Below are 144179 nucleotides of genomic sequence, written 5' to 3' on the forward strand. Positions count from 1 at the left end.
GCTTTTCTATGCGCGGCCGGCTCCAGAAAGGGGTTGTAGTCTTATCGCTGTGTTCACAATAAAAACAGATTTGAACAAAAAAATACCTTCAATCCCCCCATTTTCTTGTATTTATTTCCCATTTTCTCACCACCCCCATTGTCCTTCCCACATTTACTACTAAATGCTACACTTTCATGTACAGAGATCGCTTCCATTGGTTTGTCAAAGAAAGTTGGTAGTCAATGGAGTGCTGTAGATTTCTTTTACGAGCCATACATGGACAAAGGTTGAAGGCAGGTGACATACACCTTGGAAGAGAAGGCACATCTGAGATCTCTCTTAACATATGTACACCTTGACATACATTCCTTTCATATGCAATAGCTCAAACCAAACTTGATATTGAACATACTCTTTTCTAACTACATGCAACTAAACACCAACAAAACATAAGCACACAATCAGTTTGAATTGACGGCCTTCCTGGACTCCCATAAAAAGGGCTACCGCAATAACGAAATCAATATTATGCAACATCCATGGTGAATGGTCCCATACAAACACAAATAAAACAACATAATGTAACTTAACATAACATAATACTGCACAAATATGAGGTCCGTATGAAGAGATTCAATGGCGGCCACTCAAGCAAGCCGACGATCTATCATCCAAAGTTGACAACACGGTTCCTGGCACAATAAGAGAGGCTCATAAGCGTATCACAAATTAAAGTCATGATGAGACAATATGATTTATACATAGTTTATCACAGATCTAACTATTGTTAATAGGTAGTCAAAACTCAAATACACTTTCAGTTAGTTAGAATTTTCGGAAGTGGTGCTTCTAAGGTTCTTTTGCGTGTGCTGTCTTACGCGGTCGTTATCTGAGAGTACAATCGGCTGTCTCTAGGTTGAGAATAATGATGTGTCTGCCAACCACACTCGCTTCATACTTGGGGCCTGCTTGTATGGCTTCTTTTGTTCAGAAGAGTCAATAGGAAATAAACAATATTAGATTATGGAAAACAGTGAGCCAAAATATGATATTGGTGGTCTCTGGAACCAACAGTATTTTGCCAATGCCATAGTCTGACTTGGTCATCACACCCTAACTATTATTAAACTAATGTGTCAATATCTACTTATTTACATTAATCAGATATGACAAATGTGCCATGCTTTTCAATTACAGTAGGTCCTACTTCACACTACTTCTATAGTGAAATATTAAGGGACCTATTTTAGAGAGTAGCAGTAAACACCATATGTCCTATGGTCTTTGTTTGGGAAGCCAAAACTCCTCACTCCTGGGTCAGGATAGCCACCGCACAGGTCCCTTGGGGTTATGATTGGCAATCGAACACTTCCATCGGCCAACCAACCCCCATCACAACGATCCAGTCGGGCAAACATCCAGGCAGCGTACAACTGTCCAACCTTGGCAATCTCCGCCCCTTGAGCTCTGCAGCGATGCTCCGCTTCCTTAAAGCTCGCTGGCCCAATGAGAAAGTAAACATATCCTGTAAAAAAATTAAACAAGAGCAGATAGTTTTAGTTTATCAAACAATACTCTTTCTACCTTTGTTTGTGTTTGAGGTTCACTGTAGTGGTACTCTGAATTGCTAGCTGCATGCAATGTTTCCCATTGTTCTGGAAGAATTTTGGATTTAATCAGCAATGTCAGAAATATGAATCATGTAGGGCTTTTGTTAAATTGGGTTATTAGTTGATGGAGGTGGAAGCCCACTGAGGTAAAAACCACAATTCTTGTCAGGATCAACCATAAAAGTCACTGGATTAACCTGTGCTTAACCCGCTGGTAGTTTGATACAAAAGCAGTCAGGCTAAACTTAGAGGCAATGAGTAAAGTAATTATGCAGCACACAAACAGTAATAAAGTGAAAGTACAACACAAAAAAACTCCCAAACCAATTTAGATAAACAGAGTAGATTTTAATAAATGAAATGATACCAGAATGACAAAAATCCAATCAGTAGAACCTGAGATATGTAATTTTAAACGTTTAAGTGAAAATGATGTCTATAAGTACAAAGTGCCACTTGTGGACATCGGCTCGCACTAGTCACAAGTTCATGCCAACTGTGATGGAGCATGGGTTGGATACATTGATCAGGTTAGTCCAGCTGAAGAGTTACTGACTCAGTCTGGTGGAAAGAGTTCCGTTCGTGTAGGAGAAGGCCGCGAGGAGGAGCTGGTTTTACTGTAGCATAAGGAGGCGGTCAAGCATTCTGGACGGATCTTGCCGTTCCTTGGCATTGGTGGTCATCGTAGGCTGTCGTTGCTGTAGCAAAGTGCAGGTCTCGCATTACCAATCAGCACTGGTGGTCACTGTTGGCGCGAAGAGCAGGTTTCACTGGAACTCCACGTTGGCAGTTGTCGCGGCCAGCAGAGTGTTGGTGCAAGTGGTCACAAGTAGCCAAACCTTAGGATTTTCACTTTTTTCTTTGGAGGAGCTTCCACTGATGCCAGCAATGGGTCCACAACCTTGGGGGTACAACTTGGGAATCGGGACTCCAGCAGCGGCCAGAAGCAGGGTTCAGGCAGGTCCAGTTGCAGCAGGTCAGCTGGGCAGTTGTAGGGAGGCCTATGAAGCTTGTTGTGTTCATGTAACTTACACAGGTGGTCACCCAATTCACCCTTGGAGTCACCGTGGGTAGCCTGGAATGAAGGCAAGCAGGACCAATGTACTCCTTCAAACAGCAGGGCAGTCTTCTGGCAGCAGAACAGTCCTTCTTCTGTAAGTTCCACAGGTCAAGGCTCTGGAGGTCCTATATTTATTCCTGGTGCCAGCCTTTGTGTGGGTGAACTCCCTAACCTAACCCCACCCACGGTTATGGAAAGTTCTTCCCATTGCCATGTCAACGCTTCAAGCTTTCTCGGGGTGACAAAAGGCAGGGCAAGCCTGGTGTCAGGTTCCTTTGTGCTCACCGGAGGCAAAGCCCTTTGAAGTGTATAGAGTCCCTCCCCAGTCATCCTGGCACGATAACCCATCCGGTCCACACCTCAGCTCCCTTTCTATTACTGCCTGGAAGCAATGCACAACCCCCAATAGCAGCGCCATTTAGAGTCATGTGATCCAGGACACTGGCAGAAGGCACAGATGGCTGTGACAAGAAGATGGCCAATTTTTAAAAGGGAGATTTTCAGAATTATTACTTAAAACCAGTCTTTACCATCAAAGAGGATTTTAAAGTACAATTCATTTGAGTGTAGACAGTATATTCATATCTGCTCCCAATCAAAAGTTAACACTTACTATGTGTATTAAGTGACCCAGTGTTAGTCAATGCCTTAAAACATTGAAAAATTACTTTAGGAGTTTTTCACTGTCAGGACATGTAAAACATGAGTACACACGTCCTACTTTTTAAATACAATGCACCCAGCCTTATGACCCTTTGGGGCTTACCTTATGGGTGACTTATAAGTTTTAAAAAGGAAGGTTTGAGTCTGGCAAAGGTTCATTTTGTCAAGTTCAAACGGCAGTTTTAAACTGCATTATGGGCTGCAGTGGCAGGCCTGAGATATGTTTTAAAGTGCTACTTTAGTGGGTAGCGGAATGAGCGCTGCAGGCCCACTAGTGGCATTTAATTTACAGCCTATGGGTGCATCATGTACAATCCACTAGTGATTATAAATAAATTAAATGTGCTAATTAGCACTATAACAGAGTTCTAAAGCCAACAAAAACGAAATTCAGCAAAACAGGAGGGGTGAAGGCAAAACGTTTGGGGTATACTATGCCAAGGATGTCTGGTCTAACAAGGACTCATTGAAGTTGAACCTTAACCTCTGTATAAAAGTTGCTAACATACGTGGAGTTGATGACTTCATTTTGGAATTCTCAATGTGGTTAAATTAGACAATGTATGAACCTTCAGCTCAAGCTGTATGGTCCACCTCTACCCTGATTCTAATGCGAATCTTGTTCCAGATAGATGACCCTAAGATAGGTCTAAATCCTTTATACCAGAACTATGTTTTCTCCTTTTATTGGGAACATTGGGGCATATTATCAAGCCTGTGCGCTAAAATTATCGCCGCTTTATCGGCCGAAAACGGCCGATAAAGCGGCGATAATGGGCTTGATAATATGCTCTATGGAATTCCAATCGAAGCACATGTTAGATGTGAAGACATCTAACATGGGCTTCGATTGGAATTCCACAGAGCATATTATCAAGCCCATTATCGCCGCTTTATCGGCCGTTTTCGGCCGATAAAGCGGCGATAATTTTAGCGCACAGGCTTGATAATATGCCCCATTAAACTATAGTCCACTCTGCTTTTACAACATTTCAAAAGTTACATCTGAAAGCATTAGTTAAAAAACAATTGGGCCCATATAAACAAGTAGAATTGTGTTTACACCAAATGAACCACACATTGGTGGGAAACATCCTTTACCACGCAGTCAGAGCCACAACCTGCCTTTATAATGCAGTCACTACCTGTGACGTTACCACGCGTTCCTTTACCCCGCACGTCATTACAACGACTTGCTTTAGAGGCGCATTGTTGGACTGGTGTTGAATTTTAAGTCCAACACCTTCCCTACTGTTTCGTAGACTGGAGTTGGAATTGTAAATTATACTATTTCAAAGTACAGCGCCCCCCACCCCCTAAGGCAAGTGGTTGTAACAACTTGCATAGTAAAGTAACCTGCGGTAACATCACAGTCGTGGTACTGACTGCGTTTTAAAGGCATGGGTGGTAAATGAATGCGGGTTCCGTCAAATATCCCACAATGGTAGTCACTGACCTATGAAAGGATTCTATAAAGTAGTTGCCATGGTGAACCACTGCGCTGATTTTCAATGAGCCCCTTTTGAGAGATGTATGATTTCGATGGTGTATTTTAAAACAGTGAGGAGAATACAAATAAAAGAAGACTTAATTTAAAAGCCTCTGGAACGCAGACTGAACTCATTCGAAGTGCACAAATCAAACAAGTTGTGATGCACAAACCCATAACACTATCTCCGAGGAAGGTGATTAAGGGCCAGATGTACGACCATTGAATTTAGAGCCTTGCAATTTGCGACAAATTGCGAGTCGCAAATTGCAAGGCACTAAATCCAATGTACATACAACAGTGTCAGAGACACTGTTAGCGATTCCCAATGGGGTCGCAAAATGCAAGGCTCATCAATATTCATGAGCCACTCGCAATTTGCGACCCAGTTGGGAATGGCCAGCCTCACAGGGATAGTGGTACATATCAAGGTTATAAATGAAGTGTGTAAATATATGAAATAATGGACTACAATTTGTAATATATAGATCAAAAATCCTCCAATATGGCGGTAACATCGGAGTCCATTGTTTGTTTCTAAGCCCTAACTAATCATATGATAGCGAGCACGGATGTTGAGTAAAAAAGATAAAATGTCGGCTCATTTGGCGTACAAGCTGAACACCTGAAGAAGGCGGAGGCTGAAACGCATTGTGTTTTGCAGTTTGCTGTTATTAAAAGCGGACTAACAAAAAAGTGACGTTAGTGAGTGCCTAACTTCGGTATCGAAATACTGAAACAGAGCAGCGATTTTAAAGACGCGGCTGCACCGCCGCGATAAAGGCACCTCGACCGGGAGTGCATCGACTCGGTGCGAGAGAGCAAACATATATATATATATATATATATGGAAGAAAAGGTTGCCACCTAGGTGAGAATGCACTTACAGGTAGGAATTAATGCCAGCGCAAGGGCACGAGCTGCGAACAGAGTCCCTTTCCTGCCAGACGCGTTTCGGGCCAACGCCCTCTTCAGTGGCAGCACATGTGACATGACGGCAGCTGCAGGCACCAGTAAATACCCTCAGTGATTATGCACAGGTGTGAAACCTGAAGCAATGCTTTCTGGGACTGGTGGTTCGATAAAACCCAAGTGGGTCGCCGCCGCCATTCGCATGCAAAAAAAGTTTTAAAGGGATTGCCAATGTCCCGCAAGCACCCCGCAAGTAAAGGCACCTCCTGTAGCACAAAAAGCTGCCCAAATGAGGCAGCCGTGGACCCGCAGTTTGTCCGCGGATGTGCAAACCCGCGACCGTGGCCGGCCGCTAACAAATGGAAGAAAAGGTTGCCACCTAGGTGGGAATGCACTTACAGGTAGGAATTAATGCCAGCGCAAGGGCACGAGCTGCGAACAGAGTCCCTTTCCTGCCAGACGCGTTTCGGGCCAACGCCCTCTTCAGTGGCAGCACATGTGACATGACGGCAGCTGCAGGCACCAGTAAATACCCTCAGTGATTATGCACAGGTGTGAAACCTGAAGCAATGCTTTCTGGGACTGGTGGTTCGATAAAACCCAAGTGGGTCGCCGCCGCCATTCGCATGCAAAAAAAGTTTTAAAGGGATTGCCAATGTCCCCGCAAGCACCCCGCAAGTAAAGGCACCTCCTGTACCACAAAAAGCTGCCCAAATGAGGCAGCCGTGGACCCGCAGTTTGTCTGCGGATGTGCAAACCCGCGACCGTGGCCGGCCGCTAACAAATGGAAGAAAAGGTTGCCACCTAGGTGGGAATGCACTTACAGGTAGGAATTAATGCCAGCGCAAGGGCACGAGCTGCGAACAGAGTCCCTTTCCTGCCAGACGCGTTTCGGGCCAACGCCCTCTTCAGTGGCAGCACATGTGACATGACGGCAGCTGCAGGCACCAGTAAATACCCTCAGTGATTATGCACAGGTGTGAAACCTGAAGCAATGCTTTCTGGGACTGGTGGTTCGATAAAACCCAAGTGGGTCGCCGCCGCCATTCGCATGCAAAAAAAGTTTTAAAGGGATTGCCAATGTCCCCGCAAGCACCCCGCAAGTAAAGGCACCTCCTGTACCACAAAAAGCTGCCCAAATGAGGCAGCCGTGGACCCGCAGTTTGTCCGCGGATGTGCAAACCCGCGACCGTGGCCGGCCGCTAACAAATGGAAGAAAAGGTTGCCACCTAGGTGGGAATGCACTTACAGGTAGGAATTAATGCCAGCGCAAGGGCACGAGCTGCGAACAGAGTCCCTTTCCTGCCAGACGCGTTTCGGGCCAACGCCCTCTTCAGTGGCAGCACATGTGACATGACGGCAGCTGCAGGCACCAGTAAATACCCTCAGTGATTATGCACAGGTGTGAAACCTGAAGCAATGCTTTCTGGGACTGGTGGTTCGATAAAACCCAAGTGGGTCGCCGCCGCCATTCGCATGCAAAAAAAGTTTTAAAGGGATTGCCAATGTCCCCGCAAGCACCCCGCAAGTAAAGGCACCTCCTGTACCACAAAAAGCTGCCCAAATGAGGCAGCCGTGGACCCGCAGTTTGTCCGCGGATGTGCAAACCCGCGACCGTGGCCGGCCGCTAACAAATGGAAGAAAAGGTTGCCACCTAGGTGGGAATGCACTTACAGGTAGGAATTAATGCCAGCGCAAGGGCACGAGCTGCGAACAGAGTCCCTTTCCTGCCAGACGCGTTTCGGGCCAACTCCCTCTTCAGTGGCAGCACATGTGACATGACGGCAGCTGCAGGCACCAGTAAATACCCTCAGTGATTATGCACAGGTGTGAAACCTAAAGCAATGCTTTCTGGGACAGGTGGTTCGATAAAACCCAAGTGGGTCGCCGCCGCCATTCGCATGCAAAAAAAGTTTTAAAGGGATTGCCAATGTCCCCGCAAGCACCCCGCAAGTAAAGGCACCTCCTGTACCACAAAAAGCTGCCCAAATGAGGCAGCCGTGGACCCGCAGTTTGTCCGCGGATGTGCAAACACCTGTGCATAATCACTGAGGGTATTTACTGGTGCCTGCAGCTGCCGTCATGTCACATGTGCTGCCACTGAAGAGGGCGTTGGCCCGAAACGCGTCTGGCAGGAAAGGGACTCTGTTCGCAGCTCGTGCCCTTGCGCTGGCATTAATTCCTACCTGTAAGTGCTTTCCCACCTAGGTAGCAACCTTTTCTTCCATTTGTTAGCGGCCAGCCACGGTCGCGGGTTTGCACATCCGCGGACAAACTGCGGGTCCACGGCTGCCTCATTTGGGCAGCTTTTTGTGGTACAGGAGGTGCCTTTACTTGCGGGGTGCTTGCGGGGACATTGGCAATCCCTTTAAAACTTTTTCTGCATGCGAATGGCGGCGGCGACCCACTTGGGTTTTATCGAACCACCAGTCCCAGAAAGCATTGCTTCAGGTTTTACACCTGTGCATAATCACTGAGGGTATTTACTGGTGCCTGCAGCTGCCGTCATGTCACATGTGCTGCCACTGAAGAGGGCGTTGGCCCGAAACGCGTCTGGCAGGAAAGGGACTCTGTTCGCAGCTCGTGCCCTTGCGCTGGCATTAATTCCTACCTGTAAGTGCTTTCCCACCTAGGTGGCAACCTTTTCTTCCATTTGTTAGCGGCCGGCCACGGTCGCGGGTTTGCACATCCGCGGACAAACTGCGGTTCCACGGCTGCCTCATTTGGGCAGCTTTTTGTGGTACAGGAGGTGCCTTTACTTGCGGGGTGCTTGCGGGGACATTGGCAATCCCTTTAAAACTTTTTCTGCATGCGAATGGCGGCGGCGACCCACTTGGGTTTTATCGAACCACCAGTCCCAGAAAGCATTGCTTCAGGTTTTACACCTGTGCATAATCACTGAGGGTATTTACTGGTGCCTGCAGCTGCCGTCATGTCACATGTGCTGCCACTGAAGAGGGCGTTGGCCCGAAACGCGTCTGGCAGGAAAGGGACTCTGTTCGCAGCTCGTGCCCTTGCGCTGGCATTAATTCCTACCTGTAAGTGCTTTCCCACCTAGGTGGCAACCTTTTCTTCCATTTGTTAGCGGCCGGCCACGGTCGCGGGTTTGCACATCCGCGGACAAACTGCGGGTCCACGGCTGCCTCATTTGGGCAGCTTTTTGTGGTACAGGAGGTGCCTTTACTTGCGGGGTGCTTGCGGGGACATTGGCAATCCCTTTAAAACTTTTTCTGCATGCGAATGGCGGCGGCGACCCACTTGGGTTTTATCGAACCACCAGTCCCAGAAAGCTTTGCTTCAGGTTTTACACCTGTGCATAATCACTGAGGGTATTTACTGGTGCCTGCAGCTGCCGTCATGTCACATGTGCTGCCACTGAAGAGGGCGTTGGCCCGAAACGCGTCTGGCAGGAAAGGGACTCTGTTTGCAGCTCGTGCCCTTGCGCTGGCATTAATTCCTACCTGTAAGTGCTTTCCCACCTAGGTGGCAACCTTTTCTTCCATTTGTTAGCGGCCGGCCACGGTCGCGGGTTTGCACATCCGCGGACAAACTGCGGGTCCACGGCTGCCTCATTTGGGCAGCTTTTTGTGGTACAGGAGGTGCCTTTACTTGCGGGGTGCTTGCGGGGACATTGGCAATCCCTTTAAAACTTTTTCTGCATGCGAATGGCGGCGGCGACCCACTTGGGTTTTATCGAACCACCAGTCCCAGAAAGCATTGCTTCAGGTTTTACACCTGTGCATAATCACTGAGGGTATTTACTGGTGCCTGCAGCTGCCGTCATGTCACATGTGCTGCCACTGAAGAGGGCGTTGGCCCGAAACGCGTCTGGCAGGAAAGGGACTCTGTTCGCAGCTCGTGCCCTTGCGCTGGCATTAATTCCTACCTGTAAGTGCTTTCCCACCTAGGTGGCATCCTTTTCTTCCATATATATATATATATATATATATATATCCATCAAAGTGCCCGAAAGCTCGAGAGCGCACACGACCACAAATGCAATCACTTTCCACATGAAAAACCAACTGCAGCATTCCAGTGTCTTTTATTCTTTTAAGCCCAACGCGTTTCGAGGCTTCCAGCCTCTTATTCATGGGCAGCTTTAGAGAATCTTACAGAGTGCTCTGATTACGCTTTTAATTGCATGCTTCTGATTTGCATATTTCCCCCAGTGGGCTTTGCTTAGTGCGTGTTCTTCTGTTGCATGCTGGTAATATTAGTCCAAATCAGAGTTCTCCATTCCCAAATTAAAAGCATGTCTTCACCTTAGTAGGCCTAGGATGCCGAGCAGGTTTGTATTTTCCATTTGCAGTGCTGCTGTTGGCAGTAATAAAGAAGCCTGGAAATGTCATTGCTGGTCTTCGTGTGTTTAATGGAACCGCAAGGCTCACGTCAGCTGTGAGTGCATACTTCAAGCTTTCGGGCCTTTGTTTGTAATGAATATACACGGCTGCCCTGCCGTGGAAGTGTGCACCATTTCGAAAGGAAAAAAGAAAAGCTGTGCGGAAATGGAATCCTACCAACACCGCAATCAGCACAGCTGATGACGAAAATATGGACCTGGCTGACATGAAAGGGGCCTACTAAAGGTATTTTAATGTACAAGAAAGCTGTTTAAAAAAGAAATGTGGCATGGGACCTACTAAGGGAAAACGAACTTCCATGAGGGACTGTAAATCCCAGCATGCATCTCGAAAATTAGCGCAAGAAAGCGTGGCCCACTGGGGGCTAATCTACATAACTGAAGCATGCAGGCTTGGAAAATCTTTGCCGCATTTCATCAGCTGCCCAGGAAGAAGAAGCTGGTGCTTCGAAACGCGTTGGCAGTAATAGAGAAGCCTGGAAATGTCATTGCTGGTCTTCGTGTGTTTAATGGAACCGCAAGGCTCACATCAGCTGTGAGGGCATACTTCAAGCTTTCGGGCCTTTGTTTGCAATATATATATATATATATATATATATATATATATATATATATTACCTACTGGCGTCTCGCCAGTAGGTATATATAGTTAGGATTAATTCCCTATGGGATTTCTGAAAATTCTATGCCTAATAACTTTGGCGTTTGAGGACGGAATCGGCTGAAATTTTCAGGAAAATGGCACATTTTGTTTCTGAGCAGCCCCTGAAAATTTGGTGGAGTTTCGTCAAGGGGGGGCTGAGAAAAAAGGGGGGTCCCAAAACGCGTTTTTTCCATTCATTTTTCCATAGGGCGGTTGGACTCACTTTTAGCTCGAACGGCTGAATGGATTTGCACGAAACTTGGCAAAATTGTAGGGACTGTTAGCCCGATGTGCCTTTGCTAGGTCTCAATATATGTGCTCCAGTAGTTTTTGAGAAATTAACGTTCAAACCAAGATATATATCTGTAACAGCGCTCTGGGCAGCGATCCGGTCCGCTTACTTTTCGCGAAACGGAACTTTGCGCGCAGAAAGCTGATTGGCTCTCCGGTGTCTGTCAACATTCTAAACAGTCCGGAGCGGCCGCCATCTTATCTCTCGGTAGGATCGAGAGAGAAGAGGTGAAAAACGAAGGGGGAATTTATTGAAAGGGTGCAAGGTATACCCCTCTTGACCCCCTAGGATTGTTGTTGGGGTTATTAAAGGGTCCCGTGGGGAAAATAAAAAAGAATGATTTTTCACGGTAGAAGCGTTTCCCGGGCCGCGAACTGGGCCGCAAACTGGTAGCGAAACGGGAATTCGCCATTTTGTGCTTCGTTTTAATTGTTTAGAGACAAAAATTATCGCCGCACATCGGCCACAATGCATGAATATCGTTGAAAAGTCAGCGATATTCATGCATTATCGAGCAAATGCTCTTAGCCATGTTATCCACCTTCCATTGGATAACAGAAAGCTGATTGGCTCTCCGGTGTCTGTCAACATTCTAAATAGTCCGGAGCGGCCGCCATCTTATCTGTCGGTAGGATCGAGAGAGAAGAAGAGGTGAAAAACGAAGGGGGAATTTATTGAAAGGGGGCAAGGTATACCCCTCTTGACCCCCTAGGAATGTTGTTGGGGTTATTAAAGGGTCCCGTGGGGAAAATAAAAAAAAAATTATTTTTCACGGTAGAAGCGCTTCACGGGCCGCGAACTGGGCCGCAAACTGGTAGCGAAACGGGAATTCGCCATTTTGTGCTTCGTTTTAATTGTTTAGAGTCAAAAATTATCGCCGCACATCGGCCACAATGCATGAATATCGCTGAAAAGTCAGCGATATTCATGCATTATCCAGCAAATGCTCTTAGCCATGTTATCCACCTTCCATTGGATAACATGGCTAAAAACCGCTCTGTGCGTGGTTTTTTTTTTTTTTTTTTTTTTTTTGCTGCGTGACGTTTGTTAACGTTCGATTCGATGGAAATCAGGAAGTGTTGAACACCATTTTGTCACTGCGAGTAAATATTTTGTTATAAATGAATCCTTATTGATAAACATTGTCTGCGCCATCTTGCGTTTTTGTCCAATGCCACAATTTTGTCGTGCACGGCAGCTATTTTAGATGCCTTGACCAGACCCACTCTCTGCACGCCGTCGATTCTCAGCATGGCTCCCCACCCTCGCACGCATCTCCCCCACGCAATGGTCACCCCCGCTCTCTCTCTCATGCATGGGCCATATACTTCCCCCATCTGCGCTGCTCTTCTCTGAGAATCACACCCTGTGCCCGTTCGACACTTCCCTTTCACCCTATTCACTACCGCACCCTCTGACACTTCTCTTCCTCTGTGTCCGATTGTCCAGGCCGGACCTAGGCTATCACCTAGCCCTGCGGATGTAGTGTATGGCTCCAGCTGTAGAGTATCCAGACATGCCAACCCTCCCGATTCAGGTGTGAGACTACTGATTTCAGTGCTAGTCTTTCGCTTCTCGATTCCTGCAAGGAAAAACCCAGGGGCATATTTCGAACAACTAGCGGTAATTTTTGTCTCTAACTTGTTTAGAGACAATAATTGTCGCCGCACTTCGGCGAATTTTATCGCACATAAACCTTGCTATTAGCAAGGTTTATCGCAAATGCGATAAAAAACGGCCGCAATGCATGAATATCGCTGAGAAGTCAGCGATATTCATGCATTAGTCAGCAAATGCTCTTAGCCATGTTATCCACTTCCCATTGAACAAGCGCATGGTCTTTTAAAGATTTGTGAAGTACTCGGGGCGGGGGGGGCACTGGCACAATTTGCAGGCCAGGCAGTGTTCAACACGTGCATCACCCTTTCTCTGCCTGCTATTGCGCTCCATGTTTCGGAAAGGTAAGAAAATGAACGTGCATTTGAGTTTGAAATGTCCGATCTTGTAGCAGTACACTTGCAAAGCCCACACATGACAATAACCCGATTCAAGGCCCCATTCACCCGATTTTTAAAAAAAATATAGTACTCCAAGACAGTTACATTTTAAAACTTTATTAATATTTAAATATAACGAACGCAACAAAAACTGTAAATATATTTAACCATTTTTTTAAATTAACCAGAACTATAACGATAACAACAACAACAACAATAATATAACTTTTATGTCTAAATTACGCAAACATTTAGCTAATCTGCTAAAGGGGGGAGTCGCCATTTCTTTACAATAATCAATAATGAAAAATCCACATCAATAGGGTTGCCCGTTTTGTCGATGCAGCACTATAGTGCAATATACACAGCACCTGGGGTGTCAAGAGTGAACAGGTCTTTCTTTGTTCCTTAAGATGTTATCTCCGAGAATGCTGATGCATTGGTGTCTGTACACTTCTTTGTCAATTCTGTCAAGATGATAACTGCTTTATAAACAGACGATATCTTTGTTTCGTCATTAGTGTTAAGTGTGTCTGAAACTACAGTGCCCTTCTGGTTTTTTTTCTTCAGGCTCTACAGAGTTTTGTGTGTTGTTCTTTTGAGCGACAATTATTCCAGAGGTTTCAGGTTCACTTGTTTTGTTCTGCAGTGAGTTAACAGCTTTAGAGAGTTCATGTTTATTTGCTATGTCCTGCTGTTCGTGAACTGCTTCAGAGACGTCAGCCTCATTTTTTATGTTTCAGTAGATCCTGGACCTGCCCGGCCGCGCCCAAAATGGCGCCGGTGTAAATGGGACTCGTAACTGCTTGTTCTGTACTGGTTGCCCAACCTTGATATCACGAGATACATATGCAGTTTTGAAGCACATGGCGGAGGCTTGTCTGCTGTAGTGGGGCGCCCCTTTATCGTTTCAGTCGCCATTCCGCCCGCTTTTGCTACACTGTGCCTCATCCGCCATTCAGCTGTTTACCGCCCGCTCTTACGGCTACAGCGTCTCGCTCACCATGTAGTTGAGTTGCTCCCACTCTTGCGGTGCAGCGGTAGGCGGCTTCCACAGGACTCTTAAAATGGCGGCCGGCTCTTCGGATTTGGGCCTGGTCCAGTAAAATGGCCCTGGGACACCTTGGAACTCGGACGCTTGTCTGCCAGGGCTTGGGTTCCATTCTCGAAAGCGTCCCCTCAGCCTTGAAGATTGTACAAAAGTCTTGGGGGCCCTCGACTCCCGCAGGCTTCCGGTGGGGAGCGGCTGCCATGATTGCTTGCGGAATGGCCACGACGGAGCTACGAGATGGTGGTGCTCTCATGGTGACGCCAGCTTCAGTCTGAAACATCCAGAAACAAGGTGGGGCTTTTATCGTTTGGGGAAAAAAAATGTTTTAATCCAATGAAAAGTGTTATTTTTAGGTCACATGACCTAGTCTTACATAATTAGGAAAAGAAAAGTAAAATGAACCAATGAAAAGTTTTATTAACAAGTCACATGACCTGTTATGCTTACGTTACGCGCTGCGCGGCGTGCTCTGGATCGTTTCCGGGAAGCTGCGCCTTGCGCACCGGAGCACTTCCGGGTGCGCTAACGCGTCGCGTCATATGACGCATTACGCGACAATGCAGGTGCAGAATATAGTCAAAATGTCTCCACCAACCAGCGGTCGGAATTCCACCGCTTTCAGCAGTCCAAAAAGTTCGGTCAAATCTTAAGAGCGGGAGCAACTCAACTACATGGTGAGCGAGACGTTGTAGTCGCAAGAGCGAGCGGTAAACAGCTGAATGGCGGAAGAGGCACAGAGTACCAAAAGCGGGCGGAATGGCAACTAAAACGGTAAAGGGGCGCCCTGCGACAGCGTGTCTTCAGGTGAAACGGATTGTGGGACAAGGTCCAGAATGAAAGATTCTTCAAAAGGGAAAAAATTCCGCCGGACCCCGGGAGCCGGCCACCTATGCCGGGGGCGATCTCAGGCCTCACCAGGGCAACACGACTTGGGGAGGGGGCAGGAGCCAAGCGCCCCCTCTCAGTCCGCGCCATCTCACCGCCCCTCGGGAGCCTCCGTCAAGCGGTTTAGGGAGGCACCGTATCACATTGTTTTCCAATGCATCCAGGTCCACAAATGGACCCCACTACTTTGAATAGTGAAGCTGCAGCAGGTGCAAATAAGGTTTAAACAGTGTTACAAGAACTGCTTAGAACTCTGAAGTATGGCACTCAATAACCAGGACTTATGCCATTTATGTAAGGCAGTGACATGGAAGCAACTCAGGGACAAAAAGCATGAACGAACATTCACGTATGAAAATCTTATTTGGAGAAGGGGTAGAATCCAAACGCCCCCTGCCAGTTCGCGCCACTACACTGTATGTGGAAAATCTGAAGACATCATTCTACAAACTCTCAACGCTTGTTATCAGTGCATGACTTTCATGCTCGATCGATTGAGCTAGCCGGATCGGGCAATAAAAAGTATAAAATAGTTATGTAAATAGTTATTTAATAAAATGTTTTATTCTGTTTCTTTGGTGGTGTGTTGTGTATATTTATAATATTTGCATAGGGTTTGCCGTTATTTTTGGCGGTGTGGGTGGCGGAGTCGAGCTGTTTTGCAGCCCTGATGGTGTGGAGCTCAATTCATTTCACTATTTTCGTATTTCTCATGAAGGGTTATTCCTAATGTTTGTATTTTACCGAGGTTAAAAAGAGATCGAATTAGTGGTCTACTGATTTTGCTCGATTACTTTTATTTTTTTACACGATTTTTCACTATCTGCAAAGACTAAACAGAGTATTGCGACTTTGTGCTTGTTTGTAAATAGAGAATGATCCAAAGAGAACCAATTGTAAAACAGTAAATGCTTGGATAATAATCAATCAAATGGAGAGACAAGCAGGTACGACGGATTACAACAGGGGTAAAGGTCTGCGTTAACTACCGTTCACTATCTGCAAAGAGAGAGTACTACTAAGAGAAAAGAGGGGAGTGGGGGGGGGGGGGGCAGCGTTCAAAGCACATCAGCGTGCATAAACACGAAAACGTTTTTACCTATCACGTACTTGACATTTGACAGCTTTTGATGTTTGCTATTAAAAAACCATTGAAATTCACAGAAAAAACCATAGGTTATACTCCATATATAGTTAGGAATTTGCATTTACAAAACCTTGAATATTCAATGAAAAAACCATTGGTTTTAGGCCATATATAGTTAGGGATTTGCATTTAGAAAACCTTATTTTACTCGCATAAAACCATTGAAATTCCATATATAGTTATAAGCGCTAACTGTATATCGCGCACCCGCAATCCACTGCTGATGATGTCACATATTACATCATTCATGACATGGTTAGTGACATCACTGATGACATCACTGATGACATCTCAAATGACATCACTGATGACATCACTGATTACAACATCCAGTGACTGTATGTTTCTGTAAAGTTAAAATATGTTTTACATATTGATGAATGTGTGGATATATAAGTGTCTGGATGAAGGATTTACTAGGTGCATGACTGACTGATTGAGTGAGTGATTAAATGTGTCTCACTGAGTGCATGGGTTAGTGACTAAACTGTTTTAATTTGTGCATCATTATATCTGTTGTTCTACAAACTGCTGCATATGTTGATCAGTAGCTATATGAGTAACTGTATGGGTTGATTGGTTGTCCAAGTATTTGTATGGGAAACTGAGTGTGTGTGTATGGGTGGCTGGAAGGTGTGTGACTCTGTACATAGATGTGTGAGTAGTTGATTCACTATATGTATAGATTCAAAACTGCATGTGGAAACAGCTGTATGGGCGGTTGACTGTGCATGAGTGTATTAGTGAGTGAATGGATATCTCAGTGCTACATGTCAAATTAAGTACATATGTAAAACACAGTACATGTGAGAGTTGACATCTATAAATAACTGTGCAGAACAGCTAATGAATGTGTGAGTGGCTGTATGGATCATTGTGAACATGTATCAGAGATTGTATAAGAGAGTAAAGTAAATATGTGTTAGTATATGTTTGAATAAGTAAGGTGTGTATAACTGTATAGTTGAGAAAATGGAGGTGTGATTGATTTTTGGCATAACTGACTAGGTGTGTGAGTAACTCCATGGATGAGTGACTGTCTGTTTACACTGATTGTATCTAAGGTTATATTAGAGTCTGAAGAGGTTCATGGTATTATCACATGAATGATATCATCAGTGATGTGATCAGTCATGTCAAATGAGATGTTATCAGTGATGTCATCAGTGATGTCATTTGAGATGTCATCAGTGATGTCATCAGTGATGTCACTAACCATGTCATGAATGATGTAATATGTGACATCATCAGCAGTGGATTGCGGGTGCGCGATATATAGTTAGCGCTTATAACTATATATGGAATTTCAATGGTTTTATGCGAGTAAAATAAGGTTTTCTAAATGCAAATCCCTAACTATATATGGCCTAAAACCAATGGTTTTTTCATTGAATATATATATATATATATATATATATATATATATATATATATATATATATGTTTATACAAGATGCCTGTGACATGAGAGACACACTGCAGGGCTCTCCCCTCCGGGTTGCAGTGTCTCAGCACGCTTCACCACGTTGCAAGGAATAGTATGCCCGACGCGTTTCTGGGGGACTCCCCCCGTCTTCAGGGGCTGCTTCCAGTCGACTCTCAGTGTTCGTCACCGTTTTATGGACACTTTCTATCAGGCAAATCCGTGGACAGGCATGTGTCCTGTTTGGCTGGAATTATGGGATTTGTAGTCCATGGTGATGCAAACTCATCGATCGTCTTGGGTACATGATGCTTGATTTGATACCTTAAGTAGGCTGCTTGTTGTGCTTTGGCGTGCTGCAATTAAATGACGAGTCCTGCGCTCTTTACACAACCAAAGGTTTGGATGCGATGAGCTTCATCCTGCCGCTCACCGTTTTAGAACAGCAGGTGATGGTGCTCTCCCCGCGGCCAGGCAGCCGCGTAGAAATGTTTATACAAGATGCCTGTGACATGAGAGGCACACTGCAGGGCTCTCCCCTCCGGGTTGCAGTGTCTCAGCACGCTTCACCACGTTGCAAGGAATAGTATGCCCGACGCGTTTCTGGGGGACTCCCCCCGTCTTCAGGGGCTGCTTCCAGTCGACTCTCAGTGTTCGTCACCGTTTTATGGACACTTTCTATCAGGCAAATCCGTGGACAGGCATGTGTCCTGTTTGGCTGGAATTATGGGATTTGTAGTCCATGGTGATGCAAACTCATCGATCGTCTTGGGTACATGATGCTTGATTTGATACCTTAAGTAGGCTGCTTGTTGTGCTTTGGCGTGCTGCAATTAAATGACGAGTCCTGCGCTCTTTACACAACCAAAGGTTTGGATGCGATGAGCTTCATCCTGCCGCTCACCGTTTTAGAACAGCAGGTGATGGTGCTCTCCCCGCGGCCAGGCAGCCGCGTAGAAATGTTTATACAAGATGCCTGTGACATGAGAGGCACACTGCAGGGCTCTCCCCTCCGGGTTGCAGTGTCACAGCACGCTTCACCACGTTGCAAGGAATAGTATGCCCGACGCGTTTCTGGGGGACTCCCCCCGTCTTCAGGGGCTGCTTCCAGTCGACTCTCAGTGTTCGTCACCGTTTTATGGACACTTTCTATCAGGCAAATCCGTGGACAGGCATGTGTCCTGTTTGGCTGGAATTATGGGATTTGTAGTCCATGGTGATGCAAACTCATCGATCGTCTTGGGTACATGATGCTTGATTTGATACCTTAAGTAGGCTGCTTGTTGTGCTTTGGCGTGCTGCAATTAAATGACGAGTCCTGCGCTCTTTACACAACCAAAGGTTTGGATGCGATGAGCTTCATCCTGCCGCTCACCGTTTTAGAACAGCAGGTGATGGTGCTCTCCCCGCGGCCAGGCAGCCGCGTAGAAATGTTTATACAAGATGCCTGTGACATGAGAGGCACACTGCAGGGCTCTCCCCTCCGGGTTGCAGTGTCTCAGCACGCTTCACCACGTTGCAAGGAATAGTATGCCCGACGCGTTTCTGGGGGACTCCCCCCGTCTTCAGGGGCTGCTTCCAGTCGACTCTCAGTGTTCGTCACCGTTTTATGGACACTTTCTATCAGGCAAATCCGTGGACAGGCATGTGTCCTGTTTGGCTGGAATTATGGGATTTGTAGTCCATGGTGATGCAAACTCATCGATCGTCTTGGGTACATGATGCTTGATTTGATACCTTAAGTAGGCTGCTTGTTGTGCTTTGGATATATATATATATATATATATATATATATATATCCAACAAATGGCTCCCTTTCCCTCCGTAAGGCGCTACTTCGTTCTGGTCGCGTTACTCCTGCGGTCGAGCCAGACCGCTGTAAATTCAACAAGATTTCCCCACCAAGGGGGAGGGTGGAGTCGCAGAAAGAAACAGACTGCAATCGTTCGTCTGGTGCAAATTTTCTCAATTTAATTCATAAATCCATCGGGGGTCAAAAACAATATAGCAACCAACGCGTTTCGACAGCGTCCGCTGTCTTGTTCACGGTCAGTGTACTGTGTGCAGCTCAACAGTTTTAAAGAACCAACAAACAACATTGTCAGATACGCCCCTTTGTTACATGGTGCATTGCCTGTATACTTGGAATTCTGGGACTCGTAGTTTGACAGTATTTTGGTGTGTGATGCTTGCTCAGGGTAATTAATTATAAGGTTATTGTGGTTTTAAACCCATACGCTAAGCATTGTGGGACAGGCAGATTATATGGGGTGATCTATTCATTAATAGCCCCCCAATTGCCAATGTTGGTTCTTTAACCGGGTTTGTCTCAGGGAGTACCGCCCTCCAGTGGGCATAATATTAGCAATTCAGCATATTAATGCAGTTATCTTACAACATATAGCCCTCCAGTGGGCATTTCTACATGTCATCATATATTGCAGCCAATTGTGTACTCTCCTGAGTGAGCTCGAAACAAAGGTGAAAAAAGGGGTGAGGGAATGAAAATTAAAACGGGACAAAATCATTAAAATATTGTACATGACAGGTGGGAATTTTCAGAAGTCAGTTTAGTTCATTTACAAATGTATGTAAAGCTCCTCCGATTGATTTAGCCCTAATGGGGGTCATAGTTCTGAAACCAAGGATGTGTTTTGATTCCTTGCGTCGTAACTGCTTTTCATTGTGTCCACCTCTGGCTGATGGGTTCATGGTCTCAATGCCCCAGAAACGCAATTGCTTCCAGTTTCTGTTATGATCCGATTCCATGTGTTTTGCAACTGCGTTGCTCCTATCTTTATGCACAGTTGCACGGACATGCTCAAGGATGTGTTTTTTTAGTTTGCAGATTGTGCTTCCAATATACCTCAATTTACACGGGCATTCGATCATATATACCGTGTATCTGCTGTTGCAAGTTATGCATTCATTGATTTTCCAAACTTTTTTGTCCGGCATGGTTATTTCCTGGGTGGGTTTGGCAATTTCGCAGGCTTTGCAATGGTAGCACTGCACGAATCCCTTGGTTTGTAACCAATTCTTCCTTTTCATTGTTGACTGGAAATGGCTGTGAACCAATTGGTCCTGGAGGTTTTTGGCCCTTCTGTAAGTTACTGTCGGGTGTTTACCCATCCTTTTTCCTATGATGGATCCAGCTGTAGAATCTTCCAATTTTTTTTCAAAATTTGGTTCAGTTGTTTTGTTTCCCTACTGTAAGTTGTGATCAACCTGATTGGCTCATCCTCCATTTGGGTGGGGATTTCCTTTGGTTTTAGGCTGTCCGATCTTGTGGTCTTATTTGCTCTTTCCCAACAATGCCCTATTGTATGTTGGTTGTATTGTCTATTTCGGAAACGAGTTGCGGAGTTTTTGCTCTGTTTTTGTCATTCCCCTTCTTCGCTGCAAATTCTTCTAAGTCGAAGGAATTCCCCATAGGGGATGCTTGATATTAGGGATTGCTGGTGGAAACTAGTGGCTTCAAGTGTAGCGTTTGTGGCTGTGTTTTTTCGGTGCAGGGTGGTTTCCATTTTGTTATTTTTGATATACACTTCGGTGTCCAAGAAAACTGCTCTGTTTGGACTGATGTTGTGAGTGAATGTTATACCAGGTGTACTGGAGTTCAGTATTTCGAAGTACTCAAGAAATTTATCCTCCCCACCGTTCCACACCAAGAACAAGTCATCGATAAATCTCTTCCAGATTATGATGTGCTGAGTAAATGTTTGTAATTTTACGTTGTAAGATAACTGCATTAATATGCTGAGTTGCTAATATTATGCCCACTGGAGGGCGGTACTCCCTGAGACAAACCCGGTTAAAGAACCAACATAGATCACCCCATATAATCTGCCTGTCCCACAATGCTTAGCGTATGGGTTTAAAACCACAATACCCTTATAATTAATTACCCTGAGCAAGCATCACACACCAAAATACTGTCAAACTACGAGTCCCAGAATTCCAAGTATACAGGCAATGCACCATGTGACAAAGGGGCGTATCTGACAATGTTGGTTCTTTAAAACTGTTGAGCTGCACACAGTACACTGACCGTGAACAAGACAGCGGACACTGTCGAAACGCTTTGGTTGCTATATTGTTTTTGACCCCCGATGGATTTATGAATTAAATTGAGAAAATTTGCACCAGACGAACGATTGCAGTCTGTTTCTTTCTGCGACTCCACCCTCCCCCTTGGTGGGGAAATCTTGTTGAATATATATATATATATATATATCAGTGGCGGTTTTACCATGGGGGCGTTTGGCGCCGCCCCCCCTGTTTTCTCGCTGTGCGAGAAGAAGGCAGAAACAAATGGTAGTTATTTATTTATAACTACCATTTGTTTCTGCCTGCCCTTCTTGCACGGTGAGAAATCAGTCAGCAAACTTCCTCGAGCTCGAGCCTCAGGGCAGGGGGGAGTGGCTTGGGGGAGTGGCTTGCCCACTGTTGTGAATACGGACTGTTTGGACAGCCTGAGAGGCTGTCCAAACAGACAGTATTAGCAACAGTGGGCAAGCCGCTCCCCCAAGCCTCCTCCCACTCTCCGTTCTGCAGCATGCAGACCAGGAGACATGACGTATTTAGGGCAGCCGGCCGAACCAATCAGCGCCGGCTGCCATGGAGGGGAGGGAGGCTGCCTGCAGCCTTCAGTGACGACTGGTGACGAGGGAGGCATTCAAAAAAATCCAGGATGGCGCGCGGGAGTCTGCAGTCTCGGCCCTCGGGACAGGACTCGAGTCGAGGGCCAGAGCGGGAAGCCAAGCCAAGGTAAGTATTTTTACATTTATTTTTATTATTATGAGGCAGTCAGTCCGATTTTACGCCCCGCCTATTTCAAATGTCGCCAGCCGCGACTGATATATATATATATATATATATATATATATATATATATATATATCAAAAAGGGTGGGATATGAAGTATTATTACTCATTCTTTATCGTAAAAGCTTTTTGTTTCAGCTCGTCAATTCATATTTGCATCTTAATTTTCTAAATCCAGCACTTCAAATCAAAGGACCTAATTAAAGAGGCTAGTCAATACACACATAACACACCATTTTGCTTTTAGGATTCCTAATGTGACTTCCTAGTGAGTCACTTTAATTATGGATAAATAATAGGTATACTGTTTACTATTGCCACTTTTTGCCAATATTTCATCAAGAAGCCTGATACTGTGAATATAGAATATATTCAATGCCAAGCTTTGGCAGACACATTTTAAAATACAGCTGGCAAGCATGCAGAATAAAAAGGTACACCTTTTAACACAAAAGATGTGTTTGTGCTGCTTTATGTTCTGCTGAGTTTAATGTGTATGTTGTATACAAACTATTTTAAAATGGTAGGTAGAGAGCACATTATAAACAAAATGAAATTGTCTTTCATGCAAGACAAAATATTTAATTAGCTGAATAATGTTGTGATTACAATCTTCTGAATATTCTGACTATATAAAGAAATGGCTGTATGTTCTATATTTGGGCTCTATTTCAAATTACTCTATGTCTGTATTAAAGTACCATAACTGCTAGATAATAGTGCTAAAGGTTTCGTGTTATATTCACATTTTATGTCATTTTATATTATTGAATTGCCCTTTCAGCATAATTTATGTAAACCATCCATGCCATTTGGTTATACACTGCCACATAATTCATGGGTTTCAATCTACAGGTCACATTTTAAGTATACACATGCTAAATCTAGCATCTTATGAGTACATTTGGTGGTATATGTGCAACACCCTGTGTAATTTATCACACTCTCATTTACATAGTCATTGATGTCAGTTGCTGTAATTTTCTGTCAATTTACCTCTCAGTGCAGAGGTGAAGCAGAATGCGTCAAATTTGTCCCTCTGCTTATCCTTTGTGCCGTAGCTACGGATTCCAGGTAGAATGTTTCCCCCGCAGGGCTCTCGGGGAATGATTATTGGGTAATGAACTGTCCCATCTAAGAGCCAGCCTGCATTGCACCACTCCAGTCCTTCTGTCCAAGCTGCAAAGTATGACAGCAAATAGACAACTTTTTAGGGTCTTGGGCTATAAGAGAGACATTAATCACCATCATTCAACGGCAATTCTAACTTCAGAAACAACATGCGGCATTGAATGGTGTATTGGAAAGTTTAAGACACTACTTATGGTGGCGAGATCGATATCTTGATTACTGGCATCCGTGTGATCTCTGATTGTTACCAAACCAGGAGAGAACAAGCCCTAAGATTTCGGTGTAGCTAATCAATGTGCAAAGCAAGCCACGGGGATAGTTTACTTTTCTGACAAAATACATACTCAGTTCACCATCTGGCAATACTGCTAGACAGGACTGCAAGAGTATCAAAGACAGCCACATGAGGACATGGTGCCATTGTGGTATACCTGGTTCAAATAATCCATGAACCATCTTGAAAAAGACACTACCTTTTTCTTTAAGATCTGGATAATACAAAAAGTCAGGCAAGTTGAAATAAACCCCAGGGTGGACTGGAAACTGACAACACCTTTTACTCAGTAAGACTTGACCTTAATCAATTTACTTCCAAGATACAAAATTATATCTAGATATTCTTTGTGTTCCAGGACTTAGAGGGCTCGGCAAATTTGGTAAGTAGGCAAATTTAAATAGACATTAATGCAGCAATTTCTCATGGAGGCTAGCAAGACTAGTATATTTAATGAAGTGTTAAAGATTCCCTTTAGTTTGAGTCTCAGCCATAGTGTCTCTACAGAGTCTAACTTGAGGAAACTCAGAAAATGTAATCAACAGTACTGAGCAAACTGGAAAAATAACTTGGTCTCAAGGGCAGGTGGATCCAGTAAGTTATCCCTTGAAAAGACTGTCATGGCAGCAAGGAGACTAAGGCCTGTTAGTCATAAAGAGTTGTAGGAAATAAATGGGGAAAAATGAAAAGGGAAAGTCCTTTATTTCATCTGATGCACTTTTGAAGAATGGTAGATGGCTGCTTCTGGGCATTGATAGGATGAGTTAAATAGAGATATTATTATTAAATTCTCTTGTACGGATCAGAAAACCACAGAGAGTTGAATACGTCATAGCATAACACAGTACTTTGAGGCCAGTGTCTAAGACTCTTGCAAAGCGCAATCTTTTCAGTTTGTCTTTTCTATATATTCCAGAGAGTCAATGCCTTTCACCAGCCCACATCTTCAAAAGGTATATTTTAGTTTTACACTTAAGAACTATATCGTACAGGTCTATGGATACCTCTACCTTAGACCAGTAATGTAAGGAATTCAGGGAGGAGGGTAAAGAACAAACCATCGCCAATCATGATGTAGCTTAGACACCATTTTATATCCAGTTATAACAAGAGGCCTTGGGTGGTAAGAAAACCAGGTATAAGGTAGGCTAAATATTCCTGTGCTAGGATACGGGAACAGCACTTTACCAGATTTTCAATGAATGGAGTTATTTGTGTAAAAGTCGGCCTACCATTACAAAACTTTAAGCCTGGTCAAAAAGAAATACCCAAAAATGTGTTCAATAGTTTGTATTGCTTTCTCCCCATGCCGCATGTCCACTACCCTATTAGCTCACTTTATTTTAATTCATCTCATCTAGAATATATCCTTCCTAAAATGTGTTTGCTAGTATATTCTGTTTATGAAAAAGTAATTAGTAGAAAGCAATCGGGAAACTTAATACCTGAATAATTATTGTAAAATTACCTTGGTAGAGTTGGGAGTATGTTGCCAGCCTGGCATCCTGTTCCTCGCAAGCCAAACGGGCCTCATAATAGTTTAGGTGATAGCGTCCCTGGCTTGGCTGATATGGGAAAACAACACCTTGTTTTATAGGAAACAAAACACATAGAAACATATTAGATGCGGTGAAATCTCTTCAGGGTCTGCATAATATTGCATCTTAGAATTCATTAAGGAGGGATAGTTTCTCAAACATTAGACACATATTTTAATACATTCTTGAAGTTCTGGCAAGGTCTTCTTGTTTTTTTTTTGTTTTTACTGTTTTCATGTTTGTTTGCTGCTCAATGGAGGGAAAACCATTGTTTCTACACAGTGAAGTAACTTTCCTAATACCTTTGAGAGAGTAATTTTCTCAAGATGTGAGTTATGTACTGTTAGGGCTGAGTAGGTCCTTTGATCTCTGACATGAGTTTAGATCCATCAATTACGTCTATCCTTCTAACCTGTGAGTGAAGGAGGCTCTAAAAGAGTGAGTGAGTGCATGTGTGAGAATATGAGTGAGTGGGGGAGTGATTTAATGTGAGCAGATGAGGGAGTTGTGAGTGAGTCAGTGAGTGAGTGAGATGAGTTCATAGGTGAGTGAGTGAATGTGAGCAGATGAACGAGTGAGTAAGCAGATAAGTGAGTGAATATGTAATCAATGGAGTAATGAGCAGATAAGTGACTGAGTGAGTGAATGTGTGCTTCAGTGAGCAGGAAAGTGACTGAGTTACTGTGAAAACACATGCATGAGTGAGTGAGTAATGGAGTGAACAGATGAATGAGTGAATGAGACCACACCAATTTAAATCTGTATATGTTGCCATAAATGGCATCTTCTTGAAATGTAATCCCACCTCTTTTAGGTACTTGCAAATGTTTCAGCACTGAACTAAACTTCAAATCCAACTGCAATTTAAAACTCAAACTGGTATATAGCAATTGGACCAAAACATGTCAACATTCCAGTCATTCAAGTAGATTTGTTTTCATGAACTGTTAAGCTTGGTTTGATCTAGATACAGATTATTTTTGCTATTATTACCGGATGGCATGCTCCAGAATACACCTTCAGACGAGCATTGTACTGATCAAACTTAAGAGCCTGATTTAGAGTTTGACGGAAGGGTTACTCTGTCACAAATGTAATGGATAGCCCGTCCACTGTATTACAAGTGCATTATATCCCAAGGCACTTGTACTATGGCAGGTGGTATATCTGAGTAACCTGTCCACCGAATTCTAAATTGGGCCTCATGTATTGCAATTTGCAGCAATATTGCAGTATGGAATTTCCACTCCACGGGTGAAGGAATTGATGGATAAAAAGTAAATGAATGTATGAATGAAGCTGATTTATTTGTAGTACTCCAACATTTTAGGTCACATTTCAGATTATGTTCAGTATTTAATGATATTTGAATTTTAATTTATTGCAGTGTATGTCTTCCAGTGGAATGAGGGGAAAGCGTGATATTTAGAATAACCCAAACACATGGACCGTGGGAACAATTCTGATGTTTTTCACGGACATAGGCCCAGGTGTACTAAATACTGATTGCAAAAAACTGGTTGGAATGTGTGACCAATATTTGTGTGATCAGTACAGCACTTTACAAACAGACAAAAATCTATCTTTAAGATAGTGAAGGGCTTTACCAAGTACCAACCCTAAAATATTAGTGCAGGAAATTCCACCCTCTGAAAACCTCTGTAACACAATTGCGGACTATTTGGAGCAAAAAGTACAGGGCCTCACTAAGGATTTTGTGACTCCGGACAAAGAATTGAAGGGTGAAGTCAGTAGTAGGGTTAGCATGCCCTCGAACCTCATGGCGACTTTCCGGCCAATCAACTTGGAGGAAACCCGCCAGGCAATATTGGCGACCATATCAGGGTCACCATTTGATCCATGCCCCCCGATGCTTCTACATGCGCTTGTAGACACTGTCACTCCTGCAATTAATAATATCCTAAATACATCACTGGCCATAGCAATCATTCCCTTAGAATGGAAATTGGCGGCGGTCAAACCTCTGCAGAAAAAACAACTACCCGACCCTACTACACTGTCCAATCTTCGACCAATTTCACTGCTCCCTGTACTATGTAAAGTAACTGAGTCCTTCGTGAATAGACAAGTCACTAAGTTCCTGGAAGACAATTATGCTTGGCACTCAAACCAATCAGGTTTTAGAGCTCAACACTCTACAGAGTCAGCTCTATTGTTCACTACCGATGCCATCCGAATGGCTCTGGACCAGGGTAAGAAGGCTGTCTTGATATTATTAGATCTGTCGGCAGCCTTCGACACGGTCTCACATAACATCTTGATTGACCGGCTAGCAACATCTGGCATAACTGGAAAGGTACTAGATTGGATTAAGAACTTCCTAAGTGTCAGGCGGCAAGTGGTCACCTTGGGCGAATTCTGTTCAAAGGAAAAAATACTCACGACCGGAGTACCCCAGGGATCCAGTTTAAGCCCAACACTTTTTAATTTCTACACCACCCATCTGATCAAGCTGATATCGTCCTTTAGAATAGATGTGGTTGCTTACGCGGACGATACACAACTCATCCTAGTCCTTGACAAAGATTCAAAGGATTGGGAAGAAAATCTTAAACGGTGCCTGACGGCGACATTTGATTGGATGGGGAAGAACCATTTAAAATGTAATACGGGCAAAACCGAAATTATGTTAATGGGACCGCAAAATGACTTTGTCCCCAAGCTATGGTGGCCGGAGAAGGCAGAGGTACCGCCGCATACAACCAATACGGCACGTAATCTAGGTATCAAGTTTGATGCCGCTCTGTCGTTCAAACAACAGGCATTAGCAGTAGCAGGCACCTGCTTTAATGTCATCAAGGGACTAAGAAAATTTTTTTACCTACTTCCTTTGTCAGCCAGGAAAATGGTAGCAGTCGCTCTCGCAACCTCGAGACTTGACTATTGCAACAGCCTATATGTGGGAACCAATAAGGTGGTCACGTACAGGTTGCAGATGGTGCAACACGCAGCGGCCAGGCTGGTGCTGACATGGCCAAAGAAATCCACTGCATCTGCCGCATTAAACACCTTGCAGTGGCTACCAGTAATTAAACGGGTCTTTTTTATAACCTGCTAATTACCTTTAGAGCCTTTCACTCTCGGGGACCCAAATACATACAAAGGAGGTTCTCACGGTACCACCCTTTGCGTACCTTGAGAATCTCCAATGCTAATCTGTTGTCTGTCCCTGCCTTTAGACTCAGTTCGAGAGGTGGCAAATCCTTGCCTGTATTAGGGTCAAAGGCATGGAATAAGCTCCCCCCTCATCTGCGTGCAATGGAACGAGAATCAGAGTTCCGAAAGGCACTGAAAACCTGGATTTTTAATCTCCCTGATACCTGCGCCAGAGCACTAGTGTGAACGTCTATGGCTGGACCTCCGAAAGCAGTCTGACCAGTGTCTTAGATCTTCCTGGTCAGTATAGGCGCCTAGATGCTCCTTGGAGTGACAGCTGCGCGGTATAAGTACTAGCTTACATTACATTACATTACATTACTTATTTGTTAATAGGTCAGCGTGTTAAATTCTGATTAGCAGTGGGTCGGAATCCAACCTACATCATGAATATTATTGAGATAGCTCACAAATTGTGACTTACTCTGATTGGTGACCATCACATGGATGATGTCCTTCTACCATCAGCAGACCACAATGTCTGCGATCAATTCTTTTTTTTAATTGTATGCAGGACATTTTCCACATTTGTGTTTAAAAATGTTTACTGTTTTTTTACAGTTTGTTTGAGAGTTGTTCTCCCCTGGACCACTACCTACTCTCGATCAAACTTTTCTTTACATTTGCAAAAGGAAAAGGGTCCCAATGGGACCTCATCCATTTTGAAAATGTCTTACTACCATAACTCAGGTGTCTGTAAATTTTGGGTCGCTGATTTTGATACTTCACATACTGAGTTGGTATTTGAAAGGGGCGCTTACAACACGCCCCCTCTAAATTCAGAATTGGTCTAGCATCACAAAACCATTTTAAGAGTTGCTAAAAGTTACTGACTCCTAAAATTGGTTACGTATATAGCAAAAAGTGGTTTAGTAGTTGCAAATAAAAATTCTGACTATTTGCCGCCATGAAGAAATGTAGTACATCTGTCCCCATAGTTCTTTTTTTCTAAGAGACTGCCAATTAATAAATTAACAATAGAACAGTACTAAATCTAAATGTTAGTCAAGACTTAGCTCATCTGCATGGAGATTTAATTGAATGACTGATTTTGGCTGCATGAAGTTCATGACACACCTTTCTAAAAGTTTGCTTTGCATTCTGTCATTAATTTATTATTGCATTTCTCTCAGTGAAATGATAAGGAACATTATATTACGAAGCTAAACTTAGAAACAGAGAACTATTGACTACAAACTTTCCTTTGATTAATTTGGTGGTAACCTAATATCTAAACTATAGGTTGCCCCTACTTGGTAGTAGCCTGGGAGCTGTATTGTTGCTCAGCACTTAGTACAGTGCACTTCTACTCGGCGTTCTTCCTACCAGTCAGCCAGGATCAGTACAGAATTAATGTGAAATTTTGTAAAAGATCATTTCCTACTGTATGTCATTATTTTGTGATCAAAGAATCAAGCTTCAAAAATATTGCAGTTGCAATATTGACTACCACTTTATCATTTAAATTAAGAATAAATTGACTATACTTAGCTCCACATCTAGCTGCCTTGACCATATAGTGGTACAATGGTAATCGATATAACGCCCTTTGCACCTATAGATTACAACAATAGTAGCAAGTTTGATTTTGTATGCACTCTGTTGCAAAATTTGAACATAAGTAAGATATTTAAATACACGAAAAGCAAGTTAAAATAAGTGAAACTATCAATATCAAAAACAGAATTATATATTTTGTGCAGAAAGCATAACCTGGTAAAGTGAGTGTTTTGGCAGACTGTGAAATATAACTAGGTTTGCCGTATCACTGCATATCCACTGAAAACACAAGTTTCTAGTTCTCTACCTTCATTTAACGAATCACTACATTATGGAAATTGCTTCCATGAAATATCTCACAGTCAAAGGTACAAACGTCCCTTGGTGATAGGGTATACGCGATCAGTAACAATCTCCATATTGTCTCTGAAGAACTGTCTAAGTTGGGGTAGACCCCCAGAGTTGAAGTGAAGTCTGTATCGAGTGGAAAATGATGCAACTGGAGAAGTAAAGCCCTAAGAGAGACTGTTGTCATGATAGTTCACCATCAGAATGAGCTGTGGGATATGGAAGACGCAAAGTGAAGTAATAACATTTGCGTACCGGGTCTTTCGGTGGAGAGGAAGAGGTCAGATTTAACTACTTATGAAAGGCCTTATTCACTGGTGATTCTCTGATGGAGTGGAGAAGGGATACCTGGTGTAGACATCACACACCTCGACCAGTGTCCAGTTTCCATTAGGCTTCTGTCCTAGACTGCTCATAATTAGTATTCTGTGGTTCCACAACAAGATTACTCTATTTTCCAAGATGCGGAAAGGTGGCAACATTCAGCATTGCTGGAAAAACTTTACTTCTATCCAGATTTACTACCAGAGAATTAAATGGCTCACAAAGGTTACGATAATATAAAAGAAGAATTGAGGGCAATGGTTGTGCCGTACACCATATCGGAAAGGACACATCTTTGATGAAAAATTGGACCTTCAATAATCCAACTCAAACAAAGAAATATTTACATTCCCAACTCTTGGTTGGCCTGAATAAGTGGACTGAGCCCTTCAAGTGATTCTTGATTCAAAAATGGTACACTATTTATAATCCTTTATCTCACTTGATTTCTACTGGTGGTGGGTCCATTGACCATCTGATAGCCTTGGCTCACACGCATTATTTTGTTCTCAGCTCCCAGTTTGCAAACTGCTGCAGGTGCCCACTTCCCATAGCGTCACTCTCTCGGGCTACCCCTAGAGTAAGTGCAGTGGGAAATTATGGACATTTATAATTTTCCTGAAGGGTTTTGCTAGGCTTAGTTGACACCGACACATCATTTTACAGTTGGATAGACATAAGTCCTATAAAGTTTTGTCCTGTTAAGATGACGGTCATGGTAAGTAAGTTTTGGCTAGAGGAAAACTATTAATTGGGGTGATACATATTTTGAACATCAACGGCCTGAGCCCTGATCATCTTGATTTTTTTCATTTTCCGAGCAGAATCATTGGTGGGCCTGAATTATGCAGTTCTGGAGGTGCAGAACTTTGTAGTCGTAGGTGGTAGTAAGCAATTACTTCTGATCAGTTATATAAACATACATATGATAACTGTAAGTATAAAATGCCTGCAGAGTTTTACAAATCTGGGAGGACTTTGGCTTGGATCACAAGCGAAGAGGGGGCCATCATACATTTAGGAATTGACTGTGTGAATGGGAAAGTGGTTGGTGACATAGAGTAGGCCAAGAGGGAATTTGTGACTATTATTAATCACTGCTGTAATGTTCCTTTCTGGAGAACTTCTCTCTCTCAATCCCTTACTGACAGAATATGAATTGTCTGTTTTCATCCCTCGCGAGGGCCTCAATCCTGAAAGAGATATCATGGTTCCTGGGACTGTGGTAGTGCTGCCTACTTAAGATGCCTACTTAAGAGGAGTAGAGGTGCTTAATTTGCTAATTGTCCACATAATTTAATGTGAAAAAGCTAAAGTACCATAGTTCACAAAGGGATGGAAAATGAATAGAGCTCATCTGTATTGAAGAATGTAATTGATGCAGTAACAAGAGGATGTGAAATGAATGGTATTGCTTGAAACTTATTGAATAGGACCCATGCTGTACAACAAAGAGCAAAGATCTTGCTACACAATAAGCATTAAGAACATCTGGCTTTACCCTCTAGCCGTAGCGTCAAGGCTAAGCTCTCATCATCCAGTCCATTCACCAGTTGACATCGATATCTTCCCTCGTCTTCCAGGGTCACGTTAGTTATGACCATGGAGGCATCGTGCCTGTGGCCCCGTCGGAGGTACGACCGCCTCGATAGCTGGTTGTAGTTTCTATGGCGATATCCGTTGGTGATGAGGATGATGTTCTCTAGTGGGTCTGCATGGTTGATCTTGGTCCACTTCACCCTGTAGCTCTTGGGACGTGTTCGCATCACGCAGGGAAGAGTGACATTGTCCCCTCGTTTGGTGTGGATCACTTCGTGAATAGGGTCAAGTAAATATCGAAATCCGGGGACATCAGCTGGCCAGGGAAATAAAACAAAAATGATTTAGGTTTAGAGTTTGCAACAATGTTGCAAAAGCTGGAAAATGCAAAGTTGTAGTAAAGGTACCTTCCAGCTAGTATTGTCAAGGAAAATTTTAAATCATGTCTATAGACCTCACATAAATGAAAGGCAAGGAAGTTGATCCCCAACTGTAGCTTAGCGGGAATGAACTTAAGCAGTATGAGTGGTACTTTCTACAGGAATCCTACCACATGGAGCATGCTCAATGCTCATTTGAATGAAGGCCCTGAGGAAGATGGATTGTTCTGAAAGAAGACGTGGATGGAGTTGGATGTCAAGGAGGCGTAAGAAGAGAATGAGATCTGAAGAAGAAGTACTGTCGAATGGGCACCTTTTTGATTTCTCACAAGTGCCTAACTGGTTTTTAAAAACATACTAGTTTCTAAACTTTTATAGATGTCTTATCAATTTGCACAGCAACATGTTAATCTGAATTTGGACTCATAGGCTATGTAGATATAGTAATTCTTTGCTCCAGTAGTCAGTATGTGTATTGTGGATCTGTTTTCAAGCCCTGCTATGGAAAACACTTCACATGGCTCTGTGGAGGTAGCAGGAAGAATCCACACTGGCCAGAGGTGGGTGTAGTGAAATAGTGGAAAGTACTCCTGGTTCAGACAAATGTGCCAAATCTGTGATGTGGCATAGTATGCGTACTTGTAAAGTTAATATGTATACTTATTCACATAAGTGGTCTCTTACAAATATATAACAGATGTTTATTCCTACCTAAGTCTGTGATATTAATTTTATTGGCCCTGGAAGGATGTAAAGATTAGTTAGCTTCTACTGCAGGGGTCAAATCAGTGATCATGGGGTTAAATACATAACTGCCATTGATGAATTAGTTTAATCTGTGCATCAGTTCACAGTCTGAAACCCAGTTTTCTCATTATTGTGTACCATTTCGAATTTAAAAAATGTAACTAAAATTCAGAGGATTGTAATAGGTATTATCTCAGATGGTATTTCTGGTTTCAGCAGTTTCTAACTGGTTCCATTGGAATCTTTGTGGTTCTTACTGGTGTCATCTGTTTCTTAATGCAAAATACAAGCCATGCTCTGTAGGTGTAGTGCACAGGTTAATGGCCCTTTGATTTCTCAGCAAGGCAGCAGGCCTGTTCATCAGGTTTGGTGAACTGGACTTCATGGCGTAGGAGCAGAACTAGTGGCCAGCCTTTCACCCATGGGACAAAGTATGGAGGAATTATTTCTAATGTCATTATATGGTAAATATGAAACTTCACTTAAAAACATCAGTTTGTGGGAAATTATTAACATCCAAAACCTAGAAAACATGAATTTCCAATTTATGGCTAGCCAAGGAACCATAACACTGCACCTCAGAATGCACTGTTCATGACTTCCCATATAATACCACAGATGACATCACAAATGATATGGTCAAAACCAAAGGTAAAATCATATTTTGCATAATCAAGGTCTACATTAATTATGTCTCTTACAGAGCATCATATTTTACTGCTCGTGGAGAAAAAATGCTGCAGATTGCTCACTTCATTTGACTGCATGTGGCTGGTACCGCTAAAACCCTTTCGCAAGAAAATTCTACCTCTAAAGTTACTCACAATGGAGCTCAAATTGCTCACCCAAGTAAAAAGGATTCTCCAAACATTCAGCTATAAATTGATACTTTATTTTTTAACTTTAAAAAAAAGTGCCCTAATTTAATATCTCAGAAACGTTATCTCATCTTCACACTCTTGGTATTTCAAAAATATTTTACAGTTTTTATGGTGCCCCTTAGAAACCTGCACCCAAAGTGGGAATTTCTGTGCGTAAATATGTTAGCATATATTGTCGCAAATGTACTTTCCATCGAATAAACACAGAAGTCAATACCAAAAGGAGGTTACACAAAACTGGATCAGGATTTCACTTTTAAAATAACACATTTTATTGATTAAATAATTAATAAGGCTGCCGGTGAATTGATAATCGAGGAACTATGTATTTCATTGTGTAAGAGTGAAATTATGTCAAGTGTTATTGAAGTCATTTCTGATGCCATTGATAGCATAGCTTATGTTACCACCAACATCAGCATCATTTGTGATGTTACTGGTGAAGACAGTGCCATTTTATTTAGCATGTGTTAATTCAATTCAATGAAAAAAAGATTACCAAAGTTTACAAATTTCATACTTCGTTTGTCTGCTTCTGAATATTCCAACTAAAATACTTTTGCAAACGAATTCTACCTTTAAAAGTGGGGGTATACACGTTTTCGTCACCATAATTCTTTAAAATACTTTGAACACTTCATAATTATCCTCAACCCTGCAAAAAACTGAAAAAGGATTTGCAATGTTTGCAGAGGGAAACGTTTGCAAAGTTTGATGCCTCCACTATTTTTGAAGGTAACAGGACAGTTCCTGCAACAAAATATAGTTCAGGGTCTGTTTATGTTTTGTTTAACATAGGTTAGATTATCATTTTATAAGCCAGTAATAATATCCATTTTGTAAGATGCTTTCCAGAAACTCCTTAGCCAAAGAGGGACTTTATATGCAGAAATATATGGCATCAGATCACTTTCAATCCTACAAACACGGAACGTAATACAGGAAGGAGGTTGCAACAATTTGATCACGATTTTTAAATAAAAAAAAGTTTATTTTTGAAATAGTTAAAAGTTGTATTCGAAATGCTATTCGAATAGTCAATAGGAGAATATGTTAGAGATACATTCTATACTGATGCTTCGATCTGGGATGTATGACGTTACAACGCATACTTTTACAACGCCTACCTTTACAACGCATTTTTTTACACCTCAACATCCATTACAACGCATACCATTACAACGCATTCCACTACAACGCATACTACATTTACAACGCATACCATTACAACGCATAACATTACATTGTATATAAGGTAAGTATTGGATAGTGTAGGGGTAAAAATTACTATTCTAACTCCAGGGGGTGCAACAGTAGGGTAAGTGTTGGATAGTGTAAGGGTACTATGTGTTGTAATGCTATGCGTTGTAATGGTATGCGTTGTAATGACTGCGTTGTAATGGCATGCGTTGTAGTGGTGTGCGTTGTAGTGTCATGCGTTGTAATGGTATGCGTTGTAAATGCATGCGTTGTAATGGATGTTGTGTTGTAAAAGTTTTGTTGTAAGGATAGTGTGTTGTAAAAGTTGCGTTGTAAAGGTTGTTTCACTTCGATCTGCACTATATAAAGATGCTAAACATCTCCCATTATGATGAATAGTGTCAGAAATGAATTAGATGTCGTAGCACTTGCAAAGCATGTGGACTACCATTTACAGAATTTAAAAATCGTGATCAAATTGTTGCAACCTCCTTCCTGTATTACGTTCCGTGTTTGTAGGATTGAAAGTGATCTGATGCCATATATTTCTGCATATAAAGTCCCTCTTTGGCTAAGGAGTTTCTAGAAAGCATCTTACAAACCTAAAAGCCTGTGTGTACAAGGATGAAGTACATAAACCCAGGAGAGATAATGCACAGCAAACACTGCAGCAGAGAGCAGGAAACAACTTCACTGAAAACATTCTTAAATGGATATTATTACTGGCTTCTAAAATGATAATCTAAGCTTTGTTAAACATTTCCAAATTTCATTGATGCCTAACAAACACCTAACTCAACCTGACAAACTCTTCTGGGAGACCAGTTAGGAAAGAGCCACCAGGATCCGTTTGCTTCTTCCATCTGCGTCGCATTTGGAAAATCAGCAGACTGCGCTCGCGTGAAGCTCTTGTTCAGGTCACTCTGGGACTGGTCATGTCTCGCATTGATTATACTTAAGGCAGACAAACTAGGTGTTCTGCCTTGTTCATTCTGAAGGGGCCTTGGCAGTAGGAAGGACGCTTGGCAGCTTGCTTAAGCGTGCAGCGCTTTAGTGCTATTTACATGCTGTAATTCGCGATAAATTTTAAAAACGCCCGTTTTTTATATTTAATTTTGTTTGTGTTCTACATTTCCCCTGCTTTTAATTCCCACTTACTAGCACTTTAATCGGCAAACCCACCGCTCTTTGCGGGTCCTTGTCCCTTTGACTGACTTCCTGAATTCGACTTTGGCGGCCATCTTGGGGGGAAGTGGGACGCTATTTCTCACACGGTCTAGTCGTCACAAGGACGCTAGGCCTCCTACTTAAGGCAGTCATGCTAACGCGCAGCGGGGACGCGCAGTGGGACCGCCGTCATTCCGCCGGAGTTACGCCAGAGTTCAGCCCGTCTGTGCCCGCCCGGGCCCAGACGGGCTTAGGGCCAGACACGCTGGTTTTTTCCCCGTAGGTTAGTATTACCTACACAAGAAATGATTTGATATCATTACGCCCTGCGGCTGAATTGCCCTGTAATTGAATCCATAACAGTGATTTACCTTATGTAACATGTAATCGATGTAGGAAGGCCCAGAGAGTTATAGGAAAGAAGTCTTTACTAATGGCGTTATTGAACTGTAGGTCTCTCCCTAGCCATTCCGTTGAAATTAATTCTTTAGTCATAGATTATGATTTAGATATCCTATTCTTATCAGAAACCTGGATCACGTTGTATTCGGGCCCGGATATGGTGCAAGCCCTCCCCCCTGGCTATCTAATCTACCATCTAGACAGGCCTATTGGGCGAGGAGGTGGTCTTGCTATCATATATAGGGACACGTTGGCCTGCAGAGCTCAGGACGGAGGAGTGCGTGACTGTGAGAGCTGTCAATTTTCATTACGGATATCACCTACAACCTCCATCTCAGGCCTCCTAGTATACCGCCCCCGGGGTGTGTAGGCAACTTCGCAAGTTCATTGATTGAAACTATCACGCTTCTGGCATCGTCGTCCGCCAATTTCGTGGCACTTGGAGATTTTAATCTCCACTTTGAGGACCCTGCGGACACACTTGCTACCGGCCTGCTAGGTGATCTGAAAGCCTTTGACATGAGTCTAATTAATTCAGGGGCCATGCACTGTAAGGGCCACCTACTGGATCCAGTCTTTTCAAATATGGACAAGATTGAAGCCTCAACTCCTTTAGCCTTACCGTGGTCAGACCATTTTTTGGTTCCTTTTATTGGCAGTTTGATCCAACGAACGCAACTATTCCTAGGATCTATTTGGCTGACAGGGCTTGGTTCAGGCTCCCAGTTGAGCGCTGGATTGCCAATCTAGATGGGACTCGCCCTTGTCCGGTGCAGGATCCATTAATGGCTGATATAAACTTGGAAAATTGGCTAAACAGATCTTTAGACGCTATTCTTCCCATAAAGAAAATGCCAAAGAGGGAAAAAAGAGTGGGTTCAGCCCCTTGGTATTCCCAGACGTTGAGAACTCTCAGGAAAGGTTGCAAAAGGCTAGAGGGGATTTGGAGAAAGGATTGGGGAGAGGCAACCCGGATTGAATATCGTAAGGCAATAAGAGGATACAAAACCGCTCTCCGGGATGCCAAAGCCAAGTTTTTTGAGGAGAGAATTGGCAACTCGGCTAACTCCTCTAGAGAGTTGTTCAAGGTCTTCAGAGACCTTCTGAAAACTCCGGACCCACCACTGACCCACGAGAACCCTCAAAAGAAATGTACGGATCTGGCCAACTACTTTCATATGAAAGTAGAAAACATTGTAAATTCCTTACCACCTTCTCAGGAATTAGATATAGGCAAACAGCGAGCTGATGTTCAGATTAAGCTCGATGTCTTTGGCCCAGTGACCTCTGACGAAGTCCTCAGGGTTCTAGGGGCCATGAAGAGTGGTTCACCGAGGGATCCGGTCCCGATGAGATATCTTAAGCAGATAACAACTACCATCGCGGAACCAGTAACAGATCTCATCAATGCATCCTTGGCACAGGGGTCGGTTCCACCTAGTTGGAAAAAAGCGGTCGTAAAAGCCCTTTTGAAAAAGCCTGGTCTAGATCCATCAGACCTGGCTAATTTCAGACCGATCTCTTTGCTGCCTGGGTTCGCTAAGATTGCGGAGAAACTGGTGAACAGGCAACTGTCACTCTTCTTGGAGTCTAACGGCCTGTTGCGGAATTCCCAAACGGGATTCAGGCCGGGCCAAGGCACTGACACCGCCCTCTTGGCAGTCGTGGAGGAAGCCAGGAGCATTCTGGATTCAGGAGGATCAGTGGCAGTGATCCTCCTGGACCTCAGTGCGGCTTTTGATACCGTAAACCATCAGGTGCTGCTCCAACGACTGTCTGATGTGGGTCTGACTGGAACGGCCTTGAAGTGGCTCGCGTCGTTCCTTCACCAACGAACCTTTCAGGTCTGGGAAGGTAGTGCTCAATCTGCGCCCATTCCCCTTCAATGTGGTGTGCCTCGGGGCTCCTCCCTGAGCCCCACATTGTTTAATGTCTATATGGCTCCGTTAGAGGATGTGGTGGCACCACTGGGCATCAAAATAATCAGCTATGCTGATGATAGCCAGTTGGTGGTGGCCCTCTCCCAATTGGGGGACCATCCTGACCTTTTGCACTCCTGCCTGTCCAAGGTGTATACTTGGATGGGCAACTCAGCATTAAAATTGAACGGCGCTAAAACAGAGCTGATGTTGCTGGGACATGCGGGGCCTTCGTTACCGCCAGGTAGTTGGCCGACTTGCCTTGGTGATCCTCCAACTCCCAAAAAAGAGATTAAAAGTTTGGGCGTGTGGCTGGAACAAAATTTGTCATTTAAAACCCATGCACAGTAAACTGCCGGAGTCTGCTTTTCCTTGCTTCGATCGGCCTGCAAGATCTTACCCCTTCTTCCTCCGACCTCCAGGAAACTCCTTATTAAGGGGCTGATAGTCTCGAGGTTGGACTACAGCAATGTGCTTTTTTTGGGTGCCCCGGAGGCAACGCTCACTAAACTTCAACAAGTGCAGAACGCGGCAGCAAGACTGTTGTTGAATATTCCTAGGAGACAATCGGCAAAACCAGCATTAAGAGCGCTGCATTGGCTCCGAGTACGGGAGAGGATAAAATTCAAATCTCTCTGCAAGGCTCATAAAATCCTAAGAGGGGAAGGCCCTCCCATCCTGCATAATATGGTTCTCCCCTATAAGGCTACTAAAGTAGGCATGAGCGGATTTTGCGGATTGGCAATCCGCGAATTTGCGGATTTGCGAACTCGCAATCCGCAAAATCCGCGAATTCCCGCGAATTTGCGGATTTTTTTTTTTTTTTGTGTTCGCCCGTGTTTCTGCCAGTTCGCGAGGGTTTTTACAATTTCGCAATTTGCGAACTTACCTGTCGGGTCGCAAGTTTTGCGAACTTGTTGTTTCTACGTGTCCAACCTGTTTGGGACACTCTTCTTCATCACTGCCACTCTCTGTCACCACTGCCACTCTCTGACTACTCATGCCACCCTCTGGCCCACCCATGCCACCCTCTGTTTCATCGCCACACCCTCTGGTTGTCCAGTGTACATTATTTTCGGCAAAGCAAAGCACACCTTCCCTGCCTCAAGTGACCTGAATTAATTTGGGGCTGATTAATGTGTCACAGAATATTTTTTTAGCTGGCACCTGCTTCCTTAGTGCGCCCTGATTAGTGATCTTTTGCACTTGCTAAGTGCTTTCATTGTTGCAAAATTAGTTACAACACCTGCCCTGCCCCAACTGACAATAATGAATTAGGGGCTGATTAATGGATTTTAACTTCCAGCCTGGCTCCTGCTTGTCTCCCTTAGCTGTAATTCATGACCTTTGTGGCATATGTGTAACTATTCTGAGGTTCAGAGCAGGGTCACATAATAGTTTCAACTGGCAACTGAACTCTGGAGGGGCCCCTCAGGAAGCACTACAGGAAATGGCTACTAATGATGTGCCTGAACTTTTGAACCTGGTAAGTAGTTACTTTCAGTTTTGCTTAGATCGTATTTCTGCAATTTCGCACTTATTCGCGGGGCGCGAACTCACGCGAACAGTGCGAGCAGTGCGAGCAAAATCCGCTGCTCGCGGATTTGCGGATTTTGCAGGAAATTCGCAAATCTCGCGGATTGCGGATTTCCCGAAAATCCGCAAAATCCGCGAGCGGAACGGATTTTCCGCCCATGCCTATACTAGAGCACTTTGCTCGGACCATAAATCCCTGGTAAAAGTGGCCAGAGTTAAAAGAGCCCGGACGGGCGGGAGAAGATTCTCGGTGAATGTGGCCAAGTTATGGAACGCGTTGCCCTTGAATATGCGAACAGAGACCGGTATCATTCGGTTCCGAAAGCTGCTAAAAACTCACCTATTCCCCGCCTAATGATGTCCTTCTCTCAGCTCCATCCCTCTGAGCTATGAACGAGCGCTGGGATGCCCGAGGGTAACCACGCGCTATATAAGATTCCAAATAATAATAATAATAATAATTATGCAAATTCTCCATACGCGGGCATACCTGCATATCAATCTCAACGCCTTCAACTCATCCAGAACCAGGCAGCCAGGCTAATTCATGGCCGGCCTAGGTTCAGTCAGACTAAACCTCTTCTTAGGCGCCTCCATTGGCTCCCAGTGGCCCAGCGCAGCCTCTTTAAACTTGGCTGCCTGATCCACAAAGCCCTCTCCTCTCAGGGACCCTCCTTCATCTCCTCCCTCTTACACCGTTATGTTCCCCACCGCGCCCTACGCTCTTTCGGCTCTAACTTACTGTCCCCCTGCTCTTTCAGATGTAAAAAGCATGATGGCCTGAGATTCTCGACCCAGGCTCCACTCCTATGGAATTCCCTTCCCCAAGAACTTCGTCTCCTCCCCTCCTATGCTCACTTTAAAAAATCACTTAAAACCTGGCTCTTTTCTCAAGCCCACAACTAATTTCTTCCCGCTCTGTATCACTCAGCCCTTCCACTCCAGCGCCAAGAAACCGTGGGTGAACGTGTGCTCAACAAATTCCATTTATCATATCATATCACATCAGGATACTACTTTCAACATTTTCACACAGACACAGAAGACCCCTGGCAAAAGATGCTTGTTTGCTGACTACCAGCTAAGGAAGAACACAGCTGAAAAGTTGAAATTAAAGTTGATACTGACCTTGATAGTTTTTTTCCAAGTTGTAAATATGGGAATTTCCAGGAACAAAAGAAAGGCAAAGAGAAAGCAGGAGAGACAGCCTTTGCATCCTAAGGCTAAAGGTAAACAAATTGCCTGAAAAAGAAAGAGAAGCACAGAACGTTTTCCTCTGTAGATGTCTGTCCTATGTATAACAGTAAATAGCACCAACATTTATTGACCAAGGAGAAGGTGTTTAGCAGAACACCCGCAAAGTGTATCCCACATTTACCATCTCATCAGGAATGCCACAGTATTGCGGGTGGTAGTACCCACACTCAGTAAATACCAATGCTGTGTGTGGGCTGCCTATTTACCGGATGCGGTATTACCACCTCATTCCAAGTTACACCACTTGAAATCCAGGATAACCCAGTAATACCAAATTTTCCCACCATTTTAAATGATATAAATGTAATATGCGGCATTTCTCAATTTCAAAACTCCTATGGGCATATTACCAACAAGTAGCGAAATTTATCGCTACATAGGCTTAGCAATGATTTTGTTATCGCTGCCTATCGCTGGATATGTTAGCGGAGAAAACATGCTATTAGCAAAGTTTTTCTCCATTGTGCTAAAATATCCAGCGATAGCGGCGAAATGCGTGAATATCGCTGAGAATACAGCGATATTCACGCATTAGCGACGAAATGCTCTTAGCCATGTTATCCACCTCCCATTGGATAACATGGCTAAGAACTAGTCAGGGCAGGTGTTAGCATTTGGAGATATTCGCGCTTAGCGCGATTATTTCCAACGCTACACCTGCCTTGCTAATAGGCGATAGCGACGTTAGCACTTCTGCTTTCAGTGGCTAACTGGTTGGGTAACCCCACTTTGCATGTCATTAGCGATAAACATCGCTGACATGCAAAGCGGGCCCCAAACCGCTCGCTATCGCCTCAAAGCAGTCGCTAACATCAATTAGCGACAGCTTGCTAATAGGGCGATAGAATTATCGCCGCTTAGCGGCCAAAAAAGGCTGCTAAATCGGCGATAATTGCCTATCGCCCCCCTTGGTAATATGCCCCCTAGTTAGGAGCAGGGGTACCCCTTTCTTTACATTATATGCAGTTTTTCTCCACACAAAATCTGTCAGGTATTAGCTGGCAGAATTTGATTTTGGAGAACTTGTGGTATTACCACAAAGTTCTAATCCAGATTCAGGCATGTTTATGCCAGAATTAGGATTGGCAACACTCATAGAATGAGGGTTTCAGAGTCTTCTAGGACTAGTCACTAGCACCGATGTTGACAATTAAGTGTCAGTGCCGAGCACCGGAAAGCACTGGCTCAAATTAAGCATTGCCCTTCCAGTAAAAAATACTAAGCTTTGACAAAGTTGAACACCTTCCCACTTTGCATATGTATTATGCTATACAGCACACATACAAAGTTGGAAAAGTGTTGAGAAAAAAACGTTGCTTACATTTTAATCCGGCCTCAGAAAGATGTACATTTTTGCTGCAAGTACATGTCTACCAATGTTAGTAGAGAGCAAGTGGCAGCTAACTTATGGATGGTAGCCTGGAAATGCCCATGTACCACCCATGGAATGCCATCCTTGACACAAAGTAGTGCAAAGGAGCACAAATCTCTACTTTGTGTTACTTTAGCTACTTTCCAATGCAAATCTGGATTTACGTTGGCATTGGAAATCAATAACAATTAGGTTTAAGGGCTTAAAAAACAACACCTGCTGCATGCATGATGTTTGCAGAGTTGGTTAGAACAACCAAAGAAATTTTAAATTACACGAATACACTTGAAAACATGACACCAGGCCATGGATGTCATTTGAGCAAATTGCCGAGGGTAGGAGAGGAGCATTACACTCCTTGACTCCACCCCTCCCATCATGACTTTATAGGAAGTGACCTCACATGACCTTCGACCCTGATGACCTCGCAGGAAGCTATGTCACATGACCGTTGACACCGTTGATATTACAGTATTTGACATCACTTAACTTCGAAAACACACATCATAAGAGCAATATAAATACAATAAAAACGAAAGACACTAAAACAGATCAAACTCTATTTAAATTACTACCCATAGAGGGCTGCCTGAGTTTTGCAAAGGTGCAAATATGATAGAGGAGACCACGAAAGAAGACAGCAGACATTGGACCCTGTCCCTGACCCAAAAGCATGCCGCACTTTGCCCCTGGAGGGGCTTGAAAGCCTCAGACGCGGTCCCACGATGGCAGGAGACCGCAAAAGAAGAGAGCAGACTTTGCACCCTGTCCCTGGCCCAAACGCATGCCGCACTTCGCCCCCGGCCCCTGGAGTGTAGAGGTGCAGACTTCTTCCTAAATGACCACACTGAGGCTGGAATAGAGGGGAATTATATTTATTTAAATATAATAAATGTATTGGGAAGAGCGCCGGGCGTCTGGTGTGACTCGCGCTCTGCCGGGCTCTGACTAGTGCGAACCGCCGTTCGCGCATGCGCATACCCGCGTTCTCCACCGGCGCGTGTTAAGTCACACGCAGGCCGGTAGCGTCTAGAACGCTAACACCACATGGAGGGGCTTGAAAGCCTCAGACGCGGTCCCGCAACGGCGGGAGACCGCGAAAGAAGACAGCAGACTTGGACCCCAGTCCCTGCCCCTGGCCCAAATGCACGCCGCACTTTGCCCCTCACCCATGGAAGGGCTTGAAATCCTCGGACGCAGTCCCACAGAGCGGGACGCGCGCGGGACGTGCCCAGGCGAAGCCAAGGGCGGGCCCGTTTGAGCCCGTTAGAGACCGGTAGAGGCCGGGCCGGGCCTCCCCTCTAAATCCTACAATATTTGAAGGTCAGTCCTTAGCTGTACATCGGTGCATTGTTATCCCATGTGGAGGCTGATTTCCTGGGACAGTTATTGATATACAGCCCGATTCATCAAGCTGAATTGCGCTCGCAAAGGGCCAGAATCTGGGAATCTGGCCCTTTGCGAGTGCGAATTTTGCATTTGGGATTCATCATCCCAAATGCAAAAATCGCTGTTTGCGAAATCGCATATTTGCGAGGAATTGGATTTAAGGAATCTCTATTAGAGATTCCTTAAATGCAATTCATGAACCAATTTTAAATTGTGAATTCGCAATATTTGGTCGCTATTTACCACGAAGTCTGACTTCGTGGTAAATAGCGAAAAAATAGAAAAAAGCACTTTAATGCATTTTTATCTTTTGCATGTTACACACACACATGTCCTTTGGACATGTGTGTGCGCAACACCTGGGTAAAATTGCATTTCAGGGGTGCTACAGGGTGTCCTTTGGACACCCCTGGCACCCTTGAAATCGCTATCTTATTTGCGATTAGCTAATTGCTAATCGCAAATAAGGAATAACTCCCCATTCATTCCTATGGGCCTTTTGGCAAAAAAATGCAAATATGCCTAAAACGAATAAGAATGGTGGGTCTGTGACTACAGCATTGCCAATGATAACAGAGCCTCAGACAATTACTCCCTTAATGGGCGCCCCAAACTTGGACCCAGTTGGTGTTTCCTCGCCCGAAGCCGATGAGGGCTTTTGGGTTAAATTGGGTGCTCTAATCACGGCATTTATGTCGCCAATTCTTGGGAGGTTGTCATCAATTGAGGACAAATTATCTCATTTTGAATTGTTGCTGTATCTCACTTTGGTTCTATTAAAGCCTCACTGGGGCTGGTCCTCTGTAACGAAAACAAATGTGTTGCGAAATACTGTAAATCCCAATCCCCCATCAGCCACCCCAATAACATCTAATTCAATGTTTATATCATCTAGTAGGAATGATGGGGCTGGTACTGCCTCCGATGTCGGTGTAGTGGCACATGGAGGCTACGAAGGCGAGATAGTGAATACATCTAGCGAATTTGACCAGCTTATTCCGAGTACTCCGAGGGAGGAAGGTGATAAATCCTGTTTAAGGACAGCAAGGCTAACAAGTAACATACAACCAAATAATTTTATTTGTGGTTTAGATAACCAACTTATTTCTGCCCCAAGGTAACCTGGTCACGGCTCCATAGTAGCGCATCGTGGCTTGGTTGCTAGCCTCCCTAGAACAGATCACAAGGCTTTACATCTTCCACCTGCCGCCGCTCCACTGATGGTGGTCCTGAGGAATGTCCCTTCCCTACACCCTGGGCAAATCGAATCCACCGAGCAGTTAATGGCAAAAACAATGCACTAGCTCAGTGTACACATAAAGGAAGCAGGGGTGGGGGGTGGGCTATCTGTAACCAATTGATAATGCCTAGACGTTCGTCTTGGGTTAGACATTCCACCAAGGATGGAGGGGGTGACTGTGTGGTTGCCAACTTTAACAATGAACGCTTAGTTAGACTCTTATTGGAATGTCTAGGGAGCAGGGATGAAGGGTATTGTCCTGGTAAAATTTCTCTTCTGCCCCTAGGGTTTTTTCTTTACCTCGTCATCACTCCCCACCAGGAGGGGGGATTCGTAGTGTTCATTACAGTGCGATAGGCCGACCCCTTTACCCTAACATAGCCAATAGATTTGCACCCTCATCTGGCCTGGACACCTGTGATTGGCTGCCACCTGTAGAACTACCAAGAACAGAGAATATCCCTGATCAAATTGTTACTCCCCGGTGATAGATTCAGGCCCTCCGTTAGTGCCAACTGCTGGGCCTCAGTGGGTAGAGGATCAGGTACAGATAGAACAGTGCGAGGGATTGAGCCCCAGCACACTGAGGATTTTATCTTGGAACATTGCTGGGTTGCTATCGAAGACTACCTCCTTTGATTGGTCTAATTTCATGGAGTCATATGATATCATTACCTTTCAGGAGACCTGGTCATTGAGTGCAATTTTTGGGCCAGGATATCTGGCATTCAGTAAGCCAGCAATTGCGAGCATCAAAGGGCGACCCTCGGGTGGATTAACTGTGTGGGTTAGACAAAAGGCGGGTTACCAGGTAGAAGAACTACGGACTGATAATCAGGATTTTCTAACTATTAAAATAACCCCTGAGTATCACCCCGAGTATATAGTGATAAATGTCTATGCTTGAGGGCTGGTGGGTGGTAAGTCTTCACAGACCATCTCCAGCCTAGATACATTTATTAACCACATCCGTGCGGTGCAGATTTACCACCGGTGCTGGGCCCTAATGAAAACGGGCGTGGTCATGACAGAACGGTTCCGTCATGAGCACAGCTCGACCGATGATCATGACGGAACCGTTCCGTCATGAGCATCGAAGGGGTTAAATCATTAAAAGGGTCATATAACTGCATTATCGCAGGGGATTTCAACTGCACGTTCGAGCCACTTGGCTTAGAAGACTGTAGCCTTACTAGCGATGAGGATGCTATTTGGGGTGTTCCGTCCTTGATGCTAGCTCCAATCAAGAAATGGACATAAGCCGTTCTGCAGTTGAAAAGTTTAACACTGGAGAGGGGGCTTCGGGCTATCAATGGTAGATCAAGATCAGATAGTAAAGGTAAATCCACTTATACCAACGGGCTGAAAAGTAGTAGGATTGATTATTTCTTTATTAGTTTGGAATTTTGGCAGAAGGTGAGGGACATGGAGGTTCTGAAAAGATTGGAGAGTGATCATTATCCCCTGACATTGTCTTTAGAGGTAAAGTCCTGCCCTCCCTTGAGGGGCACTACGGATATCGTAACAGCAGATGTAATTCTGTCCAATGACTGCCGCAGGTTAAACTGGGCAGAGATCTCTGAGGACAAGGGCACCTTGAATCGGATTAAATCAACACTTGCAGATTCTCTTATTGCCCTCTCACAACTTGACCCTAACGAGGACACTCTTCCTGCCCTCACAATAGCTCACGAGGCCCTGTTTGCTAAGTTGAGATCCTTTTTTATAAAATAGCAAAAAAGAACCAATATGTACCCTATCCATAAGTCAGCTAAATGGTATGACGGGGCATCTAGGATAGCCTACAGGGATTTGTCTAAAGCCATAAGGGCAGGTTCAACGCAGAAAGTAAGGAAATTGAGGGCCGATTATAAGGCAACCCAACAACGGGCCAAGAAGGCCTTCGACGAAAATAGATGGAGGGACTTGCTAGACGCTAGTAATGGGAAGAATTGGTGTAGATTCTGGCAACTAATTATGTGGGGTAGTGATCATCCCGGTCCAGCTCCAGTCAACAATGTCCCCCCAGAGGTTTGGGTTGCACACTATCAAACCCAATTTTCATCCCCTGCAAAAAGTCCTGGGCAGTATCAATGTGTAGCCCTGGAGTCAGCCTTAACATTTACCAAAGGGGACATTGAGCGTACTCTTGAAGGGGTAACTGCAGGTAGGGCCCCGGACCCGGATTGTATCCCGGCAGACATATTTAAATCTGACAGGGAGAATTGGATCAAATATATCTTTATTTTTGCGAATGGCTTGGCCAGAGGTGCCCCCATTCCGGAATCCTAGCGTGTGGCTGAAATCATCCCTATTTATAAAAAAAGGGATTGTACCAGCCCGACCAATTATCGGCCCATAAGCCTTATAGACATGATGCAAAAGTTGGTGGCCAGCTTAGTGCTATGCAGGGTTAATAGATGGATCGATGACAAGGAAATCTTATCCACCTACAAAGCAGGATTTCCTCCCATGTTAGCACTATCGATAACGTTTTCAGATTCATGATGATATATTGGAACACAGTGATTTTAGCTGGGGGAACCCTGTATGCAGCATTTATAGGTCTTAAATCTGCTTTTGATTTAGTGCCCCGCAATAAGCTGTGGGACAGTTTTAAGAAACAAGGGATGCCTGCGGAGATTTTATTTTTTATTATAAAATTACATGAATCTACCTATGCTCAAGTCCGATGGGGTGAACAGGGTGAGCTAACAGAACGTTTTCCTGTGAACAAGGGTGTTTGGCAGGGGTGTGTTCTCGCCCCTACCCTTTTCTCGTTGTTCATAAATGATCTTATCTCATATTACACCGATTATCCTACGGACGCCCCTACTCTTGCTGGATCGAGGGTTCCTCTTTTAATGTTTGCAGATGATACTTCGATTCTGTCTAAAACTCAAGCTGGTCTGCAAAGAGCCCTTGACCGTTTTAGTCTTTGTTATAATGACCATGACCTAGTAGTCAATGTTGACAAGACAAAGTTCATGGTCTTCCATTAACATAAAAATGTGAGAGCCAGACTGGAAATGAATAATTTGTCCTTGGAACAAACAGTCTTCTTTACATATTTGGGCATTACTATGGGCAAAAGGGTGAACTGGAAGCCACAGATGGATCTATTAGTCCTAAGGTACAACTAACCAGCAGGGGCCCTTTCATAAGAACACAGGTTATCCCAAACTAAACCAGTTGTTCCGGCTATAACTATCTACCAAGGGAAGGTCAAAGCCTCAATAATTTATGGTGCTGAACTTTGGAGGACGAAAATCTAGTTCTATTAGTCCAAGCACAGAACTGGTTTCTGAGGGTACTGACTGGTCTTTCACAATCAACACACTCAGATCACTACTTGCAGATCTGGGTTGTATCTCGTTTGAGGAAGCTGCGGGTTTCAGAACTCTCGCCTATTGGTAAAGACCCTGGAGTTAGCTCCTTATACGCGAGCAGTCAAGCGCATTAGAGATGCTGACAAATCCAATAAAATCGCATGGTTACAAATGATCAAGGCTACCCTATCAGCTATGGGCCTCACCCAACTGTGGGAGGACCCTGAAGGGAATTTTTTCCCTTCAAAAACAGATTTTAAAGCATTATATAGGGATATGGTTAGCCAAAAGCCTTTGTCTCTGGTGAATGGTGCTTCCCTAACTGGTCTCTTTCTGGACCCTGAAGGGAATTTTTTCCCTTCAAAAACAGATTTTAAAGCATTATATAGGGATATGGTTAGCCAAAAGCCTTTGTCTCTGGTGAATGGTGCTTCCCTAACTGGTCTCTTTCTGGACCCTGAAGGGAATTTTTTCCCTTCAAAAACAGATTTTAAAGCATTATATAGGGATATGGTTAGCCAAAAGCCTTTGTCTCTGGTGAATGGTGCTTCCCTAACTGGTCTCTTTCTGGACCCTGAAGGGAATTTTTTCCCTTCAAAAACAGATTTTAAAGCATTATATAGGGATATGGTTAGCCAAAAGCCTTTGTCTCTGGTGAATGGTGCTTCCCTAACTGGTCTCTTTCTGGCTCACAAAATATAATACAGGCTGGAGGACTATGGGGACACCATTACGAGCCCAGGTAAACGGAAATTCTACCACCAATTTAGAGTGGGCTCTCTACCCCTAAAATCTTTCACTAAAAAAATGGGGGATCAATCAAGATACAAAATGTCATTTCTGTCCATATGAGGAAGAGACCTTATCGCATGTTTTGTTTGTGTGCCCTGCATACAAGGGCCCTCGCCATAAATGGCTGAAGCCGGTTTGTACTATATTAAGAACAAGATCTTCTCAAACGGCTATGCGTATCTTAAAAACCAATACTAGTCATAGTTATTGCTACGGCCAAGTTCTGGAGTTGGACGTGGGCCCTTAGAAGGATTAGTTTGCAGGGGTCTACGTAACATAATAATGTTGAGTGCACTGTGTTCTTAGTTTCTCTAATCTATTCTGCTCATAAGAATGAAGCTTGTTGCCAAAACCTGTGTAATTATGGATATAATTTTTTTAATGTTTTTTTTCATTTATTTTTTGTCTGGTTTTTAGAGGAAAGGATTTATAATCATTTTATTATTGATATGAGAATGTTAAAACAATTCGATGATGAGATGTCTAATATCTTTTTAGGAAAAGCCATTATGCCATTATGTATCTTTTTTATCTACTTTGTATTGCAAAATGAGTCTTTTATGATTATTTATGATCGAATAAAGACAAATGTGATTTGATAGAAGAAATGCAAAGCAATCACTGGCCAGCAGTACTGCTGTCCCATTCCCAAGTACAGCCTCAACTGGCCTTGCACAACCATCATTTACTCAGAAACAGTTATCATAACATCACATGCCCAATTGCAGTCACATAGGAGCATGTGTGCAGGACCTCCTCCGTCTCACAACCAGTCTGTGCACAGGTTAGAAGGGCCCTCAGGTCCTGCAAGTTCTGACCCTAACAACTATGTGTGTGTCCAGGAAACCGGTGGTTTGATCACTGATTTGTGTAACATAGACATGCAAAATGTTCCAATAATTATGATACTGTGGTTTGATATAAACTAAATACTATTGGCATGTATATTACATACACCCCCAACAATAATAGTGTAGTTTCATATGCACCAAACATGTACGTCATGTACATAGGACGCACCACAAACCAAATTGCTGTCTGTGGATTTAATTATAGTTCTACTAGCAGCCCGTCCCGACGTTGTCCGGGTATGAATTGCTGCCGGCCAGTAGTATATTGTTTTGTGGGATTTCATTTTGATTGCATTTCTTATCTGTGACAGGCCTGTGAAATGGTCCGATTCACAGTGCACTGCTGATGCACTTAAGAGTGCGCGTTCAGTAGTGTGTGAACTCGAGTTTCCCTACTTTATTTTTCCTTGCAATATTATATAGCGCGAACTCGAGAACATGGCATGAGCACAATTTACATTACAGAAGAACACATTAATTTGTGGTAGGCACGGGGATACAAAGCGATTTGCCTGGAATCACAGGATGTTGAGCTGATGCCGAGATTCGAACGTAGCTCCCCAGCTCTAAAGTTCGCAATTCTAGAACTTGTGGCGGGAGGTGTGTCTAAAAGTGTATGTTGGTGCTGGCCATCAATGAGAGAGACCTGTGCATTTTTCAAATCGGTGGTGAAAAAATACGAGTATGTTGCTGGAGATGTGGTCCGCCGTGCCACCAATGTACTTACCGGGGGAGGGTAAACACCCATTATTCAGCAACTTTCTTTCCGCATACCATCACTCCGCATACTTTCATTACGAAAGTACCATAACTCCGCAATGCCATTAAAACGCATTGCATTACATTTTATATGCTTTTACCACGCATACATTTACAACGAAATTCATTGTAAATGCATAAATGGTAAAATCATGTTTTTTTAACGTTTGGATAAGGTAAGTATGGGTATAGGGGTAAATGTTTTGGGGTACTAAGGTATATGTTTTGGGGTGTTTGGGTATTTTAAGGGTTCAGATAAAGTTTTGGGATATGGGGTACAGGGGTAGTTTTAGGGTTTAGGGATAGGTATGGGTTTTGGGGTACAGGGGTATTTTAGGGTTCAGGGCTAGGTTTGGGTTTTGGGGTATAGGAGTATTTTTAGGGTTCAGCTGTAGGTTTGGGTTTTCGGGTACAGGGGTATTTTAAGGGTTCAGGGCTATGTTTGGGTTTTGGGGTACAGGGGTATTTTAGGGTTTAGGGCTAGGTTTGGGTTTTGGGGTACAGGGGTAATTTAGGGTTCAGGGCTAGGTTTGGGTTTTGGGGTACAGGGTTATTTTTATGGTTCAGGGCTAGGTTTGGGTTTTGGGGTACAGGGGTATTTTTAGGGTTCAGAAGTAGGTTTGGGTTTTGGGGTACAGGGGTATTTTAAGGGTTCAGAGCTAACGTCTCAAAGGAAAAAACAGAGTGGCACGCCAAGGAGAGTACGACAGGTGGCGCCGCAGCAAGACACGTCGGCCAGCAGCGACATGGACGATGACGGAGATGACGCAGCATCCGTCCACGTGGTGCGCATGCTCAACACCCTAGAAGCAGCGTCTGCGAACGAACCCATGTGCTCCGTCCTAGTACATGGCCAAGCGATCCAAGCCCTCATCGACACAGGTGCCACCATAAACCTCATGGCCGCCAGCGTGTACCAGAGTCTCGAAGAGGCCCCCGCTCTCCACCCAACCAGAGTGCAAGTGTTCGCCTACGGAACCCGGCGCCCCCTGCGCCTGTGCAGAGTTTTCCGGACAACTGTTTCCCATGACTCAACCTGTCTAGAAACGAAAATCTATGTGTCCCAAGAGGGATCGGGATTCCTCCTCGGCTGCAGGACTGCAAGGGAGCTGGGACTCATACATTTTGCCCTCACGGTGCAAGCCCAAGGACTAGGCCATCTAGTGGCAGAACACTCCTCACTGTTTGAAGGCATCGGGTGCCTCCGTGGACCCCCAGTCCGACTCCACATTGACCGGTCAGTCGCCCCCGTGGCCCTCCGGCACAGGCGAATTGCTTTCCATCTGCGGCCCAAGGTCGAAGCTGAACTACAAATGCTGGAACGAGCAGGCATCATCGAGCGGGTCACTGGACCTACACCATAGGTGTCACCCATTGTGGTGGCCAAGAAGCCAAAGCAGCCCGACGCAGTGAGAATCTGCGTAGATATGCGCCTCCCGAACCTAGCCATCAAAAGGGAACGCCATTTGACACCAACCATTGATGACATCATCGGGGAACTCGCAGGCTCCAAGTGGTTCTCCAAGATGGACCTACGGTCCCGTTACCATCAGATCCCCCTCCACCCCGACTCGCGTGCCATCACGACTTTTTCCACTCATGCGGGCCTGTGGAGGTATACCAGGCTAAATTTCGGCATCTCAAGCGCCGCAGAAGTTTTCCAAAATATCGTGCACAACGTCCTCCAAGGCCTGGACGGCGTGCTCAATGTGAGTGACGATATCCTTGTTCACGCCCCAACCCTGGAAGAGCATATTCAAAGAGTTCAAGCGGTATTCAACAGACTACGAGAGAAGGGGCTAACACTACACAAAGACAAGTGCGAGTTCCTACGAAGGGACATCAGTTTTTTTGGGTATAAGTTCTCCGACCAAGGAGTAGGCCCCGACCCGGAGAAAGTCAGAGACATACACAATGCCCCTGCACCCCCGTCAGTAACAGCCGTTCGCAGCTTCCTAGGTATGGTAACTTACTGCGGACGTTTCATCAAGAACCTCTCAGATCTCACAGGTCCTCTCCGCGATCTCACCAAGTCAAATGCCACCTGGAACTGGGGCCCAGAGCAGCAAGAGTCATTCATCAACACCAAAGCAGCCCTGTCGGCAGACACGACATTAGCCTACTTCGATCCACGAAACGAGTCCCAACTGATAGTGGATGCCAGTCCCACCGGCCTGGGAGCAGTTCTGTTGCAGCGCCAACCATGCGGGGAGTGGGCCCCAATAGCGTATGCCAGCCGCACGCTAACTCCCACCGAGCAGCGCTACTCGCAGATCGAACGCGAGGCAATCGCCATATTATGGGGGTGCCACCACTTCCACATCTACCTGTATGGACACCCGTTTGCCGTGATCACTGATCACAAGCCCCTAGTACTCCTCTTCCAGGGGACATCATCTCGACCACCACCAAGAATAGAAAAGTGGGTACTTCAGCTGCAAGAGTTCCGGTTCACAGTAGAGTACAGGCCGGGCACCCGAAACCCAGCGGACTATCTCTCGAGACACGCCCGTCCGGCCACAGACGCGGAAGCGGCGGAGGCCGCCGCCACCGAAGAGTATGTCCGGCTCATTGTCGAGAGGTCAAAGCCACGCCCAATGTCCCTAGAAGAGGTTGCGAGAGCCACCAAAGACGCCGACTGCCTCCAGATCGCAGCCCAAGCCCTGAAGTCCGGAGACTGGAAAGCTCTGCAAAGCCCAGCGTCTTTCCGAACCCCAGCCGCTCAGGCAGTCCTGAAGGCCCTGTATCAAGTCAAAGACGAACTGTCAGTGTCTACCGAAGGGTGTCTCCTGAGAGGCCCCCGCCTCGTGCTGCCTAGCAGCCTCACCCAGCAAGCCACCCAGTTAGCACATGGATCACATCAAGGAATCGTCAAATCAAAGAACAGACTCCGCAGCAAGCTGTGGTTCCCGGGACTTGACAGAGCCGTTGAGGAGGTCGTCCACAGCTGTCCTGTGTGCCTGGCCACCAGCCTACCAAATCCTCCAGCACCGATTATTACCAAAGATGGGCCTACCTCCCCGTGGGCCCGAGTAAGCGCAGACTTCGGAAGCCTCCCAGGGGGCAAACACATGCTTGTCGTGGTGGACGATTTCTCCCACTACCCCGAGGTGGAGATTGTAACCTCAACTGCCGCGGCCGAAGTGATCCCGAAATTCGAGAAGATCATCGCAACACACGGAATCATGCAAGAAGTCCGCACAGATAATGGACCCCCGTTTAATGGCAGCGAGTTCACAGAGTACCTGCGGAGCCACAGTATCAAGCACAAACGGATCACACCAAGATGGCCGCAGGCAAACGGGGAAGTAGAGAGGCTGATGAGGACTTTGAACAAAGTCATCCAAATTGCAGTCGCCGACGGCCAATGCCTAGAGCTAGCAATCTACCAGTTCCTACGGGAGTATCGCCAGACTCCACACTGCACCACCGGAGTCACCCCGAACCGCCTGTCCTTCAACCGAGCCGTGGTGGACACCCTCCCACACCACCCCAGATGGGAGACTGCCCCGACTCCCCAGAACCGGTCCATGGAACAACATTTGAAGAACAACCTGGAAGCGTCAAGGAGGCGGAGATCCGAAGACAGCCCCATTCAAGCAGGTGACGCAGTTCTGGTGAAAGACCACCATCCTGGTGGGAAGTTCCGACTGCCGTTCGAGCTGGACCCCTGGAGAGTCACCGAAGTGCATGGAACGATGATCACCGCCGTAAGGAATGGAGAAGTAGTCACGAGAAACGTCTCTTTTTTCAAACGAGTACGTGAGCGGGAGGAAGACCTAGAACCGGACGACTGGCACACAGACCACCCAACACCAGAGACTGGGCACAGAAGCCCCCTGCGCCGGCCTGCGGAACATCTCGAAGTAAGTCCCCCAGTGCGGCACCCCGAGGACGCTGCCCCGAGAAAGGGAGATCAGTTGGAACCAGCAGAATCCCCCAGCAGCTCTGACCCCAGCGAAACTAGCGAAGCCCCCCAAGTCACTGGGGAAGGCCGCAGTCAATCAAGGTACAACCTACGCCCCAGCCCTCAGACCTTCCCAGAGGTACAGAGACTTTATCGCGCAATGCTGGCGTTGAACTAATCCAGGCGACAGACCCCGCCGAGACCAAAGTAAGACTGTTTAAGTTCATTGTTTAATGTGGTGGTTTAGTGTCCATGGTTTTCAGAGACTACACTTTAGACTGTCGAGCTGTCTGTGATGAACCCCCGGCCAGTGAAAATTTCCGCCCCACCATCTAGAGACATTTATGAAATGTTTGGTTCTGCTGTTTTCGTTTCATCCCTAGGTAAAGGAGGAATGTAGTGTCGCGGGCAGTAGGAGCGTACCACTGCCGCACAGGCCCCCTCCCACTGTTTCCACAGGTTTCACCCCTAGAGCGTAAGGGGGCGTTGGTTTAGCCCTAGCGTGTACGTAAGTACGTGAGTTATGTAATAAAAGGCCCGGAGCGCAGGGCGTGGTCAGGTAGTTTGCCGCCACTAACCAAACTGCATGTGTCCTGTGTCTTGTGTATCCAGGCCCGAATCCAGGACATTACACGCAGCTATATATATTAAACAATTGCTGCATGTCCAAGCTGGCCCAAAAAACACGTCATCCATGCTGATAGACATAACGCGCTAAGAGGGGAAACAACACTTACAACGCAACTTTTACAACGCACTACCTTTACAACGAAATTTTTACAACGCAACATCCATTACAACGCATGCCATTACAACGCAACCATTACAACGCATGTCATTACAATGCAGTCATTACAACGCATACCATTACAACGCATACCTACACTATCCCACACTTACCCTACTGTTGCAACCCCTGGAGTTAGAATAGTAATTTTTACCCCTACACTGTCCAACACTTACCATACATGCAATGTAATGGTATGCGTTGTAATGGTATGTGTTGTAAATGTAGTATGCGTTGTAGTGGAATGCGTTGTAAAGGTAGTTTCAAAGAATTTGTTGTAATGGCATGCGTTGTAATGGAATGCGTTGTAATGGATGTTGCGGTGTAAAAAATGCGTTGTAAAGGTATGCGTTGTAAAAGTATGCGTTGCAACGACATACGTTCGCTAAAAGTGCTTGTTCTGGAAAACTGTAGAGCGAGATGTGCTGGGTTTTCAGGCAGCACAGTAACCAACGTTGTGTGCTGTGTTGCCTGAAAAGGGGAAGAGCACAAAAGAACCATATCTCCTTCGAAATGGTGCAGTTGTGCTGTTTTCTAGTGCAGGTGTACCTTAGGCTGCCCTGCACCAGTGCACACACCAATGCACACACCCTTGCATCATAGTGCAAGGGTGTATGTGTGATGGCAAACATAGGTTTCATACTTTTACATGCACCAACTTCTACACGTTGACAAAGTTGAACCCTTTGCATGTGTGGAGTCCGGTGCAGAACACATGCAAAGTTTGAAAGGTTTGCAGACAATAAATCTTTACCTGCCACAAGGAGCCTCATTTTTTGTTGCAAATCCCTTTCAACGAAAGTCAGTAGGTGGAAATGTGTGTAAAAATCCATGGTTAGATGTATGGGAACGTCCATGTACCACCCATGGTATGCCTCCTTGACGCAAAGTAGTGCATATTGCTACTTTACGTTACTTCAGGGCTACTTTCCAACACAGTTCTGGATTTGTGCTCTAAAATAAACCCCAAACATCACAGGTTTGCAATACTTTTTGGATGCAAACCAGGCACAGTGTTAGACGGACCGGGAGGGTCGGCCGAGATTACGGGGAGAGGTCTCCGGGGAGAGCCGTCTCCAACGACTGTACAGACAAGTAACTTCCCCCCCACAGACGGACACCACACAAGGTTGAAGGTTAACGAGACTTTATATGCAATTCTTAGGTTACGATGATATGGTACAAGGAGGTCTGGACTCAGGGGTCCCCTCGGTTCTAGTCTCTGGCTTAGGAAAAGGGTAGCGGGACAGTCTTGTTACCAAAAGATGGATATAGCTCTCAATCCTCGAGCTCGGCGTTCTAGATGATCGGGCCGCGGCGGAGCCAGCAGGTCCCGAGATGGACGAAGGAAAACGACGGTCCGCGGCGGAGCCTGCAGGTCCCGGTGAAGATGACGGTTACAACGGTCCGCGGCCACGCCAGCAGGTCCCGACGACGATGAAGGATGAAGGCTGCGAAGGCTGTGGCAGCGCCAACAGGCAGGACGATGGTGCACAAGACAGAGCTACGGCAGCGCCAGTAGTCCGTCAAGGATGAGTTCCTCTTTACGTCTCTCGACTCCAAGATACAACTGCCTTCCTGCTCTGGAGCTGCCCCAGTTATAGGGCTGGTGTGCTTTGATGTCCGGACCCTCGCACTTGGAGGTCGGGAGGTCCGGGATGAGGGAGTCCAGACACCCAGCAGGGGGGTGGAGCCAGCGCCCGGGGAGGCGATGGGCGAGCGGCACTTGGCGGGGGAGAGCCATCGACACCTCTTTCTCCCATTGACTTGCCAAGTAGCCCGCTCACCTCCTGGGTGGAGAGTGGTGCCGGAATGTCTGAGGCCGGGCCAGGCCCAGGGTCGAGGTCGATCGGGGGTCAGGCGGCCTCGCGGTGGAGTGTCCAAGATGGCGCCCCAGGTTGGGCGCGTGGGCCAGCAGTGGATCGGACCCACGAGGTCGGCATGCTCGAGGGCAGGGGTCCCGGAGGGGACGGAGGACGGGCAATGGTGGTGTGTGGTACTTGCGTGACTGGACTTGGGCCTGGTTGGGCCGGGGGAGAGCGGCCCTTCATGTGGCCTGTCCAACATGCGTCCCCCCCAGCTGAAGGCGGGGAGAGTTACCCATCTTCTTGGGGACTCTCCTCGTCGAGGCGGAAGAACCGGGACAGGCCGTCCGCGTTGGCGTGATCTGGCCCAGGCCGGTGTTCAACAGTGAAGTCCATCCCCTGTAGGGAGATGGACCAACGTAGTAACTTTGGGTTCTCCCCCCGCATATGCATCAGCCACTGCAGGGGTCGGTGGTCGGTCTGCACCCGAAAGTGGGTGCCAAAAAGGTAGGGCCGGAGCTTCTTGAGGGCCCATACCACAGCGAAGGCCTCCCTCTCTATGGTGCTCCAGCGTTGCTCCCGTGGTAGGAGTCTCCGGCTGATGAAGGCCACCGGTTGATCAAGGCCTTCGGTGTTCACTTGGGACAGGACTGCCCCAATGCCATGGTCGGAGGCATCCGTCTGGACGACGAACTCCCGGCTGTAGTCTGGGGCCTGGAGTACAGGGGCGGAACACATGGCGGCCTTCAATTGTTCAAATGCAGATTGACACTCTGGGGTCCAGTTGACTTCCTTGGGCTGATTCTTTGACGTGAGTTCTGTGAGGGGCCCCACTATGGTACCATAGTCTTTCACGAACCTTCGGTAATAGCCCGTGAGGCCCAGGAAGGCTCGTACCTCGGTCTGGGTGATGGGGGGCTGCCAGGCCTGGATGGCGGCAATTTTTAGCTGCAGAGGGGCCACCAGGCCGCTTCCCACCTGGTGTCCGAGGTAGGTTACCGACCCTTGCCCAATTTGACACTTGCTGGCCTTGATCGTGAGGCCAGCTCGCTGAAGGGCTTGCAGCACTGCTCGGAGGTGGTGGAGGTGCTCGGACCAATGGTGGCTATATACAGCGATGTCGTCTAGGTAGGCGGCGCTGAATCCTTCGAGCCCCGCCAGGACCTGATTGACGAGCCGTTGGAATGTTGCTGGGGCATTCTTCATGCCGAAGGGCATGACCGTGAAATGGTAATGGCCATCGGGGGTGGAGAAGGCAGAACGTTCTTGTGCCCGGGGTGTGAGACCGATCTGCCAATAGCCTGCCGTCAGGTCGAAGATACTGAGGTAGCGGGCAGCTCCCATTCGGTCGACTAGTTCATCTGCCCGGGGGATGGGATGTGCGTCGGTTCTGGTGACCGCATTCAAGCCCCGGTAGTCGACGCAGAACCGGAGTTCTGGTGTGGTGCCGGGGGCAGCTGCTTTGGGGACCAGTACGACAGGGCTGGCCCAAGGACTGTCTGAGGGCTCGATGACCCCGAGCGTGAGCATCTTGGCTACTTCTTCCTGGATGCAGGCCCGTACCCGATCTGGCACGCGGTAGGCCCGGTGGCGAATAGGGGGGCTGTCCCCCGTGTCCACATCGTGCACACACCAGGAAGTGACACCTGGGGTGAGGGAGAACAGGCTGGCGAACTGTGACAGGAGAGCTTGACACTCTTGGCGTTGTTCTCTGGTGAGGGCCTCCGAGAGTCGGACCCCATCCACGGAGCCGTCTTGCTCCTGAGTCCGTAGGAGGTCAGGGAGAGGCTCGGAGTCTTCTTCAACCCCATTGTCTGTGGCCATCAGGAGGCTGAGCTCTGTTCGCACAAAGTGGGGCTTTAGTCTGTTAGCGTGGAGGACCCGGAGAGGGTTCCGGGAGGATTCCATGTCGATGAGATAGGTGGCAGGACCCTTGCGCTCGACTACCTTGAAGGGCCCCGTCCATTTGTCTTGTAGGGCGCATGGTTCAGTGGGGGACATCACCCATACCTGTTGGCCAGGTTCGAATTCAATGGATGAGGCATTCTGGTCATACCATTTTTTCATGTCCTCTTGACTGGCCTCTAGGTTGGCTTTCGCTAGTTCTCGGAATCGTCTGGTCTGGTTGCGGAGGGTTAGGAGGTACCGGAAGACATCTGGAGGGTTCTTTAACGGAGGCATCTCCCAGCCCTCTTTGACTAGGCTGAGCGGCCCCCGCACTGGGTGTCCATATAGCAGTTCAAATGGGCTGAAGCCTAGGGATTTCTGAGGGACCTCTCGGTAGGCGAAGAGGAGGCACGGCAGTAGCACATCCCACTGGCGTCGGAGGGGCTCTTCCAACCCCCCGATCATCCCCTTTAGCGTGCGGTTGAACCGCTCAACAAGTCCGTTCCCTTGGGGGTGATAGGGGGTCGTGAATCGGTAAGTGACCCCGCACTGTTGCCAGAGGGATTTCATGTACTTAGAGATAAAATTCGTGCCTCTGTCGCTGACGACTTCTCGGGGGAAGCCCACACGGGAGAAGATCCCCATCAGAGCCCGGCCGACTACCGGGGCTGTTACAGTCCGCAGGGGAACAGCTTCAGGGTAGCGGGTGGCGTGGTCCACTAGCACCAAGATGAATCGATGGCCTTGTTTTGTGCGCGGGTCCAGGGGCCCCACAATGTCTATTCCGACCCTCTCAAATGGGGTAGTGACCACAGGGAAAGGTTGCAGGGGGGCCTTTAGTTTGCGGCCGCTCTTTCCACTGGCTTGGCACGTGGGGCAAGATCGGCAATGTTGGTGCACATCGTTTCTCATTTTGGGCCAGAAGAAGTGGGTCACTAGGCGACTGTAGGTTTTATCTTGTCCCAGGTGCCCGGCCAGGGGGACATCGTGGGCTAGGTTTAGCAGAAAGTCTCTGAAACGGAGGGGCACCACTAATACTCTGTTGGCCCCCAGCTCGGCGATTCTTTGTTCGCTGTACAGCAGATCATTGTCCCAGTAGACCCAATGAGTTCCGGAGGTATCCCCTGCGCTTTGGGCGAGCGCTTGCTGGCGGAGTCCCTCGAGGGAGGGACAGGTCCTCTGTTCTTGGCGAAATTGTTCTTGTGTGGGTCCCCCCTCTTGAGGCCACTGGTCGAGGTTAGCGAGGTCGGAAGGTTGAGCTGGTTCGGGGGGGATGTCATGGTCGGTGGTTTCGGCTGGGGCGACCGGAGGCGGTGGCGCCGGCCATTCGGGTTCTTCTGGGCGGTGGTTGGCACGGGCTGCCATGGACCGGGTGGTGACGCACGCCCAGTCCGGGACGCCCAACATCCCCAGGTGTTCTCTTCGCTCCACGGCTGCCCACGGAGAGCTTTCAAGGTCATTTCCAAGGAGGCAGTCTACGGGGGCATCGTCTCGGACTGTTACTTTCAACATGCCGGAGACCCCTCCCCATTCGAAAGGGACGCAGGCCATCCGACACAGACTTTCCGAGTTATCGGCTGATCGTACAGGGCAGAGAATGTTCGGTAGATACTGTTCTGGGGTCACCAGATGACAGCGGACGGCTGTTACACTGGCCCCGGTGTCACGAAGGGCTTCGGCCCGGCGTCCATTGATGCTCACCCATTGGCTGTACTTCTGGGTGTTAGCGGGTAGGGGGACCCGCGGGACCATGTCTTTCCCCCCTAAGCACGCTAGAGCCATGGCGGCTGGCTCCCACTCCTGATGCTCCTGTTCGTATTCCTCCTGCTCCTCGGAGATCTGTTCTTCCCCTAGGGCCGCGGCGGCCACTTGGCGGGGTCTTGGACTCTGGTACTGCGGGCAGTTTGGGTCGTTTGCGTAGTGGCCGACTCGTTGGCATCGGTGACACGTGACATTGGCTCTGTACCCCGGTCGCGCCGGGGTGCTGCCCCGGTTGGCCGGGGGGGTGGTGCTGGTTGCGGGGGCGGCCGGAGTGTTGTCTCTTCCTCGTCCTTGGCCCCCTCCTCCTCCTCCTCTGGGTCGGTGCTGACCATTGTTGTTCCGGTTCTGTTCGTAGAACCCATTTCGGCCCACTCTGGTGATCTCCCACCGGTCAGCTTCTGCTGCGAGCTGCCGGGGATCTGTTAACTTGCTGTCGAGGAGGTGCTGGCGGAGTTCAATGAAGCAATTGTTCGACAAATGCTCCCATACCATCAGATTGAACAGTTGTTCGTATGTCGTAACGTTGCTTCCTCTGATCCAGCCCTCGAAGGCTCGGCTAAAGTAGGTTACGTAGTCTACCCAAGTTGTACCCGGGATGCGGGTGCAGTCTCGGAACCTCTGACGGTACATCTCGGGTGTGAGGCCATAGCGGGTGAGGAGGGCCGCTTTCATATGGTCATAGGAGGTCATCTGGTGGTCCGGGAGTTGTAGCAGGGTGTCGCGACCCTCATTGAGGAATCTCCCCCATAGACCAGCTCCCCAATCGCTTCTATCGATCCGGTGTGCAGTCATAGCGATTTCATAGGCCTTAAACCATTGCTGGATGTCGTCCTCTCGAAAATATTCTCGGACAACATCCTTGGGGATGTGTACCTTTTTCTCTGTGGTCCCTGAGGTGTGGGGTCGCTCGGGCACCCCGGCTTCTTTATTCTGTTTGCGCAGGTTGATCTCAGCTAGGTTCCGTTCGTGTTCGTACGCCAGTTTCTTTTCCTCGAGCTCCCTTTGTCTCTGTTTCTCCTCTCTTTCTTCTCGGAGACGCAGGTGCTCTAAGTTGATTTTTTGTTCGGCCAGTTTAAGTTCAATGTCCATCTTGAGTCGGGCCATTTCCAGCTCGTGTAGTCGGGTTCTTTCTCTTTCCTGGATCTCGTCTTGCGAGAGACCCGTTCTTTGCCCTTCAGGGGCCGTGGTGGTTTTTTCCGCGGTGCTTTGATCGGGGGTTCCGGCAGCCCCGGTTTCTGCCCAAGATTCTAGGGCATGCTTAAAATCGTCTTTGGTGCTTAGTCCGGTGGTAGCGATACCCAGTTCGATGCAGAATTGTTTTAGTTCACGATGGCTGTACTCCTCCAGTTTCTCCATTTGGAACTTCTCGGTTGATCCGCTTTCTTTAGTGGACATTGTGATTTCGTCGTGGGGTGAGCTACTCTCTGTACGTTATGCGGTGATTCGAATCGCGCCGCTGGCCACCAATGTTAGACGGACCGGGAGGGTCGGCCGAGATTACGGGGAGAGGTCTCCGGGGAGAGCCGTCTCCAACGACTGTACAGACAAGTAACTTCCCCCCCACAGACGGACACCACACAAGGTTGAAGGTTAACGAGACTTTATATGCAATTCTTAGGTTACGATGATATGGTACAAGGAGGTCTGGACTCAGGGGTCCCCTCGGTTCTAGTCTCTGGCTTAGGAAAAGGGTAGCGGGACAGTCTTGTTACCAAAAGATGGATATAGCTCTCAATCCTCGAGCTCGGCGTTCTAGATGATCGGGCCGCGGCGGAGCCAGCAGGTCCCGAGATGGACGAAGGAAAACGACGGTCCGCGGCGGAGCCTGCAGGTCCCGGTGAAGATGACGGTTACAACGGTCCGCGGCCACGCCAGCAGGTCCCGACGACGATGAAGGATGAAGGCTGCGAAGGCTGTGGCAGCGCCAACAGGCAGGACGATGGTGCACAAGACAGAGCTACGGCAGCGCCAGTAGTCCGTCAAGGATGAGTTCCTCTTTACGTCTCTCAACTCCAAGATACAACTGCCTTCCTGCTCTGGAGCTGCCCCAGTTATAGGGCTGGTGTGCTTTGATGTCCGGACCCTCGCACTTGGAGGTCGGGAGGTCCGGGATGAGGGAGTCCAGACACCCAGCAGGGGGGTGGAGCCAGCGCCCGGGGAGGCGATGGGCGAGCGGCACTTGGCGGGGGAGAGCCATCGACACCTCTTTCTCCCATTGACTTGCCAAGTAGCCCGCTCACCTCCTGGGTGGAGAGTGGTGCCGGAATGTCTGAGGCCGGGCCAGGCCCAGGGTCGAGGTCGATCGGGGGTCAGGCGGCCTCGCGGTGGAGTGTCCAAGATGGCGCCCCAGGTTGGGCGCGTGGGCCAGCAGTGGATCGGACCCACGAGGTCGGCATGCTCGAGGGCAGGGGTCCCGAGGGGACGGAGGACGGGCAATGGTGGTGTGTGGTACTTGCGTGACTGGACTTGGGCCTGGTTGGGCCGGGGGAGAGCGGCCCTTCATGTGGCCTGTCCAACACACAGAGTGTTAGTAATTCTGCCCCATAATCTTTGGATGTGAAATGTAACACAATGCAATGACTGGGGGTGTCACACTTATAACATTGTAGTACTACCCCTAAAGGAGCCCTTTTTTAGAACTTTAGAATAATGAACGATTGAGGCAACAAACAATAAGGTTCTAAACCTATGCCTTGCAGGCAGTTTGCATGTAGTGCGTTGATGCAGCTTGTAGCCCGCGGAGCTATCTACACTAAATGCAAACCCGTAATCTGCCTGTTACACTTCTCTTTTGTGATGGGAACATTAACCCTCACTGCTACTTTATCATGAGTCACTGGGACTTGACCAATCACAAATCTCTCCATCAGGGGCATTCAGCACCAGAGTTATCCGGCCATTGGTATTATACCCTGAAAGATGCCAGGCTTCTCTTATCTTACCAACCCTGTCATGTAAAGGGCGCCCCCTTGAGCTTGACAGTGGATGGCAACATGCTGCAGGGCCCTACAGCTGGCAAAAATCAAAGCAAAGCCGGTCCTAAATGCATACAAAGGAAAACCATAAATATATGCCTCCGGGTACCAGGGGGGAGGGAAAGAAAGCTGAAGTCTTTATTAAGTCATTTAAAGACTTAGGGCCAGATGTAGGAGCCCTAATACCGGTCGGTAACGGCCGAATTCGGCCGTTACCGACCGGTATTAGGGTTTCCAGATGTAGGGGGCCTATATTTTACCGATTCTGTAAAGTTACCGAATCGATAAATTTACAGAATCGGTAAAATACCGAATCGGTATATTTACCGATTCGGAAAAACCACATGTAGGTGGCACTCCTAATAGTGCCACAGGCCCTTAAAAATCGGTATTTTACCACCCAATCCTATTGGGTGGTAAAATACCGAATTCAGGTGTGCATGCACATCTGTGCATGCACACCTGTGCAATGTGACACACAGACATGCCCTTAGGGCATGTCTTTGTGCCACATTGCACACAAGTCCAGAATTGGGGTGCTAGAGGGTGTCAAAGTGACACCCCCTGCACCCTTGCAGGATTCAGTATTTACCGATTCTGTAAATACCGAATCTGTATTTCACATTGATTCCTATGGGCTTCAAGGCCCATAGGAATCAATGGGAAATACAGATTCGGTATTTACAGAATCGGTAAATACCGACTCTTACAGATTCGGTAATTTTTTACCTACATCTGCCTCCTTCCAATTTACCGACTTTTAAATACCGAATCGGTATGACTCCGTATTTAAAAGTCGGTAAATCGGATTTACCTACATCTGGCCCTAGCTGTTCTGCATTTCTTCTTTTCAGAAAACGAATATTGCTTACTGAACTCTTTCTGGCTGCTTATGTGAAGCCAGGGGTAGCAGGGGCACTGACAGGGGTCACAAGTAGGGGGCCCCGAATTTTGAGAAGAAAAAACGGACAGGCCAGACATAAAAGTAGGACTAAAGTCTTTAGCCTTAATAATGACTGGCCTGCCCCTATTTTTTGCTTGGGGGGCGGTGTATATAATCTAGCCACGCATGCACAAGCTATGCTTATATAACATTAGCTATGGCATTACCTTTGCCCTGAGCCCCCCCCTCCTGCTCTAATCCCCCCCAGTCTCCCCTCAGCTGCAGCATGCATTCAGCCCATCTCCTCCTGTGCTGCCTGAAACAGACAAATTACTAAACGAGAGCACACCTTTCCCTTCTCCTTTACAGGTTGACTCGATCTTGTCCCAAAAACCAGGACATACGTTCACAATTAAGAAAAGCGCCAGGACACCGGGACAGTATTCGGAAACTTTTCTGATGTTAACCTGGGCTTCTATGGGAATTAACAAGGGCGTATTATCAAGCCCATTATCGCTGTTTTATTGGTAGTTTCCTGCCGATAAAACGGCGATAATTTTAACACCGGTCCTTGATAATATGCCCCCAAGGGACCCAAAAATATAAAAGGCTCAGCACGGGGACCGGAAAAGCCTCAGCAGCTAATGGGACGGAGTCCTGACAATAGCATTGATATGAGCAGGAGTGGCCCTGAACATTAATTGGTGGTAACTGCAGAGCAAAATAAGAAAAATGCAGAACTACCTGACAGAACTGTGAAAATAAGGCCCAAAACTCTGGAAATACTCCAATCAAATTTGATTTCCAACATGTAGTTTAAAGATCAATTTTTCTAACAGTCTCAAAATTAGTGTTGTTAAATAAGTATATAATGTTCCTCATGGCATGTAAAACATTTAATTCTGCATAGGCGGGTGAAGAGACCGGTTGTCACAAACCCACTAATAATTACAACAAAAAAATAAATGAGTTTTAATGATCTTTAAAATAGTTTAAGGGATGCAAATCCTAATAATATCTAAGCCAGGCAGTCATTTCCTCATTTCTTTCTCCTAGTATACATGTATTATTTTAAAGGAATGGCGAGATTGGGTGTGGGTTACATTTCAGTGTGTAATTTATTTTAGGAAAAGTCATAGGGGTCCAACATTTTTTCTTGGGCGCTGAACAATACCATGATTGCTTAATCTGATTCCATCTCATGTCCCTTCGCCACCCAACGTCTCTTTATCTGACTCCTGGAGGATCTTTTTCAAGCCAGCTTCCTCCCCGTGCCCCCGATTCCCTGTCTTTTTCTCCCAACTTCCTTCTCAAGTTATTACTTTATTTTTCTTGCTCTGGGTCAAAGTCCGATGAGGACAAATATTTCCTGGTCAAACAAAAATTGAGCTCCGGTGCCCACCATCAACAACCACTCGCACAAATTTATCACTAAAATAAACGCTTTACAGACTATGAAATAAACTCTAATCCCGGCTTTTCCACCACATGTTTGTGACCCTGGGCAAAAAAACGTATGCCACGGCGTCTTCGGGCCAGATTTGAGCGTTCCTAGCTACAGATTGACAACAAGAATATAAAAAAGAATATAAGAATGCATTGTAACACGAAGGCTTCATTAGTAGACCTGAGGGCATATTCACAGGGGAATTGCGACACCGGAGCATCACTTTTTAGGGATCACCGCTGGCGCAATACCCTGCTCCATATTTCAAAGTGGCGTCAAGCAGATATCGTCCCCTTTCACGCAGGTATCTGTGTGAAAGTGGGGTGCAATGGGTGTTACTGTGGGCTTTCCCCCGCAACACCCACTGCTTTTTGAAGTTGCCCTAGATTTTCAAGGATGTGTAAATATGAGGCAGCGCCAAAAACTATCGGCACTGAAAAGCATCTGTTCGATTGGCTCACCGAGGAGAAATACTTTTATTTCTCCTTTTTTGCTCTTTCTACATTCTGCAGCACACATAGAAAGGGGAAATCACCTTTAAAGATTGCTTATGCGCAAAGTTGTCTCATCCTGCACATAAACCATCCTCTCTGCAACACAGGCACCCTTGCACCATGGCACAAGGGTGTCCGTGTTTGCGCTAGGCAGCTTTTTTTAGCGCTGGCGTAAGGGAAAATACAGGGGTGCGCCATATTCTTGTAAATACAGAGCATCATATTTTAAATGACGCAGAATGGCGCAGCTAAATAGCTTGCAAAGCCGCGCCATTTCTTTGTAAATATACCCCGAGTTCTTGTCGCTCCTACCTCTCCCTCCAGTATCGATTCTCCATTAGTCCTGTAGTGGTTGCTGGGGTGAAACTTCATTACAGATCAACAGAAAAAAGAGCAGACACAGTAGTTTGAGAAGCGCCCACCCATGCCCTGCCTACGCTCGATGCACCGAAAGTAGAGATCACTCTCTGTCAGTGATAAGTTAGAGAAATGCCAGTCACACTAAAAGGGCCATCAAAGAATAACAGTAAAACATATTTATCTAGCGCTTGCTGCTGCACGCTTGAAGTTTAGAAAATCGTAGATACTGCTATCACCACACTGCATCTTCTGTATTATATTGGAGCTGGAATTAGCGTTCAAAATTCACGAGATGGGGACAGGGTGTTACTTAACGGCTAGAGCGGCCGACTTTGAAGTCGAGTCTCGGAGTCGGCTCAAACATCCTGTGATTCTGGGCAACTCAATCTCACCGCGCCTAAGAAAACAACACAAAACGAATGTGTCCTTGTGTAATGTAACTGATGCTCGTGAAAGGCGCTCCGATACTTTCGGGTCGAGTTCGCGCTCTATAAAACTTAAAAGAAGAGAAAAAGATGCATTCTGCTGCAGGATCTCTGCGTCAGGAGCGTTAACCCTCTGAGATGCTTCCAGCGCTTCTCGTCTTCTCTGCAACATAGGAGTCTACCACGTTATTCCCTAATAACAAATGCATACATAAATGTCCTCGCATAAATTGTTGCCGAAAAAAGCACAACATAAGTGGCTAAAGATTATAAATGCTACATGATATATGTTATTGCAGGGGATTTCGAATGACACATGTAGCATGAGGGGGGTGCATGTCGTGATAGGGAGTCTGGGGTGACTCAAGGGAGTGTCCTGCTGAGCTATTTTTAGATCTTCTGTGACCGAATTTGTGAAAACTGCTTTTTTATTTAAAAAAACAACAAAAAAACTGTCATAGCCCATAGAAAATGACATTTTGGAATATTGGTGTCTTTTTTTCTGCCTGGTAAATTCTACTTTCAATCCACATATGTCATTGGTGCAATTTTTCAATTAGCAAATCTCAGAATAATGTAAACAGTTTTATAATATTTGCACCAGGTCTTTTTTTTATACTGTTACCTGCTATTTGCCTTTAGTTCTTGATTACACCATTGTTGGTCCACCATGCACAGGGGACTTTAGAAGCGCACACATGTACTAACCAGTCTATCGACAACGTGGGCACTGTACGCGTGGCAACGTGGGGACTATACGTATGGTTACGTTGAATGACCGTCAACGTGTTCAATGTATGTCTAGTTCAACCCTACTCTGGGCAATTTGTCCAAAATACATACATATTTTTAAATCTATAATGAACCAGATCACATGTGTATTAACCAAACAATAGTCACCTTTTCATAAGTGTTTAGACTCTCTTAGGGCTATTTAAAGTTAAGCAGATGTCCCCTCCACAATGTATAGAGTGCATGCATGACTATGTTGGGTATACCTCTGTTTTAACTTAATCCATGAATAGTAACTACTATATAAATATGTATCAGTCTGTACATAATCAGCCAGCTCAAATGTGCACATAACCCTTTCAGTAAACATTCCCTTTACTATATTCTAGTATTTCTTATCTAAAGTCAACTTGTGAAATCTAGAGATCAACCTAGCTTTCTATGGTTTATCCATGCATTATCTAAAGTCAACTTTTAAACATGCATATGTACTGAACTATCTTAAATCAGCATGCATATTAACTTGTTTACAGTCCACATGCCCTAATTGGCATACCTCAAAGATTCCTACAAGTATGAAACACCTCCACAAAAGCTTGATATATCGAAAAGGTTCTACAGACCTGACCGAGGTTTTAGGTGTTGAGTCGTTGGCCAACAAACCTTCTTCGCGTCTTCTGTTGACCGCCACAATCAAGAATAGCAGACTTGTTCATGAACCATCTCCCATCTCTACGTATTTAGTGTTTTTTGGGAAACAAATAGGGGTGCAAAAGGTCTTTATCAATTAATAATTTTTGATTTCACTAGTTTCTCTGGTTGTCTTCGAAGTCCGCGACCTGCTCTACGCGCTGCACCTGTTTAATCTCGCACCCGCCCTCTTGCGCGGTCAGCTATCGCACTGTGTGTCTGCCCTTCACCTCCCTTCGGAAAACACAAGAAAGCAGGAAGTACAATTTCCCTTTGTGCAGTCGCCTTTCTCCTTATTGTTCTGGTCAGCAAGCAGTTCTGTCAATAACAAGCCCGGCTTTCTTTGGATCTGCAGACTCCCGAGATTTCAGGGGAAATGTCAACATGTGGGCGTGGGATATGCGACTGTATCTATTAGCACATCTGTTTTGCCCACCATTTTGACTGCGAAGGGGCATTTTCCAAAGATCACCTTTAAATAAATCCCCTTCAATTTTAGTCTGCTTCAAATGCCAAGATAATGAGATTATGACTGTTAAATATGGTAAACAACCATTACAACGAAATTATTACAACGAATACCTTTACCACGCATTCCATCGCAACGCAGCTATCATTACTCCGCAATGCCATTACAACGCATGGCATTACACTGCATATGCATTTAGACCGCTAAGCACTGTAGAAGGGTCATGACTGCTCCCTGGTCAGCCCCCAGAGTAGGAGCTCTATGCATCCATCTATGTATGATCATAGCTATGTACGTATTTATGTATGTCTCGGTCTATTGGTCTAAGAGGTTGGACAAAACTGGGCATCCCCAACGTTTTGGCAGAGGTCTCTTCTGCCAACATCTCCACTTTTTATTTAAGAACAGGATTGCCAGTTTATTTGAAGGGTGCCTTGTATGCTGGCTTTTTGGAGTATCAGACAGGAAAATAAGACAATAATTAGCAAATCAAATAGATTTGATGCTTGCACAGAAGCTCCAACAAAAGAAATGACAGAAATTCCAGCTACAGTGCCAAACAAATAAAACAAGCAGTAGAAAAGCCAATGGGTCTTGCCTGTAATACAACGGTGCAGGCCTATTGGCTCTAACAACGCTTGTTGTCTTATATTCTAGCAAAAAACGTTGTATAAGCCAATAATTATGGCACAAGCTATTGTAAGAAGGCAGCTGGTGCATGCTATTGTGGGGACACCCATCTTGGAACGTTTTTTCATGCAGCATTCCAAGATGGCCGCCATGTGTGCACATAAAGGCGGCCTTCTTGGTATGGTCTCCAAGATGGCCGTGGTGGGCAGTAGATGATGCCCTGGGAAGGCAATCGGGCAGAGGTAGAGAGTGGTATGTCACATGAACAAGGGGGGGGGGGGTGGAAAGAAGGAGAGAAGTAAGAGCAAGGGGAGGAGAGAGAGGAGAGAGAGAAAATAATCTGTAGGCAGTATCTAAAAAAGCATTGCACCCCAGGAACAGACACCCAATCTGCACCCTGGGTAGGCAGCAAGCCCACTAGACACCAGGTTACAAATAGTTAATAAAGAAGGCGAGGGTGGGCCACCCAGGCATCGGGCCATGACTTGCCCCAAAATGACCCCAGCACTTATATTGCTTCCCCTAAGGTGGCAGTAGATTGGGTGGGGTTTATCCCTAATCTGCCATCCCAGAGAAGAAAGCCTACTAAAAAATACGAACATTTGTTTTTAAAAAAGGGGTGCTGGTGGCTCGCCCAGGTTTCAAGTGTGGGAAGGGGCACATTGTAGGGATACAACCAATCTGTCACCACCAGAAGACCAGAAAGCCCACTTAATACCAGGGATTCGTTTTTTTTTCTTTTTTTAGAAAACAAAATACGGTAGTGGGGCGGCCCACCCTGACATCAGGCCTGACCTGGACCTTTACATGGCCCCACAGCCTTTTTTCCCGATCCTCTACAGGGGATAGAAAGCTCATTATACACCGTGGATACTTTTTGGGAGAATTCTGTTTTGATGCAGTGGTACCTTCAGATATCAGGCCTATTCCCCACCCGTAAAGCCCCAAGAGTCTTTCTGCCTTCCTGGGGCATAGAGCATTCCCATGGCAAGCAAGAGGAAATTTTACTCTTTTGTTTGTAATGCGCTGGCTCCCCTACCTGTAATGTTGACACAGTAGTGGGAGGCGTAATGAGGTGTGGGTGTGATGTGGCCTGCGTGCTTTGATTGTTCACTGAGCTATTTATCAAAGCTATCTCTGTGGCCTGCAGCCAGGATAGCCATTTTCTGATAGGGACTTCGGCAGGAACAATGGCTGCTGATTACAACGGCTGCAGGGAATGATGACGTCACATCAGGGGTAGTAAGCGCTATATAGAATACAATGAATGAATGGTGCATCGTGTCATGGCGTATGTGCAATCACCATTCTCCACCAACAGCTCAAGATGGAAGAAAATCTGCCAAAAAGTGATAGCAATCGCAAAGATTTGCTAGCACCTGCCGAGCTTCACCACATGGTTCTAATATAGAGAACAAAACCAAGTTAAAAAAAAATGTATAACTTTATTTAGGACATTTTGAAAGGAGAAAGCAGAGCACAGAGTTCAATGGCATTATGTAGTAGGTACGTCACAACAATGGCAGTTCAATATATTCATCAGTGCATGATATTACAGCACAGCATCAACACAGTGCAACAGCATATTTGTGAATGCAATGACCCTTTCAGCCCACACCCGTTGGTTCCTTACCCTGACTTTGTTGTGTAGGGGAGGGTTGCTGCTGTGAGGTCAGGAAAGTACGGAATGGGCCCCAAATATCTCTGGTTCTAGAAGATGCCGGAATGGTACTGGCATACATATCACTTTTCGTTGTGCAAGTTACCATGCTTTGCAGCCATCCCTTTGTCATCGGTGCTCTCCTACCACCCCAAAATATCGCAACTTCTCTTTTAGCTAAGAGTAAGGAAATAGCAGCAAATCTACAAACCTTTAAAGGGATTTGTACCACATACCCCAATAGCGCTATCTCTGGCAGCGGTTCCAGCGGAATGTGGATCATTGTACTAAGGAGTTTGTGGACTTCCACCCAGAAATCGTGGACCCGTGGGCAGCCCCAGGCCAGATGTGCGAAGTCTGCGTGTGGTGCTTGGCAGCGCTGACATGAGTGTAGTCTGGAGCGGTCTATCTTGTGTGTTCCAGCGGGCGTGGCATAGAGTCTGCGTAGGAATTTAAAATGCAGCAGTCTATGTTTGCTATTTAACGACACCGTTCCAGTGACCCTGCAGCATGCTAACCATTGCTCGTCTGTGATTGAAGTGTCCAGATCGGACTCCCAGGCGGAGCGGACCCTCGTGTCATCCCTTGGCATCGCAGCGGAGCAAGTCTTATAAATCTGTGATATGAGGTGTAGTCCCTTTTCGCTGGTTATCACCAATGTTAGAGGGGTGAAAGGAAGGTGGTTCTAGCAGGTATTCTGGGAACTTGTCTCGTAGTGCTGATCGCAATCTGGCCAGCACAAACCTATCCATGAACGTAGCCTCCGAAAGCACGGGCATATCCTCCAGATCAAAGATATGGCCAGCGGGAAAGAGATCTCCCATTGTATGGAAGTTGAATTTGGCGCAAGTCTTTTGGACTAGCTTTTCGGAGGTGATGGGTAATAAGTGAGCAGTCGGTAGAGGAAGGGAGGAGGAGTATAAAGTGCTCATGTGTGTGATTCTACTTAGTTTAAGCCATGCCCAGCTGGTGGTGTAAACTGGCTGAATGATTTCGGGAACTCAGGGGATACCGTAGGGTAGAACTGAGGCAAGCACATCAGGGAGAATAAGTCAGATTCAGGGCGGAGGTAAGTAATTCTAGCATCGGGGTGATACCAGGCATGTGCAAGCTGGCCTGTGCGGCCAGATAGTATAGATGCAAATCAGGCACTCCATATCCACCCGGTTCATAAGGAAGAGTCATCACTTGCCATTGTTTCCCCAAACTAGTTTGATCAGAAAGGACCGCAGAGTGCTGAAACTTTTATTGGTTAAGGGGATCGGAATGTTCCGAAACAAATACAGAAATTTGGGGAGAACTACCATTTTTATCAGGGCTATGCGTCCCGCCATTGAGAGTGGAAGTTTAAGCCAGGAGTCTATTCGTGTCTCCCGTTGGAAAATCGCTACCCCGTAGTTGCGGCGCACTATCTGCTCGGTAGCTCGATGAATGTGGATTCCTATGTATTTCACTGAATCAGCTCACCAATCTAATGGGAATTCCGAGGCCCAACGATTCGTTCCTACAGTGAGCAGGAAGACAACTCATTTACACCAATTGATTCTCAGGCCGGAAAAACTGCCAAATCGGAGAATCTCTCTAAGTAATGGGTCAAGATTTGTTTGGGAGTCATAGACATATAAAATTGTGTCATCTGCATATAATGAGACTAATAAGGGGCCTGTCCTAAATACCAAACCTCTATGGAGCTGTTTTTCTTGGAAGTGTTGAATCAATGGGTCCATTACTAAAATAAATACTAAGCGGGAAAGGGGGCAACCCTGACGCGTTACGCATGATAGATCAATCGGGGCAAAGAGTGTCCCGTTCTATCGGAGCCTAGCTGTAGGTCATGTGTAGAGCAGGGCCGTAGTTGCTATAAAGCCCTGGGGCATACCCATGCGCTGCATCACGGAGAGGAAAAAGGCAATTCTAGGGAATCAAAAGCTTTCTCAGTATCCAGTAAAATCGCCGCTGCGGGCGTCTCTGGGTCTAATCTATGTAGGGTGTTAAACAAGGTTCGAAGATTGAAAGCAGTGGATCGGTGTGGAAAGAATCCTGATTGGGCTGGGGAAATTATAGATTCCATGAGGAGGGAGAGGCAACATGCCAATACTTTCGCTAGAATTTTATAGTCTAAATTTAGTAATGATAGTGGTCTACAAGAGCCACATTGGAGAGGATCTTTGCCGGGCTTTGGACGCAATATTATTACAGCCTCTCTCAAAGTAGGAGGGAGCTGCTGGGTCTCTAGGGCCTCTGCGTAGACATGCAGTAAGTGTGGGGTCAATAAGTCCTTGTATGCTTTATAAAGCTCGGGCGTGAAGCCATCTAACCCAGGGGCTATGGATGTGTTCAATGCATCAATGGCCTCATGTATGCTGTCAGTAGTTATGGGTTCTGCTAATAAATCTTGCATACATTTTTCTAGGTAAACTTATGCTATTTCTGAAAGATATTCTTCCTGACCGGAGTGTATAGTGTTTTGTAATAAGACAGGAATTCCTCCTGTATCCACAGGGGGTCTGTGAATGTGTGACCTGAAACTGATTGTAATTCTGTGACATATGCTTTCGCATAGGGAGGTCTAAGCATCTGAGCTAAGATTCTGCCTGGACGATCCCCCTCTCCGTAAACGTTGGCGCTATGGTATTTACCCATGTATAAAATTTCCTTGTCAGCTGTTTCCCTATACTGCAGGAGTAAAGTTGCCCTCTTGATGTCATACCCGGGATCAGCAGTCGTCCTTTGTGAAGCGTCTAGCATAGTCAGGTCTGTTTCTAATCGGGACAGTGTGTTTCGTAAATCCCTTAGTGTCCCATCACTCTTTGAAATACATACGCTGCTCATGTAGGCTTTGAAGCCCTCCCACAGTACCGCCACAGAGTCCACCGAGCCCGTATTTATATCAAAGTATTCTTCGATGGCTACATAGAGTTCCTCCCAAAATTGCTCGTCATCTAGTGCACGTGTCGGGAACCTCCACTGCCGTTTATACCCTTCAGGGCGGGGAATAAGCAACCCCAACAGCACTGGAGGATGGTCGGAGTAAGACCTGGGCAATGTATGTATGCTGTGGAACCATCCGGAGAACTCAGGGGAGGCTAACCAGTAGTCTAGCCATGTCCAAGTATTACTTGCACCCGTGTAGTGCGTATGTGTGGTGTGGTTTGGGTCACGTACCCGTCCCAGGTCCATTAAGGAGAGGCGGTCGCACAAAGAATGCAGGGCTTTGCTTGCTCTAGGTTTCGGGTCAGGAGCCATTGATTTACTGTCTAGAAGAAGGTCAAATTTAACGATAAAACCCCCTCCCAGTAACAGGGATATGGGCCCCAGGTGTAATAGCTTTGTATAAAAGTTATGAAAGAAATCAGGGGAGTCAGTGTTGGGGCATTATACACATCCTAGCGCAATCTTGTAATAGTAAAGAGTGCTCTCCACAATAACAAATCTACCAGAGTCGTCATGCACGACAGAATGGCATATGAAGGAGAGTCGCTTATGGACCAGGATAGCCGTACCTCTGGCGTAATTGCTATAGTTAGTGAAGTAACAGTTTGGGCCCCATGAGGCTGCAAACCGGGACCGGTCCGTTGGGGGAGGTGAGTCTCTCGTATCAGTGCAATGTCTACTTTGTGCCGATTCAAATAATGTAGGACCTGCCGCCTTTTCCGAGTGTCGTTCAGGCCTCTAACATTCAATGTAGCCAGGGTAATGGTGGATGGGCCAGTATCGTGTCCTACGTGTGCCATAACTGCGTGATATTTGCAATAAATAAGAACAGCCTACATCCGTAATCTGCCGATGTGTCAATGGTCATGTAAAGTCTGAGCTCAGTGCAATGCAAAAATAACAATTCCCATCCCGCCAACCCCCACACAGCCTTCCCACCCAGTCGGTAAGGCAATATCCAGTTGCCAACAATAACCCACAGTACCCAAAACAGACAATGTGTGTGTGTAACTAAACCTTTGGGGTATATGATAACACAATAAGCACAGGTTAGAGGTGTACACCAAATAGGGGGATGTTCGCTATCCAACAGTCTAGTGACAAGAACAAATAATGTCAATGCATCATGAGACACTATTAAGGAACACTTGCTGCGACAATGTTCTAAAGGATATATATTCAGCCGGGGCCGGACGTGGAAAACAGATCCGCACTGGCATCAGACCCACTCAGAGGGGGAGGAGGCAACAGAGTCAAGTGAGCCCTTTTGTTGAGCTTGTAAATATGGCAGAAATCCTGCACCTCCGCCGGACTTTCGAAGATACAGGAGCGACTGTTGATTTCCACACGTAGCCTGGCGGGATATGACATTCTGTACTTCAGTCCCAAGTTCCTAAGGGCAGCTTTAACTCCCTGATTTTTCCTCCTGGCGTCTTGTACCATAGTGGTAAAGGCAGGGTACAAAGACAGTTTGGAGCCCTGCCAGTTGAGCTCTCCCTTCTCTCTGGCCATCCGCAATGCAGTGTCTCTGTCTCGGAAGTTCATTATTCTGGCAATGATGGGTTGGGTCTCGGGCCGAGTGCAAAAAACACAGTTGATGGACAGAATGCAGAACAATGACTTACATTCACCCCAGTACAAAGATCTGGGCCTAAATCCATTGTTTGTTTGCACTCCACATCACCCTAGGTCAGACACTCGCTATATGCAAATCAGCCTTGACCCTGTGCCTCATGGAGTTTAGCCTTACTGCTTGTGCCAAGCTACCAAGGGGGTGAGCAGAGGTTATCTTGGCGTGTGACTTCCTTGCCCTGACTAGAATGGTGGTTTCTGCCTGGCTTTGGCGTCAGCCTTAGCCTACCAGAAATAGCCAGTTCTATGTTGGACCCGGCCCATTGGGCAGGTTCACCCCTAGACTTTTTGCGTTTTCCTAGCCTATTTATGGAACCTGGTATTGGTGATTTTAGGCCTCTGCGCACTTTTTCACTGTGGTACAGTGTAAAGTGCTTGAGCTCTCTGTGGATGAATGGTGAGTGACCTGCCCTCCCATAGGAATGAATGGGGAATATGTATGCCCATGGTAGTTCCTGATGCGTGGGGAGTGCAGGGGCGAGTTTGGTATGAGAGAACTCGTGAGAATGAATGCTGCAAAATGATGTATGCAGCATGACTGTGTCTAGTCTAGAAGTACTACTTTTGGAAGTTGGAATATTTGTGTAAGTTGGTGCTAGCGTGTGATTGGCTGGTGAGCCTGGCCCAGAGTGCATGGGCCTGCTTGTGGATTGACTGTCTGGTTTGAGGATGACAGGGGCTGGAGAGCCCAGGAGGTTGTCTGAAGTCAGCCCATGGATGAAAGGCAGCATCTGCTGCCAGGGAAGTGGGAGGAGATGGCACCTGATAGTGAAGGGCTGTTCCTGTGTAACTACAAAGCTGGCTCCACCTCCCGCTGGGCGACTGACACCTCTGTCCCTGATACTGAAGGGGACTTCCCTCTAAACCAGTCCAGCTGGTTCTCACACTGCCTGCTTCAAAGGACTTCCAAGGACTTCAAAGGCTTTTTCTGTGTATAAGAAGGGGCTGTGTCCCCTTCCAAAATGTTCTTGTTTTCGACTTGAATCTACCAGGGGTGGGCGCTGCCCAGCTCCTGGATGCCTGGAGGACTCCTGGGGGGACCCCTCTGCCTTGCCTGGGCTGAGGGGGGGACTTTGCTGAACTTTCTGCCCCCCTAAGCACATTGAAATGCTTTTTCTTGGCTATAGCGCTTGGGAGCGCTGGATTCGTCTTTCTTGGCGCAGGGAGCGCTTTGGATTTCCTTTGGCGCTTAAGAGCGCTTTATCTCTGCTCCTGAGAGCGCTGTGGGTCGTCATATAGCGCTGGGAGCACTTTATTTACATTGCGAGTGCCCACCTCGCTTATTTGTACTTTTATTTTATTTCGGTATTGCCGATATTTTAAATGCCTCCCCGCCTGCCTGCCTAAAGGAGAAGGGCCGCTGCGCTGCCCGCAGCGACCCGGAAGTGGATGGCCGGCCGGCCAATCCCAGCGCGGCCGGCCGGAAGCCCCGCCCCGCAGCCCGAGGGAAGGAGAGAGGCTGCCCGGGTGAGGAGAGAGGAAGCGTGGTGGCGAGGAGGAAGATGGGCGGTGAACAGGGCTCCCGTGTGTCGAGGGAGCCCTGCCACGAGAGAAGGAGAGAAGCCGCCGCGGAGAGGAGAGGAGAACCGGCGAGCGCCTGACCGCCGGTGAGTGGGGCTCTGATCGAGGCGATTGGGGGGGGTATGTCGGGCACGCTTTCGGTGCCGCCCCCGTGACCTGGGCCCTGTCCTCCCTTTCTGCTGCCCCAGCAGGGCAGCGCTTGATGTTCAGAGTCCCTCGAGAGGGACTCCAACAGAGTGGGTGCTTGGGCGGCCCCGGTTGGCAGTGGGTCGCCCCAACGCGAGTAGGAAGCCAAGAAGGCTTCATGGGCGGCCCCGGTTGGCAGTGGGTCGCCCCAACGTGCACAGAGCCCGGAGAGGCTCCCCGCCCCATTTTTCGTATTTAGAGCCCTGAGAGGCTCTGGGGGCATTTTGAGAAATTAGAGTCCCCCGTAGGGGACTCCACCGTGAACGGCGCAGAGTCAGGGTGGCCCCAGTTGGCAGCGGGTCGCCCCAACGTTGTCCAGAGCCAGGAGAAGGCTCGAGGGGGCCTTGTTTGCAGAGCCTGAGGGCTCCAACGTTTGGCCACAGTGTTTGTTTTAGAGCCTGTGTGGCTCCAGCATGGCGCAGTTTGCGCCCAAGGGTCAGTGAGGACCCTGTCGCAGTTTATTTTATTGCGATGCCCAGGTGCCCAGCACTTTGTGGGCACCTGCCACGTTTAGGCTTTTTTGTACTTTGGACTGGCGCTGCATGGCAGCGCGCCCTGACATTGGACCCAGGGCATCTTTGCCCCATCAAGGCCGGTTGGCCTAGGGACTGCCACAGGTGGTGGCTTATGTAGTGTTGGCGCAATGTGCTTTCTATGCTTTTAATAGAAATTGCCTACTGTGTGTTTTTGCGCTATTGACTTATGTTATGGCACCTCTGAATGTTTATGCATTATGTGTCTTCCTTTCCATGCTCTGCACCTCTGAATGTTTAGTCATCATGTGTCTTCTTGCGCTGCACCCCTGAATGTGATTTTATTGCATCATGTGCTCTATCCTTAACACCTCTGAATGTTTAGGCATCATGTGTTTCTCCTTATTACTCCTCTGAATGTGTTCATACATCATGGGTAAGGTGTTCTGGTTTATGCCCCTAAATGTGGTTATTCTTAGGTGGTTGTCTTTTCTACTCCTCTGAATGTAGGTTTATTGCATCATGAGTAATGTATTCTTTCTTAGACCCCTAATGCTGTGTGATACTTAGGTGGTTCTTCTTTCTTAGTACAGGTGGACCTAGTAAGGTCCTGGTTCCTGTTACCAGTGGTTACTGGTTGTTATCTTTGATTATTATTTTATGTTACATTCATTCTAGAAGTGATTTTATATTCTTCATTTTATCTAGAAGTGCTATATCTGAATATGACAGTGGCCCTTGTGGCCCTGTCTGGTGTACATAATCCCTGTGAATATTGCCCGTGCCAGTTGGCACAATGTATATGCGTGATTTTATCTGATATGTTTTTACAATACAAAAGTTATTTTTATAATAACCTTGTGTGGAGTCTCTTCTGTGGTGTGCCTAGTATGTTGTTGCTGTTGTGCGCTGGCGCAAATGCTTTACACATTGCCTCCGAGTTTAGCCTTACTGCTTGTGCCAAGCTACCAAGGGGGTGAGCAGAGGTTATCTTGGCATGTGACTTCCTTGCCCTGACTAGAATGGTGGTTTCTGCCTGGCTTTGGCGTCAGCCTTAGCCTACCAGAAATAGCCAGTTCTAACACTCGCTATATGCAAATCAGCCTTGACCCTGTGCCTCATGGGAACAGTCCAGCCCGAACTACCAAGCCATGTCTTTCGGGCCGAGTGACCTGTGGGCGTGTTCCACCACGAACCTTGGGGTGAACGTTTTCCTTCCAAAAAGGTCTATCAGGATAGTTTCGACCAGATTGTCCATGCGTCCAGTCGCTGTAGACTCCGTAACGCCTACAAGGCAGATGTTATTGCGGCACTCCTGGCCTCCAAATCCTCGTTCTTTATTGCCTCTTCTTTAAGTATTCTCTCCATCCTGTCGACTCTCTTCAGGTAAGAGCCATGCCATCTTCCAGGTCGGATGTTAGAGATTCCACCACATCCAGACGTCGGTCGTGCACTTGCAGTTTAGCCCCCAGATCAGCCATGTGTTTGTCTAGGGTGTCAAAACGGATGTCCAACACCTTGAACCCTGCCCGCATTTCCTGTACCAGGGGGCCCAGTTGTCCCGTATCTTCTACGGATGTGGATGGGTTTTGGCCGCCTGTCGCCATGGTGGGTGACGGGCCCTTGTTTGCGTCCGCTGGCTTCTCAAACGAGAGCTGGCTTTGCTTCAAGTCTTTGTGGCCCATGCCGCGTCAGACAGCCGTGGAGTATGCCGGAGGGATGGAGAGCTGAAAATGGGTATCAATGAGCCCCAGTAATATGCTGTTCCTGAAATCCGAGACAGACAGGAAATCACCCGGTTGGGACCCGCGTGTCGGCGATGAGCGACAGCGGTACGTAGGTGGAGGTATCGTGTGTGGCAGTTCAAGTGGGAATCCACAAGGGCTTTGACCTGGCCCCACGGTGGTCTGTGCTATAGAGGGGTCGCGCGCTTATTACTGTCCCAGTACGCCGTGTGACCCAAGAATCAGCAGTGGTTTGCCGGTGGTGAAAGGGGGTCTGATCGTTGGAGGAAGAAATCGCAGTGTAGAAAGTACATGCAGCAGCAGGGTCGGCGTAGATTGGGGGAAGAGGGAGCAGTCCCCGGGCGGTGCTGTGTCTGAGGTATTCAGGGGGGGGCCAACACAGTCGGCCGCTACTCACCGCATCTTATCGTAGCAGCGAAATGCATGGGAGTTTTCGGCGCACTAGCCTCCCCCTCAGTCGCGGCAGTAGCAACACCCGGCTGTAGGATGATCCGATCGGCGGCGTGCCGGCGTCCGCCCGGGCCGCCCATACCCCTCACCGTTAGTAGGATGTACCGCCCTGTCAGCTCCAGGTGTTCACCGCTATGTCGGCATCGCCAGTAGCGGAGCCAGCAGCCGGGGGAGACGCCGGGGGAGACTTGTGGGACACCCCCGCGCCGCACGGCCACCAGCTGCTGCGTGTGCCCCTTGCCTGCCCTCTGCCTCGCTGCTGCCTCGTTTTGCCGATTGCCGGCGGGCGCCGCTGCGGTTGTTTTTGCCCTTGTTTTGTCTAACATTTGTGCCTGTTTTATATAACTTTGGTTTTTTCCTTGTTTTCCTTGTTTTGTTGAGAATTTGTGCCCGTTCTGTTTAATTTTTATTTCCCCCGTGTTGTGGTTTCTTTCCTTGTTGTCCGCCTACCTCGCCGCCCTCCGCCCTCCCTTCCCGCCACCGCCGCTTTTCCCCGCCCCTTTTTCTATTCTGTACCCTCCCCGCTCCCGCCTCCCAGCTGCTCCGCCCACCCGCGCACTTCGCCTTAAATGGCGACCGTGCGAACGCGCAGCGGTCACGCGCAGCGGGCGCGCCGATTGTGCGCCGAAGGCGCGCCAAAGGTAAGCCCCTCTACGCCCGTCCGCGCCTGGACCGCGCCCAGTGCCAGGACCCCTGGCCCACGAAGACCCTGACCGACCCGCCTGACGTACTCCGCCGCCACCCTCACCGCTCTCAACACCGGCCGACTCCCAGAATGCCATCAAGCCTCTCCACGACGTACCCACGGACCCTTCAGCTGCCACGCCTGCAAGTTCACCTGCATCCGGACCTGCCTCGCACCAGCACCCACCAAGCCGAACACCAGCAGCACCCACCTCAAGTGCATCCTGCTCAACACCCGCTCCGTCCACAGACATGCCATCGAACTCTGGAACCTCCTCGACACCACAGCTCCAGACGTTGCCTTCCTCACGGAGACCTGGATGAACGCCTCTTCAGCTCCCGACATCGCCATCGCCATCCCAGAGGGCTACAAGATCGTCCGGAGGGACCGAAACGCCAACCAGATGGGAGGAGGCATCGCCATCATCCACAGGAGCACCATCCGTCTCACGACCAGCACCGACAACTCCCTGACCACCGCCGAACACCTGCATTTCCAGATCCACACCAACCCGAACACCACCCTCAGAGGCACCCTGATCTACCGACCCCCTGGACCACGCACACAATTCAGCGAGGACATCGCCGACTTCGTCAGCCCACATGCCCTCCCCTCCGCTGACTACATCCTCCTGGGAGACCTCAACTTCCATCTGGAGAACAACAACGACCGCAACACCAGCACCCTGCTCGACAACCTCGCCAACCTGGGACTCAAGCAACTGGTGTCCACCCCCACCCACCTCGCCGGACACACACTCGACGCTGTCTTCTCATCCAGCAAGGACATCGACTTCAGCCACGCCACAGAGCTTCAATGGACGGACCGCAGCTGCGTCCACTTCACCTTCAAGAAAACAACGACCCACCACCACCAGCAACAGGCCGCCCGCAGAAGCTGGAACAAGATCACAGCAGACCAGCTCGCCACCTCCCTGAGCCAGCACCCTCCTGCCAGCTCAGCGAACCCCAGCCAGGCCGCCGACAACCTCACGAAGTGGATCAGCAACTGCGCGGACGAACTCGCCCCACTGAGGACCCAGCCCAGCAGACCCGGCAGCAAGAAAGCCCCATGGTTCACCGACGAACTCAAGAGCTCCAAGAAGAACTGCCGAGCCCTCGAGAAAGTCTGGAGAAGGGAAACGACACCGGACAACAGGACCTCCTTCAAACTTGCCACCCGGAAACACCACCAGCTGATCCGCGCCGCCAAGAAAACAGCATTCAAGGACCGGTTGGACAACAACGCACACAACTGCAAGGAACTCTTCAACATCGTCAAAGAGCTTTCCAACCCCAGCGCAGGAAACAACGACATCACCCCATCGCAAGACCTCTGCAACTCCCTGGCTTCATACTTCCACAACAAGATCGCGGACATACACAACAGCTTCAACAACCAACCAACGCACACCATGACCGAACAACCACCCCCCACCACCACCCTCCACGCCTGGACCCCGATCAGCACCGAAGACACCATCCGCACGATGAACTCCATCCACTCCGGATCACCGACCGACCCCTGCCCTCACCACGTCTTCAACAAGGCCGACGCTGTCATCGCACCCCACCTGCGAGACATCATCAACACATCCTTCGACACCACCATCTTCCCCGAGAGCTGGAAACACGCCGAACTCAGCGCTCTACTCAAGAAACCAACAGCGGACCCCACCGACCTCAAGAATTACCGCCCCATCTCGCTCCTCCCGTTTCCAGCCAAAGTCATCGAGAAGACCGTCAACAAGCAGATGGCCGCCTTCCTCGAGACGAACGGATCCCTCGACCCCTCACAGTCCGGCTTCCGAGCCAACCACAGCACCGAGACCGCTCTCATCGCCGCCACCGATGACATCCGAGCCCTGATGGACAACGGAGAAACAGCGGCCCTCATCCTCCTAGACCTCTCCGCGGCATTCGACACGGTCTGCCACCGCACCTTAGTACGGCGCCTCAGCAACGTCGGAATCCAGGACAAGGCGCTGGAATGGATCATCTCCTTCCTCGACGGGAGAACACAGAGAGTCCGCCTACCACCGTACAAGTCAGAGGCCACCGAAGTCATCTGCGGCGTCCCCCAAGGATCATCTCTGAGCCCCACCCTCTTCAACGTCTACATGAGCCCCCTCGCGGCCATCATACGCAAACACAACCTCAGCATAATCTCCTACGCCGACGACACCCAGCTGATCCTCTCCCTGACCAACGACCCCGCCGCCGCCAGAGCCAACCTGCACGAAGGGATGAAAGAGGTAGCCGAGTGGATGACGACCAGCCGCCTGAAACTGAACTCGGACAAGACGGAGGTCCTCATCCTGGGCTCCTCTCCCTCCGCCTGGGACGACTCCTGGTGGCCTCCCGCCCTGGGCACCGCACCCAAACCGACAGACCATGCACGCAACCAGGGGCGTAACACAAGCCCCTGCAACCCCCGCATTGCGGGGGGGCCCCGCCGGGGCCACTCACTGACTTGATTGACAGAGTGGATTTTAAAAATATGGACGGTCCCGGGCGGGGCCCCGTGAGGGGCGAGGCTGGCAGCGGTGCGGGGACCCAGCCGGGGCCCATGAGGAAGGCTGGCAGTGTATCGGTGCCGGCCGGGGCCCCGTGAGGGCAAGGCTGGCAGTGTATCGGTCCCGGCCGGGGCCCCGTGAGGGCAAGGCTGGCAGTGGTGCGGGGCCCAGGCCGGGGCCCATGAGGCACCCTGCAGAATGGCCAGGGCCGGGGCCCCCGTGAGGCTGGCAGACGGTACGGGGCCCAGCCGGGGAACGTGTGGTGCTGGCAGGCTGAGCAGAGGTACTGGAGTAAGGTTGAGCACGACGTCGGGCCGGGCGCTGGCGGGGGCCGGCCCGGGCCCGTGAGGCTGGCAGCAGGATGGTGGTGCGGGCCCCCGCCCGGGGCCCGAGGACCCGTGTGTGTGTGTGTGTGTGGCTGGCAGGCTGGCTGAGCAGAGTTGAGCACGTCCGTCGGGCTGGGCCCCGGCGGGGGCCCAGGCCCCCGTAAGGCTGGCAGCAGGATGGTGCGGGGCCGGGCGGCCTGGAGTGTGTGTGTGACTGAGACTGGATGCCACAACTGCCATTAGCCATTGCAGGATATCTCGCTGCAAAAATATCGTAACCCCAACGAAATATCTCCAAGAAAAGCACATTTAATTAAGCACACCTACAAGAGTAATACGTAGATTATAACCAAACTACTACCCCGTAACAAAGCAAGGCAATTGAAACAAACACATATAGAAGTGCATAGCTCTTCTGAGAAGCAGTGTGTATAAAAGCGCTACACTGGACCAGTCATTTTTGACTGCTCGGTCGCGTCGCTCCTTTGATTTCCCTTTCGCTGTGACCTGAGGTGCGGGCCTGCGCGGGGCCACTGTGAGTAGTCTTAATGGTGGTGGTGGTGGGTGGGTGTGGATCAATGGCGGCACGCAGGGCAGCCAGGGTTGTTTACTTTACTCCTCTGACTCTGGTGACTTTCACTTTCCTTTCCGCGGCCTTCCGGCACGCGTATGCGCGGCGCGGGGGCACTGGGCAGGTGGGGGGGGGGGGAGGGGGGAGGGTGGCTCACCGACCTATGGCCTCATAACATTTGTCAGGGGGGCAGGGACAACACATGCGCATTTCTCAGGTCATGACGACACACACACGCAAATAAGCGTGTTACCGTTATAGTGTGTAAGGTGTGGCATCAGGGGTGCGGAGCCGAAGACAAAGAAAGGAAACCTGAACTTAAGCCCCACGTTGCTGACTGTTGACAGACGCTCGTCGCTCAGGACTGAGGACTCATCATCAGGTACACTCAGTCATATTATACTCAGAGTTTATCCGAACAACAGACAGCGAACACTAACAGCCGCGCAAAAAAATACAACATGGCTGTTTACAAACGTAAATAGTCCAATTTTGACTGGCCGTAAACTAGTTGTTTTTTCCCTCTACCTGCAAAATTGCATCTCTTCTTGCCACACAAAACTGTTTCCCAATGTCCGTGGGCTATCCTCTGTGACTGTGCTGCAAATTCTTCTAGAGGCCGCGATGACGCTCACCGACTCACCACTAATTGTGCCTAGATTGTTTTCCAAATAATTTATTAATGCCTAGTAGAGGCCTTCTGAGGCAGTGTTAGCCCTGAATGTCATTGGATGGAGCGCCGGGTCTTCCCGTAGGTCTAATTCTGAACACCCATAGGAAAGTCACTGGGCGCCTTTCCAATCTGGGTTCTCGTGTGGGTGCTATGCTATGCCGTGCTTCACTCTCATTCTCAGGAAATATCGTCTGTTGGCTGTCACAGCCACACCACGTGCAGGTAATGTGGGCACACAGTCTCTTCGCTGGGATGCAGTCTATATTGCAGACAGCTATCCGGTCTGTTTCGCAGGGACCTGGTCTCTCTCAAAGACGTCCAATCACAGGCTCCAGACAATTATCGAGGTTCACTTTCATCGACCCAGTGTCACATGGATCCAGAGTGCCCCTCTCGAGAATCCAGTCTCCCCCACAGAGGTTCATGGTAATCCTTCAGTGGATCCACAGACTTGTCCATACAGTGACCCCTCCTCCTCCTCAAAGTCAAATATTCGCTGCTTTCCGCAGGGAGTCCTGTGTCCTTCGCGAGCATCCTCAGTTTCACAAGCTGCAGAATGTCACATTCATTGTGCATCACACTCTGAGAACGAGACATGGCATCGAGGGGCAGATGAGTGGCTGTGGGTGAGGGTGGCCCCAAAGAAGGAACGGCAAGTATCACTAGAGACGCGGGTAATTGATCACGATCTGGCCCAAAACCCGACGTCAACTGGATTCCCCATCCATTTAGTCAGATGATAGACCCGAGCTATTTGTGACACATAAGGTAACAATCGTAGTGTAAAACAGCCGTTAACGTCTATGAGGCTTTGCTGACTGCTGGCATTATGCAAACTCGAGTTAGTTTCACTGTCCAAAACAAATGTAAGTGGCTCCGAATCGGTGGACACTAAGATAGTGGGGGACTGGGGTCATTTGTCGCAGTGACAGGGGGGAGAGTTCCTTAACAAGTTCAAATTTAAGCCATTTCAAAATGGTGTTCCCCTGGGGTACTGTAAAGACCAGTGTGTTTCATTGAGGGTTGAGGAGGACATTGGGAGTCTTGTTATGGAAGGTGGTTGTGGACCATGAAGACCACTGCGTTTCATTGAGTGTTGGATAGGAGTTTAGTTAGTAGTCTTGTTATAAAGGATCATGACCCGTTGTTTGTGACTCTGTGGACCCTGGAAAGCGTTTGTGATAGATGATAATGTGGAGGAGTGTGTGTGTATGCATGAATAAAAAGTGATAACATTTGCATGACTTTATTTTGGCATTAAGGATCTTGATAACATTCATTTTTAATTATTAATGTTGTGGTTGTTGCTGTTATTTGATCATTTCAGTTATGGTTGCATGCTAATCAGGATAATTCAGGCATCACAGAACTGTGCAGTAGTTACAACTAAAACAGTAAAATTATGTACAATAGTAGCAAGTAGATGCAATCTCTGGCCCTGATTAGGAGTCGGTCATTGTGTTTTCAGCACCTGAGCAAACCCCAGTTTGTGCTTGGGTGGAATCCTCAGTTTGGTGTTAGTTATTGCACCCAGTAATTATTGAGTGCTCACCCTTCCTGAAACTTTGGCATGGCAAACTTCCTGGAATTTAACAGAGGGAAACCGTATACTTTTGACCATAACATGGGGATTTTAAAGCACTCTGTCTCAAATACTTGTAATAGTTGCCATTTATAGCACTCAATAAACTACAAGTCCCATGGTGTCCTATGTTGGAAATAGCTCCTACTCTCCTGACACATTTGGAATCGGGGCCTCCATGTGCTGAGGATGAGTGTAATTAACTTGCCCATCCCCCCCTGGAAGGGTTACCTTTTTCTGGAGTAAATCCCCAGCCATTTCCAGAGACAGACGGGTTCTAAGACGAGCTTGTGAATGTCAACTAACTCACAGATTTGTGGGTGGTCATAAACTCCCAAGGAAAACGAAGCCTAAACACCCCCCTCTACATGCATTAGACTTTCTGAAGTGGAGTTTTCCACAATCATGGTGCACCCTTTTAACCCTCTACTTCTCATTAGACTGATGTGTTGCCAGTTTTGTTTTTCACCCAATATTCCTTGCAAATTCACTTTTCACACTGTTATTTTAATTCTGCAAGTACCAACTTCCTTACCACTCAGGACTGGCTGAAAGCAGCCCCCCTAACTTGAGGCCAGTGAATAGCTGTGAAAAAACCCTTTCTGTGACAGGCTAACATAAAATGCTGTCATCATTAAAGGCAAATTGAATAACTAATAATATTATATTTCATTTGGCTGCTTCGAAACACAAAAGATGAATAATAGGTGTAAAACGAGATCCTTTGAACAAGGATGAGGAACTACCCAGTATCTGCAGCACCAGCTCTGACGTGATGTGAACCAGCGAGAAGATTGAGCGATGGATGGATGGATGGATGGATGGATGGATGGATGGACGGACGGATGAGTGGATGGATGGATGGATGGAGGGGTGGGTGGGTGGATGGAGGGGTGGGTGGATGGATGGTTGGAGGGGTGGGTGGATGGATTAGTGGATAGATGGAGGGTTGGGTGGATGGATGAATGGAGGGGTGGGTGGATGGAGGAGTGGATGGATGGAGGAGTGGATGGATGGAGGAGTGGGTGGATGGAGGAGTGGGTGGATGGAGGGGTGGGTGGATGGAGGGGTGGGTGGATGGATGAGTGGATGGATGGATGGGTGGGGTACTACGTAGGGCAAAGTAGGGCAAGGTAGGGCAAAGTATTACATGGTGGGATGCGCCGCCGGGGGGAGGCATGATGGGCCGCGCCGCGGGGGGCCCCCTCCATGTGCTTTGCAGGGGGGCCCCCTCAAGTTTCGTTACGCCACTGCACGCAACCTGGGCTTCATCCTGGACTCCTCCCTCTCCATGACCAGGCAAGTCAACAACGTCTCCTCGGCATGCTTCAACATCCTACGCATGCTACGGAAGATCTTCTGGTGGATCCCCACCGAGACCAGGAAGACCGTCACCCAGGCCCTCGTCACCAGCCGACTGGACTACGGCAACGCCCTCTACGCCGGTACCACCGCCAAGCTCCAGAAGAGACTCCAGCGGATCCAGAACGCCTCAGCCAGACTCATCCTCGACATCCCACGAACCAGCCACATCTCCGGACATCTGAGAGACCTTCACTGGCTCCCCGTCAACAAAAGAATCACCTTCCGCCTCCTCACCCACGCACACAAAGCCCTACACGACCAAGGCCCGAGCTACCTCAACAGCCGAGTCAACTTCTACGCTCCCAAACGCCACCTCCGATCAGCCAACCACGCCCTCGCCGCCGTCCCCCGCATCCGAAGAGCGACTACAGGAGGAAGGTCCTTCTCCTACCTGGCCGCCAAGACCTGGAACTCCCTCCCGACCGACCTGCGCCTGACCCAAGACCACCTCTCCTTCAGGAAGAAGCTGAAGACCTGGCTGTTCGAGCAGTAGCGGCTCCCCCCCCCCAGCGCCTTGAGACCCTACGGGTATGTAGCGCGCTTTATAAGTGTCACTGATTGATTGATTGATTCGCTCAATGGGCCGCCATCTTGTTTTCCTCGGCTGCGCGTTTCTCCTGTTTATTTATCTTATGCAACTAACAGCTATTGACTAACCAATAGTTCTGCCTTGTTGTAGGTGTAATGTTACTTGTATTAGATATCCGGATGCAATGACAGAAGCAGCAAAATGCCAGTCGAGTGGCACGCTCTCCTAAGCACAGATTTTTTACGTGTTTTTAAGCCACGCCCTTAATTACAAGGGCCAAGCCCCTGTGAGGGACCCCTCAGTTTTTTCATCTCACTTAAAGCCCTGGTGCCTACTCCAAAGATCTGTGTGCTGATTTTTAACTGCACTCAGAATGAGGTAGCTTTGTATCTTTTGTACCATTTTGTTGGGAAACAGTAAACCTTTACAATAAATAATCACCCAGTGAGCTTTAAGTGAAGTAAAGTAAACACTTTCTAATTCACTTTTTTACATTTACACATTCTGATTGAAGCATTCTTTTCATTTGTAGTAGGAGGCTTCCAGATGGTTGCATTCAACAAGGGCTTATACTCAAGTCTTAGGGGGTTATTATGATGGCAGAAGGCCCACCACCCCAGGGCCTGTGGCGGTCCTTCCGCCATCTGACATCAGTTTTCCCCCCGCCAGATTACGATGGCAGGGGGAAACCATGGCGGACGGTCTTTACGTCCGCCACTGTTCTGCAAGGCGGTCTTTTTCCGCCGGCCTTGCGGAACTAAAAGATTGGTCAGCATTGCGGTGGTGCCGGCACCGCCGTAAGGATTAGGATTTCCCTTTTCGGCTGTCTTTTCGCGGCAGTCATCCCACTGTGAAAAGACAGGCGGAAAGGGATTTAGGGGCCCGTAGCGAGCCATCTTTGTTGTGGGGGGAGGTGGTGCTGCACTGGGGGGTACCCATGGTACCCCCCTGAATTTCCATGCACTGCATGGCAGGGAAATGCAGTGCGTGCCATTTTAACATTGCATATGGTGCTGCAGCCAGCAGCACCGTCCACAATGTTAAAGGCCCTGGATGCACCCGCCAGTATGGCCGGCGCATCCAAATTGCAGTGGTGGGACCGCCACATGTCTGGCGGATGGTCCCAAACACCGCATCGATGGCGGGCGGACTCAGGTCCGCCTGCCATTGTAATGAGCCCCATAGGTTTTTAATTAATCTAATGTATTCTGGGAGTTGTAGTCCTAGTTCACTTGAGTTGACCCGGTGGCCTCATGCTGATTTGCAAATGAAAATGACCGGGGAATTACTTCCATGGAGCTATGTGGGTTCTCCCTTTTTAAATAGATTTACATCACAACAGGTACAGGAGATATTCCTTTTTAATTTTACTCATTTCTACATTTCGGAGGCCATTTACTCTTGGCCTATGTACCCCACAGTTGGGTATGATATGATGTCTGCCGGGCTTTTCAGCCTAAAGAAATAGAATTAAATTGCATTAATCTGTAAGGTTTTGAATCTGTTTTGAGCACATTCAGTAGGGGCTGTTTTAGTGACAGTTTAGCATGAACATGCAAATCAGCTGTATACCTCATACATGTTTCTCAAATTAATTAATGATCTTTTATTTCAGCCTGACAAGGTTCTATGCCATGAATTCATCTTAAACCTTACAATGAATTTATGGTTTTGAGTAAAGGTGTTCAAAGGGTGTCTTAAACTAGCGAAGTCACAGAGAGATCCCAGTTATTGGCCTACCCGTAATCCACAGAGTATTTTTCATATGTTTACACTATGGTCTCGTTTTTTCTCGCGATCTGAGAATATTTCCTCAGAAGTGGTAATTGCTGTTAAAAAATAGATGTGTCATTAGGTCGTTCGTTAACATTAAACCTGATTTCCTTGTGACTTTGAAAGTGTATGAATGTAGGTGAATTAATTTTCTTACAACAACTTGAAATGGATGGACATTTTCATCATGAAAACTCACATGGCAAAAACTTTGTGAAATCTGAATAGTAAAGTTAGACTTAGGCTTAGACTTAGAATGACTTTATTCGGTCTGTTTTGTTATCTACAGATCATAAAAGTACAAAAGGATATAAATACATTAAAAACCATATTAAGTTAAATAAATTGAATTTCGTTAGAATCTGACAAATTGATTAGCCAAGTTAAAAAAGAATCACAGCATCATCGAAGTCCTTTAAAAACTAGTTGAAGATCTGTAAACATATTAGATAAAAATATTAATAATAAAAACAACATGACAATCAATCATTTACATATGATCCTAAAATAGCCCATACATAGTTAGCCATTCCAGCTTAACATATTTCATGTGCAGTACGAGCCATATTTTTCCTTGTTCTTAGACAGGCTAGCAAGAAAGAGGCTGTCGCAAAAAAGGTATTTGGATCCTCGAGTTGTTTTATATACAATAATGCCGGGCGGCATCGCCTAAGCTTTAGCTTCTTTAAGATTGAGAGGATAAATCTATCTCTTTCCTTCTTGTAGAGCCCACAGAAAAAAAAGATATGAAGGTCTCACTGCACAACTCCCTATCACATGGGCATGCCGACAGGTCAGAGCTCCTATACCTTCTTGAAGGATAGTGTAATTAAGTTTATGCGGAATCTCAGCAAAATAAATCTGTGTTGTCTATTTCCAATGTTACATAAGTAGGAGAAATCCCCCACAATTATAGGTGGTAATTTAAGACGTAGCATCACTGGTTTATTCTGCTGATTTCCTTCCTGGCGCTCATATGCCGCCTTTAAGAAGAACATTTCCTTCAGTTTGTACTTCGAGGTTGTTCTAGACAAGTTAAAACTAGTGAACAATTCCTCTAAACCTAAGACAGATAGGTTTACCCTCACATACTGAAGCCAAGGGAATTTACATGCATTTTCCAAAGTAATACAATTTTTAATTATAAGCTGCGTTAAATCTACAGCATCTCTGCACCATGTTGAGTGCCGCAAAAGTATCAGGGCGATCTTAATAAAAAAATTTATGCACGGTAGTCCTGCTTCCGTGTGGTAAATGTAATTCGAACACGATCTGGGGAGAGAAAGTACTTTCTTAAAAAATCAATCCTCTAAATTTTGGAGTTGCATTGCCGGGACCATTCCCCATATACCTCCCCCCGTAAGTGGCTGCAGAGAGTGTCTTTGCCTGGTATATTGACTTTATAATGGCTAGTGGTTTTTTGCCCAGTCTCTTAGCCAAAGAATTTATAGCTTCCATGCTCCTTTCCATCCCCAGAGCTCTATTTTCCACCATATTAGCCCATGACTGTTTTTTTGTCAAAATGGATCCCAAGATATGAAAAAGAGTCAATCACCTCTAGTCTCCTTGGGCCTAGGGCAAAAGATTGCGATATCTTGGCCACAGGAGTACCTAGTATAAGAACAAAGGACTTTGCTTCATTTACTTTTAGACCCACTGAAGCCATTTGGGAAGCATAGGCAGTTATCAGTCGTTGAAGAGCCACCCCCGAATGAGCTATTAATACCGCGTCATCTGCGTATGTGAGAAACGGTATAGTATGGGAGTCAAAAGTGGGCACATCTAATATGTCTCCTGTCAATGCAGCACCAATCCCATTTGTGTATAAAGAAAAGAGGGCAAAAACGCACCCCTGCCTAACAACCCCTGCGATCTTAAATGAGCGGGTGCCCTCCCCATCCTTCCTGTACCTGACACTGGCAGTAGCATTTGTGTACAGCTGCCAAATAAAACGTGAGTTCTGGGTCCACCACCTTTTCCTTCATTATCTCCCACAAGCGGGAGTGGTTTATGCAATCAAAGGCAGAACTTAGGTCCAGAAAACCTAAAAAGATCTGCCCTTGTTTTGCTCTGGTATATTTATCAGTTATCATAGCTAGGTTGAGGCACTGGTCTATAGTGACTCTACCAGCCTGAAAACCATATTGCGCCTGCATCATGATCTTATTCTCCTTTGCCCACTCTTCTAGCCTATTTAATAGTAGGCATACCATTAGATTGGCTGTAGTATCCAACAATGAAATGGGTCAGTAGTTATGTGGTTTTTGTTTGTCACCCTTTTTATATATAGGAACAATAATGTTAGTGTTCCATGAGGCTAGTGGGGTGGTTTCAGCAATTTCATTAAAAACATTCATTAGTAAAGGGGCCCATAAGTCCTGGTGGGCAAGAAAGAAATCTATGGGGGCACCTTCGGGGCCAGGAGCCTTTCCACTAGCACACTAACCTAGGCCCCTAGTAACCTCCTGTACTGAAAAGTAAGCATGGGCGCAAAATCCGTTCCGCTCGCGGATTTTGCGGATTTTTGGCAAATTTGCGATCCGCGAATCCGCAAATCCGCGAGCGGAACGGATCCGGGGGGCAAAAGTTCAAGCTTCAAGCTTGTAACTATTTTAGAATGGCGCCGGCAAGCTGCCTGCGCCATTCTAAAATAGTTACTAAGTTAGCTTCAACAGGAAGCACTAATAGATAAAATGAAGCAGGTGCTCGAGTTTAACTGAATTTGAGCTTGAACTCAAGCACCTACTTTATTTCATCTATTAGTGCTTCCTGATGAAGCTAACTTAGTAACTATTTTAGAATGGCGCTGGCAGCTTGCTGGCGCCATTCTAAAATAAAACAGGAGTCGGGCAGAGGGCAGAAGGGCACAACAACGCGTGTGGCAGAGGGCAGAAGGAAACAACAACGAGTGGGGCAGAGGGCAGAAGGGCACAAAAATGAGTGGGACAGAGTGCAGAATGGCACAAAAACGAGTGGGGCAAGGAGCAGAAGGGCACAGCAACGAGTGGGGCAGAGGGCAGAATGGCACAAAAACAAGTGGGGCAGAGGGCAGAAAGGGCACAACAACGAGTGGGGCAGAGGGCAGAATGGCACAAAAACGAGTGGGGCAGAGGGCAGAAAGGGCACAACAACGAGTGGGGCAGAGGGCAGAATGGCACAAAATCGAGTGGGGCAGAGGGCAGAAGGGAACAAAAACGAGTGGGGCAGAAAGGCACAAAAAAGTGGGGCAGAGGGCAGAAGGACACAAAAAAAAAGTGGGGCAGAGGGCAGAAGGGCACAAAAACGAGTGGGGCAGAGAGCACAAGAGCACAAAAACGAGTGGGACAGAGGGCAGAAACAAGTGGGGCAGAGGGCAGAAGACCACAAAAACGAGTGGGGCAGAGGGCAAAAGGGCACAAACACGAGTGGGGCAGAGGGCAGAAAGGCACAAAAACAAGTGGTACAGAGGGCAGAAGGGCACAAAAAACGAGAGGGTGGCAGTGATGAACCAGAGGGCACATCGCGGTCTCGCACAAAAAAACCCAGCGAACATGCGAATCGCCCCGCGAACACGCAAAGCGCCCCGCGAGCACGCAAAAATATAAAAATCCACAAATTCGCACAAATTCGCAAATTTTGCGGATCGCAAATTCGCAAGTCCTCAAATTCGCAGATCTGAATTCGCAAAATTCGCCCATGCTTAGGTCAGATATTCATTTATTGGTCTTTCAAGATCAGGATCATTACACCCAGAAATGTTATTTGAGTTATAAATCTCTTCGAAATGGGCTACCCATTGGTCTTCGCTTACATGAGTATCTAGAGAAGGATCACTGTTTTTTTTAAAAATAAGGAGCGTAGATCATTCTCAAATGGACTGTTAAGTCCATTTGGTGCCTTACAGTTGAAACTTATTATGTACCTCATATGAAGATTTCTTAGTGCTCTGACACAGTCCCCACCTCTTCTATTTAGAGGCACCACATCAATTTCAAAATGCCTGATTTGACTAGGATCATGCTGATGGTATATTGATGGTATTATATATATATATATATATATATATATATATATATATATATATATATATATAGTCTGCTCCTCAGGACCGGAAAGGTACACTCTCTAACGGGTGCTGCCTTTAGCAAATGTTTTTACATTTGATGAAGGCAGCAGACGAAAAGCATTATGTTTTGCCGAAGATAATAAAGAAACGGATGATAACGAGTCCCGCGAGTGCCTATCTCTTTATAGAGTACGGAGAGTGAGCGCAATATATATATATACTGACACGGACACGGACACACTGACGAAGGCTCACGCCGAAACGCGTCTGTGCTTTTCTTTTTCCCTCTGATTAAACCCTGGTTTGACTTTGTTCCGCGAGTGCTGCCTCTTTCTTTTGGACTTTGGGAGAGTCGAGCGTAATATATATATATATATATATATATATATATATATATATATATATATATATATATATATATATATATATATATATATATATATATATATATATATACATACACAGAGGAGCTTTTGCTCAGCCCTCTTCTGTTATTGGGGTATTCTAGTGTCATTTTCCCTCTGTTTTCGAACATGTACAGTATACATCAGTGGGCAATGGGTAAGTTCCCTCCAGCTATTAGACAGCATTTGGCCTCTTCAAATGTGCACATCTACATGAAATTAGTGCATTTTAGTGGTACAGTTGGCTGGACTGTCCTTTAATCTTCTATTTTCTCCTTTTATTCTTTCTCTACTTATTTCTTTCCTTCTTTTTTTATCTTACTGAAATGTTTTCGAGCATCCTGCGGTTCACTGGCAGTGCTACTGGGCCCTTTGTGGCTTCTCATTTAATTTGCAGTGTGACGCATCACGTGCAGTCACTGCTTCTAAATCAGGCAGCCATCTTGGAATGGTATTGTCCATAGTGTACAGTTGCTTATAGGCATAACATGGACAACACATTGCTTCTGAATGTGATGGTCATGTTGGAAATTTAAAACAATAACAACTACGTGCAATATCATTGCAAGATGGCCACTCGCTGGAACATTTAGTTTTATGTTTGATTGCACGCATACCCTATAGGCAGTGGTGTTTCCTTTTTTCTATTTTTAATCTTCTGAATTATATTTGATATGCTTGTTGAACTTTTGTTAGTGTTTTATTGTGGATGGGTGTGTGGATGCAAGAGTGAGTCAGAGGGTAGACGAATGAATGCATGAGTGAAACGAGGAGTGATTTTAATGATGACATGTTGAGTGCCCAAACTCACCAGGGACTAAAAGGGCACTTTCTGATAGAATGTTGACATATGGGAACTTCCAATGCTTGTTTTATCTGCACACAGGATTGTGCAATTTCAGCATCTTTGAAAAAGCATTCCCAGTATGATTTACAGATTTTTTAATGCGCAGGCGTTGCTGTCTAAAAAGATTCTGCAACGTGCCCGTCTCAGTTGTGGACACGTTATATCCAAAATGAACTGTGCATGCTTTTTTTCTGCACGCCAGTATTTTGCAGGATAAAATTCGACGCAATCTTTATTCTGCACCATAAAATTTGAAGATTCTTTTTCGCCATAAACTAAGGTTTATGTTTATGTTTATGTTTTTGAGATTTTTATTGCGCGCAAATACCAGAGGGTGTCTCGGCGCATATCAGACTTCCTGAGATGAAACTACTCTAAAATCATTGATCGAATAACCACGTTTTCAGGAGTTTACGGAAGATAGTAATGGTTGGACTGGTTTTAATGAGCAAAGGAAGAGAATTCCACAGCCTGGGGGTGGCTACCAGAAAGCGTCTGTCTCCCTAGCTGGTGGTTCTGGTGCGCAGCACAGCAAGAAGATAGGTGCCAGCTGAACGAAGATGTCTTTGCGGAGCATAGATTCAAAAAGCATCTTTAAGGAACCTTGGTCCAGAGTCATGAATGGCTTTGTAGGCGATACAAAGTGCTTTGAATTTTATACGACTCTTAACTCTTAGCCAATGCAGGTGGCGTATGGCCATGGAGGTGGGACGGCGACTGGGGATATCAAGCAAAATTCTGGTCGCTGCATTTTGTACAGACTGTAGTTTAGATAGGATTTGTTCTTGTGTGCCAAGGAAAAGGGCATTGCCATAATTCAATTTTGAGAAAACAAGAGTGGTAATCAAGGTTTTCCCTGCTCCTGGAGGGAGATATGGCAGCAGTTTTTTAATTTTCCTTAGCATGAAGAAAGATGAGGAGACCACTGTATTCACGTGATGTCTAAACAACAGCTTCTCATTGAACACAACGCCGAGGTTTCGGACCTTGGCAACCGGGATCGGGGGTGGTCCCATTTCACTGGGCCACCAGATGGAAGACCATTCCGGTACAAGGTTGCCAAAGGTCATAACCTCGGTCTTGTCCGAGTTTAGCCTCAAGCAATTGCTTGACATCCACGAACCGATGATCCTCATTCCTTCCTGAAATCTTGCGGCCACAGCTGGTCCATCTTTGTGTATCGCCAACACCAATTGGGTATCATCCGCATACGTGGTTAAACGGAGACCCTGAGCTTTAATGACTCTCGCCAAGTCTGCCACATATATATTAAATAGTGTGGGGCTTAGCAAAGAGCCCTGCGGCACCCCACATGAAAGGGTGAATGTTGGCGAGTAAAAGGTGCCTAGTTTTACTGCCTGGGTGCGATTAGCCAGAAAGGAGGCAATGAGGTCCCTGGCGCGATGAGTCACCCCCAGGGATGTGACACGGTCGATCAAGATGGAGTGATCGACCGTGTCAAAGGCGGCGGAGAGATCTAGAAGTACCAGGACCGCTGCCCCGCCCTGGTCCAGTATAGTCCTAATCTCATCCGAGGCCTTTATCAAAGCCGTCTCAGTCCCATGGCCCTTCCTGAAACCAAACTGGGTATCATCTAGAAGCTGGTGACAATCGATGAAACTTGCCAGCTGTTTGTTCATAATGGCTTCGAATATTTTAGCCGGAAAGGGGAGGCAGGTAATCGGTCTATAGTTGACTGAATCTGAGGGGGCCAGGGAAGGCTTTTTTAGCAAAGGTTTGATGACCGCTGTTTTCCAGATTTCAGGGTATATACCAGTTTGGAAGATGGAGTTACACAAGTCTGTGAGAGGAGAAGTGATAACCTCAGTTAAGGCACTCAGAATGAAGGGGGACATGGATCTAGAGGAGACCCAGATTTAATAGAGTTGATTAACATGCTAATCTGATCTGTCGTAGTCAAATGAAAATTAGGAAAGGCGGGGATAAGAGGGGGGGGGCTGAGGAAGAGGTTGAGCATGGTCCGAACCCATTGAAGGGGAGAAAGATGAATAAATATTTGTGACCTTGGTAAGAAAAAAAAATTGCCAGTGTGTTACAAAGGTTTTGAGATGGTTCATTTAAAGGCCCTGTCGGAAGATTGAAAAGCCTTCTAGAAGAGTTCTGGGCAGACTCAATCTGATCGCAAAAGAAAGCGCTTTTATGCCTAATAATGGCCTTTTTATATAACGCAAGCGCATCTTTATAGGTTTGTTTATCTGAGATGCTATAATGTTTGCGCCATCGCCTTTCCAAATTCCTGCAGTACTGGCGTTGTAGCCGCAGATCATCAGTGAACCATTGAGCGGATGGCTTAACCCGGTTAGGGATAATGGATTTAGCCGGGGCTACTTTATTGATAGCGTCCCGAATCCAGTCATCATATCTATAAGACAATAGGGTAGGGTTTAATAATGGCTCATAGGAGGATTCATCCAGACTTTTGGACAAGAGCGGAAAGTCTACGTTTTTCCAGGCTCTGGTAGTGATAGGGGTACGGGGGAAGAGTTGCGGGGGGTTGGGATTATGGGCCAGAATAGTAAAGATGATTGCCGAGTGGTCTGACCATACTACAGGAAGAACTGTATTCAGTGCAATATTAGGGTTGTTGGTGAAGAGGCCATCCAGTGTGTGTCCTGCCTGATGAGTGGGGGTTGCAACCAGCTGCTGTAATCCTGCAGCACGTAAATCAGAGATAAGTTGGGCGGTGTCTTTATCCCCTAGGACTTCCAGATGGAAATTGAAGTCTCCCATCAAGGTATAGTCCTGATGGCCCAGAGAGAGTTCCGAAAGATTACCCAGGGTAGACAGAAAGCTGATGTGAGGACCGGGGGGGCGGTAAATGAGAATTCCCTTGAAGACTTGGTTGTGATTCAGTGTGATGGAAAAAGTACAAGCTTCACAATTCAGTCTGGGAATGAGTTCGATTTTAGTTTAAAAAATCTTTTTATAAATAATGGCTAAGCCGCTGCCTCTCCCCGTGGTTCTGTCCTGCCTTACCGCGCAATAACCCTCAGGAGTGGCTGCGCAGAAGTCCGGGCCAGAAGCCTCATCACCCGAGGTTTCAGTTAAAAACAGGATGTCCAGCTCCTGACTCCCGATCAGCTCTCTGATGTCTAAGCTGTGTTTCAGGAGGGAGCGGGCATTAAGAAGAGCCAAACGAAAGTCGAGTTTGGGTCTGGAGCGGATACTAAGGGCAGATGGAATAGGACGGGGGAAAGTGTATTTACAGCCAGGACATGTGGCGGGGGCAGACATAAGGCAACTAGGGGGTGACAAAGTCTGACAACGCAGATTAGTCATAGGGGTATTAAGTTCTCGAAGCTGAAATGCGGAATAACGGATAGAGGTGGTGTGGATATCTATGGGGACAGGGCCAGGGGGCATGGCCCTGGTCCCTGTCCGGGCCCGGATGGGCCCAGACGGGCTTGCCTCTGGCGCGCCTCCCGCACGCCATCGGCGCGCCCGCTACGCCCGCCCACTGCGCGGGCGAGAGGAGGGATCCATTTTATCGTGTCCGGGCCCCCAATCGGCTGAACACTAGAGCGCTGCCGTCGCCCACAACTAAGATGGCGGCCGCAGTAAATGCCAAAGGGGAACGAGGTCTGTAAGGTCTGTGGAAGCCCTAAATCGGCTCCTCAAACACCCCGATGATCCCTGAAGGAAACGCCCAGCAAGTAAGAAATGCAGCGTGGGGGGGAGTGAACAGATTTTAAAAAGTTCGAGTGAGCGCTGTTTTAGCAAGAAGTGACAGTTAAAAACAATGTTAGCAAGTTCTCAGCAATTTTAAAATATCTAGTGCCCTACTCCCGCTTCCGCCTCAGGAGTCTCGATAGTAAATGAGGAGTGGGATGACAGACGCTCTTTTATCGTGTCCGGGCCTCCAATCAGCCGAACACTAGAGCGCTGTCGTCGCCCACAACTAAGATGGCGGCCGCAGTAAATGCCAAAGGGGAACGAGGTCTGTAAGGTCTGTGGAAGCCCTAAATCGGCTCCTCAAACACCCCGATGATCCCTGAAGGAAACGCCCAGCAAGTAAGAAATGCAGCGTGGGGGGGAGTGAACAGATTTTAAAAAGTTCGAGTGAGCGCTGTTTTAGCAAGAAGTGACAGTTAAAAACAATGTTAGCAAGTTCTCAGCAATTTTAAAATATCTAGTGCCCTACTCCCGGCTTCCGCCTCAGGAGTCTCGATAGTAAATGAGGAGTGGGATGACAGACGCTCTTTTATCGTGTCCGGGCCTCCAATCAGCTGAACACTAGAGCGCTGTCGTCGCCCACAACTAAGATGGCGGCTGCAGTAAATGCCAAAGGGGAACGGGGTCCGTAAGGTCTGTGGAAGCCCTAAATCGGCTCCTCAAACACCCCGATGATCCCTGCAGGAAGCGCCCAGCAGGTAAGAAATGCAGCGTGGGGGGGAGTGAACAGATTTTAAAAAGTTCGAGTGAGCGCTGTTTTAGCAAGAAGTGACAGTTAAAAACAATGTTAGCAAGTAATCAGCAATTTTAAAATATCTAGTGCCCTACTCCCGGCTTCCGCCTCAGGAGTCTCGATAGTTGCTAAGTTGATAAGGTGCTTCGTAATATCTTTCAGAGGTCTATCTTTGTAAATTACTGAAAAATTGTGGAATCTTTAGGAATCGACCAACAAAAGTTCATGTATTGTATTGTATTGTAATTGCATTTATTTAGCGCTTACTACTCTTGACTAGACGTCAAAGTGCTTTTTCAGCTTGTAGAACACTACTCCGGAACCTATGAATGATGAGTGGTGAATTAGTATATTGAAATATGGCAGTAATTTGAGTGGTGGATATGTTAGTCACTTATTTGCATTGAGAAGGATAGCAGAGGGGTAGAAGAGGGAAAAAGGTTTGCAGTTATATAGCACTTGCTACCCCTGATGGAGTGTTGAAGCGCTTTTTTCATGTGGTACACGTAACAGCACTTTGATCTACTCCTTATAGTAAATTTCTTGCTTTGTGAATCTAATTTTAGGCCTTTATTCGGCCACAAGCCTCGAATTTGCATTTGCATCTTTGCCTTTTCAGGGCCTCTGGGACGCTGGCGCAGGCACCACTTGGCAGCGAGAGGCCCAGGACGGGCCTGGGAGCAGAGAGGCCATTATTCCTAAACAGGAAGTGTCTCTGTCCGCTGGGCCCTTCGTTGTGTCTGCCCAGGGGAAGACAAGAGGCCGCTTATTCTGTGCTGATAAAAGGCGCGCATGTTCGGTTTCTGTCTCTGAGGGAGGGATAGAACCACTGGATGAAAGGCCTGCTGCGTGATGCTGTCCACAAACACACAGACCTTGTGTTGTTGTTGGGGGTTTGTTTCATGGCGACTGATGCCCAGGCCGCAGGACTGTTCATTTATTGTGTACGTTAACGAAGCGCGTGTCTGTCAGTCCTGACGTGTAACCGTCAACCAGACGCATTACCTCCTCGTCCTGTCTTCCTCGCCACAGTAATAACATATGAGCCTCCGGCTCCACACAGAACTCCAAGTAAAATAAAAGAGCAGCGCTCTAGTCTCCCCTCCCTCCTCCAATATGGCCCCAGAGGCTTCATCCAATCCTATAAAAGGATACATACCAACCAGCCCAGCCTGTTCTTTTTTTCTGCACTTCTCCGAGTGCTGTGTTTTTTCCCTGCTGGTCAGGTGAGTGGGGCTGGGTTCCTGCTTTAGCAGTTCCCTGTGTCCTGTGGTATGTGGTTGGGGGAAGTTAGTTTTGCAGTGTGTGCTGACTACTGTTCGTGTTTATTGTGGTAATTTCATGTGCTTCGTTTTTATAAAGTTTTTGTCTCCCCCTTCTATTGCCTAGCTGCCTCGTGTCCTGCTTCAGCGGACTGGAGTGGCTTTCTATCCACGGCTGGGTTGTTTTTCGGGACGCCTTGTGTCCTGTTTGCCGGTTTTTTTTTCTTGCCTTTCCCGACCGCGCGTCCTGCTGAGCGGACGTTGCGCGGCCGAGTGCGGGATCTCTTGGAGCCGGAGGCTTCTTTGTGTTTTCCCTTACCTTCTGCCTCGCACCGGCGTGGTTTCCGGCCTCATGGTGTATCTGCGCGGCTGGAGACGCCTTCGCGGGTTGCCGCGCTGCGGTCTGTGCCTCAATTTTTTTTCTCCCTCTCGCATTTGGGTGCGCGCGGATCTTCCGGCTGCATTTCTAGCCTTCGGCTGGGTTCGAGGTGGGTTTGGTTTGGTGGCTTAGCGACCTCGGGTCCTAATTTAACGGGCTGTTCAGTGGTTTGCCTGTGTTGGTGTTTTCTTTCACTTACATGGCTGGCTGTCATGGATCTTTCGTCTGGTGTTGGGGCTCCTGATTCTTTGGACGTGGCTTCCAGTTCTCGGGTGCAAGTTCCTTCCATGGAGGTTTTGCAGCGGATGATAACTTCTGCTGTTTCTGCTGCTTTGCGGGGTCATGTTCCTGTCCCTCCTCCAAAAAAGGCGAGGGTTGATGGCGCGGCTGCTGATGCTGATTCAGAGTATGAGGAGGAGGTTGATGTCAGGGGTCGCTTTGTGCAAGGTGCCGACCTGAAGGTGGTGCTGGGTCACATTCGCGAAAAACTTGGTGTTCCCTGCTTCTGTGGTGCCTCTGGAGGGCGATCTGTTTTCGCAATATCATCGTCCTGAGCCGGATTCTTTGCCTCTCCATTCCTCTGTCTTGAAGGTCCTGGAGAATGAATCGAAGGATGTGGACAAAGGTTCCTTTCCTCGTTTCTTGAGTAAGAGGTACCCTCTTCAGGATTTTGCGGTGAAGTTCCCTGCCTCCGTGATGGTTGGCTCTTTGTTGGCGAGCATGTCTTCGCATGGGTCCGTTGTCTCGGAGGACTCTTCTACTGCTGACCCGGTTGTCCGCAAGGTGGATGGTGATGTGAAGCGCGCTTTTGCGGCTGCATATTTTTCTATCAGGGCTGCGGCCTGTTCCTCTTACACTATCCAGTCCTTGCTAAAGGGTTTTCAGTCTCTGTCGGAGTTGTTGGACCAGGGGGAGGATGTTTCTTCTACCCTGGCGATGATGGAGCAGCAGGTTCGTCTGCTGTCGGATGTCTCCTTTGATTCGCTGGGGGCTGCTGCTTCAGCGGCCGGCTCCTCTGTGGCTGCGAGGCGTCAGTTGTGGCTCCGTTCCTGGAAGGCCGATGCTGCACAGAAAAACTTGCTTATGAAGATCCCTTTTTCTGGGCTTATACTTTTTGGTTCGTCTCTTGACGACATGGTGAAGGAGGCGGCGGAGGACCGTAAACTGCTTGCTCCTGACCTTCCTTACTGGTTCCGTGCCTTTGGTTCTCAGCGGTCTTTTGGTGCCTCGAAGAGGGCTCGGGCTGGTCGGCCCTTTCGTGGACGGGGGCGTGGCCGGGGTGCTCCCTCCTTTGGTAAGTCCCGGTTCTCCGGCGCTTCTGCCTCCGCCGCTCCTGCTTCCAAATCCTGACTGGGTCGCTCCTGGTGTAGGGCTGGTTGGGGGTCGACTCACTTGCTTCCTGGACTCTTGGCGGGAGTCTGTGTGGGACCTATGGGTGCTTCAGGTGTTCTCGGTCGATCGTTCCTGTGCCCGTCGATCAGTTGGGCAGAGGGGTGTATTCGATACTTTTCCTGGTGTCCAAGCTCACCAAGGATCTTCGGCCTGTGATGGACCTGAAGTGGGTGAATACTTTCATCCCTCACCAACGGTTCATGATGGTTTCCTTTCCTTTGATCCTTCCTCTGTTCTCTCAGGGGGATTTCCTTGCATCGATAGCCCTGAAAGATGCTTACCTACGGTTCCTCTTCATCCGGACTTTCTGTAGTTTTTCCGGTTTTGTGTAGAGGGTCGTCATTACCAATTCCAGGTATTGCCTTTTGGTCTCTGCTCTGCTCCTCGGATCTTTACTATGATTCTGGCTCCTCTTATTGGACATTTACATGGAGAGGGAGTTAGTGTTTTTCCTTATCTGGACGACATTCTGATTTCTGCTTCTTCTCTTCCTACGGCGGAGTTGCATGTCCAGAAGGTGTGCCATGTCCTGACGCGTCATGGGTTCCTCGTGATTGTGCCGAAGTCCTCCCTGGTTCCTGCACAAGACTTGACTTTCATTGGGGCTCTGTTCTAGACTCAGTTGGGGATGGTGGTCCTGCCCCCTCCCCGTGTTTGTCCCTGATGTCTGCTGTTCGCTCCCTGTTGGTGGGGGTTTCTCATCCTGTGAGCCTGTGGTTGCGAGTTCAGGTCTGATGTCGGCTTCCTTGTTGACGGTGCCGTGGGCTCGCCTTCATATGTACCCGGTGGTGTCCCACATTTTGTCGCATTGGGACCCCTGTTCCCTCGATATGGATGTTCTGGTTCCTATGTCGGAGGAGGTTCGGGGGGTCCTGGGTTGGTGGTTGGACGAGGGTCGTCTGTCCAAAGGCCGCCCTTTTCTGATTGTTCCCACCCGCGTGGTCACTACCGATGCCAGACTGCTGGGATGGGGTGCTACTCTGGGGGTTTCGGCGGCTCAAGGGATTTGGCCTCAGTCGGTTTTGTCATGTTCCTCCAACTTCAAGGAACTGAAGGCCGTCCTTCTGGGTCTTTTGGGATTCTCAGCTCTTGTTCAGGGTCACCACGTGCAGATCCGGACGGACAATCAGGTTGTGATGTCGTATGTGAACCATCAAGGGGGGTGCGGGGTTCGCTCCCTCAGTTGCCTGGCTCGTCGGATTTGTTCTTGGGCGGAGGTGCATCTGATGTCCCTGTCTGCCATCTACCTACCTGGTGCGGTGAACACAGTGGCGGTTTGTCTGTGCCGGGTGTTTCCTTCCATGGGTTCCTTGTCTCTCACGAGGTGGATGTTCGGGAGGTTGCGGATGATGTTTGGTTGTCCGATTGTGGACCTGTTTGCCTCCCAGGACAATGCCCAGACCCGTTGTTTTTGCACGATTATGCCTTGCCGGGATGCCTGGAGGGTGGACGCCCTTTTCGTTCCCTTGGCCGGAGGGTCTGCTGTATGCATTTCCCCCTGTTCCCCTACTTCCGGCTGTGTTACGGAAGATCAAGTGGGAGGGGTCGTTGGTGCTTCGGATTGCTCCTTGTTGGAAGCGTTGCCCTTGGTTTCCCCTTCTGAGGGAATTGGCTGTGTCTCCGGGGTGGCCCTTGCCGTTCGTGCCGTATCCTCTGATGGGTCCTCTTCTTCCTCTGCCTGTGTTCCGTTCCCTGGTCTGCAGGCCTGGCTCTTGAGCGGGAGTCTCTGTTGCGTGAGGGTTGTTCGGTGGCTGTGACTGGTGTCATTCAGCAGTCCCGGAGGCCTTCTACGCTTAAGTCTTGCGCCAAGCATTGGGATCATTTTGCTTCTTGGTGTGTTGGTCATGGGCGGTCGTTGGATTCTTTGGATCCGGCCCACATTCTGGACTTTCTGAACGATGGGTTTGTGTTGGGTTTGGCCATTTCGACCCGTCGGGCTAAATGGGCCGCCATTAGGGCATTTCATGTCCTGCCTTTGGTTTCCATTTCTCCGTTGGTTGCTCGACTTTTTAAGTCTTTCTTTCCAGCGCCCCCGTCCTATCATGTGTCCTCCTCCTTGGGACCTTCCTTTGGTTTTGCATTCCTTGCGGTTGGCTCCTTTCGAGCCTTTGGAGTCTGTGGACTTGAAGTTTTTGACTCTCAAGGTGGTGTTTCTTGTGGCGATTGCCTCTGCCAGACGTATGGGTGAGTTGGGTGCTTTCCTTCGTTCTGCCCCATTTTGTTGGTTTTGGCGGACCGTGTGGTCTTGCGCCCTCATCCTACCTTTGTTCCTGAGGTGGATTCTTAATTTCACCGGTCGGCTGAGGTGGTTCTTCCGGTTCTTTGTCCTGAGCCTTCCTCGGCTGAGGAGTCCCTTATGCACCTCTTGGATGTTCGGCATGCCTTGCTAATTTATTGGTCTCGCACGTCTTCCTTTTGTAATGTTGACAACTTGTTTGTGAATTTTGGGTTGTCACGTCAGGGTTTGTAACCCTCCCTGTCCACGATCGGTCGGTGGATTAAGGAGGCCATTCTTTTGGCTTATGCTTCGGTCTCTGTGGTTCCCTCACTTCCTGTTCAGGGTCGTTCCACCAGGTCTGTTGCTGTATCCTGGGCTTCTTTCGAAGGGGTGTCTCTGGAGGTTGTTTGCAGGGCTGCTACGTGGTCTTCTCCGCATACCTTCATGTCCCATTACCGCCTCCAGATTGGGGGTGGGGGGTCTGTTTCGTTTGCCTCTTCTGTTTTATCTGCTGGGGTGCCTTAAGAGGTTGTCCATTTTTTGGGTTGTTGTGCCTCGCTGCACTGATGTGGTGGTCTGTTTTCCTTACATGAAGCTGATTGCTTTGGTATCGGCTCATATGTTATTACTGTGGCGAGGAAGACAGGACGAGGAGGTAATGCCCCGGTTACTTACCGGTAATCTTCATTACTCCGAGTCCATGTCTTCCTCGCCACAGTATAGTTTCCCTTCCCTCCCGGCCCTGGTGGTGGCTTCATGTCTGCGGCTTGGTTTTTCAGGCTGGGCTGGTTGGTATGTGTCCTTTTATAGGATTGGATGAAGCCTCTGGGGCCATATTGGAGGAGGGAGGGGAGACTAGAGCGCTGCTCTTTTATTTTACTTGGAGTTCTGTGTGGAGCCGGAGGCTCATATGTTATTACTGTGGCGAGGAAGACATGGACTCGGAGTAATGAAGATTACCGGTAAGTAACCGGGGCAGGACTTCCCACTACATTGTTTCAACTCCCTGAACCTCCTCAATGCCTCCCTCAAGCCCACAAGGCGCTATAAAAAATAGACTGAAGCGCTAACCACACATCATTCAGTCTCGGAGTTGGTCCCTCTAATATTTTTTTATTTCGCCCGAGGCCCTAAGGAAGTGTCCCCGGTGAGTTTTTTTTACCCTGGCCCCACAAAAACTTCCTATAGAAGAAAAACGTCAGGGCACACTTTAACTCATACATCGTCACTCTTTCCAAAAAACAATGGACGGACTTCATAAACATTGTGCTATAAAATCTATTGAGAGCTACCGTACCTTTCTCATTTTGATTTTAGGATTCACTGCATAAGGTTTCAAATCTAGTATTTTTTAAGGCTATTAGAAGTCAGCGGGGAGTTGTATGCATCAGTGGCGATGCAATTGTGGCATGGGCCCTGATGAGAGCAGGGAAAATTGGACCATATGTTACCTGTTTTCTATAGAAAGAAAATAACTATATTTGGGGTGCAGAGGGCTCCTTAATCTTCCGGGCTCCTTTGCCACTGCATCGGCTGCACTGTCTGTCTGTCTGCGTGCGTGTCTGTGTGTGCGTGCGCGTCATACTTCATGCAGAACTGAACTCCTCTGGAATTTCTTACGTCTTCATTTTAAAAGACATTATTCGATACATAAGACCATATTTAATAAGTAACTAATCAGATTATGAATCTATGCCTTCATTCATCATAGTGGAATAGCTTTGTGCTCCCATTATCATTATCTTCTGCGAAATAAAAGTCGAGTGCAAATGCAATATTCATCTGTACCACAAGATGGCAGTGCCCACCACTGTCAAGTCCAGAATCCGATTCCTAACTTTACTGAAATCCAGCTATCAAACCTATTCAGCGGCATGGTGGGTAAATACAACATTAGATGAAACCATCCAGGGTAGCGTGCAGGGCAAAACAGACGATTAATCACAGAGCCAACATCCTGTCACTGATGCTGTAAACATATAATTAAAGGACCTGTTTGAAATACCGAGTAACTACAACATCCCATACTGTACCCAACCAACATTCCATTAAACCTTTTTTTTTACATTGATTTGCTATTTTGTCGTCTATTTTTAAGTATGCTGTCCATTATAAGGAACAACCCAGCGAGAATCGACAAAATGAAGAGGTAAAGAAAGGGTCAACCGAAAAAATCAAGAATGTTCCCTGTACTTTACCACAGGGAAATCAACAACCCGACTGTGAAGTCTCTCTTTGGTCAAGTACAGAGAAAAGTACAAAAAAAGTTTACTTAACTTTAAAAAAAAGTACTAATATTTTTATTTTAAATATGAATGTACGTTCGGTTTATTTATTAATTTTAAATGTATGACACAAATAAAACTGACAAAACTGTGAACCTAGTTTTGAATTACATCTTTAATAATAAAAAATAATGTTTCTACAAGTTTCAAATTCAAAAAAGGTTGTTTAAATATTGTATAGTTAAATAATACATATTTTTTCCTTTTTAGTTTGTTTTTAACATTGAATTATGTAGACTAATATTTTTAACTGTTTTAAAAGATTTAATTTAATTTAACATTATTTCATGGGGTTTATCTTATGTCTGCTCTTCCTTCATTTTTTATATGGCTGAGATACCCGCCACCCCCTCTCAACACAATCCCCAAGAATGGGAATACGGAAACGGTTCTGAACTTTTGGAGGCGGGAGGGAGTTACCCTCCCGGCCGTATTTATTAAAATATGAAACAAAATTAAAACATTAAAATAACAGTTTCATATCATGTACAATTTCATTTGCACATTACAATGTTCTTGGCTGACCTTAACACATCTCTAATACAAAGGTTCTCCTAGCCGATACTAAACATCCTGCAAATGCATTTTTCAAAATTGAAATTGTACATCCTAACATTATGGGCCAACGGCAAGGTCGTAACCGGTGTCAGATCCCTAAACCAGAACTCCCCCCTCACTTGTGAGGGGCGGCCGCACAGAGGACTGCACCTTTGTGCCTATTCCAATTTCCCTTGTCTTGACGGGGGCCCCTGTTAACTCGACGCCATCTTAATGGTCGTCCGAGGACTCGTGTGAGGTGTCTAGAAGGTAGCGTAGACCCCCCTCCCACCCCACACAACTTACCACATCTGCCGTCGCAGATGTCCTGGCCCCGGGAAATTCCCAGGAGGGGCCCGTAGCCCCTCCTACCCAGGGAGGGGCCTTGGCCGCCTTCCCTTTCGGCATCCCATCCTTAGAGGGGACCGCCTCCCCGTTGAGGGGCCAATGGCCACCTCCCCCCGGGCGCTCCCATCCGTAATGGGTGACGCCCCACCCCTAGGGATCTTCCAATTACTGCTCACCGATCATGACCTTACCGCCCGACCAAAAATAAATACGACAAACTAAGACTAAAGAGGAGAAAAGACAATTATACTTTAAGCAATTCAAAGTATGAACTCTGCAAAACATCACTGACCAACTCTGGTGCAATTACTTTGTTTAATAAAACATGCTGAAAAGAAAAATATCCACTTTATTGCATACCAAATCACAAACTTTATTCAGAACAACCTGTAAGAAAAACAATTACCACGTCACATGACTTTATTTCAAAACAACTCGCTGTCCTCAGGGGCTGGTGGGTGGGTCAAAATTGGCTCTTCGTTCCGTCTCGAGCTCACGTGCAACGGGGAGGTGCAGCTTCAGAGCACAGGAACAAGAGGATGCTTCCTTGGCTTGTCGCTCCTTTTATCCTTCTTCGGGCGGGCGTAGACCCGCCTCAATCCGCCTCCGGGGGCGTGGCCGGCGACTTCAGTGTCTAGGACAACCCACTCTTGGGCGGGAAAAGGCGCGCCCCGGCTACGCCGCTTCGGGCATACCAGCCGAGACTCGCCGCCCGCCCAAGATGGCTTCCCGGGGGGAATCGGGGCACTCCACCATACGTTCGGGGGGACCGAGTGGTTGCCCCTTTCCATATGGCTGAGATACCCACCACCCCCTCTCAACACAATCCCCAAGAATGGGAATACGGAAACGGTTCTGAACTTTTGGAGGCGGGAGGGAGTTACCCTCCCGGCCGTATTTATTAAAATATGAAACAAAATTAAAACATTAAAATAACAGTTTCATATCATGTACAATTTCATTTCCACATTACGATGTTCTTGGCTGACCTTAACACATCTCTAATACAAAGGTTCTCCTAGCCGATACTAAACATCCTGCAAATGCATTTTTCAAAATTGAAATTGTACATCCTAACATTATGGGCCAACGGCAAGGTCGTAACCGGTGTCAGATCCCTAAACCAGAACTCCCCCCTCACTTGTGAGGGGCGGCCGCACAGAGGACTGCACCTTTGTGCCTATTCCAATTTCCCTTGTCTTGACGGGGGCCCCTGTTAACTCGACGCCATCTTAATGGTCGTCCGAGGACTCGTGTGAGGTGTCTAGAAGGTAGCGTAGACCCCCCTCCCACCCCACACAACTTACCACATCTGCCGTCGCAGATGTCCTGGCCCCGGGAAATTCCCAGGAGGGGCCCGTAGCCCCTCCTACCCAGGGAGGGGCCTTGGCCGCCTTCCCTTTCGGCGTCCCATCCTTAGAGGGGACCGCCTCCCCGTTGAGGGGCCAATGGCCACCTCCCCCCGGGCGCTCCCATCCGTAATGGGTGACGCCCCACCCCTAGGGATCTTCCAATTACTGCTCACCGATCATGACCTTACCGCCACAGGCCGGATAGTTGACCGGCTATCCGGACCCCCCACAAAACTCCTACCTAAAGGTCATGCTGTAAACTCTTTAACCAGGCTATGAGGTCTCCTATGAGTAAAGAATTCCCCACCCGGGACAAATGGACCCCATCTTCTAGATACATATGGTCCCCCCTGATACATCAATGAGGAATCGAATGCAATGTACTTGTACGGAACAATCTACCAAGTTTGTTATTCACTTTCTTCACCGACTGATTAATAGCAGTCACAGAATTAGCCCCCCGCCACACCTTCCGTGGAATCATATGGGACCATGCAATCGTGCACCCCGGAACCCTTCTCGCCAACCAACTTACAGTGGATAGGATCAACTCGAGAAGTACTCGTCGACCAGTGGTCACCAAATCATTGCCCCCAAGATGCACTATGATTATAGCTGGCGGTGACCTTGTCCGCCCTAACAAACCCTCCATAAAAGATTGAAACTGGTCAATACAGAGCCCGCCCCTTCCGTAGAAGGTCACCCTGCACCCGTATTCCCCAGCCATGTGAATCATGTCACCTGCTTTGAATACGTCTGCGGCACGCCTCACGTATGAGTGGCCCACGATCCACACCACTCTTTCCTCAGCCGGTGATCTTTGACCGCTGGTTCCCAGGTGTCGGGTCGACTGCACAGTCCGCCCCGCCTCGTAAGCTTGCGAAACTGTAAACCAAACAAAAACAAGAAGCGTGAGTGCATGCTATCAGCTTCACAACATGTGCAACCGCTCATACCTTTTGTAACAATTCGAGGACCAACGCCCCAACTGTTTTACCTTTTCCACACTCAGACCCCTGGCTGTAGCCTCTGTAGCAGCCCCTATCCGGAAGGAATGGGTCCCAAACTCGCCCGGGTTCAAGCCCGCGGCTGAAATTGCCATTGCAAGCACCCGCTGGAACTGAAACCTCGTCAGTGGGGTGGTGTCGGCGTGTCTCAGCAAGGTCCCCCCCCCATGATGCCGCCCTTTGCGCCAAATACTCCTCAACGCATGCAACCGGGCACATGGGAGATCCCGGAATCCGCTGGACCACTACACTGTCTCCGATTGCACCCTGATCGGTCTTGGACCTGGCAAACGAGACAATCATCATCTCCCCCTTAATTTGAATGTGCTCTCGGCACAGACCACCCCCCGTATCCTGCTTATTCTTTGCTACCAGTTCGCTAACCCGCATAGCCCCATGGAATGCTAGTGCAAAAGCGGCCCGGAATAGCACCGTCTCTGATTGAGATGAACATGTTGCAGGGAGTACGGACAGCAACAGGGCCAACCTTTCCAGACCTATCGGGTGCCTTTCATCCACTCTGCGACCCTCAAGGCGTTGCCACCCACGCAGCGCTTTCTGTACCACAAAAGACGCCGTGGGGTCCTGGATACCATGAGCCCGTGCCATAAAAGAAATGGCGGCCCGATGCCTCTGGGCCGTAGCTACCGATTTGCCTGCCTGATGTAATGACAACAAAAATTTCAGGACATACTCTTCCTGGCCCCAAAGCTCCCCCCTAGCAGAACCCAAAAAGGACCAATAGGAACGGAACGCCCCTTCGTATGCCTTCCTCGTCCTGGGTGCTAAACTCTCTCCCACGAGGTTTTGTAGTTCGGGGCACCGAGAGACCAGAGAGCTTCGGGAAATGGTGCCGCCACCGGGTCCGCTGTGGGCAGAAAACCCCAGAAGGCCTGCATACGGAAACGAGAAAGCGCATCAGCAGCCTGATTCAGCACCCCTGGCACATGTCTTGCCCTAAAAAGCACGTTCAATTGCATACATAGCAAGACAATTTCTTTGAGCAATATCAGAATCCATTTGCATCGTGCTGCCTGACTATTGATACACTCAACCACAGTCATGTTATCAGACCAGAACACCACAGAGTGATCCCGAAACCCCTCAGGCCATGTTTTCAAGGCCACCAGAATAGGGAACAATTCGAGAAACGCAATGTTACCTGTAAGCCCACACTCATGCCACCATGACGGCCATGTCTGAGCTGACCAGTGATTACCAAATATGGCGCCAAAGCCCATACTCCCTGCCGAGTCTGTCCACAACCCCAGCTCTTCGGAGGACACCACCGGTTTGTTCCAAACAACACGCCCATTGAAATCCGCCAGGAACGCCAACCATATGCGCATGTCCTGGCGAACCTCTGCCGAGAGCCTTGTGCGGTGATGCCCTTCTTTAAGGCCGACCATGGCCTGTGCAATCGAGCGGGAGAAAGGGCGAGCCATTGGTATCACTCTAAGGGCAAAATTCAGCTGACCCACAGTCTGTTGTAATTGATGCAAATTTACCTTTGCCTCGCTAATACATGTTTCGAGCGAGGCCTTGAATTTTATTACCTTTTCTTTGGGCAACCGGAAGCACCCCTCTTCGGAATCGAGCTCTATTCCAAGAAACTCGAGCGAAGTGGATGGCCCCACAGTCTTTCCTGGCGCCAATGGCACACCAAAATGTCTCATGAGATCACAAAACTTATTCAAAGCCTGTGCACATTCAGAGTCCCCGGCTGCCCCCAGGAACAGAAAATCGTCAAGATAATGCATAACATGCTTAAACCCCGTTATTCTTGTGAACGCCCATTGAAGAAAACTACTGAATTTCTCAAAATACGCACAAGATATGGAGCATCCCATCGGCATACATTTATCTATGTAATAGCGTCCCTGAAACATAAAACCAAGGAGACGCTGATCGTCTGGGTGTACCGGGAGCAACCGGAACGCTGACTCGATGTCCGACTTGGCCATCAGCGCTCCGGGCCCCAGGCGATTCAACATGGCGACGGCCTCATCAAAAGACGCGTACCGCACCGAACAAACTCCCGGGTCAATTGCATCATTCACCGAAAGACCTCTCGGGGCTGACAAGTTATGTATCAACCTAAATTCGCCTGGGTCCTTTTTGGGGACCACTCCCAGGGGGGAACAAACAAAATTAGGAACTGGCGGTATGTCAAATGGTCCGGCAACCCGACCCCGGGACACTTCTTTCCCAATCTTTGTTTGTACCACGGTTGTATTCTGCAGAACCGACAGTTGGTTCCTACATTGTGTTTTACCCTGAAAATTCCCCGCCGGGATGCGGAAACCATACGAAAAACCGTCTCGCAACACCCCAGCGGAGGTATGATCCGGGTATTCATTGAGCCAAGGAATCATTGCCATGGTATCAACCGGGGTAGGTAGAGGCGCCCCTCTGACTATTTCAGACCTGTTTGGCGCTCCCCCTACTTCCCGTGTCACCCGTCTTGGCTCTGCACATGGTCTCGGGATGCGATGACTGCCCACACCCTGCACATTCATGCCTAAACTTGCATGACCCCTGGGGCCTTGTACACTTGCCTCTGTTAAAACTCCAGCATACCCCTTTTTTACCTGTGTTGCCATTAGACCTTGAGTGGTGCTCGTTACCTGATCCCGCCCGAAAGGGCGCCCCAGACGAGTGGCGGGAAAACTCGCCCCCGTTCCCCCCCAACAATGGCGACTTTGCCATGCCTGATTTCTCCATTTTTTGCCAGGAAATGGAGTCGTAACAATCCCACGTCAGAGATGTGTCGAACTCCTTAGCCTTACGAAATATGTTATCGTAACAAAACCACTGATTACCCTCATATGTCTGAGAAAACTCCATGATACGTGTCTGATACACGGGTAACTCCGCCAACAATTCAGGCCTTCGTTCCCCCATAATTGCAGTGAATATCCCAAACGCTCTTCCCCAATTACCTATCGTTTCATCAACTCTGAAAGCGGCCATCTTAGCGCGCCAAACACTAGGGTGCAGAAACTCCTTTTGAATTTTCACATGCTCAATCTCATAATGATCCGTTAATAAAGAAAACATGTTTATATATTTCTCAGCCCATATCCTCTCTTTAATTTCCATCGGGATATGCTGAGCAACTTTTTCCCTTCTCGAGGGTACTGACCCCTCCCCCGCAATCGGCAATAGCTGCTTACCTGTACCGGTAGCTGTGACCGTAGTCGCTGCCGAACTCACGCCCGCTGCGGGTTGTCCTACTGGAGCCTGCGGAGGAACAAAAGGACATGGTGCCTTCGCAGCCTCTCTTGATTGCCGCAACTGCCTCATCACTGCCCTGGCGTCATCTGCCGTGGCCCCCTCGCTATCTTTCCCCAACCATGCTGCCAACTTCGCAGCCAGTTCGGGAGGCATATCCTCCCCATTCACTGGGGTGACTGCAACCGGAATTGGTTGCCCTTCATTCGGGACTGGGATCGGGGCCTCAGTCGGTGCATCAGGGTGCGCCGGCGGCGCCTCGGGAACCGGGGCCTCCCCCCCTGACGCTCCCTTCTTGGCCCTTCTACCTCTCCCGTTAGGGACTACTCCCGGCAATGCTGGTCCGACGACTCGCTTAGGTCCCCCCACACCGTTCATTGCCGCCATCTGTTTCTTCATCTCAGCCATGTCTTTCACGAGCATGCGGAGCATCTGATCGGTACCGACCCGCTTTCCGACCTTCTTGCCCGGCATCGTCCAACGCTGATTTTCTGAAAGAACAAAGACAAAATTAAATCGTTCAAAATTGGCTCTTCGTTCCGTCTCGAGCTCACGTGCAACGGGGAGGTGCAGCTTCAGAGCACAGGAACAAGAGGATGCTTCCTTGGCTTGTCGCTCCTTTTATCCTTCTTCGGGCGGGCGTAGACCCACCTCAATCCGCCTCCGGGGGCGTGGCCGGCGACTTCAGTGTCTAGGACAACCCACTCTTGGGCGGGAAAAGGCGCGCCCCGGCTACGCCGCTTCGGGCATACCAGCCGAGACTCGCCTCCCGCCCAAGATGGCTTCCCGGAGGGATCGGGGCACTCCACCATACGTTCGGGGGGACCGAGTGGTCGCCCCTTTCCATATGAAAGGGTGTTAAAGTACCAGTGGTCGGCCATGTGTGTTCTGGACTCACTCCAGCTCTGAACTGAAGTAATTTACTACTGTTTTGGGTCACTTTTGAGCTATAGTAACTTTAAAGGAGCAGTTTATGAATAAGTTTCAAGTTTAATTTTATTTGTTTGATTACTTAAAATCTTACAAAAAAAGCAGCTAAAACTTCACCAATGTTTAAAATGATAAAACAATCGAATTTTCAATTAATTTTCAAGGAGTTAAATATATATCGCACACATTTAATTGTCTAATAGCCTGTCCTCAATGATTATTTCAAGAGCCGTATCATTTACAATCCATATTCACATAGTCTATTCTTTGGTCAAACAAAAGACTCCAATTTTTTCTGTACCGCGCAAAGGAATTTGACAAATGCAGAACTCATTGGCTGATCTTCTGGATTTAGACTTGCAATCAGAGCCTGTCTGCATGTCCTTATACCACGCATGTTGAACATTCTTTTAAGCATAGTTTTTCTTTCAATTTCCAAATCCGGGCAAAGACACAATAAGTGTAAAATATTTTCTTCTCCTAGTTTACAAAGCCTGCATATGTTATTTCCTTGTAATCTTTTCCATGGCGCTAAGTTTATGAATAGCAAATGGACTTACTCATTTGTGGGTGGGTGCATGTCCCTACATAAGCCCCTCCCTATTCCTCACTATACCCCTCCATGCTCCTCGCTAAACTCCTCCCCTTCAGTAGCAGGTATACCCCGTTTTCCAGCCACTGCTCCTGGTCCCTCCCACTTTTGCTACTAAGTAATGAACTTACATGTGTGAGGCTCTCCCCATTATAAAAGATGTATGAGTGGTGGAGGTGGAAATGTACACTTGGTTTGTAAATAGTTTTTTTCCCCGGAATATTATATACCGTGAACTCGACCCGAAGGTATTACAGCGCTGTACATGAGCACCAGTTACGATACAGACGGACACATTCATTTTGCCAGGCACGGGGAGATTAAGTGATTCGCCCAGAATCGCAGGCTGCTGGGCATCCCTGCTGAGTCTCGAACCCTGTTCCGCAGCTTTGAGGTCTGCCGATCTAGCCGTTAGGCCATATCCTCTCTACTAGTACTTTGTGGTACTTTAGTTTTCCTATAACCGAACTACAAAATGCAGTTTGTGAATAGTCGTCTTGGTCATCAATTACCTATCACCTTCCAGTAGTTTCTCCTCCTGTTCTTCCCATTTTGGTTTTCAAAACAATAACTTAAATTAAAAATCGGATTTAAAATAGGGGGCATGAGGCCTTCCGCTCATAAACAAACTGGAGGGTGTTGGCAGGTGCCAGGTTGTGCGAGGGGTCACATGGGCAAGAGAGAGAGGGCTTGATTCCTTCGTGCTGATGTAAGTGGTTGAGCGGGATTTAAAAAGTGCCTTGCACCACTGTTGACAGCCAATTACGACTAGCCTGCAGGGTGATGGAGCAGCATGAAGGACCACCTGCAGAGGGTAAAATGACTGTTTTAAAGAGCCACAAACGTTAGAAGCACTAAGAGCAGTAAAAAAAGGTGTGGTGCAGCGGCCAGGGCAGCTGACTTCCAAGCACAGGCTTCACAGTTAGATCCCCGGCTCCGGCGGCAGCTCAGCTCAGCACCATGTGACTCTGGGCAATAGCTCACTTAATTTCCATGACGGCCCCCAGGGCCTTGAGACCCGTCTGGGTGAGTAGTTTGCGCTTTACAAATACAGGTTTACACTAAGACAGAGGGGGCCACGGCCCAGCCAGCCGATTTTAATTAATAATTGTAGTGCACAGCAGACACAGATCACACCCCTCCAAATTTACAGACTGACACTCCCCAGTGCAAGACTGCAGAGCTACTTAAGCACCACAATAGAAACACCCCTCCACTTTCCAGGAATTGGATACAGTCAGCAAATTAACAGGGAGAGCTGAGCCAAAGCCTTGTCAAGGGTGTGGTTTTCCCCTAACAACTAGGGCAGGAGCCAAACCATACAATCTTTGGCATATATATCAAGCAACACAGACACAAGAAGATAAGATCGAAACTATTCTTAATTTAAAAAGTATGTATTTCTTAACCATTTGGAAATGTTTCACATGAATACATAATATTATATGTCCAAATGTAGTGACATCAACTAGAAGTGGTTTCTAAACATGAGCTTAGAAACATTGATGAACCCGTGCCTGATATGATTCTATTAGTAAACCTAGAGACACCTTACTTGTCATGTGCCTCCTATATATGGCTTATGTTGTTATTATATACGGAGCAACAGTATAGGTCATTAAACCATATACAACAAGTTTTTTGATTAGCCCACATTTTGAACCGAATTACTTGAAAGTACTCGCAGAAGTGTTGTTTATGTTAAATGAGGCACAGTGAAGCCAATTGACTAGGATCACACAGTTTGTTTAAGCAGGGAAGCCGGATTTTGAACTCATGGTTCCTGGTTAAAAAGTGTGCAATTGAGCCATGGAATAGGATCGCCGTTCACGCTGTAACACCAAAGGACAGCGATTTATGTTTAATTATTTGAAGCACTAACTTGGGGCACTGTTTTAAATAAACACACATATCACAGGTTAAATCATGCTGACACAAGAAGTCTTTCTACAAAGGTCCATTGTTATAAGGTGGCAGGGCTCCTTTGTTAATACTACTGTGTTCCCCCAACTTAACAAAGAGACTGATTTCTGGAGAAGCTCACACCACAAACACAATGAAGAGGTCTTGAAGAACCTACAGAATTATAGGTCTACAGCAAGACGCGGGTGATGTCCAAAGCTCCGTCGCTGCAAACTTTCCCTTACATCTTCTGTGTTTAAACTCCTAAAAAAAGTTCAAGAAGAAAAGCCTCCTTTCAGATTTGAATTACGTGTGCATCGATCCTACACTTAGAAATGTCTTCTTTAAAAAAGTGCATTAGAATGGAGAAGCGCAATGGATGGCAAACTGGCTCTATTTTGTCCCACCAGAAGGGGGAGAGGGTGTGGCTTAATGGCTAGATCGGCTGACTTTGAAGCTGGGGAACCCGGTTCTAGTCTGGTGGAGGCTCAAACATCTTGTGATTCTGGGCAAATCACTTAATCTCCTCGTGCACAAAAACAATGAATGTGTCCGTCTGTAATGCAACTGGTGCTCATATAAAGCGCTCTGATACCTTTGCGTCCAGTTTGCGATATATAAAACTGCAACAACAACAAAAATGAGACCTTTAGCTTGAGCCAGGCACAAGCCTTGCTTGTCTCCACCATGTGTACCTCTGTCAAAGGAGACTTGAGAAAACTACACTGGCTCCCAATACCATTAAGATCACGCTTTAAAGCACTATCTGTTGTCTTCAAAGCGGTCAATGGTATTGGTCTGGAGTTCACTAGGAAGAAATTTTCTTGGTATATCCCAGGAAGAACATTAAGATCCACGGGAGCTAAACTCGTCCAAATTCCCCTTTTCAAAAAGACCAACTGGGGAGGTAGAAGTTTCGTTCATTGTGAAGCTAAAGCCTGGAATGAACTCCCGTTACAACTTAGAAACGCTTTTGACTTCATATCCTTTCGCAAGGGCCTTAAGACATGGCTTTTCTCCTATTGTTAGGCCTAGGTCTGCTAGGTGATCAATACTCAGCGCCAGGACACCCTAGGGTAATCGCGCGCTCTACAAGTATTAATAACATAACATGTATACATGTACCTAAAAGGGCCAATTCCCACTTCACTCCCCACAGACATTCTGGTGCCACCAGCAGCACTGTTCAAAGTGAAGTCTCCTTTAGTTTGGCCAACCGTTTTTTATTTTTTGCAATTTTATGTAGCTTCAACTCGATCTGAAGGTATCAGAGCGCTTTACATGAGCACCAGTTGAGTTACAGATGGGCACATTCATTTTTGCTAGGCACAGGGAGATTAAGTGATTTGCCCAGAATTACAGGATGTCGAGCGTCCCTGCTGAGACTCAAACCCGGTTCCCCAGCTTCAGCAGGTGACCGCTGTAGCCATTAGGCCACATCCCATAGTTGTACCTTTTGTTGAACTATCGTGGCTCCTATCCCTCTACCTATACATAGTCGCTGCTGGACGCCAATTGTCCTTCATTTGTGTTGGCACCACTTGTGACCGCCTCCCAGGGTAAGCAAGGGAGGAGGTTTGGAGCGTCCAGGCGGGACACCATGAGCGGCCTGGTAGGGTGTCCAACACAGTGACGTATCGTGGGAGGGTCCACAGGGGTGGTTGCCCCAGGTGCAAAATTTTTACTTCCTGAGCTAGCGATCCACGGGTTAGGGGGCGCAATGCATTCTTTTAAAATCTTGCCCCGGTCGCAATCAACTCATACTACGCCGCTGGTTCAACACTCACTCTTTCAGCCACTTGTGATCTGTAAGTGAGGTGACTGTCGGTAGCTGAGAGGGGGAGCTGCAGCACAGAAGGGACCTGCACAATGCAGCCTCAGGAGCGGTTGTATGATGTTACAACGCGATCCAAAAGATCGCGGTACATCACAACGCATCTTTTACAACGCAAGTCGTTACCACGACTTGAGCTGTAGGGTGCTGGACTTAGGAATAGTAAGATTTACTATTCCAACTCCAGCCTACGTACAGTTGTGAAGGTGTTGGAATAGTAAATCTACTATTCCTTAGTCTAGAGCGCCCTCCAGCGCAAGTCGTGGTAACGACTTGAGTTGTAAAAGACGCGTCGTAATGGCACTGCAGTGTTTTGACCGCAGTGTAAAGGCTGTTTACCCTCAGGAGCAGGTCAGCTCTAGAGATACAAATTCAGAATGCTGACACCTGCAGTAAAATAGTCCTGACTATGTGGATGAAAACGATGCTGGGGTCTTGTACTGAGAATATGCCTTTGGTGCTTATTTCATCACAATTTGTCAGGTTAGTGAACAGTGGCACAGGGAGAGCATGATTTGCCCAAGATCAAACAGCTAGTTAAAGTGGGAGAGCTGAAACTGAGGCTGCAGTACACTCCTTCTTGTTCCAAAGGCTATAGTTTTGCCACCATATTGGAATTAGGAAACTATACCCCTAGGAAACGGGCAATCTAGGTTGTTTTTCGATCACCCACTAACGAGCAGTTTTTACATTCATTCAAAATACCTCCCATCGTGTCTGATAGGGAGCAGAGGAACTAGTTTAAAAAGTGTTTGCACACAAGCCCACAATTTATCCAAACTGGGGGCCAGAATTACAAACCACGCATAGTGGTTTCACAGTTTCCTCCTAGCTCACTAGACCTCAACGGGGTTGCAGTGATTCTAATTGAAAGGCGAGGGGACTGCCTTCGGGAGAAATGCCACTCTGTTGTTGGCCGTGCCCAGCTTTAGACTACAGTTTTTAATGGCAGCATATTTAAGTGGAATTGGTAAAACTGAGCTCACTTGAAATACCGTAGTTTCATGGATAAAACGTACTACATCTAGTTCTGTTGTCTGCCAACAAGTGGCGGGAAACATCCTTTACCCCTCATTTTATCCCCCGCATGCATTTACCCCGCAGTTTTTACTCTGCAAAAACTTTTACAACACAGGGCTTTACACCGCAAGCTGTTGCAACACTGTTGTACATTTATACTTACTTTAATATGGCTACTTGGTGTCGGTAGTCCTTTCTTAGTGTTCCTATCTTACCAGTCTCCCATAGTACCTAAGAGTGTTCTATCTGTGATGGAAGATTCCAGCCTTGGCAGTTGAGGGTCTGGTCAGCGGTGAGGTTTACTGCTCTGCTGTGTATCTTAATAAATCTATCTTAATAACTTGAAGCCGTGTCCTGCTGCCTACCTAATCTACTTACAACAAACACATTCCCCAAAGTAACTCCCCCCGGAGATGGAATAGTAATTGCGTTTTAATGGGGAATGCGTTGTAATGGAGTGCATTATAAAGCCCTGCATTGTAAAAGTTTTTGCAGTGTAAAGAGTGCGGGGTAAAAGCATGCGGGTCAATGCATGCGGGGTAACGTCATACAACCATCCCCCTCGTCAGGGTTCCTTTGTAGCTCTCGTCACCTGTACTGAACCATTTTCTAAGCTCCCCTCGGTGATTTCATATATTGGGACAAAACCTGAGCAGATTGTGAGAGTTCCTCTTTGAGGCCCATGGCAGTCAATGGTTACTGGGCAGGGTCTGTGCTGGAGACCGGTATTTACCATCCTTGTTTCAGGACGTAAGACTATTTCATTCCGTTTGGATACCAGAGTTGTTCATTTTGTAAACATCTCTCTCTAAAGTGCAGAGCAAACATGCAAGGCTTACCCCAGGAGGTCTTATAGGGCTTTGAACTCAAATTCAGTGTGATATAATAATACCACTCAATACACCCGAGCGGGGTTATATCTTTTCAGATGGCTTGACTCAGAGGATGGAGCTACATAATTGTCCCAAGGCGGATTAGCTGATTCTCGTTGTTATATTATGTTATTGGTGTTTTTATAGCGCTCTAATCACTCATGGGGGTGTCCAGGCGATATGTAGCTGGTGTGTGTGGCCAGTCCTGGCAGGCTTACTCGACGAGCCTGGGGCCTCATTTATGAGGCTGTGCGTCACTTTTACGCCGCCAGTGTGTCACCTTTTGTGACGCACCAGTGGTGTAAAAAATGCGCCTTGTTGCGCCATATTTACAAAGTAACGCATTGAAATAGATGTGTCACTTTGTAAACCCCTGCGCCACATTATACCTGAGCCAGGTATAATGTATGCAAGGGGGGCATATTGACGCAAGGAAGGGTCGTAGAAGTGACGCAGTGAAATTTATGAGATTTCACTGCGTCACTTTTAGGATGCCGTTGCGTCAAAATCTTGCGCCTGCCTCACAGCAGGCGTAAGACTGACGCAGGCCCTTTCACATGGGACTTGCCCCATGTGAAAGGACGCATTGCTGGAGTTGCGTCACTTTTGTGACCCACTCCAGCAATGCGTCACTTTTGCGCTTACAGATACGTCAGAAATACTGACGTATCTGTAACTCCTTGCGACATGATGCGTCATACATTAAATATGACGCATCAGGAATGTTGCATGGAGTGCGCACTGAGAAGTGACGCATCGCTGCTTTCACGCAGCGATGCGTCATTTCTCATAAATGAGGCCCCCGGTGTCTTCAGTTTCTCTTGAAAGTTCAAGAGAAGAGGAGGCTCTGACGTGTTGCTACCAATAGGGGGCGATGTCACCCTGCAGGTCACTCTTACCCAGGGCTTCAGTGGGATGACGAAACTGGTGGGGTCTCTCAAAGGCGCGTGGCGGATGTAATTAGGGTGTGGCTTAAAAAATAAGCTAAAAATCCGTGCTTAGCATAGCGTGCTGCCCCACTGGTATGTTGCTGCTTCTGCCATTGCACCCGGATATACAATACAACAAGTAACCTTATACCTACAACAAGCCAGGACTATTGGCTTTATCAATGGTAATTAGAATATGATAAATGAGCAAGAACAATGGCTTCTTTGTACATAATTAGGGTTCCCAATTTTCCGTTTTTTGCTGATTTTTACAGCTAAATACAGATAGAAACTAATTATTTTCCTGTCTGTATTTATTTTTAAAAACAGAAAAATACAGAAAATAGGCCTGATTCGGGTGAGTTTTTCTACTGTCGATCATGAGTGCCAGGTCCCAGCATGGCTGGGGGAACATGTTGGTGAAATAACTGAGCGTGTGAACAGTTTTGAGGCCGCCTCCCTACCCCAGGCCAGGGCTGTCACTCTGTTGACTTTTTTATGCTTCCTTCGCTCTCGTGCAACCGTCCTCGTCTTTCACTCTCTCTCGTGCGAACGGTGCCCAATGTTTCTCGAAAACAAACAGCATTTAGTGGTTGACGGATACAGATGACTTTATCGTGCTGCTCACGCTGCATTGCGGTTGTGCCTTGAGGACACCCGGCCGGGTCACCTGAAGTTCAGTCGTACAGTAGGGAGCTCCGCCCACTCCTCGTGCTCTTCTGTTGCCTTTCATCCATCACCAAATGTACAGAAACGCCTCGGTTGTGCGTGCTGGTGGGGTGATTGATGGCTATTTTGTCAACATGATACCTGCCCTGTGAAGCTGGGCTTGGAATGTCCCCTAGACGTTCGTAGCAGCAACAACAGCAAAAAAAAAAAAAAAGAATGGAATGGAAGCTTCCCTGCCCAGGGCCCCGCATGGAGGTGGGAGTGTAACACCAAACCAAACACACCTGCATGTACATTTTTAAAACGTGTGAGAGATTCTTTAAGAGTTAGAGCCGAAGGCGAATCACAGGTCTGGGTAATGTCTGACTGTGAGAGGAATCTGATAAACAAGTCTTAACTTTCAGAGTCCCGGCTACACCCCATAGAAACCTCGCAGTATTCCTGTCACACGTCCCCTCGATGGTCTACTGTAAGCAGATCAGCTTTGTTAGAGGCCCTGCCTCGTTGTTGTGTTGGGAAAGTGCCCTGTGTCCCCTGGGCTTGATGGGCTTCTTTTAATGAGGAAATAACCCTCAACCTTCAGCCGCCTTGTGTGATCTTCGGCGAATCACTCCAGGCATGCAGAATAATGGGAACTTTGCATTTTACGATTACACGTAGACAGGACAGTGGGTTGAGCCCCTGCAACAAGACAATCCGTTTGTTACACGTCGGCAGGGCGAGTCAGCCTTTCATCTTTCTGAGGTGCAAAAATGAATTCCACCTAGTTGGGAATTAGAAATAATTGCTATTTAAGAGCCTTGAAATAGATTATTTCATTTAAGTTGCCAATATATTTTTTATATCACCTGTCAGAAAACATGCTGAGCACATTTGCTTTAAAAATGTGATTACCCGGACAATTAATAATATATTTTTTCCAATCTCTCTCTAATTATATTGTTTTTTTGCGGTGTCATTTAGGCCGAGGGCAAGATTTTTTTGTACAGTTATTTTTTTTCCACAGCAAAAGCATTTTCATTTTAATGAGGACAAGCACGAAACCGCTGTCACGTTAGGATGCACAACAATTAGGGGCAGGTTTATTATTTTTTAGTGCAATGTAGGAACGCGACCAAAGGTTTTGCGATGCTTTGCGCAAAGAAGAGTAAGAAGTGCAGAGTAATAGTTATTTAAAAAATCCTGTTACTGCTGTCTACCAATGCGCTGGTGCACAACAAAACTGCCTAGCAACACGCACAACCTTTCCGCTATGGTGCAAAGGTGTATGTCTGTTGTCTAGTGTAGGATGTGTCCTGGTAGTTACCCTTACACAGTGCTTAATTTGAGCCGGTGATTTCTATTGGGTGGCACCAGTGCTGCAATGTCAGCTCTGGCTTTAGTGAAAGTCCATCACATGGTGGCGCTGTCTGTCTAATTTTGAGATGACGACAACATCAACGTTTAATAAGACAATATGGATTAAAAAAAATACCTAACATTCACACCATTACTATAGCTTTGGGGGTCTAGAATAGTCTGAATTGTCACTCTTTTAGGAGTGCGATTGTTAGTAGGTATGTTGGTACTGTCGTTAGCCGCGCTGCCAGCTGCAATTGGGGGAGCAAGCTGCAGTGGCCTCCCGAGAAAGGCCCTGGCACTTACTTTCTTTACAAATTAAGCACTGCCCTGACAGTACAAACCCTATGCCTAGACACATTGTATGTGTGCTGTACAGTGCAGCACATACACAATGTATGGAATGTTTGGAGAAAGGAAAACAGTTCTCCATGGTAATGCCTGCTTCAAGGAGGCGTTATGCCTGCTTTCTGGAGGCGCTATGCCTGCTTCAAGGAGGCGCTATGCCTGCTTCAAGGAGGCGTTATGTCTTTTAACATAAAGTCCAGCCTGGCTCTCTGAGCAGTTTGGGCTGTGTGTCTAGTCTACCCCTGATGCAAATTGGCACAAAGCGCTATTTCAGTTTAGGAAAGGGGGGAGAGGTGTGGCGCAACGGCCAGGGCAGCTGCCTTCGGAGCACAGGGCTCGCGGTTCGATCTCGGCAGCAGCTCAGCACCATGTGACTCTGGGCAATAGCTCACTTAATTTCCACAATGGCCCTCAGCGCCTTGAGACCCGTAAGGGTGAGTAGTTCGCGCTTTACAAATACGGATTTAGTCTGGCTCCTGTTTAAAACTTAACGGGGACAAAACAGAGGTAATGCTCCTTGGAAATAACATCACGAAATCCATTGACCCTATCTGGCCCCTCTGTTTAGGAAGTCCCCCACAACCCAAGGAGCAAATCAAGAGCCTAGGCATCTGGCTCGACAAAACTCTCACCTTTAACCATCAAGCTACCAAGCTCGCTGCCACATGTTTCGGGCTGATGAGACTACTTCGTAAGATTCTCCCTCTCCTTCCGTTCCACTCAAGACGGATTATGGTTCAAGGACTAATCCTTTCCCGCCTGGACTGTGGAAACGCCCTATATCTTGGGGCCCCACAGTCTACACTTAACAAACTCCAGGTTATTCAAAATTGCGCGGCAAGAATTCTCCTGGATATTCCTCACCGAACCTCAGTCAGAGCCAGATTGAGGGAACTCCACTGGCTCCCGGTGAGATCCAGAATCGAATTCAAGAGCATGTGCATTGCACACCGCTCTTACTGGGGAACAGGCCCCTCCATCAATTCCCCCCTGGGGAAAGCCTATCAGCCTTCCCGCCCCCTCAGATCCGCGACCTCCCACCTCGCCTCAGTACCACGCATTAGAAAAGCCAGGTGTGGAGGCCGCTCGCTTTCTTACAACCTAGCCAAGATTTGGAATTCTCTTCCCCTCCCAATTAGATCAGAACCCAATCTATTTACTTTCCGTAAACTTCTTAAAACCTGGCTTTTCAGCAAAACTTGGGTTTAAATCTTCATTCAGCTCCACTCATTCCAGCCTCTCTGGCTCAACCCAATCTCTTTGCAGCGATGGGACGCCCCTGGGTAGCCAACACACTATACAAATCCTCATTCCATTCCATTCCATTCCATTTACATTTTACATTTACATTTCCAACACAAAATACACTTTTGTGATGGACAGTACATATACCTTTACACTGACATCACTACACACCATTGCGGGGGAGATCCTCACACCAGTATCACTATACTCTATCTGTGTGGGGACTTTAGTGCTGGTATTGTTACACACTTATATCAATATCATATCATCTGTGTGGAGACCTTGACACCAGAATCAAGTTACAGCATCACTGCGGGGACCTTAAAACAAGTTTAATTATGCTCCATCTATATTGGAACCTTTGCACCAATATCAATACACACTTCTAAAAATACTGTATAATTGCACAGCACCCCCCTAGGGACCTTCACACAAATATCATTATGCATAAGGCTCCCAGTTTTCTGTTTTTACTGATTTTTATAGACAAATACAGACAGAAAACAATCTGCGTACAGCGGAAAAATACAAAACATTGTCCTCGTGCTGGATGCTCACCCTGCTGTCCTTCTTGAAGTCCAGGCTGACCGCCGAGCAGATAGATAGCATGGGGAGATAAAAAGTGGGATGGGATTTCCTCAAATATAGGCATTTGTTAACATATGTTTGTACATACAGTGCTAATATTTATCTGGGGGTGTAATGTTTTGTTCTATTTGCTGCTTGATTTGCTAAAATGCAACAGCTTCATAGAGTTCCTGTTCATCAGTTAAATAACTATAGAAACATACCATTTTACAACTCTATTCATTCTCAAAACACAAAATAAATATGGATAACTACCAATAAGGTGGCCTAAAAAAAAATATGGATAAATACAGATGGAAATGTTAAAAAAAGAAATACCATAAAACCGAGAGCCCTAGCTATGCACCATCCATAGGGAGACCTTAACAGCAGTTTCATAATGCACCATCACTGCAGGGACCTTAAAACCGGCATAACTGCACACCATCTCGCATCGGACCTTCACACCAAAATCATCATGCATCATTGGGGAGACCTTAACACGAGTACCAATACACCCCCTGCCTGAAGAGACTTTAATACCAATTTCATTACACAGCTACGCCAGTATCATACCATATATATATATATATATATATATATATATATATATATATATATATATATATACTATAGCTCTGCGCGGGCCTTAACACCTGAATCATAATACTATATGTCTGCGGAAGCCTGAACACAAGCATCATTATACTATACTACTGCGGAGGCCTTAACACCAGTATCATGATACTCCATCTCTGGGGGCCTTGTGATCAAGGGTAGTCCATACCCGAAACGCGTCATGCCAGAGAGAGAATCAAGGCGATAATAAACTGACCTGCTGTACTGGATGAGCTGTGTGGTGGTCTTTGTGTCCTGCGTGCCGTGCCTGGAGAAGCAGGAAGGAGTGGAATATATATATATAGCCTGAACACGAGCAGCATTATACTATACTACTGCGGAGGCCTTAACACCAGTATCATGATACTCCATCTCTGGGGGGGCCTTAATACCAGTATTATTATACTATACCTCTGCGCAGGCCTTAACACCTGAATCATATTACTATATCTCCGCGGGGGCCTTAACATCTGAATCATAATATTATATCTCTGCGGGGGCCTTAACACCAGTATCATTATACTATAGCTCTGAGTGGGACTTACCACCTGCATCATAATACTATACCTCTGCGCTGGCCTTAACACCTGAATAATAATACTATACCACTGCGGAGGCCTTAACTCCAGTATCATTACTCTATACCTCTGCGGAGGCCTTAACTCCAGTATCATTACTCTATACCTCTGCTGGGGCCTTAACTCCAGTATCATTACTCTATACCTCTGCGGAGGCCTTAACTCCAGTATCATTACTCTATACCTCTGCTGGGGCCTTAACTCCAGTATCATTACTCTATACCTCTGTGGAGGCCTTAACTCCAGTATCATTACTCTATACCTCTGCTGGGGCCTTAACTCCAGTATCATTACTCTATACCTCTGTGGAGGCCTTAACTCCAGTATCATTACTCTATACCTCTGCTGGGGCCTTAACTCCAGTATCATTACTCTATACCTCTGCGGGGGCCTTAACTCCAGTATCATTACTCTATACCTCTGCGGGGGCCTTAACTCCAGTATCATTACTCTACACCTCTGCGGGGGCCTTAACTCCAGTATCATTATACTATACTTCTGCAGGTACTTTAGCACCAATATCATCGCACACCACCTCTATTAAGAATATGACATCATTATTAACGAGCATCATTGTAATGTATACACTCAAATTAATACCATCACTCACAATTTTTCTGTTATTGGACGGTTTTAAAAACATTGGGAAAGGTTAGTCCTTCCACAGACCATCCTCCCTAGGGGGCCGATTACGATGGTGGAAATACCATCCGCCGTAGTCCCGCAAGGTGGTCCTTTTCCGCCCGCCTTGCGGGACAAGGTATTATGGGGCAATGGCGGCGGTGCTGTACAGGCACCGCCGAATGCATTTGCATGCCTGTCTTTTTGGGTGGAGATTCCGCCGCACAAAGACAGGCGGTGAATGCCTTTGGGGGCCTGTTGAGGGTCCCCGGGGAGGTGGGATGGTTGGGGTACTGTACGTGGGGGGTACCTACGGTACCCCCCCTACATATGCATGTACAAGGTGGCAGGCACCGCACGGTGCCTGCCACGTTGTACATACATATGCACACATGTATTTTTATATTGTGGCGGGTGCTGCCGCCCGCCGCATTGTAAAAATACAGGATGCGCCCGCCAGTGTGGCGGGGGCATCACAATTCGTATAGCGGGACCGCCGCACCTATGGCGGGCGGTCCCATTTGCATCTGCGAAAGTCCGCCCGTTCTCGTAATCGGCCCCTAGGATACTAGTATGTGTGTGTGTGTGTGTTTGTAACCATAAAAAACATAAATAAAAAATGTGAAAGATGAGCACACCAATTTGAAACTGTATTCTTTCGCCATTTTAGGTGGTAGTTCCTAAATTGAGTCCCACCCTATCCTGAGCTATAAACTAATTTTTTTCCATGCGAGAGATGACCCTTCTTTCTCAGGAAAATGGAAAAGATGTGCCTTTCCTTGAAAACTTGTGACCGCCCCAAATGTCTGAGTTTGTTCTCATTCAAAACTTCCTCTCTGACACTTTTCCACCCTGGAATTAGTCTGAAATTCATCCTGCAAATGGCTGAACTAACTCTCCTTCCTGGGTGGGAAGGGGAACAGAAGAGATGGAGAGGTAGGAGTTTCCTTGTGAGGAAAATGCTCTCCCCTTGCAGGAAAACAGCAAAAAGAGAACAAATGGCCGGCACAGTGAAATATTTATTTGGGCTTCTAATTGAACCTTGATATGATTCCCTGATATGGGAGACTTGGACAATCCGTGCAGAACTGTGCACTTTGTGCAAATTTTACACCAGATATACAAAGCACTTTTTACTCCTGCTCATTAAAATCGTAAAATTGGCCATGGAGCCCCTGGCAGCGTGCGTGCAGATGGATACGTTGGTGGCAGGCTTTGAGTGGGACCATTGGCTCTCGGACCGCATCGCCCTATATCAGAGGTCTTCAAACTTTTGGATGCCGAGACCCCCCTGTCAACATTTTCAAACGTAAGGACCCCCTCCTGACAAAAATTTCTAAACCTCTAGGTTATGAGGAAGGTGAGGACCAAATTATGCGACAGGCTTCCCTAAATTGTGTGAGTAGAAAATGTAAATAATGTTCTGTGATGCTGCGTATTTTGGGGAAGCATTGCTTTATTATTTAGAATTTTTTTAAACACAGTAATACTGAGGAAAGATTTCACCCCATCACTACCAGTTTATAACCAAAATACAGCAATTAACATCAGAAAGGTGTCTAGTCAGCCTCTGTGAACGGCCTCCCAATCCGCAGGAATACGCGCTGCCACATTAGAAGCTCACCTGGCCATGGCCGGGAGCAGCAAGGGTGCATTCAAACCGTTGTGGTCTTGTGCAGAGTTAAGCAGTTTACCCATGCCCCTTTCCTCTCACCCCCTTCCTTCCATCCCTCTCTTCTCTCCTCTCCCAACCCCGGATCCCTCTCTCACATTGCAGGCAGATGGTTATTAGCCCCAGGACACCTTTTGGTAACAGTAGCGCACTACAAATGTAAATAATAGGCAGAAGCAGGGGATCCACTAGACCCGAACTTCGGGGGGAGGGGGGGGGGGGGTTAACACTCCCAGCCAGGGCTTGTCCAAACACTGGTCGCACACAGTGCAACAGTCTTTCCACCTTCTCCATGAATTCCCTCACTCACCAACAATACACCTAATCTCTCTATAGCACCTGTCTGACAAACATTTCATTTTTTTATAGCGCTACTCATAGTTTACACTCAGTTCTGTGATGTGCATGGCACATCTTCTTTGTATCCGGCACTTTAACCTTCTGCACTGTGTGGGTGACAAGAGTGCCCATGTGACTACACGGTGAGCAGTGCAACAGTGTGAGAGTATGGTAAAAGGAGTGACTGCAGGGTGAGTGAGATGACCATATGAATTTGGGTTCAGCTGTAAGTGCAGAGTGGGACGAATTAGTGCATGGTTAGTGATGGCCTTGTTTGAGTGAGCTACAGATTGAGCAGTAAGGGGGGGACAGGTGAGTGGAGTGTCACATGAGTGCAGGGTGAGAAGTGTGCTCGTGTGACTGCCGGGTGAGGTACAGAGTGAACAATGCAAGCAAAGTTTTATTGCAGAGTGATCACTGTGAGGGCAGGGTAAGCGGGTGAATGTTGTGAGTGCATGGTGATCAGTGTGAGTGCATGGTGATCAGTGTGAGTGCATGGTGATCAGTGTGAGTGCATGGTGATCGCTATGAGTGCATGGTGATCAGTGTGAGTGCATGGTGATCAGTGTGAGTGCATGGTGATCAGTGTGAGTGCATGGTGATCGCTATGAGTGCATGGTGATGAGTGTGAGTGCATGGTGATCAGTGTGAGTGCATGGTGATCAGTGTGAGTGCATGGTGATCAGTGTGAGTGCATGGTGATCAGTGTGAGTGCATGGTGATCGCTATGAGTGCATGGTGATCAGTGTGAGTGCATGGTGATCGCTATGAGTGCATGGTGATCAGTGTGAGTGCATTGTGATCGCTGGGAGTGCAGGGTGAACGTGAAAGTGAAGGCGAGAATGAGAAGTGAGTAATTTGAATGCAGGGTGCATTCCCAGAAACTTGAAGCGTAGGGTTTCAGATATAAGTTAAACTATTGCTATAATGGCATTAATCAGGTTTCGAGGGTGGAGGAAATAAATTTGTGCTGATCCTGCAACAAACTTCCAGTCTAATGATTAGGGTTACCAGCTCATTATTGTGATGGCCCAGAAATAAGCAGTCACCTACAGCTGTATTTTTTGCACTTATCTGTGAATACATAGAACAGCAAATATAAATAGAAAGCACTTTTAATTGTGTTCTAGGGATGCCTCAATGATCCATGACTAATAATTAAAGAAAATAAAGACAGAAAAGTCGCATCACTAATTAATACATACTTTTTTATTTAGAACTCAATTTAGTGTCAAGAGTAGGCCTCTGCATGATCTTTAAACAACACATAGCAGGCATGTTTCTTTTGGCAACCCAACTTTATATTTATTTTCATTAAATGCATTCTCACACTACAGCAGTACTTGTAAAAATACAAATGTAAGGAATAGGCAGAGTGGGGGCGCAGGGGGTACTGGAACCATAAAAAACTAAGCTTTGGTAATCAGTTAACAAAGGCATGTAAATATGCTAATGGTCTTTAAAGACCTGTGAAAAACTCAAGCCAGAGATAAGACTCCAGACACTGGCCAGCCGAGGCCCCAGGAGCGCGAGCTGCACTGCAGCAGCCCGGGCTGAGACACAGGATGGGGGAGGAGGGGGGCTGAAGCCCTGGAGGCCAGGGCAGAAGTGACACTGTGAAGGCGTGACCCCCTTTGCATCGCTCCACGGCCCCCCTGGGGGTCGCGCCCCACAGTTTGAAGACCCCTGCCCTATATGCGGACGATATCCTCTTCTTTTTAACAGACATAAACAAGACGGGACTGAGGCTGCTTTGCATTATGCACATTTTTGGTGATTCATCGGGCCTCTTCATGAATCCGCGTAAATCCACTTTGTGGGTGCTGGGGGGGACCTGCTGGTCTGGTGCCCTGGGCCTCAGCAGTGCAGCTGATGATGGAGGGTGTGAAATACCTGGGAGTCTTCCTGTCAGGTCTGCCGAGAGTGGCATGGGACAGAAATACTGTCCCGATATGGGCACGAGTACGGGAGAAGATGAAGACATGGTCTCACATGCCCCTTTCTATCTATGGCAGATCGTCTATCTTCAAAATGGTGTCTTTGCAGCGCCTGCTCTAACAATTTCAAAACCATCCATTCCAGTACCTCTTATGTGGTTTCGCCAGGTGAATGCAGCATTGGGACAATTCCTATGGGCAGGGGGTGTCTAGAGTGGTGCTTTGGACTTGCTTTCAGTCGACGTATTGCGGGTATAGCCACGTCGGATGTCCAATCGCATTATATGGCATTGCATCTCTTGGTGCTGAATGGGGACAGGGGTACCCCGCTCCTGCAGTGGAGCGAAGGTGTATGGGGGAGTCCACCCTACATACCATACTGTATTTAGCGTCTTTACGCAACTCTTTTCCACAGCCACTCGGGTCGTATTCCAGGTGTGGAAACAGTCCCTCAGGGGGTGGTGGAGCAAGTTGACTAGGGAAATCCCACTGAGGCACAATGGTCGTTTTCCGTAGCTGGCTGGCCTATCTGGATTTCGAGGGTGGGATAACATAGGAATCTCAACATTAGGAGATGTAATGCAAGGCTTGTCCTGAAATCATTCCAAGATCTTCATCAAGAGTACCAGATGCCAAAAACTCAGTTTTATAAATACCTTCAATTTCGGCATGCCATTTCCCCTAGTATCTCAAGGCTAGAGATGCTCCCCAAATTCAGTCCAATTGAGGCAAGGTCTTCATGGGGGATCGGCAGGACCATAAAATATCGAATATCTACCAGTCACTTGTGACCCATAGCTCCACCACATTGGGTAAACTTACAAAGGCTTGAGCTGGGGATATTGGCCAACTAGACGGAGACGATTGGATGGACGCACTAGCCTCCCCTAGGGGAGCAGCAATAGCAATGCGGTTGCGTCTTATTCAATTCAAATACCTTCGCCAGGTGTACTATACCAGGCTCAGGCTGTGGAAGGCGGGCCTTGTGACATCCCCATTACGTATGCAGTGTGGTCCGGAGGAGGGGTCACTAATACATACGGTTTGGTATTGTGCAGCACTCACAAAAATTTTGGAGAGGGGTAGTACTGGCCTGTCTTGCAGAAGTGTTGGGTTGGGAGCGCCCCTCCTCACCGAGATTGGCAATTTTACATATCATGGAGGGTGTAGGCGGTAACATATACTAGAGGCACTTGTTACTGTTGGGGCTGACATTGGCTAAAAGGGATATAGCAAGGCTGTGGAAGGCGACGCCCCCACCTTCTCGCTCAGCATGGTTAGATGGGCTGGACTTCTGCATGGGGTTAGAGATCCCAATATTCAAGGCCAGGGGTTGCCTGCAAAAGCACCCCAAAATATGGAAGAGATCACAGATTACCGAGGCCTTGACTTGGACCCGGTGCCCCAGGTGGATGCATCTGTATCTAGGTTAATATGCGGGCCCCTTGGGTAAGGGACCAGCTAGATAGGGAGGGAATCGATTTGTCGGGGTGGGTGATGTGTGGGCAAACGAAACGCAGTAGTGGGTTAGTGCAACGGGGGGTTTCAATGCGTTTATGCTATATTATTTTCAATGACTATAATAATAACAATGCATAAACTAATTGTCAATGACAATAATTTGCAATGTCTGATATGGCATGTTTCCTGGGTCAAGGAGCACTGCATTCTATATGACTTTTGACACAATAAAATCTGATTTCAAAAATCGTAATATTGGGGATTTTATGGCTGCCTTCAGGTTTTTGCTGCAATTGCCAGACGATGAGACAAGTTTACATGTTGACTCTTTCTTGGGAGCGGTTGTTCGGGCCTGTAACACAATGTACTCTGAATAAATTAGTACTAAAGCATGGAAGGTGCTGTATTAACTAATGTCAAAATGATTGCTTTTATGTAATGTATTTTTATGTTTTAACATGTGCGCATTGTTTTTATTTTATGGATACCATGTGCATCTGAATAAAGTTATTATGACTGACTGATGAGAGCAAATGTTCATTTATACACCAGTCTGGCTCTCCCTGCACACACTGCATGTCATTCTATACTGTGGAAATAGCACAGCAACATGTAATTCCCAGTTGTACACCTGCAAAGCCCCTAATGCCTCCACCATGCACAGGTGCTCGGTTTTGGATGTCAATGGGAGAGGAGTTGGCCTAACGTCTAGGGCCGTCGACCTCAAATCTAGGGAACCGGGTTCGAGTCTCAATAATGACGCTGAACATCCTGTGATTCTGGGCAAATCACTTAATCTCCCTGTGCCTAACAAAAATGAATGTGTCCTCATGTAATGCAACTGGTGCTCAGTGAAGCGCTCTGATACCCAATACCTTCGGGTCAAGTTTGCGCTATATAAAACTCCCTAAAAAAATTAATGCATCTGGTTCCATTTCTTGGTTCACAGGCGTCTTAAAGACAAATCATGGTTGGACGCCGGACCATCTGAGTGGCTTGTCATCCACTTGTGTTTCTGTTGCGATTGTGTCTTTGTTGCTAAAGTTGGAGAACTCAAGGGAAGCCTTTGAACAGCAGTCAAACCTCACAGATTCTAAGTAGCAATGCTCAAGCCTGCCACATACCTGGCCGCAAAGAAATCTTGATAGCATGCCCAAAAATGCATGATATACTGGTATGTTATCTTATAAAGAATGCAGAGAGGTCACAGAACTGTCACACAGATCCAGTCGGATACAGGAGCTATAGGCTGCGCTCTTCCGCCCAGGCCACCCGCATCCGAGTTCAGTTTCCCTAGATATCATCTGATCACGGGTTCTTTTATGCAAGGCATAAAGTCAGGCAAGGATCCACGAAACCGCAGGAACACCTTGTTCCTGGCCCAGGTCATGTTTTGAGTTCTGATAACACTGCACCCCCATGCAGACTTTACAAAGGTGAATGCCTCTGCGTCAGGGGGCGGAACATTTCGGTGCACCAAGCTGCAGGCCTCGTCAAGCTTCATTAGATACCTGCCTCCTAAGTTTGTGTCATCGGCTAGGTATGTGAGTGCTTCTCCTCACTGAGCTAGAAGGAGTTAGGGCAGGGATCGTCAACCTTTTCACTAACAAGAGCTACTTATGTTCAATGAAAATCATCCTGAGCTACTAATATTAACCCCTTCGATGCTGATGACGAGCTTCGATGCTGATGACGAGCTCAGCTCGTCATAAGCTACGGCGCTCGTATGCTGATGATGAGCTGAGCTCGTCATGTAACGCGGTAATTTGAAAATAGCCGCACACAGCGGGAAAAGCCGCCGCAGCGATGCGGTTAATAGTGTTATATACATAAGCCAAGATTACATTAGTGGCCTCCCTATGCAAAGTTACCAGCCGTGATTGTCAGCAGTAATGTGAAAAGGGATTAGTCAATTTGGAATGCCTCTATAAGGGCAATGCATAACAATGCCCCCTGGCACCAATATTAGTAATACGTCTCTCAAGGCTGCATGATTTATCATTCAAATATCAGATTTAAATAGATTTTGGAAATTATGGTTTCTGAAAATACACACATTTTCATATCAAATACACACTTCTCCCCTTCTTGCTCTTTAATGTGTCACATATAATTATCTATACCCCCTTACCCTTCTAAGTTCCATTTATTTTGTCTTCTACTCTCTTGAAATGTTTTTCTAGTAACTGATGTAACGTGTAACTGGTGTGATTTTGTAATTTCTGTGGAACCTTATGTAAAGCACTCTGATACCTCCGGGTCTAGCCATCGCTATTTAAAACTCTCAAAATAAAAGAAATAAAAAATATATTAATTCAACCAAACAAAAGCTTCTAGTTTAGCAGGCTTGACTGCACACAGGAGAGCTACTTACAGGTAGCTGGAGAGCTGCCAGCAGCTCACGAGCCGCTCATTGGAGAAGCCGGTTTAGACACATATTTGCTGGCCACCTGACCTGGATATGTAAGTGTGCTTCCACTTATTGAATCACGAGGCAGCAAGGCGAAGCTCCAAGCATTGGCCCTGGCGGTTGTGCCCACAAGGCACGGGATTACTAGACCTGGGCTTGCCCCAGGGAACCAGCAATGGCTAGTTGGAAGAAAGACCTAGTGGAATGGGCATTGGCCGAAGAGCATTACATGAAAGCGACACAATGAGATGACAAGATTATTGAAGACCTTGCACCTTGAGGGAAAAGCTCTCTAAAATTATGAACCCATCAAACAATAGATCGCCCCATACTGGGACAAATAGAATTTGGGAGCTTTGTTTTGGCGTGGGGGCTGCTTTACTGACATGAAGGGTTAACCGGTGATGGTGAGGTGGAGAAGTCCTCTCCTCGAAGCTGCGGTAGCACAAGGTTATTGACTACTCGACTACGGTCTTGTGCAAAAAATGTTATGTTCTGCTATGTTGGTGTTACAAACCTCAGTAGAAAGAATCAGAAAATCACACGGAGGGGCAGTATTATCGCATTTTATCCCCTGTGGCTAAGTTCCCTGTGTGCCTCGGAAGCCGCACTCCATGATATCTTCTCCCTAAGATCTGAATCCTGAAAGTGCCTGTGATGGCCGGAGAGCTCTGAGCCTCCAGATCCAGTTGTATTCAGGAACACTGATTGTTACAACATTCAGGGCCTGGTTTTCAAATCTTTTTTTCAGCTGTAAATAAAAGTTTTCTCTAGGTAACACCTAGAAGATATCAGGGTCAGACTGGCAGTAACGAGCAACAGGCATTTCCCCGGTGGGCTGGAGGGGTGAGGGACAGTTTTGTGCCCGTGGGGGCCGGTTTTGTTACAGTGGTGCGGTTTTACAGCAGTGCTGCAATATCGGCCCCTTGTAACAAAAGCGGGAACGTTGCGTTTCGCTTACAACCCCGGTCCCAGGGCCGGTCAGGCAGCAATCGCCAGGCCTGGTTGCTGTTCCCAGTCCAGCCCTGGAGGATATTGTTTGTCCAAAAACCATTGCGAAAAGAACAAATGATGGACAGAATGCAGAACAATGTCATACATTCACCCAGTACAGGGATCTGGTCCTAAATTCATTGTTTTTTTGCTCACCATTCCAGTTTGAACCCAGCCATATGCTAATCAGTCTTGACCCTGCACCCCAATTGGAACAGCCCAGCACAAACTGCCAGGCCAGGTCCTCCCTGGACTGGAAACAAGCATCCTAGGACCAGCTTCGAGCTTTCAGCCCTCATCAGCCAGAATAGCTTGACTCCAGTGGCATGGAGAGCATGGGACCAACATCTGGGCAGACCCGTCCCACTCGGGGTGACAAATGCAAAAAGAACAAATGATGGACAGAATGCAGAACAATTTCATTCATTCACCCCAGTACAGAGATCTGGGCATAAATCCATTGTTTTTCTGCTCACCATGCCATTTCCAGTTTGAACCCAGCCATATGCAAATTAGTCTTGACCCAGCACCCAATGGGAACAGTCCAGCCCGAACTGCCAGGCCAGGTCCTCCCTGGACTGGAAACAAGCATCCTAGGACCAGCTTCGAGCTTTCAGCCCTCATCAGCCAGAATAGCTAGACTCCAATTGCATGGAGAGCACGGAACCCACATCTAGGCATACCCTTCCCACTCGGGGATACAAATGAAAAAAGAACAAATGATGGACAGAATGCAGAACAATGTCATACATTCACCCCTATACAGAGATCTGGGCCTAAATCCATATTTTTTTTTGCTCACCATGCCATTCCAGTTTGGACCCGGCCATATGCAAATCAGTCTTGACCCTGCACCCTTTGGGAACAGTCCAGCCCGAACTTCCAGACCAGGTCCTCCATGGACTGGAAACAAGCATCCTAAGACCGGTTTCGGGCTATCAGCCCTCATCAGCCAGGATAGCTTGACTCCAGATGCAAGGGGAGCAAGGGACCCACGTCTGGGCATACCCGTCCCACTTGGGGTGACGAAAAACCATAGCACCGAGTGAAATTTGTACCCAACGCACCCAATTTTACAAATACTATGGCACTCAAACTCACCCCACTCAGAAAAAGACCAATGTTGTATGCACTTTTGTTCACTCTGGGGTATATCTACTAAAAACTCATGCCACTCAGTGCCTCAACCAAAGTTGCTGCGCTGTGTTGCGTGCATTGCGCTGCGTTTTGTGAGAGGGAGAGAGTAGGAAATATCTTCTAAAATATGGCACTGTCCTGCTCTCCCCAGAGCTGATTAATCTGCTTAGGGCCCGGCACACGCCCCTATATCGCAGCAAAAGGGCGTGTGCATGTCGTCTCGCATTGCTTTTGTTCCTGGAGAGTACCCTTCCAGTACACAATACTATGCCTAGACAAACCTTACAACTTTTCTCGCTTCGGATGTGTACAGTATTGTGCAGCACACATACTAAGTTGGAAAAGTTTGGATAAATGAAAGCATTTCTCCAAGTTAATGCCACCTTCAAAAAGTCGCTTTTTGGCACAAACCCACTTCTTCTTTCAAAACCCAAGGGTGGTTGCGTGGGAACGCTCATGGAACTCCCATGGGACACCGCCCTGCCCTAAAGCAATGCAAAGCAGGTTTGTGCTGGAAAGTACATTCAAACTAAAACAATTTGAGGCAGTTTGAGGGCTGCCTACACAGCCGGCGTAAAATGTTAGCACATCTGCCCCTTGGTGTGTGCACCTCGACAACAGCGAGAGCATGTCTTCCAGATATCTCTATTGTCAGGAAGGCATTGTTCAAAGGCTGTGAGCGGGCGAGAGTTACTGAAAACCATTAAAATAATTTGTTTTCTTAACTTCAGGACTTTAGAAAAGAGCCTCTTTCTCGGTGATGTGCACCTGGGGGTATGTCACGCTGAGAGCACTTAACTAAGTCCAGCCATTGTCAGGGATCAGTGTGGCTGTTTGTCAAGAGTGTGTCTGTGTCCATAAACTAAGACAAACAGGGGCAGGTGTTTGGATAGCAAAGAAATCCCAGCATCCTCCGGGCGAATTCCAAGCTGCCACATTCCTGCTCTGCAAAACAATCTCGAAAATAACCTAAAAGTTACTTTTTTGGCGATTTTCTGTGAGATCAGGTGAGAGGATCACATTCATGCACACACAAGAGGTGTCGCTTCTGGGCGCATCACACGCCCTCGGCTCTCCGATTTATTTAGACATGCTTGCTCTCAACATGGCTTCTGCTAAGCAAGTGCAAAACACCCGGCCAGGAATGTCAGCCATCACGGGACACATTCAGCCTGGGTTTGTGTCTAGTTTGCTGTAAATGGAAGGCTTTCGAGGGACCCCATGAGGAAATGACCTCAGTGAAAGGGTATGCGATGGTTCCCTACACTGAGGTCTCATCTTGCTACAATAGAGGGCTGATTCAAAATGGCTACTGACATTCGGCCATTTTGAATCAACTCAAAAAAACACAAAATCTTCTCTATCATCTTTGACTGAAACGCAAGTATTACTGCTTTGACAATTATTTTGCACAGCTCGCTGTTAACCTAAATGGGTGGCATTATATTGGCATTTATGTTGCGCTTTCCTTAGCCCGAGCCAAGCCAATGCCCTATCTGCGTGGTCTGATGTAGATAGTGGTTCATGCCTCTGGAGTGGTTTCGAAGCACTCCAATTAATATCGTAGTTCCGGGTACCCTTTGGAGTACATGAGGGTAAGCCAAGGCGGTGCTACCATTGGAGTAGCAGGTGCAGTGGCACCAGGGCCGAGAGCCCTTATGGTCTCTTTGAACCCTGAAAACAGCTGTATTTCAGCACCAACCGCAGTAAAATTGGCCATTTAAGTTGCTTGCACCATGGCCCATCGTACCCTTGCTACGCAACTGCGTGTAAGGACGCTGTCTGCGGTTTGGCTGAAATGAGTCATGCTGGGTTGGGCGAGGTGCATGAGGTTTGAAGAAGTGACACGTGGAGAGTCGCTGCCAATCATTATCAGGTGTTGCAGAGTGCGTAAAAATAGACGCAAGCTGTTTCCTTACCAACGTGGGATGTCACTTTAAGGATTATGTCATCACATAACCTCATCATAATTTGCTTTCATTAAAAAACATCCTTCTACTAGTCTTGTGACCTTGTTTTCTAAGGTCAGTAAAACAAATTTGAAGAATTTTTCTGTGCCGGCGTACAATTTCAGCCATACATTTTCATCAAAGTGACAACGTTGACACAAATGTGGGGAAAGCGTAAAAGTTTGCATCTTGATGTTGTTGCAAAATGTACAAGAGAACTTGGTGATGGTGCCGTGAAAAGAATTTGGAACTTCACACACCCCTACTCATGGCCTAGGTAATGAGGACATAGTGGCCATTCATTCCATAGTGTAAATGAATCATTTATACCCGGGGGACGCCCACCAGCCGGCTAGTTCACCAGAGGCCCTGGCAGAGGACCACTGGCCATCTCTCAAGATTCCTGCCTTTTTGATGCCAAGATCTGGTCTGAGATGGCGTCGGCAGTTCCCACCATTCGGTGGCAGCTGAGAGCCTGTTCAGGACTCACAAGCTCATGTAGGAACATTGTGGACAACAATTTGGCCATAGTTGCTCCCCTGACAGCCTTGACAAGCCTTTTCGATATCACCAGTGAAGAGAAGCAAAGAATTAAGAAACCTACAAGGTTCACATGTGTAGATTTCATTTTTGTGGAAGACATCTGGGACCAGATACACTAACCTAGTTTGCGGTTGCAAAGCCTCCGAATCGCATAATGCACATTTGTGACTTCCAATTTTTTTCTAATGTAAGAATCCTGTTTTAGGATTCAGTAACGGTCTACTGACTCCTAAAAGGGTACTGCAAATAAATATCAATTTAGTGTTTAGAAAGGGCATGTTCTGGGCATCCCTTCTTAAACCATAGTTGGTAGTGAGTATAGCAACGGTTTGGAAACACATTCAATTGCAGTTCCATATGACTGAAAAATTACTGATCACCAAGTTGGGATGGTAACCTATTCTTAAAGGGGAAAAAAATCCAGTTTGAACCTCTTCCACTTTGTACATTTTAAAAACGTTTCATGGGAGTATGTTTTTTCCTTAGAACATACGCCCGCTTAGTTTCAAATTTTAGAAAACGTTTTTTATTACTTTTAAAGCAGCCCTGTTTCCCTTTTAAAATAGGCTACTATAAAACAAAATACTTTATTGAAACTCAATGACAGCCATTGCAGCCTGATGATCCCTGCAGGCCACCATCTCTGTGACTAGGGTCAATCATTGCGAATTGCAATTTGCGATCTACCTCATGAATATATCTCACATAATTAGCAAACAGATTTAGTGACCACTGTAATCTTACATCTGGCTCCTTGTTTATTCAATCTCCAGACATCAGGCATTAAAGATAAACCGGACGACAACTTATTCAAAATTTCAAATCTGTTTTCAATGGCTATATTTAGTAATTTCCTCTTTACCTCCATTTCATGTGACTTGATAGATCAATCAATCAATCAGGATTTATAAAGCACGGCAAATCACCCGATAGGGTATCCAGGCGCCTGCAGGCCCGGGAGGCTTATTCGAACAGCCAGGTCTTGAGGGCTTTTCGGAATTCCATAAGTGAGGTGATGGTCCGGAGGTGCGTGGGGAGGCTGTTCCATGTCTTTGCTATGATGTGGGAGAAGGAGCGTCCTCCACTTCTGCTTCCGTAGAAGCGGGGAGTATGAGCACGTGAAAGGGAGGTGGAGCGTAGTCTTCTCCCAGTCTAGATCCATCCAAATGAGTTCCCATTCTTATAGGGGTGGTAGCAGTGCTTCATTGGTGCCAGAGTTTGTAGGTGGTGGACAATGGCACTCAGATGTGGTGAGCAGGAGTTATTTTTCATCATCGGGCATCTACCCAAGAGCAAAAGAGGGGCAGGAAATACAGAAGGAAGGATGAAGAGAAAAAAAGGAATATGGTGACAAACTGAGAAAGCATAGAATAAAAAGGCTCTGCAAGAGTGAGATAAAGAGACAGCGGCAAGTGGTGAAAGAAAAGGGAATTAAGATCAATCAAGACAACAGAATCTTATTATTACGCGCCTCAAAAATTCAGCAGCACCAGCGGCTGCCTTCAAAGAAAAACATTGGGCCACTGAACTTATTTTTTTAAATGTATTTATTTTTTGTTGCAAATTAAGCTCTGGATAGTAGGAAGGAGCAGAAACTATGATGCTAAACAGATCATTTATATCCGTGAAGTCTGTGGGTAGAGGGAGAAGTTAGCGATTATATTTATTTATTTTTATTTTAAAAGTTTTGTAAAGCGCGAACAAGACCCAAAGGGTATCAGAGCACTTCACAGTAGTGGAAGGGGAACAATGTAGGGGAACGTTGAGGTATAGGAGGCTAAATTGATGAGCTAATAAGATTGTACATAAATGAAAGCCCAATATAACTTGATAAGGTACGGTAAAACATTACTTCATAGGTAAGGCAAAGACTCATAGACATAAAATAGATAGGAGAAAAAAAGAGAAAACTGACATTTTGAAAACAGACGAGCCATGATCCAATTAAGGCAGGAACTTCATCATTATGATTGTTTTTACTTTCTGTTTGAATGTCTCACCGTGTAGGGGATTCTGCGAATTTCCGATGGGAGAGAGTTCCAGATTAGGGGTGGGCTGAATTTGCGTAGTCGCGTTACGCAAATCTTCGCGAAACGGTAAAAAATCTCAGCGAACACGCAGAAATTCCGCGAACACGCGGATTTGCTTGTTCGCAATGCTTTTTTACTGTTCGCAATCGCTGTTTGCGTGCTCAGGAGGAAATAGCTCGCGAACATGCATGTTGAGAACGCGAACAAGCAAAACATTTCGCGAAGTCACGGAATGCAGAATTTTGGGCAATTTCGTGCTCTCCGCGGAACGCGAAATTACCCAAATTCTGAAAATTCCACTAGCGGAATGGAATTTACCACCCAGACCTATTCCAGATCTTAGGTGCCGCGCCCGAGAAGGTTGAGTCTCATTTTCTTTTAGCAATAAGTCTGCGGTTTGAGTAGCAATGAGTTAGCACTTCTGGAGGGTCTGCTACTACCTGATAGTTCCAGTTTTTAAGCAAGGTAACCAGGTGTTTTTAAGTGAATGGCTTTGTGCGACAAACAAGCAATCTTTAGTTGTATTCTTGCTTCGTAGGGTAACCACTTTAGAGATCTTAAGGCTGGGGAAATGTGCTCATTTCTTTTAGTGTTAGTGATCAGTCTAGCAGCGGCATTCAATGAGGCCCTAAGCGGTGCTA

The 144179-nt window shown here is 47.1% G+C and overlaps 1 protein-coding gene across 1 annotated transcript; it reads right to left on the reverse strand.

Moving 5' to 3' along the window:
- Positions 1–227: 227 nt before the first annotated feature.
- On the reverse strand, positions 228–69755 carry HAPLN2 (hyaluronan and proteoglycan link protein 2). The gene is made up of 6 exons (XM_086946365.1): positions 69483–69755; positions 41536–41649; positions 32138–32491; positions 25218–25334; positions 23341–23523; positions 228–1507 (listed from the first exon to the last, which is right to left on the reverse strand). Exons 2-6 carry the CDS (start codon positions 41621–41623, stop codon positions 1224–1226), a joined length of 1026 nt encoding a protein of 341 aa, XP_086802491.1. The 5' UTR covers positions 41624–41649; positions 69483–69755; the 3' UTR covers positions 228–1223.
- Positions 69756–144179: the final 74424 nt, after the last annotated feature.

The sequence above is a fragment of the Lissotriton vulgaris genome, chromosome 12 (genome assembly GCF_964263255.1).
Source record: "Lissotriton vulgaris chromosome 12, aLisVul1.2, whole genome shotgun sequence".
Classification (NCBI taxonomy): domain Eukaryota; kingdom Metazoa; phylum Chordata; class Amphibia; order Caudata; family Salamandridae; genus Lissotriton; species Lissotriton vulgaris.

Bases quoted from the DNA above. Each gene is read 5' to 3' on its own strand.
- HAPLN2 (XM_086946365.1), bottom strand. From the start codon at position 41,623: ATGCAAAGGCTGTCTCTCCTGCTTTCTCTTTGCCTTTCTTTTGTTCCT. The intron at 25,335-32,137 runs GTAAAGCCAGAT...CTATAAAACAAG, and splicing joins CTTGACGCTACGGCTAGAGG to GTGTTGTTTTCCCATATCAG. The intron at 23,524-25,217 runs GTAATTTTACAA...CATACTTTGCAG, and splicing joins ATACTCCCAACTCTACCAAG to CTTGGACAGAAGGACTGGAG.